General features: G+C 43.1%; 1 protein-coding gene across 1 annotated transcript; it reads left to right on the top strand.

Annotated features, from left to right (window-relative positions):
• Positions 1 to 71,889: 71,889 nt before the first annotated feature.
• tgfbr1b (transforming growth factor, beta receptor 1 b) lies at positions 71,890 to 135,942 on the top strand. Its single transcript, XM_075452559.1, is given in 10 exon segments — positions 71,890 to 71,972; positions 98,238 to 98,489; positions 108,450 to 108,707; positions 115,407 to 115,637; positions 116,063 to 116,230; positions 116,745 to 116,901; positions 122,155 to 122,279; positions 122,868 to 122,956; positions 122,958 to 122,999; positions 129,083 to 135,942. Coding segments are annotated over 10 exon segments (1,512 nt in total). The 5' UTR covers positions 71,890 to 71,908; the 3' UTR covers positions 129,209 to 135,942.
• Positions 135,943 to 138,638: the final 2,696 nt, after the last annotated feature.

The raw sequence follows: 138,638 nt of genomic DNA, 5'->3' as shown, positions 1-138,638 counted from the left end.
TGCTGAGAGTTAAAGGAATAACTGGCTCAGCAGAGCTCGGACTCTTAGTCAGACTGGCTACAGTGCTGAAAAGAAACCTGGGATTGTTCTTATTCTCTTCTATCAATGATGAATAATAAGCAGTTCTAGCTTTACGAAGGGCTTTCTTATACATTGTTAAACTATCTTTCCAGACTAACTGAGACTCTTCTAAATTAGAGGAACGCCACTGTCTCTCCAGCTTTCTTGCAGTCTGCTTTAAAGCACGCAGCTGTGAATTATACCAAGGAGCCAACCTCTTCTGACTGATCACCTTCCTTTTCAGAGGGGCAACATTGTCCAGTGCTGTACGCATTGAAACTATTGTGCTGTCAACAAGAGAGTCAAATGCTGCTGGAGCAAAGTTTAGGTAGTCGTCCTCTGTCATATCTGCACATGGCAGTGAAGAAAAGGATGATGGAATTAAGTCTTTAAATCTGGTTACAGCATCCTCTGATAGACACCTTCTATACGTAAATTTCTTCTCAGAAACTGTATAGTCAAGTAATGTAAAGTCAAAGGTTATCAGAAAATGGTCAGATAAGACAGGGTTATGAGGGAACACTGTTAACTGTTCACTCTCAATGCCACAAGTCAGCACAAGATCAAGGGTGTGATTAAGGCAGTGAGTCGGTCTGTGAACACTGAGAAAATCCAATAGAGTCCAATATAGAATTAAAGTTCATATTCAGGCTTTCATTTTCAACATCTACATGAATATTAAAGTCACCCACTACAATGACTTTATCTGTACTCAGCACTAACTGGGATAAAAACTCTGAGAATTCAGACAGAAACTCAGAATAAGGGCCAGGTGGACGATACACAACAACAAACACAAGAGGTTTCTGTGATTTCCACTTTGGGAAAAACTGAGAATCAGAGTTTCAAAAGAGCTCAAACTAATATTGGGACTAAGTCTGGGACTGATTAGTTACCCTGATCTGAAGATGGCCGCCACTCCTCCTGACTGAACAGTTGGTTTAATTCTTCACTCACTGCCTCTGAACACTGTGATCTTCAGGCTCCCATATATTTCAGCAACAGTGAGTTCTACGGCTTCTCTGAGTTTTACTACTGTATGGAGGACGTTAGGGGTGTGCAAAATAATCGTCATGACGATGCATCGCGATTCTAATTTTCGCGATCTACTGCATCGATTCTTGACGCCAAGTATCGATTTTTTTTTTTGGGGGGGGGGGGGGGGGGGGGGGGGTTTATGCCTTTAATGATAGGACACATGCAATTGATGCATTTCGCAGCGAGGGATGTTTGCAATATTTATTTGATTTTTTTATAGTTTTATAAAGCCTATGCACTTTTTTTGTCTGTACTGATCATCCCTATTTTGTTATTTTAAGTTTTATAAATCCTATGCACTTTTTGTGATGAGTGTGTCCAGTAATAGTATTATTTGTGTCCAGTAACATTTGTTTTAATGGCAATACCTCCAAAAGTTGTTTCAATAAATACAGTTATGAATTGATTTGCTTTGAGTTATGTATCAATTGAAGACACTATCCAGATCATACACAGCCAGTCAGCCACTGGTAATGGCTGTATTTTTTTTTTAAGTATGTTCAGTGAAAATATCGCAATGCATCGCGATAATTCAAGTATCGTGATGCATCGTGATAGTATCGCATCGTGGCATGTGAATCGTCATTCGAATCGAATCGTGACTTCTTTGCCAATACCCACCCCTAGAGGACGTGCTGAGGATAGGAGGACAGGTACTCTCCCTCTCACTCTCTCACTCACACGCACACACACGCACACGCCCACGCACACGCACACGCACACACACACGCCCACGCACACGCACACACACACACACACACACACACACACACACTGCCAGTCTTTTTCAGGACTAAGCTTTTTGAGAAACACGTTAACTGTGATATCTTACTTATTATGTTCAAAGCAAATGTAGAAGTTGGTTTTGGTTTATTCAACAGGACTACTGCGCCACCAAGTGGTCGACACTGAAACAGCGCTTGGACAGCCAGCTCTTGTCCAAGCAGGCCGACAATCAGCAGGCTCAAGTAAGCTCCCGTTTGTGGTCGTCACACACAGCATCTGTCATTCTGAGCGGTCTGTAGGTGGCGCTCTTCAGGTTGTCTGTTCAGTCGCACAGGTGTGCACCTTCCACGGCATTGGTCTGGTTCATATTCCACATTCTGCGAGCAATAAATTCACCGGCTGTTGTGACCACGACTTTGAATTCTCTTCTTCCAGCTTATGTCGGTTATAAATCCCGTCGTCGTTCAACTGAATTGTTTCCTCACTAAAAAAGCCCACTTGGGTTACTTGCTACAACCAAGTTATAATTGTTGTTGTTTTTTTATTTGAAAAATGTCAGCAGGTTACAAACCCACTATTTGAGTTTTAGCAGCAGGTTGTCCACAGGGAGGTGCTGTTGAGTCGGTGTCAGAGTTCTGTAGCAAACCTGGGGTCCGTTTCACAAAGCAGGTTCAACAAACTCTGAGTCTATTCCTGAACCATGAGTTGATCTACTCTGAGATAGAAAACTCTGAGTTTTCGGTTCCTGAAACGCTGATTTGAGTGAGTTTAATCAACTCTGAGTAGGTTCACCTTGAGTTTAGCGCATGCAACACCACTTTAAAAAGCCAGCATCAATGGAGCCCCGATTCGACGAGCCACCATGGCAACGGGGAAGAGGCGGGCTACATATTTTACAAACATCGAATTAGAAATTTGAATGCGCTCATACGGCGAGTTTCAACACGTTTTTAAAAAGAAGTGCAACAACACTGCAGCTGCGAAGGAGAGGAAGACGGCGTATTATGCTGTTTTCACACACATAAATGTCTTCTCATCTATATCATGTTCTGTTAAATAATTAAACCTATTTACACTAACACAGACTTCTACTCAGCCAACAGAAAGAAGGCAGATGCCCGTAAAACGGGTGGTGGCCGGCACCGCCACCTCTAACGGAGGCAGAGGAGCTGGCCCTAAGCCAGAATATTGGAGGGCCAGTGGCTGAGGGAATCCCTGGAGGGAGTCCAGCCCCAAGACACAAGTGCCTTTAGAAAATGCAATGGGCCTATAGATATATTTTTTAAGCCTATTCATACAAATATTTATTTGTCTTTTTCTTTTGGCCCAACAGATTCTGATGGTGCTCTCCGCCTGGTGGAGCCCCCTCACGCCACAACAGATCTTGTAACTGTAAGTTAGCAATACTCCAATGATTTTACCATATAGTAGTTTAAGTCTACTGAAAATGACCACTCATCTGGGATGAACAGGATGAGGAAACTATGTCTGCTGCCTTTACAGAGGGGGATCCAGAAAGGTCTATTGAGGTAACATCTTCATTATACTGATAGTTCTCTTCCCTTTCCCATTTCTTAACATTCTGGTGGAATATGACTTTTAGCCTACACTAAAGTATTAACACATTCTCATCATTCTTTAACAGAGCATGGCTGGGCAGCAGCAGGAGGGTCCCTCAACTTCCACTGCACAGATTGACACAGTGAGATGGATGTTCAGTAAACACCAGGGGTTCATTCTGTGGAATGCATGTGCAACTGTATAATTTAATGTCGTCCTTATGTATGTCCAGTTGACGGTAAAAGAGCTTTACAGAATTCACCTGCTGAAAAAAAATACAAAAAACTGATAAAGAAATGCTCTACTTGGACCGCCAGATGAGAAAGACTGATCTCAGAAAGATCTGGAAATTGAAATACTGGAGCACAAGTTAAAGGTGGGTGCATGGTCACAGGTGAATTATGTTAACTATTGGAACATTAACTGAACTGGCTCTTGTATTTGTAGGAAATAAAGAAGACCAAATGAAATCTGTATTCTCCCTTTATTTGACTGCTGTGGTGGTGGTGATGATGGTGACTTAAACCCTAAAGTGATTATTGCATATGGTGTCTCTGACTGCTCTGCCCTCCTGGTTAGCTGGCAGGTGGATGGGGTCATCATTAGCGTCTTCAATTTGTAGGGCAGGGTGTTGCTCTCCTCTAATAGTGGCGATATTATGAAGAACAACACATGCCACGATTATATCACAGGCCCTCTCAGGGGTCACCCTGACGGGACGTAGGCACCGGAAACGGGCTTTCAACAGGCCTATGGTCATCTCCACCCGGGCTCTTGTCCTGCAGTGAGCCCGGTTGAAGTTCTGTTGGGGGCCTGGTTCAGAGTCAGGGTAAGGGGTCAGCAGCCTAGGTTGGCATGGTAACCCCTATCACCCAGCAGAAGGCCATCAAACTCTCCTGTAATGCATAGTGGATACATTGGAGTGTATTAAAGGAGGGAGACGAGTGAATTATATTGTGCAAATCTTTAGGCTGCTTACCATGTTGCAGTCTGCTGCTAAGGTTAGACTCACAATAAATCCTTGAGTCATGAACAGACTCAGGCCACTTGGCCTCCACATTTGAAATGATATTTGCAGCATCACAAATGATCTTGACAGTGCAGAGAATGAGAGATGTTGGCACTCTGATGCAGTCTTTATCATCTTGAAAGTAGTCAGTCTACATGTACCTGCACATTTATGCTGTGAATGGACTTCCTGTTCACATAATCGGCTTCATTTTGTGAGCGAGCCGTGATGGGGATGTGTGTGCCATCTATGCACCCAATCACACAGGGAAATCCTAAAAGAAAGTAAAATCACTAATCCCAGTCTGAGGTTGCAGCACAATGTCATTAATGGAATACAATTGAACAGAACTCTACATCATTCACCTGCAATCCTGTGGAACTCCTCCTTGATGGCTCTGACAGGTTTATGTCCAGGGAAAAGCACAAACCTGGGTAAAAGCCGTTTCAGGGCGAGGCACACTTTTCTGACCGCCCTGCATACAGTTGCCTTGCTCGAGTGCTCTGCATCACCGACATTGAATAAGACACTTCCATTTGCAAAGAAACGCAGTGCAACACACAATATCTGCTGAGATGTGAGAGCATGACGGCGGTTGGTAATGTTGCCAATGTAAGGACGGATTAGGTTGTGTATGTAAATGATGGACTGTGACGTGAAACGGTGCCGCTCAAAAAGAAAATTGTCTGTAAATGCTAAAAAACATCAATGTCTGATAACCATCTCGAATATTCAATTCTCTGCGCAATAATGCTGCACCTTCATCCACCGGATCATTGATAAACGGACATGCCATGTTCGTGGAAAAAGGCGCCTCTTACTGTATATTATAAATCTTATATATTATAAATCGACTTCTAGAACTAGAAGAACTACCTGCTACGCCAAAACTCGCTCTGCTGACTGACTGAATGAATGAGGAAATCAAATCAAAAGGCGTGTGTGGCTGAAAGAGGGCGGAGACAGAGAGAAACTCGAGGTTTCTTGAGGAAAACCTGGTCCCGACCAGGTTAGGTTCAGAGAGTCTGTTTCTACGGTAACTGACTGAGAGCTTAAGTTACCTCTCTTTGTGAAACAGGCTAGAGTTACCTCCCTTTGTGAAAGGGAAAACTCAGAGTTTCCCTCATTTCAGGGTTAATAAAGTCAGAGTTTTCACTAAACCTGCTTCGTGAAACGGACCTCTGAACTTTAACAGCCACATAAATCAGTAACATCAGCAGCTTTTTACCATCTAAAAAAACATTGCCAGAATCAAAGGAATAGTGTCTAAACCAGACTTAGAGAGACTGATCCATGCGTTTGTCTCCAGCAGGTTAGACTGCTGTAACGGCCTGCTCACTGGGCTCTCTAAACAGGCTGTAAGACAGCTGCAGTACATCCAGAACGCTGCTGCTCGAGTCCTGCCTAGAACCAGGAAATACGACCATATTAGTCCAGTGCTCAGGTCTCTGCACTGGCTTCCTGTCGCTCAGAGAATAGACTTTAAAACAGCTCTGCTTGTGTACAAGTCTCTTCATGGTCTAGCGCCAAAGTACATGTCTGACATGTTAGAGCCATATGAACCAACTCGGGCTCTGAGAACCTCAGGGAGGGGTCTCCTGCTGGGGCCCAGAGTCAGGACTAAACAAGGTGAGGCTGCGTTTCAGTTTTATGCTCCTAACATCTGGAACAGTCTTCCAGAAGATGTGAGCCAGGCCTCAACTCTGACAATGTTTAAATCCAGGCTGAAAACAGTTCTATTTAGCTGTGCATATGACACCTGAAAGTATTTTATCTGCACTCTTCACTTTTCAATTAATTAATTAATGATTATTTTTAATGGGTTTTTTATTTTTTATTTCTTTTTAATGGTTTTATTGCCTTCTTGTGATTTTATGTAGCTGTAAAGCACTTTGAATTACCTTGTGCACGAATTGTGCTCTACAAATAAAATTGCCTTGCCTTGCCATGCCATGAAACAAAATGTAGGTGCTCCATCACCAGCTGGACACGGTTGGCTCTTGGAGGATGGACACCTACAAGTGACATGGATGACCAAAAATCCTGCTCCTGACAGTGTTCTAAATGTGATACACTGTGGCTGCAAGGGAAGCGCCTGTGAGACAGGCAGATGTTCCTGTGTGGCAGCTGGACTTTGTTGCACAGACTTGTGTAGATGCACCAACTGTTTAAACACAAAAGAAATTGAGGACAGGGAAGACGATCACAGTCCTGACTCTGACTGTGAGGAATAGCTCGTCATAGAATAGCTTTACTATTCTGTTTTGCATATTGTAAATATGTTTTTTTTTATCTTTTTTGTGGTTTGGATGTGTTGTATATAGTTGTGAGTGAATAAATGAACGAACGAAAGAATGATTTCATGGTCCTTTTCATTACTAAAACTCAGTTGATTACCTTTTATTGACAAAAATGACTTGCATAAAAAAAATAACTATCCTCATTATTCTTCGTGGGGACGGCTATGTATACAGCACGTTTTAGGATCAATTTGGTCAATTTTAGAAGACTTTATGGAGAATTCCTCTATATCGGTAACGTTGAATGCAACCACGGAGGCAGCCATGTTGCCGGTTTGTTGTCATAAATCTGCTACTCTATTGGCTTAGCAGGATCACGTGTCGAGCCGTGCCACTACTCCCTGGCCAAAAATGATTACGCCTTGTAGAAGCTAGTTCTGCAATTAATGTCTCGGCATAAAAAACGGCCAGGAATTTTTGCGACGAACTTTTTACTGTAAGCTTGACATACCTCCTGCTTTTTTATGAAGTAGAGATCCTGTTGTTGCCAGGCGTCGGAGCAAGATTCAATGTCTGAAGCACTTTTCGGGGTTCGCCTTACGGCCTACAAGTGTAAGAAGCCTGAAGGGACAGAGATGATTTATAACTTTCCACACGTTTAGGTCATGGCACCCCACTGTGAATATAAATGTATAAACACATTTCTAACACTTTGCATGAACCGTACAATAATGACAAGTTTGAGTTCAAGTTGTGTTGAATCGTTTCATTATTATTACATGTTTCTCAAGCTGTGGAGAGAAAACAGAATTAAATACAGTTCACACTACGAAATTCTTTATCTGAATTTACACTAACATCCCTCTCCAGTTTCATGATCTCTAGCTTGATCTTTTTTATTTTCAGTTTCTTGTGTTCCATATCTAGTTTGGTGCTCTCTTTAATGGACAAACACATTTCGTGGAACGACTTGAGGCTTAATTGGGAGATGGTGTTAGTTCAAGCGAGGCTTTCCTGATACAGCCTGGCTGTCTTTAGCTACTTTCGTGGAACACCCCTCAGGTCATCAAATATCAAAGGTATGTTTGTGACCAAACACAGCGTTTGTAATGCATTTAACCCTAATCCATTTCCTCCACAGTCAAGGTTTATATTTGTTGGTTTGTTTTTCTTTTCCAGATAGCCATAATCAAGAGCATAAAGTCTATTTAACAAGCTTTCTTTAGAGATGAAATGATCAATCAAATACAGAAATAGTAATGTGACCTCATATTGACCAACCCCTTCCAAAATACCGTGCACGATATCAACAGCATCATTTTCAGCAATATTGAAATATTGCAATGTATTAAAGCTGCAGTCTGCAAGATTTGTTGTTGTCATACGTAAAGTCCTACTTTTTGGCATTTTAAGAGTTTACATGATCTATCAGAACGCTTGAAGTTGAAGACGGTGACCTCCGTAGTCACAAAATGCAAGAAATGCTTATTTTTTAACCGAAAAATAAAAAGTTATTCAACTTCCTGTCCCGCCCCTTCAAAACACATGAGAACTCCAGATGCGCCTACACGACTCCTCATTCATCAACTCACCTGTCATTTGCGATCATGGAAGACACAGTAAGTAGACTAGCTCGTAATAAAGTTCAATAGTCTAGATAAATAAGCGTGGGGACGAGCCTACCTTGTATCGCGCGTGCACAATCGGTGATTGACAGGCAGCAGAGCCCAGCTCGTAACCTGATTGGTTACCTTTTACCGGTCCGGTCTGCAATTTTGTAAACAAACCTGCTGGCTTTGGAGGGACCTAGCGGGACATATAGGGGACCTAGAGAACTCTTTTTTTTTTGTATTGGGGTATTTAATGTACTACTTTCAGAATCCCCGGACAGTTCCAGGCACTATGCTTGAAAAAGAGTTGCAGACTGCAGCTTTAAGTATGCTCTTTCTCTTGGTGCCAAATGAAGAGGTTAATGTAGGACCATCTGTCAAATTAGTACAACGTTGATCATCTTCTGAGAAAACTGACTGAGGAAGCTTTCTAACCAAGATTATGTAGAAGCTGGAAAGCTGTGCCGTTGAAGTCCCCGAGGCCAGAAGATATGGCTGAGGGTTTCCTTCAGTGCTCATTAGGTGATCCTCCAGACTCTGGCAGGACTGAAACACAAATACAAACATTTGTGACAGGATTGTAAAGTTGTATGTTAAGGTCCAGCTGAAGTTACATTAAGTCACCCCCTTCTTATACTAAAATGTCAATGTGCCATTTAAATGTAATGTTAATAGCTGTTTATTATTAAAAAGGCAGAACAAAGGTGCAAGATGTTTTTTTTTTATTATTATTATTATTGTTGCAATACTACCTGGCTCATCTGCAGTGTCGGGTTCTTCATTCAGGGCACATGTTAGCACTTTTTTCAGCAGAGCCGTCTCTCTGAGCGTCTTGGCCTCTTGGGTGACCTTGTCTTTAAAACCGGTCTCCCATTTTCCCAGGAAGCAATCTCTGCTGCAAACATCAACAAGAAGTCGTTCGAATACAAAAAGGAAGGACTACTGTTACAATCACTGAAAGTAAAATCAAACATTTTCACAAATGTTTGTTTAAAATGCACATTTTTTTGCCTACCAGTCCCTTCGTGTCCAAGAAACGAGGAGACATTTGAAGAATATCTGCCGATTGTTGTGGGTCATACAACATTCAACATGTTCTGCGTTAGCTTCAGCATCTAGCTAAGTTAGCATCTAGCTAAGTTAGCTGTTGAATTGAACATTTGCCCCGAACGCTAGCTCGCTAGCTAGCCAGTCTGGCCTCGCAAAATCAGTCTATGACAAAACATACAAATGTGCCGTTGTTATACTGATGGAAGCCTACTATAACGTTAGTTTGAGGACTAAAATGGCACTTTTACCTGTCTCAAGAGTCACGGTGAAGTCCAAAGTGACTCCGCCAAAGTTACCCTGAACACAAGCCGTAGTTGACTTTTTTTGTTTAACTCCAGATTTTTGAAGTCGAGGAAAGAAAAGCCGGCGCTCAGAAATTACACTGTTAAAAATAAGGAAAATAAAAATAATATCTCTTGGTAGATATAGTCACCTTTTTCTCTGCTCTGTACAAGTCCAACTTGGTACAACTCCAACATTTGGATCAGTGACAAATTTCTATCTTATCGACCCTTCGTCATCTCTATTTCAATTTTTTTTCTTTCTTTCTTTTTTTTTAACCCGAGGCTACCCATCCATCGCTTGTGTGAAAGTTCTGCACGAGGACAAAAATGATTACGCTCTGACGCACATCATGACGTCACGATTTCACAGAGGAACGTCAGTCAAATATATCAGAGACAATGTGCGTCAGAATGTGCGTCATTCTGACCTACATTGTCTCAGTTTCAGAGTTTACATAAGACCCTACATGTAACTACATTTCAAAGCTATTGCACGGACAAGAGAATTTTATTTCACACCGAAAGAGAAGAGGAAAGATCACCAAAATGGACGCAACTAGGACGCAAATGGACACCTTAACAATTACAGAGGAAAATCTCCGACCAATTGTGAACAGACATCTGGAAAAAGTTACAGCAGCCCAGTGGACCGTGCTGGGAAGTGGAACAATCGATTTGGAAATGCAAGCCATTCTTGCAGAGATGTTAGCAGACATCATACAGACGGTGTCAACAGTCCTCTTGAGAATCTTGCTTTCCAATATTCAGCAGGGCTCTGCAGAAAATACAGATCGGGCAGATTCTGGGTTGACACCAATGAAAGCAGACCTTGGAGATTCCTTGCCTAAAAGTTTCTCCACCTATCTTAATGCACCACAAGCCAGTTATAAACACAGCCAATATTTGACCAAACTCATAGGGGGAGAAATAGAAGAAAGAGTACATTGTCTTCTCAATGAAGCAACAGTGACAGAAGTTTTACCCCAAAAGCCTGCTATTTTTGTTAGTGGGCTCATGACAAATATTAATCGTCTTGGCCACATGGCTTCTCATGCTGCCAAATGCCTAAGGGAATGCTTTTTGACGCTGAAACCCAAATGTTGTAGGTCTAAACAATACATTGAAATAAGTGATAGTGACTCCTGTAAGTCAGTTGAAAGCAATACATCATTCACTCTCACGGAATCAACCACGGAAGGTGTGCGTGACATCCTGATGAAGTGGTCAGGACCTGAAACAGGTCTAAATCAGGAAAGTGGATATGTTTCGCACATCAGCCCCACTCCCTCAGCAAAGAGCGCAGCAGCTGAGATAGTAAACATTATAATGGAAAACGTTAAAACTCCAGAACCTGTGAGTCCCGATGAGTGCAGTGGGAGCTGTGTTCCATGTGGGCCTCGCTTTCACGTGGAACTGCTCATTGATAAAGTGAGAAGTTATTTTGCCTCACGCCCTGGATCCACGGATACAGAGCCAGAAGTAAATAAGCGATATTTCTTCTCCAGATTTGTCAAGAAGCGCTTTGACACCATGGCGAAGAATCTGAAGAAGTCATTCGAGAGACCGGACGAAGAGTTTATTTTAAAGCTGGAGCGTGAGTCAACGTCCAACTTGGACTTTATTTTACCGGGGTATATACCCGAACCCGAACCCGAAAAACGCCCTGTGACCCCACAGAAAAGACTGGTCACTATGACAAAACAGGGGCCCTCTGACATTACTTTCGGCACCTTTAAAGATAATCTCAATAACTTTCTCGCGGAAATGGATAGTTCAGATGGAAACCTACGGGAGAAACTGGAAAACTCCCGCTGCTATGAAGTTCGGAAGTTTTCAAAGGAATTAACCGATAAGATGTACTCTCATCTCATGGCAGAACGAATTTATCGGCTCCCTATCGTACCACACGGTAAATGTCTATCCGACTCGGTAATATCTCAAATGAAAAATGGATTGACTTTTGATGAAACACGGAGGGCCTTTTCTCCCGAGGTTCTGTATTCCATCACAGAAGATGCTGTTGGAAAGTTCCTTCAGCAAGTTTTTCTTGGGGTGGTCACAGAGCCATCAGACAACGCAGACGAAGAGAAGGTTTCAGGAGCACTCGCGGATATTGAAAACCTTCTTAAAAACGGATCGCAGTCACTAGAAGATAGATCAGAGTCCCCTGAAGTCCCGGCATCGCCCTCCCATGTGCCTCACGATCTCTGTGAAATCAGAGAATATGAAGAAGATTTGGACGAGAACTTAAAAATAACAAACATCAATGAACAGAATTTGACTGAAGCTGAAGTTACCAATATTGAGAGTTTTGAAAAGTCATCCTCTGGACAGTATGAGGATGAATTGTTATTTGACAGCTCGTCAGAAAGTCCTCTTGTAGACAACCTTGTCCTTGCACTGCTTTTGAGGCTTTTGTCAAAAATCGAAAGCAGAGACCGCCACCTCGTTCCCGACATCGAAATAATCAGAGCAAGGCTTTTATACCTGGTAATGGCTGGAGTTGACCCGGAGGACATCGCCTTAAACAAAGAAAATCTGACCGATATAACCAGGACTGTAGTTAAAGAACTTAACAGAAGATTTGGCTCACCGCTAAATCTACTGAATGCAGCAGTGGCACAGGACAGTACGTCTTTTGACAAAGCTCTGATTATAACCCTCAAATACCAGCTAAACGTGATAACACTGCCCAAAAAGAAGACCAAGATAGCGAGGTTTTTCTCCAGCTTTGGAAAATGTTTGGAAAGAGCCGTCGTGTTTCTGAGGAAGAACCTTCAGATGGATGATTGATCTTAAAGTTATTTTTCTTTTTCATTTTTTAAAAAAAACTTAATTTTACATTTTTTTTTCATTCTTAAATGTCTAAAGCCGCACATCACACCTTCCATCTAATCTTAATTACATGTTAAGTAAGATTTGGTGGGGGGTGGGGTTGGGCAAAAAATTTAAAAATAATCCTCTGGACAGTATGAGGATGAATTGTTATTTGACAGCTCGTCAGAAAGTCCTCTTGTAGACAACCTTGTCCTTGCACTGCTTTTGAGGCTTTTGTCAAAAATCGAAAGCAGAGACCGCCACCTCGTTCCCGACATCGAAATAATCAGAGCAAGGCTTTTATACCTGGTAATGGCTGGAGTTGACTCGGAGGACATCGCCTTAAACAAAGAAAATCTGACCGATATAACCAGGACTGTAGTTAAAGAACTTAACAGAAGATTTGGCTCACCGCTAAATCTACTGAATGCAGCAGTGGCACAGGACAGTACGTCTTTTGACAAAGCTCTGATTATAACCCTCAAATACCAGCTAAACGTGATAACACTGCCCAAAAAGAAGACCAAGATAGCGAGGTTTTTCTCCAGCTTTGGAAAATGTTTGGAAAGAGCCGTCGTGTTTCTGAGGAAGAACCTTCAGATGGATGATTGATCTTAAAGTTATTTTTCTTTTTCATTTTTTAAAAAAAACTTAATTTTACATTTTTTTTTTCATTCTTAAATGTCTAATGCAGCACATCACACCTTCCATCTAATCTTAATTACATGTTAAGTAAGATTTGGTGGGGGGTGGGGTTGGGCAAAAAATTTAAAAATAATTTGAAAAGGATTTCCTTTTTAGCAAAAACATACAAAACAAAATCATAAATAAAACAACAACTAAAAACTAAAAATTCTAAGAATCCAGTCCTCACTTTGTTTTCTCATTATGGTGTCTGAGATGTTACTTCTATAAAAGTAAATGTAAGTGTATGTATAAGCCTGGGTGAAATGTTCTGTCACAGAGTAAAAAGTCATCTTGCAAACAGAGGATTTAGAATTCTAGAACAGAATACAACAGAATAGAATAAAATGGAGTGGAGTGGAATAGAATAGAATATTCCTTCATTAGGGTGACCATTCTATTCAATAGAATGATGAACACATTTAGCTTTTTGATCTCAGTCTTATGTGTGTGTGTGTGTGTGTGTGTGTGTGTGTGTGTGTGTGTGTGTGTGTGTGTGTGTGTGTAAATATATCCAACAATTGCAATAAAAATGTTTCAACGTATATATCTGTTTGAATTTCTTTTTTGTTTCTTTCCAGCCTCAGTGTCCACAATGTTGTAGCTCATGTGCATTTATTCATACTTATTAAGTGGTTTCATGACAACTTACTCAGTTTTAAATATGGTTCATGTGCATATTTTACAAATAAATACCAGGTGTCAGGCGAAAGAGATGAGCCACTTCATGGTTGAAACGTTTGAGGGGTATTATTTCTCACCAGGCATTTGCAATGGGTGAGAAAACAATTGCATGGAGCCGTAGATTTTGGCTCCAGCTAGTGTTAACTGGTGCACTCTCAATGAGCTCCTGGCTTCAGGGTGCAATGCATGATATCCTCTTTGAACCCATGTAGTGGACACATCTCTCCTCTATATGTTATGCACTATGTAGTGCATGAGAAGTTTCAGTTGAAATTCTGAACACCACCACAAGATGGTTGACTCATTATATAGTGCACAATAGAGCCCAGTTAACAGACACATTAGGGCCCAATCTGGGCTACTTTTGGCACTTACAGTTACGGCATTGGCGAGTGTTGAGTTGGCCAGATTTGGCTCAGATGTGGATGTTGATGTGGATTTTTATCACAGCTTTTATTGGCATTGGAGAACTTGTTGCCATTTATTGCAGACATGACTTATTTTAAACTTAGAACTGTTATCAGAAGGGGTTAATCGGGGCCTTGTCTCAAAACAACATTGTGCGAGACAAAAAGCGCATCTCTTTCAATTCTTATTTTTAAATATCAGAAAAATTCATAAAACATATATCTGGTCTTCATCGGGGCTCTCTACTGTTAATCGAGCGATGGCTTATTGAGGCAAGTTCAGGGCTTTGTAGAGGTATTTATATATTTTTATTCAGATGTTGCTGACCTGAGCTGAGCTGCCTGTATCAATAAAAATGGGTCGTTTGCCTGCAATTGTTTCCTATTATATGCACTTGTGAAAATTGAATTAAAATGTACACTACATTTTAACTAAGGGTGCTCTGAGGAAACCCAGGAGAGGCAAGCAGCCCGTTAAAACCTTTTACTGGCTGGCACAATTCATCCAAAAGCATACATTAGCTTTCAATGCTGGTGTTATATGTCTACTATATATGTTTTATATGTCTACAGAGGGGCTGGAGGTGAGACAATCACAAATTGCAGTGGGCTGCCCATTACCCCCAAACAGGCAGAAAAGAATGGAACAATTTGAAAGATAAGCACAAGGTAATTTGTTTGTTTCCAATGTCTTATTCTGTGTACTGGGTCTTTCTTAGAATGCTTTTAAAGAAACTGCTTACCTTCTTTATTCCAAGCAGTTAACATTGGTAGAAGTAACATTGGTTTTAACATATCTTACAAAATAACTAGTTACTGGATTGCAAGTTCTGGTAAGGGCATAACTAAATGGCTGGCATGTAAAGGTTAGGTAAGGCTGTTCCCTGTCTGGAACATATAGCCAGAAAAACAGAGATGTTCATTAACTGAAAAAAAATCAATGATTCCTGGATCCTAGCTATACCTTTCAGCAGTTGTGTGTTTATTGGCTTCTTTTAGGTTCCTTTTTGTCCTAACGGGACAGAAAAGGTCAAGCACACTATCAGTATCAGAGTATAAGTGGTGTCTCTGATATTTTTTTTATTTATGGACATCCATCAGTGGTGCTTCCAAATGTTGAGGAAACAGATCAGTCAGATGATCATTACAAACCACAAAGTTCATTATGCACATCTAGTTAAAGGATAAGACCGGTTTTTTGACATTGGGCCCTTGATTTCACATTATAACATGATGTTCTACTCACCCCTGCTTGTTGTTGAACATTTGGAGCTGTTCCGAAGATATTCGCGAGGCGTCTGGCTGCTCTCTTGAGATATTCGGCCATGAAACGGTTTCCTATGGGCAAGCTTATACAGGCACAAACTATGCTGTTTATAATTTATTAATTACTCTACACTAGCACTGATAACGTGGAGGTGCGTCGCTTACTTAAAAAAATCCGGGTTATTGTAATTTTGATTTTTTTGTCGTAAAGTGGATGTTACTGACATCCTCGTCGTGCTACTGCCACAGACAGCCCACAGACCTGCTGCCTATTTATTCATTCGGCTAAAATTCAAAATTAGTAACCCGGATTTTTTTAAGTAAGCGACGCACCTCCACGTTATCAGTGCTAGTGTAGAGTAATTAATAAATTATAAACAGCATAGTTTGTGCCTGTATAAGCTTGCCCATAGGAAACCGTTTCATGGCTGAATATCTCAGGAGAGCAGCCAGACGCCTCGCGAATATCTTCGGAACAGCTCCAAATGACCAACAACAAGCAGGGGTGAGTAGAACATCATGTTATAATGTGAACTCAAGGGCCCAATGTCAAAAAACCGGTCTTATCCTTTAAGGAGAGAAAAAAAGATCCAATTGTTCAGAGCATCCACTGAAGAGGTTCAGCCTTGACCTATAGTGATTACTACTGGACACCAGGGGCGAGGCTAGGGTATTTTTAGTGGTGCCAAGGCACCACTGTGAGATAGCTCGGCACCCCCTGGCTCAGCACATTTTAAAAATATTATATTATGCAAAAACACATTTTTTTTGCTCATGGATGCATTATTTTAGTGACCATTTTATTTATTTTCTAGCATTTGTTTTTGTTTTAACTCTTTACTCCCAAAACAAATGTTGAGTTATCTTCAATATTTGTCTCAGGCTCTCTGTTATCCCTGTCAAGCCACAGTCTTTTGAAATGAAGAGGTCAAAATTGAATGTTGTAGGGGAAAACACTACTCAAAGCAAAACTAATACGGCTCCAAAATTTATAAATGTACTAGTTCGCCTCAATTAGTGAGAAATAATGTGCCTCTGTGAGCACTGGGGGCTGGGCACCCCTAAAGACCAGATCCTAAAATCGCCCCATGTTCTGCTATAAAATGAGTCTTATATTTTCGTTTTTTACTCGAGGATTCACCCTCTGCCATTTGGCAGGATGCACAGTTTTGAGTGGTAACTTAGGTGACTGCCAGAGAGTAAATCGAAGCCCTCCCACACCGAACGTTATTGGCTTATTTTGCTGACTAAACCAATCAGCGCGCCCTCTGACAAGCAGTCGCCCTGAACGCTCGTTGAACAGAGCATCGCTTCGGACAGATACGCACAGGTTTCACAAGCAACCTCTCCCCACACCCCCCTCTCTCTCTCGTGCCTGCGCAGTCGAAACGCGCATGGTGCACGCCTGCACGCTCTCACTCGCATTGAAAAAAAAAAAACAAACACTCCCTCGAATAGTCTAAAATCCGGGATATTTTATCCGACTCACGAGCATCCGTGATTAACTATCAATATCAGGGAAACTCCCGGAACTTCCGGGAGACTTGGGATGTCTGGATCATGTTATGTGAAGCATATGAAATGCTCAACATTGCAGTCTCGAGGCTAAACTAGATCAACTCCGTGAAAGAAAGATAGAAAGAAAAGTTTTTGTGGGTCATTTTTCTAAGATTTTTATCCAATTTTGTTTTTTTCTTCTTGCTCTTTAATTTGTTTTTTTTTTAACCACTTTGATACATGCGACTCTCATTCATGGTGGCTCATTGCAAGTTATCTTCAAACTTTGGTTGGCTACAGAAACACTGCAAACCACCTCACATATTGTCAGACTTAGAATGATCAGAAACTTTAACATGACTTTCCTAAAGTAAGGGCAAAAAGTTTATTTGTCTGGCTACAGAAAACGGATGAAATTATTTATTTTTTCATTTGTCCTTCAGTGCTTGTAAAGTGAAAAAAAAAAAAGATGACCACAATTTGTTGTTTCCTCCGCTTGCCTTTCACAGCTCCTAAAGTGAAGCAAAAAAAGGAATTTGGTCAGACTTAGAAAACAGATTTTCTTCGCTTGTTTCTAAGGGCTTCTGTAGAAAGCCTCACAAATCCCATCTTTGTAGTATTCACACATACTAATTGAAAACTGCTCATGGGAGCACAGATTTGCCTCACATCTGAGCCATTTGTATGTCATTAAAGCAATACTATGTAACATTTCTACCTTAAAATAACAGCTTGAAAAAAATTGTGCAGCTAGAATGAGTTTTAATATTACGATTGGCCTGTCTCCTATGCCCTTCGGGGGTCTGAGTTGGAAAAACTGCACCATGTAACTTTGCTGGACCGGACCGGAGTACTTCGACTTACTTTATGGCACACCTACCGCACAAACAAATAGACTCCTCTCACGCTCCCAGGTACATTTTATTACTCTTACCTTCTCGGTCGACATAGCTTGCACCTTCTGACTCCTCGCCGGTTCGTCAACAAACGTGAAACATGAAAGTGAAAGGGTGTTGTATTTACAACAGTGTAACCGTACATTACCTCCAAGCCTGTAGGGGGAGCTCCATAATGGGCTTTTTGAGAAGTTACATTGTATTGCTTTAAGATCGAGCCTAAAATCTTGAGTGAACTGGGCTTAACTGATTAGCAGATGGATGGCTATTTCATTATTAACTTAACCAATTTAAAATTTGAGTAATTGTCTGAGCTGTAGAGATTGTCGGTAAGTGTATTTTTTGTTTTTGGGCAGAACTAGGGGGGGAAATCCCCTTCATGCCTCTGTGAAACTGATCAATCTTATTATCTCAGCCCTAAAAAGAAAGGATAGGGACACTATTGCCGAAAATAACCGAATACGGAGGTTCCTAACTGATTAAATGAAGTTTCAAAGTGACATTCGCGATAAAAGCTGATTAGATACACGTTGGGTACATGATTTATGTGTTTGTGTGCGTGCATCATTTGAGATACTGCTGACGCTCATGCCGTCACGGCCATGGGGTTTACCCCGTGTTTTTAGTTTGATGTTTTATCATGTTTTAGGTTGTCATGTCTTGGTTTTTGAGTTCATGTTTTGTCTTAGTCTTGCCATTGTTTTTCCCCTCATTTCCCATGCAAGGTTATTAGTTTCACTGACGTCACCGGTTTTGCATTGTCCCCAGCTGCACTCATTCACCAATCACTCCCAGTTTAGTATATAGTTCCCAGTTTCCCCTTTCATTTTGTGAAATCCTTTTTCTGTTCTGCCACGCCACGATTAAGATAAGTGCCCCCCCTCCACTCCCCCCATCCCCCATGCCATGTCAAGTCTTTTGTTTTTTTTGTTCAGTCTTATTCATGTTTTTGATTCCACATTCTAGTTTTGTCGTCCGCATCCGTGTCCTGCGAACCCACTCTGACACATGCTGTTCAACATTTGTGTCAACTGTACAGTGCTTCCCAAGCACGGGCTTTCAATCGGTCCACTGTACATCGTAGAGGTGAGAATACCAAAGTCTCACAAAAGCAAGCATCTATGTTATTTTACTCTTCTAAAGTCTTTGTCTAATTCCAGCCTCCTCTTCTTCTGCTTCCTCGGTCCTCCTCCTCGTGACCCAGAAATCATCCACAGCCAAACATTTTGAAGGATATCTCAGTTCCTAAAATACACCTGGAGGAGTGAGGTTCCAGGAGAACGAGCTTTAAGAAAGGATATGACTTTCTTTGCAAGCTTTGTCGGCACATGTGACATCTGTTATGGGTGTGAAACATTCATCATACAGTATCAATTGAATTACTGGTAAATATATACTTTATCATGAACAACCATTATATTTACCTGACTCTGGTCTAAAATGACAGCCCCCAAGCAAAGGTGTTTTATTTGGTTAAATGCCAGACACATCCACTCCTCTCTCTTTCTGTGTCTGCCTCTTCTTTGGTGCACGGGACCAAATGCAAAGAAACAAAAGGAGTAAAGGGGAGGGATCAAATGTGGTTCTGTACAGACAATGATCTCGGCACACGCATAGTCTCAGCACTCCATGCAGTTACATATATTTGGGTTGGAATGATGACATTTACATGAAACGGGTCTGGTGCTAAAGTGGACGCAGTAACAATGAATTGCTTATCGAGAATATCCACTCATTCTTATTCTCACTCAAAACTATACAGCCAAATGGTCTCACCTCTTCAGGCCTCAGATAATTACTTCCAATAGTTCTCTGTTAGCCTAGGATTACCACTGACCATTTTACCACCTCCGGTGTCATTCAGGTCCAACTTTCAAAACTTGTCACCCAACCATTTTTCTAATGCGGTCACCCCCATGTCATTCCTTAGCTCATTTTCCTACACTGAGCTAATTTCTGGATAGCATGTATCCTCTGTACAACAAACCTGCTCGATCTAACCCGCCTCACCCTTGACTGACCAAAACTGTGTTCAAATCTCAGAGCTGCTGACAGAAAATTTCAGCCACGCTACCTCCTTTTCTGCCACCTGCACTCCACTCTCTCTCTATGGACCGAGTGAGAAGGGGTTTAAAGAAGCTCAAGACCATGAATGAAAGCCACCGGACCGGACAGCATCAGACTCAGAATACTCAGGGAATGTGCAGACCAGCTCTGCGAGGTGATCGCTTACCTGTTTAACCTGAGCATCAGACTGGAGAGAGTCTTCCTGTGTGGTTCTGGTTCCAAAAATTTCCCACCCCGGGGAACCAAACTACCACAGGCCTGTCACCCTTAACTTCCCACATGATGAAGACTTTGTCGAGGATCATCCCGAGCCACTTCCGACCCCCGGTGACTACTGCCCTGGACCCGCTGCAGTTCCCCCTAGCTCCCCTCTATTTGTACAATAAACCTCCTGAAAACATTCTTTGGTCTCCTGGAAGTTTTCTGCCTGTGGGTCAGACAAATCTGCCTACAACCCACAGAGCCCAAAGGATCTATTGGTATGGTCCAGGTACTAGACATTCCAGGATATTCCCAGATTGTTAGGGTTTAAGGATTAGCAGGATCCAAAAGGGGACTGAGGAGAACAGGTGAGTGAAAGGTAAATTACTTTATTTAAAGATGATACCATTCGCTGTTGAACAAATATTTTGTCCAAATATTACACCGTGAGTAGTCTGTGGTTCTGAGAGAGGAGAGGTGGGTTCGAGAGAGTCTCGATATTCCAGCAAGGTCCAAGGTGAGAGGATTGACTGGTGACTTGTAAGACTGAACATGGAACGACTTCCCTGTGAATGTCACATCTGGTGAAGGTCAGGTGGTGGTTATGGTGGTTATGGCAGTGATGGCGCAGAGTGGCTTCTCCTTTCCTTCGTGGCTTTGAGCTGTTTGAAGGTAAATCCGCCTCCAGTCTCTCTGTAAGGTAAACAGTGAAAGTCTTAGCAACAATCCGCAAGAGCTCGACATGACAACGAAAACTCCTGAGAACTTGGTGCCAAGCAGAGGGAAGACTGGAAGCTTAAAGGGATAGTTTGCCTCTTTTGACATGAAGCTGTATGACATCCCATTTTAGCAATATCATTTATGAACATTGACTTTTCATTTGCGTTCAAAAGAGTAATACATTTGCATCACAAAATCGTCCCTCCAGAAAAAGTCAGACCTCACATTGCTTGGCGTTATTTCTCTCTACCTTCATATCAATGCGTTCAGCCACCTAGCGATAGCCGCACCTGTTACGGTGTTTACTGCTCAGAGGCAGGGGAGTGCTCGGCCTGCTCTTCGGTCTGCACAGTTTACATAGCCCGCATTGATATCAAGGGAGGCAAAAATAGCGCCAAGCGATATGAGGTCTGCCTTTTTCTGGAGGGACGATTTTGTGATGCAAATGTATTACTCTTTTGAACGCATATTGTTTTGAGAAGCAAAACGCGTTATTTTTGTGGCCCGGACTACCTTCGTCAACGCCAAAACGAGGCTGGAACTCCGCTCACAGGACGCAGCGGGGGGTAAGTCAATGTTCATGAATGATATTGCTAATATGGGATGTCATACATGTCAAAAGAGGCGAACTATCCCTTTAAGAGCAGCAGGATCCGCCACAGGTGGAGGTAATCAGTGCATTCGGGCTACTAGGACCGCCACACCCACCAGGAACAGGAAAACCCATAGACAGACACACAGGGAGAAATCCAACAACAACAAAAAAAAGCCCACAGATATTCTCTGTCGACACCGTAACTGGTAAAAGGGGAAGAGGACCCACTTGATAGTAGGCTGGTGGCATAATGTTATGGCAGACCAGTGAATTTCACTTTTTTTTTCCTTTTTGAAATGACTAACCTTGATGATGATGTAATTGTTTATAAAATTTCATTTAGATTAATATGATATAATACATCCTCCATGAAACAACATATGAATACATGAAGTAACATAAGTGTTTTTTGAAGAGCATTTCTTAAAAGCTGTTATTTCACCACAGCAATCCTGTCATGTCCATGTTTTCCCTGTCTTTTGTGTTTGATCACGTTTTGGTTTATGTCATGTCTTAGTTTTTAAGTTCATGTTTCGTTAAGATTTGCCATGTTTTAGTATTGCCTTTGTTTTCCCCACAGTTTCTGGTTCCTCAGTCCCCATGTTCAGGTCATTAGTGCATTGACTTCACCCGTCGATGTTCTCAGCTGCATCCAGTCATTCATCAGTTCCCTCAGTATTTAGTCTCTCTGGTTTCTCACATTCATTGTGAGATCCTTACACCATTCACCATGGTCACAGCCAAGATAAGAACCGTCAAGTGATGCCACGTCATGTTCCTTGTTTTGTTTTGCCTTGGTCATGTTTTGGTTTTTCCACAGTCTAGTTCTTGTCATCCGGCTCAGCCGCGATTTATGTTAACCTTGTTTTGAAATAAATAATCAAGTCTTGTTTTTGAAAGTCCGCATCCGTGTCCTTCTACGCATCGCACCCACTCCTAGCTGACAAATCCAACATCACAGCATAGTTTAAGCGTGGTCAGATTGTCTTTAAAACATGACTTTTCCTAAGTTAGTCCCCAGCTTTTTTGGCTCTAACCTTATTATGCTTTCCATTGAGGTCAAGGAAACATGTTTATGAAAAGACAAAGGTAATATATTTGACAATATAACCTCTTATCATTGAAAATCCTTTGCACAGAACTCGCTTAGAAGTCTGCATATTTTTGTTTTCTCCATTCAAATGCTCCATTGTTGGTCAAGTCATGGATGCATTCTGAACACATCCAAACTTTAAATCTCTCCTATTTTTAGCACAAAAATCAAGCTGTATTAGTCATAGCAGACGAGACAGTGGGTGAAGCTCACTAATTATCTGTCCTGGTGAGTGTAAAAAGACTCCATTTAAAGAAGAATTAATTTTTTTTGAGTATTCATTAACTTGTACTTATATTTCCTGCATTTTAAGTTGTTTATTTCTTCTAAATTTAAAATGTCTGCAAGCTCACATTAGCTCAGATGAGACGTGCTCAGCATAGCATAATAACAACAGATAAACAAACTGAGGGCGGACGGCAAAGAAATACTGCCAGAGGCTGATTGGATATTTGTCCACCATTTTAGTATCTGGTCATATACTAAAATGGTGGACAAATATCTTGATGGTAATTATTTTCATTGTCATTAAAAATGGAAACAGGAGCAGAGTAACGTTGAAAGGAACACTTGTACAATTCTGAATCACAGACTGAAGGTGAGGTATCATCTGACCCCAGCACCAAAGTTGTTGACAACTGTCGACAAAAGCCAGAAGAAGCAGACATGAAAATCCAACCGCTGGATGACATCAATTTCCAAAGGCTAGTAACTGAAGCCAGCATTTCAATATGAAGATGTGAAAGAAAAGTAATGCATCGGGTTGCAGCAAGTCAACGCGATGAAAGAGAAAAACATTCTGACTTGTAGAGTTCTACTCTCCTTTCCTCTTTTGAACCCCTCAATTAAAACTGACTCAAAGGTAATAGTCTCTAGCATAACAGTCTGTCTGCCCACATGTGCATCGTTACACAGCTGCGTCCTCACTTGTTTTAGAGAAAAAGAATAGCCTCTTGGCTGAGACAATTGCTACAGAAAAAAAAAATTGCATTTGTCTCAGGAGTTCAACCACGCTGGGAAAACTATAGCTTTGTGGTTGGGTTAGGGTTAGAACTCAAGTTCAGATGCCCAAACTGAAGTGATGTGATTCTGCACATCAACTCCTCAGGGTTATGTTCTGTTTTCCAAGAACTTGCTTGAGGAGGCTCAGCAAATAAGGTCCCTAGAGCAATATTAGAAGAAGTTGCATTCTGATTGACAGAACACTAGGAGACTAGCCTCCATTAAGTTTTTTTTGTACAGTTTTTTCTGATGTCCTAAAAGAGACTGGATTCTTATTGTTTAATTATTTCCACAAAGTCAGCAAAGCAGTTTTTGGTGTTTTGGGTTGTCTTTGGAGGGTTGGTTGTTTACATCAGACAGATTGTACATATTCCATCTTAACAAAGTAATCGGTGAATAACCTTAGCAAAAACAGACAGACTGAAACTAAAGGATGCTCTAACTTAATCAGAAGAAACTCGTTTAACAATTTTTGTCACGGGACGAGCCCTGAAAGTTGCTGAACCCTACTACATTAACGAAATTTTTTTCTAGGTAGAATTGAACCGTTTTTCCGAAATCAAGCGTCAGTTAACAGCTGTAATTATCTATGGGTTCACTTAGTTGCATCTGTCAGCTTCAAACTATCGTAAAATCAATCCATTCTCATTCCCAAGTCATCACATAGTGACACTTGTTGGAAGCATGCTGTGTTAGGAGCTATTCCAAAATATCCCATTTGGACATGCAGGGCTTCCTAAGTGAAAAAAAAAAAAATTACAAGTAACTGTAATATTCCCGCTGTGGTGTCAGAAATATACTCATTTTCCATCATGAAAACACAGTTATACCTTTACTTTTACATGGGATTGTGTGTTTGTTTGTTTTTGGTTTTTTGTTTAATAAAGGATGTTAACACATAGCAATTAAATTACCTATAATAAAGTTCAAAATCTATCCATCCATCCATTTTCTATACCCGCTGAATCCGTCGGTTGGGTCGTGGGGGAGCTGGAGCCTATCCCAGCGGTCATCGGGCGAGAGGCAGGGTACACCCTGGACAGGCCGCCAGTCCATCACAGGGCCACACAGAGACAAACGAGACAAACAACCACATACACACGCTCACACTCACTCCTAAGGACAATTTTAGAGTCACCAATTAACCTAACATGCATGTTTTTGGACGGTGGGAGGAAGCTGGAGTACCCGAAGAGAACCCACGCATACACGGGGAGAACATGCAAACTCCACACAGAAAGGCCCCAGCCGGGAGTTGAACCTGAAACCTTCTTGCTGTGAGGCGACGGTGCTAGGTCAAAATCTACTAGAATATGAAATATTTGAAAATGGAGATTGCTGTTATTATTTGGGGTTTTAGTATGTAATAGAAGGTCGCCAGTCCATCACAGGGCCTCATATAGACAAATGAGACGAGCAACCATCTACGCTCACACTCACTCCCAGGGAGAAGCTAATCCACACATACTCCATCCCAGCCGGGATTTGAGCCAGGAGCTCTTGCTGTGATGTTTCGACAGTGCTAACTACCACACACTGTGCAGCCCTTGGTGGATTACATGATACAGGATGATTACAGGATACAATCAGCACACTGTCGCCTGAGTCCAACTGTGTACCACAAATTAAAGCTACCGCCACAAAGGAAAATGCTAACATTTTAGAGGGACTTCATCAACCAACCAGCTTTAATTTTCTTGGAAGATGATTTGAAAAAGAAACTTTTTGTTGTTCTTTCAAAACAAGCTGCTTCAACAATTGGATATGGCTGCACCATACCGAAGAAGGTGACTGCATAGTCTGTTTTAGTTGAGTGAAACCGGAGAGAAAGGCCTAATCAATACTCAGTGCAAGGTTTGACAGCATTCGTGTGCAGGGAGGCTCACAAACTGGCGCAAGGCAACAGCAATAGTCTTTCCTGCCATGCTATGCAAAAATCCCTGCTCTCAAACACAAACCAATTAATGCTCTTTTATCTGATGCTGCTTGCCAAGCTCAGAATACAGTTAGGCATGTTTCTGAGCTGACGTTCAGTTCAGTGCTTTTCCTTGGAAAGAAGGTGGGGGCTTTTTGAGGTGACAGTAGCCTTGGTGGCATATTCTTTCAACTAATGCAGAGAGAAAATTTTCCTCTCTTTGCCTCCTGAAGACACAGAAAAGACTCACATACCTCGCTCTAATGCATGGTCACCGAGATATTTTGGACATTTGACATATTAATGCCCTAATGAGGACCCTCGTCAGCGCTAATCCAGAACAAAGGGCAATGTTCTGGAATTATGTGATGCTGGAGATAAAAGTGTTCTTTTTCAACACTGCCACCACGCAGTTTTCATCTATCTATATATGATATCAACTTTTGCCTGTATGTGGCGGAAACCGATAACTGACAATATGCAGAAGTTCCCTGTGGGTCAAAGTTTGACGTAATTGGGTACTGTGTGTTCAAAACTGAAGCAAAGGGCACGTGATTATGCATTCGTATGTGACAAGCTTGGAATGAGAACATATTCAAAACCTACAAAAAAAAATGAGAACTGTGGGCTGGGCCATCTCGTTTTGACTGTTATAGAATAGAATAGAAAAATACTTTATTCATTTATTACTCATTTTGATTCATTTTACTTCCTCCCTTTGCTCTTTTCCTGCCACACACACCTGCATTCAATCATTCACAGTAAACAATAAATAATGAACATGGACTAAGTGTTTATTTCACTGCTTTCAGTTGCCAGATTGTCTAAGTAGTCTCTATGGTTTAGCTCTCCATCTGTTTCTTCTCACTGTTTTTGGGCATGATAACTGCCTGATCATGCTTTTTTTCGCCTTGCTGACCTATGGCAACCTTTTGGCTTTGGTTGCCTTGCTGCCAACCCACTCCATTTGATCCCTTTTATGTCAACATACAAAGGATTTTTGGACTCTGGATTCAGTCTGAAAGACTACGTTTGGTCTGAAAATGTGCTGTTTTGTTGTACCAAACAATAGTTATTTTAAGATATGAACACAATTTCATTCGCATTTTGCAATTTAAAACCATTCATTTCCAAGGTGCAGTTTATTTGTAGGTCAAATTAAGTCAAGAGGAATTAGTCACATGTCCAAAACATTACAAATAAATATTTCGCAGCTTGCTTTAAAAAGTTTGGCTGGAAAAAAAAAAACTTCAATTGTGCAAACAGAGCACAGTCCGTGTTTGCACAGATAACCCACATACATTTCTTTCAGTATTTGGTGACAAAGTCTGGTTCCTCGGCTGTAAATCAGACATCACTGTTTAAAACATCTGTTCAAGGTTTAAATTTAAACCCTGTTGCATGTTTGTTCATTGTGTTGCAAGCCAGGTTTGGAGATAAAACAGTTAGATTCAAACAGTCACAGTGAGAATTGGGGTAAAGTGCATCAGTTGACCTGTTTCATGAAGGTGTTTGCTGTGTTTTAACCAAAAAACTGTCTCTAGCTAATTAGCAGACTATATTGACCAATATTGACAGCCTATTTGTTGACGATCTCACTCCTTTTCACTCATGGCTGTTGTTGGCCTTTGTGTCAAAAGGCAGGATGCACTCACTGACACTCTGACAGCATCAATTTAATGCACCTACCTGCATGGACTAAACATGCTCTTTGCGAGTGCATGGCATTCCAGGCTGAATAGAAGCGTCTCCCGTTAAATGATAATTACTCTCCAATATTAATGTCCTATTCGGATTCTGGTCATTGTCTCAGCAGGTTAAAAAGAATAACTCTCTTCTTTAACGCTGCCTGTGTAAAAGCCTAAACAACAGAGAAATCTGACTGATGTCTTTTGGGCACTGGCTCCAGAACACATCTGGTTTCAATATAAAAGCAAAAAAAAAAAAACCTCTTTCTGAAAAACATGAATGTCTCATAAAACACCAACTCAAGAAATTTTTCTCAGAAATCATTACGGTGTCCTTATCCCTGGTAAGTCCATAACTAGATAAACATTAGGCCTTAAAGGGGAAGTTCTTTTTTTTTTTTTTTAAACCTGGACCTTATTTCTGGCATAAAATACGTTCATCTACTCACCGATAACAGTTTGGTGAAAGTCGGCATCCTTCTAGGCTATAGGCCTAGACTGCTGGGGGGCCTCTTATGTCACACCTTTCCTCACTTTACTCTCTTTTGCCCCGTTTAATTTCTCAAATGATATTATGTACATGTGACATTATTGTGGTCATTAACTCGTGTTTTCCTGTTCCAACAGGTATCCTTTGAATGGTGTTTCAGTGTTTGTTGTCCCCCCCTTTCTGTCCTCTCAAACCCCAGCTGGTCGAGGCGGATGGCCACCCTTCCTGAGTCTGGTTCTGCCAGATGTTTCTTCCTGTTAAAAGGGAGTCGTTCCTTTCCACAGTCGCCTCAGGCACGCTCAGGACGGGAGATTGGACTGAAGACAAGTTTCAGTGCAATCTGTTGGTTTCCTTAGCTAGGAAATTGTTTTTGAATTGGCTCTGTGTGAATGAATTAGATAAATTATTAAATTAATTAATTGGATTTGAATGGATTATGATTACAATTAACTGAACTCCAAATAGCTTGAATTGAACTCTATCATTTAAGTGCCTTGAGATGACAATTGTTGTAATTTGGCGGCGGCGCTATATAAATACGACAGAACTGAATTTAATTTAATTGACTGACTGTGACAGATGAAAATCAGTGTGTCGAACTGAGGATCAAACAGGGAACTGAGGACATCTACTGGTGAGAATCTGGAACAGAGTAAACTAAAAAAGCTAAACTGACAAGTTCAGAAATGAGGAAAGACTAAACTAAGAATACAGACAAAGGCACGAACAACAACAAAGGCAAACCACAAGATGAACTGTAAACTAGAAGGCAAAATCAAGGATGGACTAAAAACAGAGTTCTAATTCAAAATCAATTACTCAAAACACGAACCCACGACCTCAAGAACCCCAACGAGAAAACAGAAGGGGTTCAAGCTCCTCATTCTAGCTTCCAGTGATCTCACACCTACTATGATGAACTCATCTCTCTGTTTCCTCTCCTCTCCTGTGGAAGTGGAACTCAATAACAATTCCAGAGGACCATGATCAAACAAGCAGGTATATGTTTGCACCTTTTCCAGGTGAGGCCTCTTCCACAGTGGTCATGATGGTTGTGTAGATGTGACGATTTGACAAGAATTTTCTTTCATTGCTTATTTATAAAGCTGAATACATTTCAAATGATTCCATGCAACTTTACAGATAATCTCCTGATTAACATCTAATCCCTTTCCTTTCTCTGAACTTTCTGTCATACATTTCAACAATCCCCTGTTCCCATGCACACATTCCTGAAATAGTTCATCCTTGTGATGACTGTCTGTTGGGTGTCTTCTCATTGTAGTAATTTACATTACCTTTGCCTTTGTCAATCAAATACTTATAACAATCAAATTCCCTTTTGTCCTCATATGTAGTATTTTTCATTTAACGTTTCACCATTTCACCGTGGTTCAAACTTTCACTGTCTTCCTGTAGGTGCTCCTGATGGTTCTCTGCCTGGTTTTCCAACAGATGTTGTGTTGTGTTTTCTATCAAGTTTCAACAGGTGTAGTTGCTGGTTGTCTGGTTTTGTCTTGTTTTTTTATACATTTATTGTTGTTGTTCTCTTCTTTTGTATCTTGGTCTCCTTTCTTTTTTCTAAGCCCCCCCTCGTCAGGTTCTGCATTGATATATAATTTCAACAAGAATAAATTAATGAATAAATATTTAGTTCGTAAGCAATAGTCACGACAGCTTTATATCCATATAGCGTACCTTGGTAGAGCAAATGTGTTTGGCACAACACGGCATTCAGATCATAATTCTGCGTAAGTAAAATGGGTAAAATGTTTCCATAACTTCCACCTGTTAAGTCCTGTGTTTGGGTCCTCCTCTTACAATTATAGCCTGTGACAACTACTTTGTGAAGGGAAAAAAAAGGACTGTATCCATGTGGCACAACATTATTACAAAATATATCACAATAAATTATGTTAAGTGGCTTTGAAAGAGCCAGTTAACCATGTCCACTTGTTATAGATGAAATATACCTTACCGCTTTTGTCAAAGTGTAGCAAATGTTAGCTTGCAATGTCCGCTTGGTTATAATTAAATGCGGTAAATGGCAGCTCCTCCTTTACAGCGTGTTTGGGTGAACTGAATTTTAATGTTGTCAACATTATTACAGTCCTTAAAGGGATAGTTCGCCTCTTTTGACATGAAGCTGTATGACATCCCATATTAGCAATATCATTTATTAACATTTTCTTACCCCCTGCTGCGTCCTGTGAGCCGAGTTCCAGCCTCGTTTTGGCGTTGACAAAGGTAGTCCGGCTAGTTGGCTGGGGTCGCGAAAATAAAGCGTTTTGCTTCTCAAAACAATATGCGTTCAAAAGAGTAATGCATTTGCATCACAAAATCGTTGTCCAGAAAAAGTCAGACCTCACAATCGCTTGGCGCTATTTATCTCTTCCTTCATATCACTACGGGCTGTGTAAACCATGCAGACCGAAGTGCAGACCGAGCAGTCCCCTGCTTCCGAGCAGTAAACACCATAACAGGTGCGGCCATCGCTAGGTGGCAGAACGCATTGATATGATAAATAGAGCCAAGCGATTGTGAGGTCTGACTTTTTCTGGCTAACGATTTTGTGATGCAAATGTATTACTCTTTTGAACGCATATTGTTTTGAGAAGCAAAACGCTTTATTTTCAGGACCCCAGCAAACTAGCCGGACTACCTTCGTCAACGCCAAAACGAGGCTGGAACTCGGCTCACAGGACGCAGCAGGGGGTAAGTCAATGTTCATAAATGATATTGCTAATATGGGATGTCATACAGCTTCATGTCAAAAGAGGCAAACTACCCCTTTAAGTGCTGCAGGTTGGCCTGCTGTTGATCAGTGCATCGAGCTAGTTCTCACTGCAAATGTTTGGCCACAGCGATGGTGGCACATGAAATAAACAGCATTTCTTTCTTGCTGTATCTATATATTTTAATCTCTGGGACTGTTTCTTGTTGGAAGGAGGAGGACTTTGCCTATTGACTCCCCATCACACCCTCATAATTAATTCAGGACTGTCATGTCAATTCTCATTTCTTTTGAAAATGGACTAAGCTGGATGAAATGATAGTGAAAGGCAGCCAACTGAACAGGAAATAGATGACGACACTTGGTCTTATTTGTCCCCAAAGGATATAATTTAGATGACATGATGAGATCAAGTTAACTCTCTGGTCTCTCTTACTCACACAAGACACATGTGCATGCACACACAGATTTTTGCTCCTTTGTGGTGTTTCATAAGATATATGATGAAGGTGATGATGTTAAGAAAAAAAAAGATCTCTGATCGAAACGACTATACGTGTTCATACTATTACACACAACAGTATATGCAATAAGAGTGGTGTCCTGCAAATTTTAAGACGGAAATTCCACTCAAATGAGCACTTTCAAATCAGGGTTAACAACAGATGACGTAATCCTGGATATGTCAATGAAGAAGAGCATCTCTGCACATCAGCAACATTCACTTCAGAATTCTTTTCAACCAGCCTCCCAGTAAAATCTCTGGACCATCGGCAGGTAAAACGGCGCACAAACATAGCAGCGAACATTCTGGATATTTCATGACAATGATGTGGATGTGTGAGATAAGTTATTCAATAATTGAAATGATTCATTATGCATTTGCAATAAGTTCAAGGAAAAAAACAACACCTTCCCCACCACACATGGAACCGACCAATGAAAATTTGGCAGATTAAGATTTTTATTGTCAGCGTGAACTTAGACAACTACTACAACCGACTATCAATCATTTATGGGTTAATGATGCATCTTCAAGATCAGCTCATGACATCTATTACAACACTATTACTTTCATGGACAACTATTTTGTTAAGGTTAGAAAACAGTAATTCTTTGAACAATGCAACCGTTACCATCATGGATGACGTTTTTACACTTCTTACAACTAGAGATGGGGAGCCATTAGAACAGTAAAACCAATGTTAAAGCTACAGTTTGAGACAATTTTTTTTTAAAAACTGCTCTTCCTCCTTGTCACGTTCATGGGGTTTTCCCCATGTTTTTGGTTTTGTGTTTTTATCATGCGTAGTCATGTCTTAGTTTAAAGGTGATAGAGAAAGGTTGAATGGGGCATTAATTCTTGTTCTGTGATGTGATATGTAGCCCAAAAAAAATTGGTTGAGTCTGTAATGGCTCAGAACCTCCCTAAAAGGCTCTCTGAAACAGCTATGTTACTATGCTGGGTTTAGAATGCGTCGTTTACCCTTATTGGCGTCGTTTCAGAGCTTATCTGGCAACCTCATTATGAAATGCAGGTAGGTGTTGGCGCTATTCGGTCGCCGTTGCTTGATTGGCTGCCCTTGCTCTCACTGAAAAGAAAGTACTCCGAAGCCTGCTCGGAATCGTGCAAGGTTTGTGAAACTGTCCTCCGTGAAATGCGCAGAGCAAAGGAAAAGTCGGCGGTTGTATGTACTGGAGATGCTGTTAAAAATAAATAAAAGCCATTGATCGCGAACATTGCTTTCCCGGGGAAGAATATGTAATGATCTGCGCAATCTGCCCTCGTCAGCTAAACAATAAAGTGTGCACGCAACTTTTTTGAGCACACTGACAGGTGATCCCATGACAGAGGACTGCCCCTCGATATGAGGACATAATAATTCTGACAGCAACAGGAGTGAGGACCGGGACATGCAAAATTGTCACGCCATTCCTCTGGGAGTCCAACTTGGGCGTGTAAAATCAAGGCAGTGAACGGCGCCTGCACAATAATAACCACAACAGTTCTCAAGGCATCCATGCTTCTTCAGTAAACAAAGGTCGCACGTTTGACATCAGAGCAGATTTGTTGTTGTTTTGGCGCATATTGTGACGTTAAAAAACGCAAAACTCCGGTTATCTCTGTCGGCACGCAGCTGCATAAACGGAGTTTTCAAAAATCTTCACTTTGCCCGGAGTTTTTAAAAACATTCGTTTATGATGCGTTTTCATGTGGATGACAGGTCCAAACGTAGAAAAATATATTCGTTTTAGCAGATACCCGGCTACGTGTGGATGGGGCCTCAGAACTAACACCAAAAACGTGAAAAAGATGATTTTTATTCTGTATCACCTTTAAGTCCATGTTAAGTTAAGTTATGCCATTGCTTTCCCCTCAATTCCAATGTCAGTTCATTAGTTTCACTCACATCAACTGTATTCATTGTCCCCAGCTGCACTCATTCACCAATCACCCAGTTCAGTATTTAGATTCCAGGTTTCCCCTTTTATTTTGTAAATTCCTTCTCCGTCTTCACCCTTCTTGCCACGCCACGCCACGCCAAACCTAGTTCAGTATTTTCTTGTCATGCCAAGTCTTTTAGTTTTCGTGTCATATTCATGTTTTGATCCCACAGTTTATTTTCATCATCCAGCTCAGCCGCGCCTTGTTTTGTCTTTTGTTTTGTGAATAAACCAAGTTTACTTCTTACCTCTGGAGTCCGCATCCGTGTCCTGCCAAACCCATTACTGACACTCCTGTGCTAAAGGGCACTTGAATGGAATTCAGGTGAAGAGATAGAAATGCCAAAGGAAGTGAAATTGATCCAACTTTTACAACAAATACTGGTGAAGCTGTACTTTTTTCTGGCAGGGAAAAGTAGAGCAATCTGCAGCACGAGCAAGTACAATGAATCAGCATTAATCCCCAGTGGGGAATGCAGCTTTGGTTGCTGTTTTTGGAACTTATTACCATGACTGCAACAGCAACTGCAGGTGGCTCACTTTCAGCAGACTGTCACAGATACACCCTATTCCTTGGTATCCCTTCTCTAGCTTCTGTCTGCCAAAGTCAGTGCTCCAACAGGCAAATGGTAAGAAAGTCAAAGATTTAAAGATACCGGTGCTTCGGCTTCCACTTTCGTCTCACTTTCTTGCTTGTTTAGTCTTGTCTGTCATTCTGTTGTGTCACACTAAATAGGATACAGTCGTAAAAAATGCTGTTGTTATATGGTTTGGATTATTTTGTCATTTCATACATTGAGTCTGACTTTAAAGGGATAGTTCGCCTCTTTTGACATGAAGCTGTATGACATCCCATATTAGCAATATCATTTATGAACATTTTCTTACCCCCCGCTGCGTCCTGTGAGCCGAGTTCCAGCCTCGTTTTGGCGTTGACGAAGGTAGTCCGGCTAATTGGCTGGGGCCACAAAAATAAAGCGTTTTGCTTCTCAAAACAAAATGCGTTCAAAAGAGTAATACATTTGCGTCACAAAATCGTTCAACAGAAAAAGTCAGACCTCAACAATCGCTTGGCGCTATTTTCTTTCCCTTCATATAGCTGCATGCTGCCGCCTGCCGACGGCCGCACCTGTTACGGTGTTTACTGCTTGGAAGCAGGGGACTGCTCGGTCAGGACTTCGGTCTACATGGTTTACACAGCCCGTAGTGATACGAAGGTAGAGAGACTTTTTTTCTGGAGAATGATTTTGTGATGCAAATGTATTACTTTTTTGAACGCATATTGTTTTGAGAAGCAAAACGCTTTATTTTTGTGGCCCCAGCCAACTAGCCGGACTACCTTCGTCTCAACGCTAAAACGCTCGGCTGGAACTCGACTCACAGGACGCAGCGGGGGGTAAGAAAATGTTCATGAATGATATTGCTAATATGGGATGTCATACAGCTTCATGTCAAAAGACACTGCACGAAAAGAGGGATTTGTGTCACTGTGGACGGCAGTGAACATCCGCGAATTTGCCTAATTTTCGGACGCACCTGGGCGCTTGCAGGCAGACAAACTTTAAGTTTGTTGAGCGAGAAAATCGTCAGAAACGAACCCGACTCGCGGCGGGCTCTCACAGCGGGGTGCTAATGGCCCAGCGATTAGCACCCCGCTGTGAGAGTGCCTGGACCTCTCACTGGCCTCGCTGGTATTGGACGAAAAAGGCAAGTGATTACATAAAAAAGCTCCTGTAAAGCTGACCGCCCATTGGCCAATTAGGTTAATATATGCATACTTTATATGGGCATATCATTCAGCAATTATGATTAATAATTGTGATTATGATTACTTATATTCCTGGGATGTTTGTGTACTTCATATATTCACGTCATTCTTATAAGCTGCACTATGACTAGGCTAATGCAGGCATGAATGACGTGAATTTATTGAGGAAATGAAAAAGGAAACTTTTTTTTTTAAAGCGCTTTTATTGCCACACCACACAATGTACATAGCTTACATTGTAATAAGAACCATGTTGATAATAAAGAATTGAAAACTATATACACACACTGCTGTAGCCTACAATATACACAATAAGCCTAAACGCCGCCGTTTGGAATCCGCATTCTTCGCATTACTCCGGTCCCTGCAGGGTCTGCGGGAGTTGTCAGACGTCCTCATCCTGGATCAGAAGCTGGCTTCTGGGAGCTGTTGGAATAACCAATAAATAATCAAAACATAGTCTAGCCATGCACAGCATATTGAAAACTTGTCTATAAAGTAACAAAAGTCATATTGACAGCGTATATGTTCTTACTCTCTTTCACTCTTCTGTGGTGAGACTGTGAGTATTTCGGGTTGGCTTCAAGACGCGCCTGTAGCACAGCACACAGGTCCGTCACGCTGCTAAAAACAAACAAACAAGAGGAATGAATAAAATGACCAGTGCTTAAAAGTGTCAGTGCCAGAGCCGTGGTAAAAGTCAGCGCCGCTCACCTTCGATAGTGTCCCCGTCTACCTCTCTGAAGTTCGGACTGTTTGACACCGCTTCCTTCAAGCGACTCGTTACATCCATATTGTGAGGTGACAGCCGCCTGTAAAAACAACAGGCCTATGGTTAATAAAAAAAACTGCATTAACGTAACGTAACATCAGGTCCAAATCAACTAGATATTGGGACAACATTCACTTATTCTTACCCTTGACCTGGATTATAATGCCACGGTGAGTTATGCAGGCGGCGAACTGCTTCCTATAAATTGAAAACACGAAATACATTTTTTTAAATAAAGCAACTCACACTGGTTTTCACGTGATGGACAAAATTAAGTTGAGTTTAGCCTAAAGCCACAGTCAATAACCTACTCTTACCGCGATTTTTGGATTCTGTATCCGCCTTCTCTTGTGCGCTCTTCAACTTCTCTGGAATGTAACTCCAGTCCGTTCTCGACGGCCATCTTGCCTCCAACCTAGCGAATCTCTGGTCGATTCCCTCCAGAACCCTCTCCACGAACGTATCCACAGTGCTGGCCACCATACGAGACATCCCGGTCATAGCATTCAACAGGACTTTCATTTGATCTGCCTGTAAGCAAGTGAGTAAGTAAGTTTAATATACAGCACATTTAAAATCAGCGAGAACTGTCCCAAGTGCTGTACAGTGTCAACAAGACTAAAATTAAACAATCAAATGGTCATGTGTAAGTAGAAAAAAACACACAAACCTGTAGACCCGCAGAGAGTTGCTGGGGAGTTGAAAGCAAGTCGTCTTCCAGCCATTGTATTCCGCAAACCAGGGCAGTTTTCACAGCACGGGACCTCAGCAATTTCTGTCTGCCTTTCTGCCGCCAGATCTGCTCCTTAAACTTTTTGTTTACACTGCACGACACAATGTTTCTCATACGTGATTGAACGAGAGCTTATGCGAGCCGTTGAGCTCCACCAATCATATGCGTAAACGTCATTACACGGAATACTCGCAAGACAACCTCCCGTCCTTTTGCTATTTAATGTTGTCTGACCACAGCTGGCAATTTGCACTGTTTTGACACAAAAATGGACTCTGCAAGGACAAAGAAAAGACCTCGGCGATATTGTGACCATTGTGACACCGAATTAAGCCATACACAATAAAACACTGTGCACTACTGCACATTATGTGTACAGGCCAGATTTCTATATTTTTATTTCTATATTTCTATTTTGTTTAAGAAACCTTTTAGAATATTGCTGTTGCATGCTTATTTTATCTTTATCTTATCTTTATTATTATACATTTGGACATCCAGTGCGGGCAACAAAGAAAATAATTTAATTGTTCAGGAAAACACGTTTCTAACTGCACATATGACAATAAACCTTTGAATCCTTGAATCCTTGAATTTTGCCCACAAAAAGCGGTATTACAAAAGAGGTGTTTGGGAGAAAAAAAAACAGATATGCATCACCTGTCACCAGCAGACAGCGTGCACCTCTTCTTTTTCAAGACAACACAGCAACAAGCTTGGCTGGAGTTGGAGGTGATAGTGATGAACGTGTAGAAACAGGCTTGCCCACCCCCCACCTCACCTCACCCCACCCCCATTTTTCTACGTTTGGACCTGTCATCCACATGAAAACGCATAAAAACGCATCGTAAACGAATGTTTTTAAAAACTCCGGGCAAAGTGAAGATTTTTGAAAACTCCGTTTATGCAGCTGCGTGTAGACAGAGATAACCGGGGTTTTGCGTTTTCGAACGTCACAATATGCGCCAAAACAACAACAAATCTGCTTTAAAATCTAAAGTGCGACCTTTGTTTACTGAAGAAGCATGGATGCCTTGAGAACTGTTGTGGTTATTATTGTGCAGGCGCTGTTTACTGCCTTGATTTTACACGCCCAAGTTGGACTCCCAGAGGAATGGCGTGACAATTTCGTATGTCCCGGTCCTCACTCCTGTCGCTGTCGGAATTATTACGTCCTCATATCGAGGGGCAGTCCACTGTCATGCGATCACCTAGTGTGCTCAAAAAAGTTGCGTGCACACTTTATTATTTAGCTGACGAGGGCAGATTGCACAAAACAGCAAATGTATTTGGGTTGTCAACACAGGTGAAAACGCAGATGTTCGGTTATGTGTGGAAGGTGTTTTTTTCGAAAACGAGGTAATGTGGATACAGATTATTTTATAAACGGAGGGGGGGAAACATTCGGTTTTAAAAATACCCGGCTACGTGTGTACATAGCCTGAGTTATACTTCTTTTAACTGCCCTTGCGCTTGCGTCTTGCGCGTATGTTAATGGCTCGAGACGTTTATACTTCATTTTGCTTTGTCGGCGGTTGCGTGTGCTGCGTGGCGATTCACCGCCAGGACAGTAGGTGGAGTAGCGTTTTTTTTCAATGACAAGCCTACTACGATGAAAGGAAATTCACCGCCAGGAGCTCTTTGGCAAGTCTCTCTTCCATAGATTCATGCTTCTTCTTCTTCTTCTTGAAAATAGCCGATATTTTGTCAGATTTTCAACACCTTGGGGGTCTAAACGACTACTTTCTCGCCTGAAAATGTTTCAAATGTTGCTAAAGTTATATATTTACAGAGTTTAGCCTATAGCTTAAGGGAAATCAGCTTTTCAGGCTGGCTGATTTCGGCTCGGGCTGGAGTGAAGTGCACTGTGTGTAAACGCTCTGCATACTGTCAGATCGATCAAGTAGTAGGCGGTTTCGACCACAGCCAGTGGCTTGCGCTTGCGTCTTGCGTGAAGTTTAGAAAATTGAGGTGACACACGCAAGCACGCAAGGGGGGGCTTGCAACCGCGCAAGGGCTTGCGTACCGGCTTGCGTTGCGTCTCGCGTTACCGACTATAAAGCCTGGTTTATTGTCGGTAACGCAAGACGCAACGCAAGACGCAAGCCGCGGTTGCAAGCCCCCCCTTGCGTGCTTGCGTGTGTCACCTCAATTTTCTAAACTTCACGCAAGACGCAAGCACAAGAAGAAGCATGAATCTATGGAAGAGAGACTTGCCAAAGAGCTCCTGGCGGTGAATTTCCTTTCATCGTAGTAGGCTTGTCATTGAAAAAACCTGCTACTCCACCTACTGTCCTGGCGGTGAATCGCCACGCAGCACACGCAACCGCCGACAAAGCAAAATGAAGTATAAACGTCTCGAGCCATTAACATACGCGCAAGACGCAAGCGCAAGGGCAGTTAAAAGAAGTATAACTCAGCCTTAAACCTAGCCTGGGAATTCCCATGCTGCTTTGCGCTCGATTTCATTCTCACTGCAAAGTCAGCCTGGAAACCACCGCCCTTATTTTTGCCAGAGTTTGGGAACCAATCACAGAACGGGGGGGGGGCAGCAAGACAATGACGACGACTATGCGCTACACCGAAGCTTGTAGAGTGTTAATCCAACATGGCAGCGGACACAACGTTACCGTTCAATGCAGCCTTAGAAAGTGTTTCGGAGTAGATTCACCCTGGGGTCATTTGAACCGTGACATCCAGCCAAGTAGCCCACCCGAAGTTTTTCCGATATTGGCTGAACATCAGCTGAGTTACTGAGTTATCCCGAATAGCTTAGTACAAGCGCTAACGGACCCTGGCAGTATCTCCAAAATTACCACACTAAAATCACATGTCATGACACCAAACTTCTACAGTTGTACAAATATGGTCTGTACTCACAAATCGATGCATTTGGAAGTTTGTACATAGTCCAGGAGTTTATTATTATCATCAACACAAGCCTGATAGCTTTTCTGCTGCTAAAGCTTTGTTGACATCACTTCTGGGAGCTGGGAGCTTCAAAGTAAGATGAGGGTTGATCTACTACTGTAGACAACAAAGCAAGGCTGCTCAATTTCTCCTTTATTAAAATAAATTCACAACTCTACAACATAAAAATTTATGTAGAATATAGCATATAGGCCTACTTTGTTGTCAATTTAAGTAGCTTAGAGCGCAAGTTTACTTTTATTTTCCATTTTTTTCTTCTTCCTCGTCGAATTTCTGTCGTCATCTGGTATAAGTGATACAATTGGCTATGAATCGCGCGCAAAGCAGCATGGGAAGAACCTGACGTCATTTGATAGACATTCGTAGCGCCCAATAAACGGCTCCAGGCATTCGTAAACCACGCCTCAAATACGAGAAAATGCACACCTAGTTCCCTGACCACCATCTCATCGAGATTGTGGACGCGTCAGCCAGGCTACCTTAAACCAGGCTTAAGGGGCCACATACATCCAGAAATCCCTCTTTTCATGCAGTGAGAGGCGAACTATCCATTTAAGCTGCACTACACTATTTAATTTAATTCAAAATTATAGCATACACGGAGACTTTCCTTTTTGCAGAAACATCCCAATGGGGCAAATGTTCCCACAGCAAAAGAGATTCAAAGAATAGGAAACCTCCAGCGGTCAAGAGGGCAACTCCATGCGAAGTGTAAAAGTGGCATCCACTAATGTCACACTTTAGTAGTGGAAAAAATGTATCTTAACCATGATGGGGTTTTTTCTTTTAAACTGCAAGGTTGTCATTTTGCTTTCTCACTCAAATCGAAGGAAGTTATTACAAAATATTAACCAAGAATGAAACAAAATTTCAGTTTTCATTTAATTCCTTATGAGGAGAATGAGGTTCATTCTGATTTGTTAATTCTCACATGAGTCCCATTATGGGTCATTTTTAAGGAGTTGTTTGGTTATCCGTTGATTCTCGAATTTTTTAAAGCATAAATTATTTATCTTTATTTTTGCATTTTCTGAATGACGGACCTTTGATTGCATTATTTGAGTTGTAATCTTGTATGCTTCCAAATTTGATCTTCTATCCAGGTATCCAATTTGACAGAGGACTAAAAGTTTATTTGTTTTAGCCCTGATTTAGTGTTGAAATCAGGCAAGAAGTGAATAGGTCAAAACAGTTTGTTACTGACAGATGAATAAAATTGTAAAACTGCAATTCACGAGTAAAGCTGAGGAAGAATATGCTCCTTGCTGACGCCTGCAACATTACTTCCAAAACAAGCTCTCGATCAAGGTTGAATCTAATCAAAGTCCTGTTTCTGACCTAATGATGTGGACTTCACAGCCCAACCAGTTAAGACAACAAAGTACATGCAAAGAGTTTTACACGATAAGTGCAAGACCAATGGGGATGCAAAGGGGCGTGACAAATAGTACAGTCAGGCGCCGGAGTCGGATTTGTGCAAGACACGAAGGCCATTGTGAGCTGATACACGACTTCTGGCAGGATGAGACAAAAATATTTGTTTTTAAAGGATACAACGAGAGGATTTAAGAGGTTGTCACTGTCAGTCTAATCAGCAGCTCGGGGACAGAGCGGCTCAAGTGGTGCTTGGTGGTAGCCTTGACTCTGGCCTTGGCTCTCACTCTGCTACAGCTTTCATTGGTAATCTGCAGGCAAACATAAACTGTCTGCGTCACATATCTGTTTACTGTGTGAGCATACAAATAACACAAAGACCAGTGGAGCCACTCTTTACTGGGTCAACGACTTCCACTTTTGCAGTTCAAAGGTCATTTAAATCATCAGCTTTGTATTGAATTCAATGAGTTTTATAGTTTGTATATCAAACTGTAGGCTGCTTATAATTTATTTTTATATTAAAAAAAATAAAGGTTTCGTATTTTTCAGACTTACAAGGACATGGCTTGTCTTTCAAGGCCCTGTCACACTGTTGCGTATGAGAGAAGCATATGAGAGAAAAACATATGAGTTGCGTATGAAAATTATCACTCATACGCTGGTATACGCTGACATACGCCAGGGGAACGTTAGGCATAGGTTGTATACGTTTCAAGCACGCTGGCATACGCTGGCATACGTTGGCATACGCTGAGGCAGAAATAAATTTTTGAACATGCTCAAAACTTTTGTGCGTATGGTTAATACGCTAAGCATACGCTAGGCATACGCTGAATACGCTAGAGGTACGATATAGGTACGTTACTGATAGGTCGAGAACGCTGGACATAAATTGCCATATGTTGGCATGAAGGTGTACCGTACAGCTAGCGTATTTATAGCCTCCGCCCGTCTGCCGCCTCCATCTCCGCCTGTCTGGCGGAGATGGAGGCGGCAGGCTACCGACGATTCACGGGAGCGGTCAGGAGGAGGAGTTGGGGATCTTGATCGCTCAGAAGCATGACTCATCAGCCGCAGGTGCATCAGGCATTTCAGCAGGTTTGGGTGAGAATGATTCTTGTGTTTTTTTGCCTTTTCCTCGGCCCAGGGCCCGGGCAAACGACGATTGCTTCTTGGGAGGCATGATCGAGATGAATGTCTCGAGAGATGTGGATAGCGCGTCGTCTACTGCAATAATGGAGCAATGTGGAAAGGCTGCTGATATAGGCGCGTTGAAACGTACGCTGGGCATGCGCAGTTCATATGCTACTCATACGCTAGTCATTTTTTATTTTCAAGGACTTTTCGTGCTTATGAAAATTATATTATTAATTTTCATACGCAACTCATACGCTTCTCTCATACGCAACAGTGTGACAGGGCCATCAGCGGTTTCTTTACTGACCTCAGTGTGAAACACTCATCTAACCTCCCATTCATCAATTGTGAGACTGTTTTGCCATGCATTTTGAAAGGTGATCAAAGAACATGAAGGAATCATGAAAGCATTGTTTCCTTTTAGTTCGGAAAATCAGCACACATTTTCCCCATGTTTTTAGTTGTATGTTTGTTTGTTTTTTAATACTCTTTTTATTGGTTTTTAAGTTATAAGTGTACAAACATTAGAAAAACAAAACTGACAACAAAACAATACAAAACAAAAAACAAACAAAGATCCCACCCCAAACTAACACGAGCGCTGCAATATGTATCTCTACATATACATAAAATATATATATCCATGCATACACATACAAAATCAGCAAGATGACAGGAGACAGGTAAGTGAATCGCGTGTTTGAAATAAATAAAATGAAACAAAGTAAAAAACAGTCAGCCCTCCTTTTCCAGGGACAGATGATCAGTCAAAGTTTCTGTAAGAAGGAATTCAACGGTTCCCAGATCCTCCAAAACCTGTCTGATTTAAGGTTAAGGTCATGAGTCAACTTCTCAAGAGGAATAAGAGCAGAAATCTGTGTTAACCACATGTCGATGGTAGGGACCCAGGGAGTTGACCACCTCAGCAAAATACATTTTTTAGCCAGAAATAAAAGAATTATCAACAAAGACTTGGTATCTGCGTCGAAGAGAGTGTCTGGGAAATGACTGAGGAGACAGAAAGAGGAATTCAGCAAAAATGTTTTACCAGTGACCTCCTGGATTACGGAGTGTACCCCCTTCTAGAAAGTCTGGATACGGTCACATGACCAAAACAAATGAATAAATGTCCCTTTATGAATTTTACATTTATAACAAAGGTTACAGGTGCAAGGAAAAATTCTCTGGAGGCGAACGGGTGTGTAATAGGTTCTAAAGAAAAATTTAAAGTTCTGTTCATGTATGGAGATTGAGGTACATTTAGGGAAAACGCCGCTACAGATCTTGTCCCAGTCAACAGGATTGAACGTCACCTCCAGATCGCGTTCCCATAACAGCTTCAAAGAGTCATAGCAAGAATCAAAATAAAGAAGTGAAACATAAATCTTTGAAATTAGTTTTTTGGGAGACTTAGCCAAATTTATTATGTTTTCCAATTCAGACAATCCCAGGCGAATCTTGCCTGTCCTCAGAAGGGACCCTATAAAATGGCGAATTTGAAGATATTTGTAAAAATCTTTGTGAGGAATATTAAAATCTGCCCTGACTTGCTCAAATGATTTAACAGAGTCGGAGTCCAACAGGTCTATAATGTTAGATAAGCCCTTAGATGCCCACTCCATCAAACCAATACTCCTAATCTGTACTGGTAGATCTGGATTCAGAACTAAAGGAGATCGGAAAGAGATGACGGGAGGAATTTTTAAGTGTTTTTTCACATCTCGCCAAACTAGTAATGTGTTACAAACAATTATGTTATTCTTGAGATGATTTAACTGATCTATATTGCTGACAAAAGGAAGGGAAATAAGTTTTCTGGGGTGACAGGATTGGGATTCAAGACCCAACCATAAGGAATCTTTCCTATTCAAAAACCAATCTGACATCATTTTGAGTTGTGCTGACCAATAGTATAGCTGTAGAGAGGGCAGGGATAAGCCTCCGAGATCCTTTGGTTTAGTAAGTATAGAGAACTTAACTCTTTGGTGTTTATTATTCCAAATATAGCGAGATATATGGGAATTCAGATATTTGAAAAATGCAGAAGTCAGATAACACGGGAGATTTTGAAAAAAATAATTCAGTCGAGGAAGTATATTCATTTTTATAGTGTTGATTCTCCCAAGGAGAGAAGTTGGTAAGGAGGCCCATTTTGTCATATCATTTTTATTTCTTTGAATTAGAGGTGAGTAATTAGTTTCAAACAGATTGTTTAAGTCAGAGGTGACAAAGATACCTAAATATTTAAAACCTATTTTGGATACTCGAAAAGGAGATTGTATAGACATGTCCTGGGGAATATTAAAGGGTGTTGTGACCGACTTCCCCAGGTTGATCTTATAACCCGACAGGGCACTAAATGTGGCTATAGATTTCAAAACTGCCGGAATTGACTTCTCGGGTTTATACAAATATAAAAGAACATCATCTGCAAATAAAGAAATAACATGGTTCTCCCCACCCACCCTAATACCAAGTATATCAGGGTTAGTTCTGATGGCCTCCAGAACTTCTTAACAAATTCCAGTGGAAACCCATCAGGGCCTGGACATTTCCCATTTGGCATAGATTGGATTGCAGCCCAGACCTCCTCTGGTGTGAATGCAACATCTAAGCTAGAACGATCCTCCTCTGCAACGGTAGGTAAAGGAACGCTGTTTAAATATGAAACGATATCAGCCTCGTCAGCTTTATCTGTACTATACAGGGACTTATAAAAATCACGGAAAGTGCTATTGACAATCGTTGGATCATATGTGACATCCCCATTCTGCGTTCTTATCATATTAATTGAGCGATCGTTATTTTGATTTTTCAGTTGGTGGGCGAGCAAGCTACTGGACTCATTACCAAATTCATAATATTTCTGTTTAGTGTAAAGTAATAATTTCTGGACATGACGAGTATGATCCAAGTTAAGTGCAGTCTTAACAGCCACTAGCGCCTTTAAGTTTGCTGGAGTGGGTGACTGTTTATGTATTTTCACCAGCCTAGCCATTTCTTTTTCAAGGTTCTTTCTGTTTTCCTCTAAAGCCTTTTTCTGATGAGAGCTATAGGATATAAGGTGACCACGTAAAGTGGCTTTAGCTGCATCCCAGATCGTAGCAGAGGACACTGGAGAGCTTTTATTGTCAAGCCAGAATTGTGATAGGTTGTTCCGGACAAAAACGCAGAAAGCATCACTATTTAAAGATGACGTATTGAATCTCCAAGTGGGAGTTCTAGGAATGTGAAATAATGGATTAATACATAAACGAACCAGAGCATGGTCTGATAAGACAATGGGGTCTATACAACAGGTTTGGACAGAGTGTAAGAAATCTCTCACTTTAGGATTTAAGTCAAATCAAATCAAATTTGTTTGTATAGCACATTTCATGTACAAACAGTTCAAAGTGCTTTACATAAAATAAAAGCATTGCAGCAGGGAGTGCAAGAAGCATTAAAAATACATAAAATAATATAAAGAGAAACAAATAAAATCATTTAAATGAATTTAAAATCAGGCAACAGTCTAGATAAGTTAAAAGATATTTCATGCATAGACACATGAGAACAGAAATGTTTTTAACCTGGATTTAAAAATGTCTACATTTGGTGAAAGTTTAATCTCCACTGGCATTTTGTTCCACTTGTTTGCAGCATAACAGCTAAATGCTGCTTCTCCAAGTTTAGTCTGGACTCTGGACTGGACCAGCTGACCTGAGTCCTTGGATCTCAGAGCTCTGCTGGGTTTATATTCTCTGAACATATCACAGATGTATTTTGGGCCTAAACCATTCTGGGATTTGTAAACCATCAGCAGGCTTTTAAAATCTATTCTGTGACTGACTGGAAGCCAGTGTAAAGATTTTACACTGTCGCCATATATCTATCAATCCAGTATCTGTACATAAGTTCTTAAGGACGGCAGATGCTCTTGGGTTAGACGTGTTTGCAGAAGAGGATTTATCCAGAGAAGTGCTCATTTCACAATTAAAGTCGCCAGCTAAGAAGCCCAGGCCATTGCAGTGTTGGTTAAACATCAAAATCATTTGTGACATAAACTGGGGTGAATCAATAAATGTTGAGAATAGTTATACGTTGTCCGAGAATCAAACCTTTAATCAAAATAAATCTCCCTTCTGAATCCTTTTCTCCATGTTCCAAGATGAAAGGAAGGTTCTTATTTATGAGAATAGCTGTACCTTTTTTATTCTGTGAATGGGAGGAAAAGTAAACTTTGCCTACCCAGTCCCTCTTAAGTTTCAAATGTTCTGTATCAGATAGCCTAGTTTCCTGAAGTAATGCTATATCAGATTTTTGTTTTTTCAGATACGTTAAAATCTTCTTTCTTTTAATTACATGACCCAGTCCCTGAACATTCCAGGTAATAAGTTTAAGTGAACTAGACATGAGAGCCACAAAGCTGGAAAATAATTAAATAACATGTACTAGGTATAGAATTTATCAAAATACAAGCAATTGTTTGAGGAAATAAACCTAGACTCCAGTCATCCAACAAAAGAAAAATGAAACACAAAACATGGAAACAGCAGCGCTTACCCACCCCTATCCTATCCCCAAATGACAGGAAAAAACTACCCCAAAATAAGTCACTGGGTGTACTAAACATAGACCAAGTCCTAGTTTAGCAGGTAGATCACAGTAACAACTAGGACACCCGAAACAGTATCCATACTCCAGGCTAAATAGAAGACACAACTGAGAAACACCCCGGAATAAAGGATTTCCAAGATGTGTTTGGACCACAACAGTAGTGCAAAGTGTTCTTTCAGTACAGATATTTTTTAAATAAATAAATAAAATTAAAAAAAAAAAAAATATATATATATATATATATATATATATATATATTTTAAATTTTATTTATTTATTTTAATATATATATACATATGTATATATACACCCCTTTCTCCAAAGTGCTGTGATTGTAACAAGAACAACGTAGCACAAAAAAAAGAAGAAAAAAAAGAAAAGAAAAGAAAAAAGGGGGCTGTAGAGCATGAAATCACACTGAATATAATACAAAAATAAAAATCAACTAAAATCACCTTATTCCCAATGGAAAGAGCTACAGGTCGATCAATCAGCACCGTTGTTGTTAAACTGTTCTCTCAGAGTCCGTGTTGTGGTCACAGAAAAATACACAATGTTCAATGGGGGCTCAGTGTGCATTTAAAGTCAGTCCTTCTCCATAATAACTGGTAACTATAGAGATGCAGAAGAAATTACCTCATTTAAGGGTGTCCAAAAATGCGGCCGCAGACTCAGGGGTGTCAAAAAGACGAATTTGCCCTTCATGGAGACACCGGAGGCGGGCTGGGTAGGCAAATCCACGGTATTTATTATGACGAGCCAGCGCTCTCCCCACGGTGTCAAACTCTCGCCGTCTTCGCAGGACCTCCGCCGACAGGTCGGGGTAGAACCGCAGCTTGGAGTCACCATGGCGGATGTCGCGTTTCTTTATCGCCGCTTTCAGCACAGCCTCTCTTTGTGAGTATCGTAGAAACCGGACCAGGACGCTTCTCGGGGGCTTGCCTGGAGCCGGAGCGGGAGCCAGGGATCGATGGGCACGTTCAATCTCCAGCGGGGGATGATCGGCGGGCAGGCCGATTAAAGTCGGTAATGTTGTCTGGAGAAAGTCCGCAAGAGAGATGTTGCCCTCCGTTTTCTCTGGAAGGTTGATAATTTTCAGATTTTTACGACGGCCGCGGTTTTCTAAGTCGTCAATTTTCAGCTGCAGCTGCTTCACCGTTTTATCCATGGCGGCTATGCAAGTGTCATGGGCACTTTGGGTGTCCTCCGTGGCAAAGACCCTCTCCTCGACCTCTTCCGTGCGCTTCTCCAGGTCCGTCACTCGGTTAGACAGAGCCGACAAAGAGCTCTCCACCGAAGTGACAGAAACTTTGATTTCATTCAGTGCACCGTCAATGATGTCCAGGCGAGCGCCGACTGAATCATCCATGTCGTTCACCCGGGAGGCCACAGACTTTATTTCAGTTAAAATCTGCTCCATGGTTGCTTGATTGGTTAGCGTCGGCTCTGAGAAGTTAGCATCGCCTTGGTTAGCCACACATGGCTCCGCTTGTTGAGCAGTTTTCTTCTTAACGGCGGGACCCGATGATGAAAAAATAGGAAAATCCTTGTCACGTTGCGATCTAGGCATCTCTGAGGCATAAATCCACCGTTGGTTTTGGGTTTACTTGGAGAAAGTTACAAATTTATTTGAAGCCTGGAGCGGAGAAAAGTCTCAAGCGTCCATCTTGATCCGGATCACGTGACCACCCCCTTTAGTTGTATGTTTTATCATGTTCTAGGTTTTATGTCTTGGGTTTTCAGTTCATGTCTTGCTTTTAGTTTACCATTGTCTTCCCCACAGTTTCCATTTGCTCATTAGTTTCACACACATCACCTGTTCATTCCCCATTAGCTGCACTCATTCACAATCACCCAGTTCCCTATTTAGTTTCCAGGCTCCCCTGTTTCTTTGTCGGATCTTTACCCTCCTCACCTGATTTTCACCCCCTCATGCCACGCTACGGCTCCACGACAAGTTAAGTGTTTAAGGGTATCATATTATAAGATTGTTCATTTCCTTCATTTAGTCTTGAATGTGGAAGGTCTTAGTAGCTGCCAGGAATGTTCGTACACATTATCCAGGTCAACTCTTCCCTTAGAGGGGCTGTGGACATTTAGTTTTTGCAAAACTGTTTACTAAGTACATTTGTCACAAAATTCTAGCAGTATACTTATGGGCGTCGAGTTAGTTGGGCATGTTGAGCCAAAAGTGTCACGAAGACTGCTCTCTGTTAACCTGGCTATAGATCACCATGGTAACAAACAGCGCATTACTTACTGAGAAGTATTATATGTTCAGTTTCAGATAAAATCAGCAGTAAAAACATGATATTTTTGTATAAGGCATGCAGGTTATCAGCTGAAGAAATGCATCACATGAACTTAGGTCTTAGCCATATGGTAAGGATATATTAAACTGCTCAGAAGTAACTTTGATGGAAGACGTTTATCAGGTGGGAAGTAAAGCTAAGTACCTCACCTCTGTACATATACAAATACACAGGAACTGGTTTGAGGTCGCTTTCATATACAGATATCAATAAGCTTGAATTTTGATTTAAAATTCATTGTTTTACTTGATAACAAGCAAACGAATTAAGTACATCGAAAGAGACTAGGCGTAATTTTCAAGTGGATTACTTATGTACGTACTGCCGTCACCAAACCATGGCTTATTCTGGATTTTGTGAGAGTACAGGCCTTTTTATGAGGAAGAAAACACCATCTAGGTGATGCCGTTCAGGCCCATAATGGGACAGTAGCAGACCAGTACAGGCCAGGGCGCATTCCTTCCATCATGCCGCTGCCAGAACTAAACTTCCTTTTGATCATTTCAGCTTTCTAAGTTTATCTTCCCCTGTTCTTTCTCCATCACGATAACGCCTCTTTCCACCTGTTTGTCCTCCACTCATGCAGGTGAGCGAGTGAGTCGACAGTCTGCCCTATTGTGAATGTTAATGAGACCAGCATCCTCATCTGTCTAGCAAGGACCCACCTTGCTGCCATCTGTTGCCAACACATTCGTCATCACTGAGGCAAGAAGGATAGAGGGAGGAAGGACCGAAAAGGAAAGGACCTTCCTGCTTCAGCTCCTTCAGTCTGAAGGAATAAACAGATCCCTGCTCTACTTTAAGTTAGTTTTTCTTAAGTACTGAAAAAGTACAGGACGAGATACAGCTGCTTCAAATCATAGTGACCAAACTGCAAGGGTTAAAAAGTCAATAGACGATTGGCCACTAGATATTTCTTCGAGTTCACTTGTGGCTTGGAACTGATTGAGAGCTGGAATTTAAAGAGGTTTGAAGGTCTTTCAAACATAGACAAACTAGTTCATTCATCGAGACACACTAGGGTTTCTCCCACCTAACGCCAGGCACTCTGAAGAAGTCAGCAGTCCATCACAGGGCTAACACAAAAAGAAGGAGAGTCATTCATGCTTACATCCACAGAAGGTTAATTTGGTGTCAGCAATTAAACTACCATGCAGGTCTTTGGACTGTGGGAATAAATCAGAGAACCCAAGGAAAACATTTGCAAGCACAGCGAGAAAATGCAAACCCAACCAGAAAACTCAGACTATAAGCAATTTCAGCAAGTTCCTACTGTCGTTAAACCGCTGTAACGCTGTACCACCCTACATCAAATAAGTCAAGCAAAAGCAAATGTTTGAAGAGACAGCTATCCAAATTTAGAAGTTTCTCTTCCTGTTTTGCAATCATATTGTGACGATAAGACCAGGATGAAGGATCCAGACACAAGATGCAGACAGGCAAAATCGAAAGGCCAGGTTTATTTAGCAAAGCTGATGTCAGGCACGGATGGTCAGCTAGCAGAACAAACTCATTAGACACGGAAACAGTAAACAGGCCGGATCAAAAAACAGTCCAAAACAAAAGCAAAGAAATAGATAGAAATAAACAAAAAACTTTTAACATTCGAGGAAGATTGAAATGTTTGCAGGAAAAAGAAAAGTACTTCAAACAGGGATCTCAAAAAGTAAAACACAGAGGTACAAGAATCTGTGTAACATATGGATGAGTGTGTGTGTATATACAATAACAAAGCCAGTTAGTACAATACAATATAAAACAGCATATTATAGAATGGAGGAACTTAAAATGCTGACGTGCATTCATTAGGCAGAGTACACCTGCCAGAAATCCATTGGATAAAGACAGTCAGCATATTTGAGTCCAAAAATAGGAACATTAAGGTGCTGTTTGCAGTAGCACTTTGTTTATATGAGTGAAGCTGTGATATCTGCCACAAAGAGATAATAAAGATCACTACTCTTCCGCAATGATAGCTGGAACACCAGTGGATTTAAAGTTAAGCCACTGGACCAGCAGTATAAAGTATAGTTTCAGAATGGACACAGTTCCACAGTGGTTTACAATCTCTGGAGGATGAAAAACCATTTAACTCCTATCTCAAATAGTTACGAGACTATGAGCTTCATAGAGCTGCTTTTGACCTAGATGCAATCTATTTGCCCGAGAGCGAGGTGGTAGAAAGCTGATGAGCAGGAGGCAGGCATCAGAGAAGACATTGCCGACAAGCTGCAGATACAGTGCATACAATAATGTATCCAGGCAGAAAGCACCGCGTCTGCCTCTGAGATGGAAGGAATGGAAAATTCATTCATACAGGTAAAGGTTAGGGACTCAACACTGCCAGCACATCCACATAATGGCTAATGTAGTTGGCCTTCAGCTACTTGCAACATGCTGAAGACCAATGAAATATGGCAAAAGTTGCAACAAAGAAAATCCTTGTGCCTCTCATTTTAAGTTTAATTTAAAAGCTACAATGACATCATGATGTAAAATGTAGAAAAAAGACAATGAATGGCATTTGTTGAGAAAACCAGAAGGCTCAAAAAAATAGGAAATGTGTTATGAGCCGGTACGCACCATGGATGTAATGAAATATTAAGCATCAAGCAATACGGCTGAACACTTAGATGCTTTCTCCAGAGACACTAAAGCAGACACTGCTGCTGAAATGTGGCTCACTACGGGCTGCTCAATAAAAACAAGATGTCTAATTATTTTTCATCATTTGCTTTGTTCATTCACTTTACTTTGTTGTGTTGCTCATGTTGCTACAAGGACTGAACTATCTGATAATTTGCAAAGCCACTGATTAACTTTCGATTTTTTTTTTCTTTTTTGTGTCGCCAGCACATGCTGCACATGATGTTTTTGTTCAGAGGTCAGGCTTATCACATGTGGGCTTAACTGATAGTTATTTTAAAAATCTATGAATTTTAATAGCCTAAAACTTTGTTTGCACTTTATTGCTGGTACACATGCACACACATACTGCCTATAACATGAAGAGAGAGGTGGAGGAACTTCCAGTCTTCCATCGACCCTCATGGGGAATCTGTAACCAGGACAACCGTTCACCTGTTGTTCGTGTATATCTTTTTGTCCTGATGCTGCCTGTGACGTCGTCAGCTAAGTTGTTGCCAGGTTACAAACACAACATCTCAGTGCATGCATTTTCTGAAGATTTTGTCCACTCTTCCCTCTTTGCATTTCCAACCTTTCAACAGAACATAACGTTTTTTAGAAAAATTTAAAAGTTGTATCTTTGTTCGTGCAAGTGTAAAAGATGGATGCCAGTTCTCCACCTGTCCTCTACCTGTCCTCCACCTGTCCTCCACCAGTAAAATCAGACCACAGTCTGGCACTGATCGCCTCCACTAATACGCCCACAGTTCAGTGGAAAGCTGTGACCATATAAACTTTTGAGATGTACTCTAAATGGAGGTGATATCAACTGCAATGGTTCATGTGCAATAGAAGTCTCTCTTTTCTTTTTAAATATCTTAACATGGTGTGTTACCATTGTCTATTTTCTGTTAGGCAAATATCAGGTTGCATATATGTCGTTTGCATGCAAAAGTTATTGCCCGTACTCATCTGCACCTTAGAGGTAGCTCCTGCAGTTTTGTTGTAGCATTTTTTCTTCCAGTATAATGACAATAAAGGCTTCTATTCTATTCTTCTATCAGTGCCATGACTGAGCGTGTGACAGACTAACTTCTGTGGAGAGTACCATCCCCGCGAGGATAGCGGGGTGCATCCCCAGTAACAACCCTGGATCACCAGAGACCAGTGATGTCATTAATGCGCTTCTTAGTAACGCATTACTCTAATCTGACCACTTTTTCCAGTAACGAGTAATCTAACGAGTTACTATTTCCAATCCAGTAATCAGATTAAAGTTAGTTATCCAAGTCACTGTGCGTTACTATTTTTGTCATTTTCCGTAGTAAAGATATATTTTTGCTTTCTTCTTGCGTCTCGGGGAGAGATGCGCGTTTTCTAGCTGGAAATACAGGCACTATTTTGAGTTTGTGTCAGCCACAGATGGTAATTATCAAGGTTCGTTGTACACTCTGTGCTGGCGACAAAGTGCTTCAAAGAGTTCAAAACTTCAAAAACACTACATCCAATTTAAAGAAACATTTGCAGTCGCAGCACCGCAGCTAACAGAGCAAGTCCCACCAGGTGGTGCGAAGCAGAGAGCTGCGACTGATGCAGGAGGTCCCCCAAGACCCAAAAAACTAAAGCTGGACTTCGGTGCAAAACTAGTAGGTGGGGGAGAGTTGAAGAGGTTGGTCGGGCAGTATGTAGTGGAGGAAATGCTTCCCTTAAACACGGTTGACTCACCCTCGTTTCGTGCCATAATAAACAAGATCCCCACAACTATCAGTGCCGAGCTGCCTCACAGAGCAGCTTTTTCCTCTTAGCTGGAGAGGGAGAATGCAGAGATGGAGAGAAATCTGAAGGCCGCGCTGAATGAGGTTGACTTTGGGTCAACTACCGCGGATATTTGGACTGCTAACAACAGAAGCTATATGGGAGTAACGCTCCACTGGATCACATTAAACGACAACAAGGCTGCAGTGGCATGTAGGAGAATTCGCGGTGGACACACGTATGATGTTATTGGTGCAGAAATGGAAAACATTCCCTCTTCATATGGACTACTCAACAAAGTAGTTGCAACAGTGACTGATGATGGATCCAATTTTCTTCCAATAAAGTGAGTATTGGCAAAACTGGTTGTCATTTTTATGTTGAGGCAGCTGCTGAATGTAACTAATAAAGTAACTTGTAATCTAACTTAGTTACTTTTAAAATCAAGTAATCAGTAAAGTAACTAAGTTACTTTTTGAAGGGGTAATCAGATTACTTTTTAAAGGTAACTATGCCATCACTGCCAGTGACCTAAAAAAAAAGATGCTGAACGTGGAGAAAAAAACAGGAGAGACACGGTGAGTTATTGAGAACTGATCAAAAACAAAATGAAAAAGAACACGAGAGAGAGCAAGGAGGTGTAGAGCACAAAAGAATAGAAAGCAAGCTCCAGCAGAACAATGTGAGAAATGTGTGATCAGCAGTGAAAAAGATCAGAAGCTTCCAGATGAAGGGGGTTCGGACTAATGGAAGTCTGGACAGAGCTAATGAACCAAACCTAAACACTCAGAATTCTCTCTACCAAAGACCTCACATCCTCCCTGGGCCCGCAGCCTCTCTGCCACACCTCCACAGTGTCATCCCACCTCCCAGTCATGGATCTTTACACAGCCTCACCAACATATTCCTCCATATCAGGACACACTTGTGCCTAAAAAAAATCTTATCCGTCTGGATGCAACCACTACAGACCAATTTTCTCTCAGTTTTTCATTCTTTTGTTTACCTCAGACCTCCAGCACAGGTCAGAGTCCCGTCATCTTCTAATATACTCAGATCAGTCTGCATTGGACAAAAAAGCTGAGTACAAGAAACTGATCGACCGGTCTGTGAGGGAACAATCAGCTCATCAGGCATGCAAAAAAAACCAAAAGAGATGAATGAGGATTTTAGGACGACAAGGAATAAGGCAAACACTTTTTCTATCCCGAGCAAAGAGGTAAAGTACTACGGATGCCTGGATGTTCACCTTGACAACAGGTTGGACTAGAAATGAAATGCTGAGGCTATTTACAAGGAGGGACAGAACAGAATTTACTTCTAGATAATGCTTAGGTCTTTTGATGTTGCATATCTTCTATATGTCTGTAGCTGGGAGTGCAATCTGCCTTGCAGCCATCTGTAGAGGCGTCTTAGTGGTGTATTAGTACAAAACAGTTGCCAGATATTGCACTGTCCTCGAATGAAGTGAAGCTTAAGATTTATATGTCACTGTGACTCAAATCTCCAGTTGTCTTACCTATCAAGCAGTTGATGTTATGAGGACAAATGGAGTCATACTATCTGCTGCTGAAGGGTTTTGGCGTTATGTTGTTTATAGCCACCATGTACCTAGTTTTGCATGCCACTCTTTTTAATAAAGCGACCAATATAGTGAGGATAATTGAAAGTAAGGCTGAAATCCCAAAATATCCAGTGAGTGACAGTTATGAACACTGTAGCTGGTTACCGGGACTTGGGTGGAAGGCCATCCTCCTATCAGCCTTGTCGCTGTGGGAAGAAAAACTAAACCTCCCTGCTGGATAGTAGCATCAGCATGAGTGAACATATTGATTTTGGTTTAATTGCTTTCGGATTCCGAAGGCACACATAGTGTTATGCTCCACTCTGAACACACGAGCATTCATTCACATTTAGATATCAGAGCTTTGTTTTATAGCTGGTGAACTCTTACTTCTAGGTTATGTCGATGTTCCTGAGAAAGTGTCAGCTTGAAGGAGACGTATAATGTCTTTATTCATCCAGTTGGCATCATTTCCTGAGCTCTTATTGAAACATGCGATACTGGCGTTGGTCAAAAGATGACTTGGCTTAAAACACAACAAAAGTTTTCCCATCCCCACTGCAACAATACCCTTCAGAGCAGCCTGTTTTTGTTGGGGTTAATAGATTTTTTTGGGGATTTGTTATTTCTTGTCTGTGTTCTGTTTTCTTGATTGGATTTTTGGTGTATATGTATATATATATATATATATATATATATATATGTATATCAAGCAGTTGATGTTAGGAGGACCTATTTATCTGCTGTATCAACTATCTAGGTAGCTGGCTTCACCATTCTAGCAGGTTAGATATGAACATGCGGGGCTTAGAGGTTAACGCCAAGCAGAGGACGCGGAGGTAACCTGAGAAGTGACATAACTACACACTAAATATTTGAATGGGTCACTAAATGAGACGTCTCCAGAGCTAGTATTTAATTTGGTGGTGACTTCAGATGCACAAATTAGTGCTCTCATCAACAACAAAAAAGAGTATTTATTTGTTTCATATATCCCCTTTAACCTGCTCAAGTAGGCTTTGTTTTCACTGAAATGACAGTTATGAAGAATCAAACTGAGAGTTTCCTTTCCTCTGGCTCATCTGGTTGACCTCTGTACAACACTTGTCAGCTCTTATCATTATGTATTTTCCCCTGTTATCAAATGACCCAGTCACCTCCAAACGCGGCCCTTCGTTTCCAATCATTTTCAGTTAACCGTAGTCAGAAGACAGCTGTGAGCTACATCATTTCGATATTTTCAAGTAATTCACTCACATTTTTATTGAGAACCTCCTCCTGGCCTTTTCATTACTGCCCCTCCTGTCACAACCCTTTAGAATGTGTCGCTTTCCAAGGATTACAAAACGGGGCAGCATACTTGTTGAACAATTCAGCTGTTTAATGCTTGCAACGCTTAAGATTTCCAGTTAAATAAGGAATAACATGCATCTACTCTTTAAATTTTTCATGATCAGGTCTCCCCAAGAATCTCCCCAAGAAATGCTCACGTTAGAAGAACATAGCGCATTCCACTTTTCACACTTTGCCCTGATCTTTTAAAAAATGTTCATGTTTCGGTCGTAAAGACCTTTCTACGCACATATCAGTAAGAAAGAAACTCAGTCCTTAGATATGAAGCATACTAATCCCACCATAACAAAATACTTCAACACTGTATTGAGGATAGATCCAAGTGGTACTTCCAAACATTATCTTAACACTATCCTTTTGAAATGACACAAAAATACAACAAAAAAATCTTACAGTAAAATATTTTTTAAAGATTTACTATTTTATTTTAACATATATAAATAATAAAAATAGTACCCCTATCCATAGGTTACAAGGTACAGTTTCAGTAATCCAAAATAAATACATAATGAATTCATCCATTCTGAAAGAGTGAAGGTATCTAATTCAATTTTCAAAAATGCCTCTTTTAAGTTTCCCCCTATTCAAGAAATCTGAACCAACTCAGTCCAAATGCACCGAGATGAAATCATAGGTTGGTTCAGACAAGCAAAGGATGAGCCCCCACAGTGTGTTTGTAGTGTTTGAATTGTTATTGTTATCATCACAGAGCTAGTTGTCATTCCAACATGCATTTTACAACACACACTATTAATGAGATGGATGACTCAAGGGGTTGTGTGGGGAATTGTGCTCTGAATTTCATATTCCTTTCCTGTTCTGGTCTATGTTTGATTTGATGCTTGTTGCTACTTTCTGGATGTATTCTCAACACAGCTGTTCACCATTTTGTATTCTTTCTGACTAGCGTTCAAGCACTAAGTCACCTTCTGACCGATGTGTTTTCAGAAAGGTCGAACTTTTTAAATAAATCAAGGCAAAGCTGAATAGTGTGTGAGAGAATTACTAATTTTCCTTTAACCTTTCCTTCAACGGCTTTTCAGCTTCTTGATGACTCTTAAGAGTTCACCTTGTTCCTTGATCTTTGAACAGTCACAACTACTGGTTATTAACATCTTTAAAATATTAATTTAATTTCACTCTATCTTTGTGTTCTTTCACATAAGTTTTTTCTTTTTTTTTCTTTTTTTTACTAAAGAGTTGATGATTTCTAACTATTTGACTTAATGTAAAATAAGTGAAATTCAACAATCATTCCCACTCTTTTACTAGTTTGACCACATTTCTTACCTTTTATAAAACTCACAATAATGTTAGAGATTCTCCTACAGAATCTTCAGTCCAGCTACAGTTAGGTTGTTCTTTTGATGCATAACAAGTATATATACTTATATACTATATATATAACTATATACTAACAGTACTTTATGCAGTACTGTCTGAACTGCATTGCTACCATTATCAGACCTATTTTTATATTATATATTGTTATTCTATAAAGACATAAATAACATTGTAAATACAATGAAAACAAAAAATACAACATAAAATAATGTCACCCTGGAAATGATAAAAGTATGGTGTTACATCAAGATCTTTGGATTTGAACATGTACCCTTTACAGAATTATTTTAAAAGATACCTTCATTTTAAAGGTACCTTTTTACCTGTAATCATGAGTCTCTTTTTTTTATTTCCAATTCTCTAGAATGACAGCATTTTTTGAACAATTTTACAGGTGAACCATGTAACCCAGTCTCATAGTTAAATGTAAAATAGAATGGGAAGGAAAATCAAGCTGATTGCCAAGAAAGTGCTTTTTCCTCTCCACAGCATGATGTAAATCACTGGGATATTTCTCATAGCTGCACTGTGTTTAAGTCTTTTGCAGTGTGGACACGACTTATAAACAAACTGCGCCTGAAAGAAAATGACGCCTGTAATATGTGGTAGTATTATTAGAGGTGACAAACAATGATGTTTTCCAAAATTAGACCATCTAGTTTTAGTGCCAGTTGTTTGTAGTGCAACAATTCTGTAAAAACTGATGATCCCTCCATATACAGCTTCATAGAATATCTGTGAGACTGTATTCTTATATAAACTTGTTTTAATGTCCATGTAGAAACACACAAAAAAATGTGTGACATTAGGTGGCAGTTTTTCAATCCTGTGAGACTGTACTAAACCACCCAAAAAAAGGAGTTAACACGGCCTCCAGAGGGTCATGTGACACATTAAAACACTTCTAGTGTTTCCTTAGGCCCCCATCTTTTTTTAATGGTGTGCCTCTTAATAGAGGATACACTGAATCATCTCTGGGTCAAGGATAAGACCTCTCTGCACATGCAGTGGCTACAGCTGAACCCCAAATCTGTAACAAACAATGAATGGGAGTTCCACCAGTTTATTTGGCTTGGGGATTGTGAAAATGCTTCGAGACTGCATCAAATAATAGTAAAGAAAACCACACAGAAGGAAAATCTGGACACCACTGTAATCTAATTGTTTGATGGAATGATCTGTCAGATGTCTTGATGAGGATCACTTGCCGGAAAGACCCAGAGTTCCAGCAGCAAAGACATGTTGCCACCCTACTGATGTTGCTAAGACAAATGCACCATTGTCGTCATTCAGACATGATGCAGACCACATTCAGCTGTCAGATCAATGTTATGGAGTGCGTGAGTTAAAGGGGCTGCGGAGGAATGGGGACAGTTTTCTTGCCTTAAATGTGATCTACATCAGCCTTCTTTGCATGCACACTTGTTTGCTGCAGATTTTGATAGAACAGAACATGCATGAGAAAATTAAAGCGCTGAATAATTTCAAAGAAACCCCCAAAGCTTCAGTGGTACATGCAAATATTGTAAGCATGCTCTTGAAGCCCAAAGTATCGAAAGCAACATCCTCAGACTTCAAAGTCATATTCTAAATATTTTAGCTGCCTGTTAATTATCTGAATGTTTTGGAGGATGTTTTTTTTCATAAAAGCCACAGTTCATTTCACATTGATGTTCAGCTCAATGATTCAAACTTTGTTGTTGTTTTGTCCAGAGTATTTAGCATCTTAGGGCGAATCTCATCCACCCCCAGCACTTTACCACTAGGAAGCTTTTTAACTACCTTGCATCTTCTGCCAAGGTGAGGGACAAGTCTTGCCCCAAGTCCTCAGACTCTGAGGACGCTGAGATCCTCAAAGTGCTCCTTCCACCACCCAACGGTATCCTCAGTTCTGGTGAGCATTTTTACTCCCAGGCCAAGCACCACCTAGGACGGACCCTTTCTGAGTCATCGAATGATTTGCCTTAACATAGCTTGAGGCCAACTGAATGTCTTTCTCCACTGCCTCAATGAATTCTTCCCACACCCGAGTTTTAGCTGCAGCAACTACCAATGCTGCAGCGATTTTAGCCACTTGATACCTGTCAGCTCCTTTAGGTGACTCTGGGACAACCAAGCTTGAAAGGCCTCCTTCTTCAGCTGGGCGACTTACCCCACCACCAGTGTCCACCAGAAGGTCCTCCAGTTACCGCAACGACGGGCACCCCCCAACCTTCAGGCCAAAAAGGCGCCGGTTAGCTCAACTGGTTGAGCAGGTGTCCCATATACAGAGTACCCTTTGCTGCATGTCCTCCCCCTCTCTCCACGCTCATTTCATGTCGAGCAACTTTCCAATAAAGGCCACAACTGCCAAAAAAAACAAAAAACCTTGAGGCCACAGGTCTTGGAAGCTGCATCCGCAATTGAGGTCCTGAACACGGTCAATTCAGATTCCATATGCCCAGCCTCCCCAGTATATGAGAAAAATTCTTCCAGAGGTGTGAGTTAAGACCTCACAGACAGGTACCACTGCCAGACGTTCCCATTTTACCCTCACTACCTGTGTGTGGTTTCCCTACCAACAAATCCAACTCACCACCAGGTGGATAGTGGTTTACAGATGTGTCCCTTTCTTCATCCAAGTGTCCAAGGCATATGGCCGCAAGTCTGATAGCATGACTTCAAAGTCTATCATTGACCTTTGGCCTACGGTGGCCTGTTACCAGGTATACTTATCCATCACTTTATGTGAACCAAGCCCCTACTCTGGAGCCCTACATTCCTAGAGCACCTCTCACAGAACACCACGAGGAATTCGTATCCTCTCAAGGGTAAAAAGCTGGTCCAGTGTTCCATGACCATGACGAAAATGGCCTCGTTTTTTCTCTATCCTAATTTTTGGCCAGATTCTTTTCAGCACCCTAGCAAAGACTTTTTCCTAGGGAGGCTGAGAAGTGTGATTTGCCTGTTGCTATGCATATTCTAGTCCAAGGGACCACCACCCAGGTCTACAGGACATTTAGTAGAAAAGTTTCTTGAAGTTATAGATGTAGTAAGATGAAGTCTTATTGCATTTGAGTTTCAAGTTGATTTGAGTCTTTTAGCCTGGCTGACGCGTCCACAATCTCGATGAGATGGTGGTCTGGGAACTAGGTGTGCATTTTCTCGTATTTGAGGCGTGGTTTACGAATGCCTAGAGCCGTTTATTGGGCGCTACGAATGTCTATCAAATGACGTCAGGTTCTTCCCATGCTGCTTTGCGCGCGATTCGTAGCCAATTGTATCACTTATACCAGATGACGACAGAAATTCGACGAGGAAGAAGAAAAAAAAGTTAAATAAAAGTAAACTTGCGCTCTAAGCTACTTAAATTGACAACAAAGTAGGCCTATATGCTATATTCTACATGAATTTTTATGTTGTAGAGTTGTGAATTTATTTTAATAATGGAGAAATTGAGCAGCCTTGCTTTGTTGTCTACAGTAGTAGATCAACCCTCATCTTACTTTGAAGCTCCCAGCTCCCAGAAGGGACGTCGACGCAGCTTTAGCTGCAGAAAAGCTATCAGTGTCTATCTTGTGTTGATAATAATAAACTCCTGGACTATGTACAAACTTCCAAATGCATCGTTTTGTGAGTACAGACCATATTTGTACTACTGAAGAAGTTTGGTGTCATGGCATGTGATTTTAGTGTGGTAATTTTGGAGATACTGCCAGGATCCGTTAGCGCTTGTACTAAACTAACTCAGTAACTCGGCTGATGTTCAGCCAATATCGGAAAAACTTCGGGTGGGCTACTTGGCTGGATGTCACGGTTCAAATGACCCTAGGGTGAATCTACTCCGAAACACTTTCTAAGGCTGCATCGAACGGTAACGTTGTGTCCGCTGTCATGTTGGATTAACACTCTACAAGCTTCGGTGTAGCGCATAGACGTCGTCATCGTCTTGCTGCCCCCCCCCTGTTCTGTGACTGGTTCCCAAACTCTGGCAAAAATAAGGGCGGTGGTTTCCAGGCTGACTTTGCAGTGAGAATGAAATCGAGCGCAAAGCAGCATGGGAATTCCCAGGCTATGAGTCTTTAGGTATTCAAGCATATTGAAACTTATGTAAGACAAAAACAGAAATGCTTTTTTTGCAACTGCAGCTTGAATGGAGCAGAATAACAAGTAAAAATACTCTAAATACCCACTTTACAATTCTCGTAAACAGAGAGTAACACATTTAGAGACTATATTCTACATAAAGACTTACAGTACTGAGTAAAGGGTTTAGACAGTTTAAATGTTTAAATTCCATCATGTCATTGAATCATGTAGATGTCTGATCGGTTCCAAATTCCCTTTACAGTAGGACAAAGACCCCAACCCAGTCAGGTCACAAATGTTCCATTGCTTTAACAGGGGATGTTTTCTGGATTGAGCAGAAAGAGTATGAGATTCATGTCCAACCATGCAACTCACTGAGCAGCTCCCCTTAAAATATTTCCCCCTGCCTTTCTAACTGTTAAGCGTCTTTAGTATTACAGCATCTGTAAATTATGCACAATCTAAGGCAGACTGAACAACCCTGCTGCAGGCTAATCAGCTAAAAGAGATGTCTGGCATAATGTAGCTCCTTTAGCTATCAATGAAAATGAGTTCCAGAGAGCATAACGGTGCTTTCACCTTTCTTTTTTTCTCTTTCTTCCCAGCTCTCTGTCCGCAGACTTTTGATATCCGTCTTCCAAATCAAAATCTTCCGTGAGTCATTTCGCAAAGAGTTTTCCTCACCCAACAGGTTTCAGAGGCTTTTTAAACTCCTATCTTCCAGCGAGGCTATTAGTCATGGGAAGAAGCATGAAGGTGATGCTATATATCAGTTTCTCTTTAAAGCAAGTAACAGCTCAGGGGATATGATCTGATAGGCAAGAGCCTTGCCAGGGAATTAATGTCATGCCATAAAAAGGTGTTAATGCTTCGCCTGAAGTCTACTTTGGTACAGGACCTCTTCGCTCTCTGATGAAGTATTACACAACTGTTAGTTTGAAGTAAATACGACCAGAGCCTCTACATTCCACTGGGGCTGTCAAAACAAGATAGATAATCACTGTGAAGGTGGATACCAAAGTGTTTTTTTTTTTTCAAACTCCACTTCCCCCAATACTTTTTCCGTGATGGGTGAGAAAACTCTTCGGATTGAGAAGGAAGAAACCTTAAGCAAGACTTGGGCAGTTTTTGATAAGTTTATTATTAAATCAGAGCAAGTTTGACCCATGGAGGCCCCTACCTTTACCCACAGGACCCAAATGTTGGGTTCCTCTGGAGAAATGAACAGTTAGAGCTGTTTAGGTGGCAAGAAAGTGACTTGCACAAAATGAGGCAGACAGTTTTAAGACTGCAGCTGATTGTTGGATATTTGAGATGACACTCTGCTCTACTGGCCATCGTAATTTGACAAACGCGAGTCAGAAGTCACATAGGCACGAGATCAAGTCGAATGGACGGGTAAGGGTGGCACTTGATTCAATGGAAAGTGTTTGGGAATGGTGAACTATGTGTAATCAAACCATCTGAATCAATTCAGAAGTTGCCTATTTGCACTGCACTGCAGTTCAATTCAATTCAGTTTTATTTATATAGCGCCAAATACAACAAATGTCATCTCAAGGCACTTAAATAATAAAGTCCAATTCAAGCCAATTGGAACTCAATTAATTGTAATAATAATTATTTATAAAATAATCCAATTCATTCATATAGAGCCAATTCAAAAACAATTTCCTAGCTAAGGAAACCAACAGATTGCACCGAAACTTGTTTTCAGTTCAATCCCGTCCTGAGCGTGCCTGAGGCGACTGTGGAGAGGAACGACTCCCTCTTAACAGGAAGAAACCTCTGGCAGAACCAGACTCAGGAAGGGTGGCCATCCGCCTCGACCAGCTGGGGTTTGAGAAGAAAGAAAAGAGAGGGGGGGGGGGACCACTGTAACACCATTCAAAGGATATCTGTTGGAACAGGGAAACACGAGTTAATGACCACAATAATGTCACATGTACATAATATCATTTGAGAAATGAAACAGGGGGGAAAAAAAGAATAAAGTGAGGAAAGGTGTGACAGATGAGCTCCCCCAGCAGTCTAGGCCTATAGCAGCTTAACTATGGGATGTTTCAGGATTACCTGAGCCATCCCTATTCAAGGTAAACACAAGAAACTTGTGCTAACGAAAAAATAAATAATAAAATAAAGGACCAGACTCAGTGAGTAATTCCCTATACTCCCTATATAGATCTGCTCCTCACACCACAACAACCATCTTTTTACAGCCACAAGCTACCTCAGCCTCTCACCAACTGCACACCAGTCACAGCGGGGTGGGGATGCAAACCCTGGTTCGGATAGGGGGAGCAATAAAAGAGGTAAGATAAGCGGGAATGGGATTCAAACCCTGGTTCGGGTAGGGGGTAATGAAAGTATAGAGGGTGCCAGAGGTGGAGGCAGAACAAGACACACTAGCAGACACACTATCAGATTCAACAGACCTAACTAGAAGCTTTATAAAAAAGGAAAGTTTTAAGCCTGGTCTTAAAAGTGGAAAGGGTGTCAGCTTCCCGGACATTTACTGGCAGCTTATTCCACAAGAGAGGGGCCTGATAACTGAAGGCTCTGCCTCCCGTTCTACTTTTAGAAACTCTGGGAACTTCAAGTAAACCTGCAGTTTGCGAGCGGAGTGCTCTGTTAGGAAAATATCTTACAATGAGATCTTTAAGATATGATGGAGCTCGGTCATGAAGAGCTTTATATGTGAGGAGAAGAATCTTAAATTCTATTCTGAATTTAACAGGGAGCCAATGAAGAGTGTCAGGGTGGTGTAGAGAAGGGGAGGACACGGATGCGGACTTATAAAGAAAAGGGTGATTTATTAACAAAAAACAAAGTACAAACAAAAGGCGCGGCTAAGCCGGATTCAGAACACGTGACTGTGGAAAAACAAAAACACTTGGCAGGGCATAGAATAAATAGGTACTTAACTTGGACGAAAACTTGGCGTGGAAACATGGCGTGGAAACATGACGTGGAAACTAACAGCAACACAGTAACAGTACCAGTGACATCAACATGCAACAAAGATCCGGCAAACTGAAAGGGGAGGCAGGAAACTAAATAGGGATTGAGTGATTAAGTGAGTGGGTGCAGCTGGTGGGGAATGAACAGGTGAGGGGAATGAACTAATGGCCTGAGTGAGGGAAGTGAAGGGAAACCTAAACATGGACTGAAAAGAAACATAACCTAAACATGAAAACTAAAAACATGAGTCTCTGGGCGTGACAGAGCCCCCCCCTCAAGGGGTGGATCCCAGACATCCCAAAAAAGTCCAAGGGTGGGAGGGAGGGGCTCGAAGCCGGTCGGGGAACCAGAAACGGGCGTGGTACCGGCTTCGGGCAGCAGGAGGCAGTGGTCTGGCGGACGCCCAGACCGCGTAGCCGGAGCAGGCGGTGGTCTGGCGGACGCCCAGACCGCAGACGGCGTAGCAGGAGACGGCGGTGGTCTGGCGGACGCCCAGACTTCCGTCGGCGTGGCGGCAGGAGACGGCGGTGGTCTGGCGGACGCCCAGACTTCCGTCGGCGTGGCGGCAGGAGACGGCGGTGGTCTGGCGGACGCCCAGACTTCCGTCGGCGTGGCGGCAGGAGACGGCGGTGGTCTGGCGGACGCCCAGACTTCCGTCGGCGTGGCGGCAGGAGACGGCGGTGGTCTGGCGGACGCCCAGACTTCCGTCGGCGTGGCAGTAGGCGGTGGTCTGGCGGGCGGCCAGACATCCCGTGGCGTGGCAGCAGGAAGCGGTGGTCTGGCGGGCGGCCAGACATCCCGTGGCGTGGCAGCAGGAAGCGGTGGTCTGGCGGGCGGCCAGACATCCCGTGGCGTGGCAGCAGGAAGCGGTGGTCTGGCGGGCGGCCAGACATCCCGTGGCGTGGCAGCAGGAAGCGGTGGTCTGGCGGGCGGCCAGACATCCCGTGGCGTGGCAGCAGGAGGTGGTGGTCTGGCGGGCGGCCAGACATCCCGTGGCGTGGCAGCAGGAGGCGAAGACCGTCCCCCGGTCGGACGGACCTCCGACGGGGGGGGAGCCCCCCCTTTAAGGGATGGATCCCAGACATCCCCAAAGTCTGGGGGTGGGAGGGAGGGGCTCGAACCGGTGAGTCCATGTCGGGCTCTGCCGCCTTATGGTCAGGCCCGGAGGCCTCTTGGTCGTGGTCAGGCCCTGTGGCCTCTTGGTCAGGCCCTGTGGCCTCGTGGTCAGGCCCTGTGGCCTCGTGGTCAGGCCCTGTGGCCTCGTGGTCAGGCCCTGTGGCCTCGTGGTCAGGCCCTAAAGCCTCGTGGTCAGGCCCTGTGGCCTCGTGGTCAGGCCCTGTGGCCTCGTGGTCAGGCCCTGTGGCCTCGTGGTCATGGTCAGGCCCTAAAGCCTCGTGGTCAGGCCCTGAAGCCCCTTGGTCAGGCCCTAAAGCCTCGTGGTCAGGCCCTGTGGCCTCTTGGTCAGGCCCTGTGGCCTCTTGGTCAGGCCCTGTGGCCCCTTGGTCAGGCCCTAAGGCCCCTTGGTCAGGCCCTAAAGCCTCGTGGTCAGGCCCTGTGGCCTCGTGGTCAGGCCCTGTGGCCTCGTGGTCATGGTCAGGCCCTAAAGCCTCGTGGTCAGGCCCTGAAGCCCCTTGGTCAGGCCCTAAAGCCTCGTGGTCAGGCCCTGTGGCCTCTTGGTCATGGTCAGGCCCTGTGGCCTCGTGGTCAGGCTCTAAAGCCTCGTGGTCAGGCCCTGTGGCCTCTTGGTCTTGGTCAGGCTCTAAAGCCTCGTGGTCAGGCTCTAAAGCCTCGTGGTCAGGCTCTAAAGCCTCGTGGTCAGGCTCTAAAGCCTCTATAGCTGGGGCCAGCTCTGGGACGGCTGGGGCCAGCTCTGGGACGGCTGGGGCCAGCTCTGGGACGGCTGGGGCCAGCTCTGGGACGGCTGGGGCCAGCTCTGGGACGGCTGGGGCCAGCTCTGGGACGGCTGGGGCCGGGGCCAGCTCTGGGACGGCTGGGGCCGGGGCCAGCTCTGGGACGGCTGGGGCCGGGGCCAGCTCTGGGACGGCTGGGGCCGGGGCCAGCTCTGGGACGGCTGGGGCCGGGGCCAGCTCTGGGACGGCTGGGGCCGGGGCCAGCTCTGGGACGGCTGAGTCTCTGGTGACTGTGGCTGAGGAGAAGCTGTACAGCATGGTTACCTCGTATGGCTCCAAGCCAAAAATGTCCTGGGTAGCTGAGCGCTGCACGCTCATGACCTCCGCCCAGATGTCTGCCACAGCCGGCAAGTGCTGGAGGACCTGCTTCCTCAAAAAGAAGTCCACCAGGTCATCAGCCACGTTCAGCTGCTGCCAGGCGGTGTCGTCCCGTGCCAAGCAGGCCCAGAACCTCCCGACCAGCTTCCAAAAGGAGTCTTCGTCCGCCGCGTCCATTTCTGGCCGGATCTTACTGTCAGGGTGGTGTAGAGAAGGGGAGGACACGGATGCGGACTTATAAAGAAAAGGGTGATTTATTAACAAAAAACAAAGTACAAACAAAAGGCGCGGCTAAGCCGGATTCAGAACACGTGACTGTGGAAAAACAAAAACACTTGGCAGGGCATAGAATAAATAGGTACTTAACTTGGACGAAAACTTGGCGTGGAAACATGGCGTGGAAACATGACGTGGAAACTAACAGCAACACAGTAACAGTACCAGTGACATCAACATGCAACAAAGATCCGGCAAACTGAAAGGGGAGGCAGGAAACTAAATAGGGATTGAGTGATTAAGTGAGTGGGTGCAGCTGGTGGGGAATGAACAGGTGAGGGGAATGAACTAATGGCCTGAGTGAGGGAAGTGAAGGGAAACCTAAACATGGACTGAAAAGAAACATAACCTAAACATGAAAACTAAAAACATGAGTCTCTGGGCGTGACAAAGAGAAGCTAAAACTGGAGAAATATGATCTCTCCTGTTAGTTCTCATCAGAACAGTTCAGGCTATTCATTTAATTCTTGGACATTTTTTCACAAGTTATTGACTAACGGTTTGGAGGAATTTGTATTTGCCGATAGCTTTTTATATTTCAAACTTGATTTGTGGTACCGTTCAGAGAAGATCATGCCTGCTGCTTTAAAAGTTACTGAGCCTGTGGAGCAATCCTGCTGGGTGTGATACCATGCCTTATTTCAGATATATTTTTGGAATTTTCTTTTTTCTTTCGTAACCAGTAAAAAGGTGAAAGGACAGTTGGAAGGATTACACAGGACTGAAGTCAAACAAGCAATCTGTCAAATGAAAGTCCACAGATTTATGCCATCCAGGAAAACCCGACTACAACGGTCTCTTCTGTCGTGGTGAAAGTCAACATCATCGCAAGTCAGCATGTGATCACCCGGTGTCCTTTCTCTTTCTTTGATTGTTATGGAGTTTTCCTTATTTGGATTTGTCTGAACTTTGAATGATTATGTATGACTTAGTCAGGACAGGAAGACTTGGTTTGAAGGAAATATCATGTGTTTCCCTCAGTGTTACAGTATTACAGTCCTTTGTGGGGACGGGCTGGGTCTAAAATAAAAGCAGGAGTAGTATGATTGGCAGGGCGCCATCAACACAACCAGATATCAGGGTGGAGTCACAGAATGATCCCTGGACAGGGCACACTCTGTTCCCTTAGTTAAACACTACATTGGTAGCCAATGTGAGTGTGTGCAGGTGGACAGAATGAGAGAGGGAGAGAAGACACAAATAGTTTATAATACAAGAGCCCCATTTACAAAACCGTCGCACGCATTAAAATGTAACGATGTTTCAGGAATCATCAGTTAAATCCAATTCAATTATACTGAATAGACGTGTTAAGGAAACAAAATAATCCAAATTCTCAAAATTGACTTGCTTGTAAGTGGATACTATACCTGAATTTGCAGTCTTATCCTCAAAGTATTTCAGAAAAGTTTTACATAATTAGTTGGAGCAGGAGCCTTATTAACAGTCAATAATCTAGATTAGGTTTTGTGGCCTATTGCAGGGATTTGCAAGTCTGAGTAATATTCATTCTAAACAGCACTAAACAGTGCTCTGTTTGGTGGGACAATCTTGAAAATTCCCCCCCCCAGACACGTGACACTTATCCTTTTTCCACTTCTGCTCAGCTCTCCTGCAGTTCTCTCTGAGTGTCTGCGTGGTGTCATTTAAACATGGCTGTGCTCCCACTTTAGGTCTGTATGATCTAAACGGGGCAGCTGGAGAGTAGAGCAATTGACATTTAATAAAATTTGAATATCCTTCGTGCATAGATAGGAAAGATTTGTCTGTAAACCCTGCATCACAGTAAAGAGTGCTAGTAAAGAGTGTTGCATTTGCAATTGATGCAGGTGATCACATGATTGAACAGGGACAATCGTTTTGCGGGGAGGATAAACTTTAAAGATAGAAGGCATGTGATCAGAAAAGTAGCATCACAAATTTTGCCTATACAGACAGATTTACCAGAGGATAAAACAGAGTGAGTATGTGTCCCAGCTTATGTGTAGAGCCTGTGACCAGCTGCTGAAGATGAAAAAAGTCAGATCAAAATCAATCAACTCTGCTCTAGAAAAACTTCCCTCAAACATTAAGAAATAGAATACATACAAGAAAGGAAAAACACACATAAGAAAGTTCAGTGAAATGTACTTGACTGAAAGACAAACCAGAACAAAGTTGTGAATGTCACGCCATGGGACTCTGTTTAAGTTTTATGTTTTAGTTATCATGTTTTAGGTCACGTTTTGGTCCTTAGTCCATGTTTAGTTATGTCTTAGTTTCCCTGCACTCTGTAAATTAGTTCACTCACTTCACCTGTGTCATTCCCCTCCAGCTGCACCCAGTCACTAATCACTGTCCCTATTTAGTTTCCAGTCTCCCCTCTCAGTTTGCTGGATCTTTGCCATTCAGGCCTTCCCTACCTTCCCGACCTTCCCTACCTTCCCGTTTGTTACCCATATTCCACGTCGTATTTGCCAAAGTTCAATATTTATTTATCCATGCCATGTTGAGTTCTTTATTTTGTCACAGTTTGGTTTTTTGAATCCGGCTCAGCCGCGCTTTGTGTTGAAACTTTGTTTTTTGTTAATAAATCAGCCTTTATTTTTGAAAAATCCGCATCCGTGTCCTCCATCCTCACCATCCCTGACAGTGAATCACTGAGTTGAACATTAATGTGAACTGTAGTGTGGCTTATATGAAAAAGACGCTAAAACGTTTAGCTAAAACATTTCGAATTCGACTTTGATATCTGAGGATGTTGCTTTTGATGTTTTGGGCCTCAAGGGCATACTTTGAATATTTGCACATGCCACTAAAGCTCTGAAGGATTCTTTGAAAGTATTCATTACTTAAATTGTACGTTCTTTTCTATCAAAGTCTGCAGCAAACAAATGTGCATGCAAAGAAGGCTGATGTACATCACATTTAAGGTCAGAAAACGGTGTCCATTTCTCTACAGCCCCTTTCACACATGCACTCCATAACATTAGTCTAACAACAACTGAATGTCTTTTTTCTTTTTTACAATTATTGCCTGTTTATTCTTTTCTTTTCTTTCTGTAATATTTTGATTTTAATCTTAAACAAAAAGCAATAAGCAAATAACCATTCCTTGTAACCCAGTAACACAGTGACTCCATCACAAAAAGGTTTCCTCTGCGATAAGTCAGCAGGTCTGACACTACACTTTAGTTAAGACCCTCTCAGATATTACTTCCAAGCTCAAACTGATGTGCCGTCGTTGTGTATTGGTGTCATATGTGAAAGTGCAAAAGCGACATGGGGGGGTTGAAGTAGATTCATGACGTGATTCATGAGGTGACGAGGGTTATGAGTGTAATGGCAATACATGCCAGTCTAACCAGTGGCATTTTGGTGACCCAGCTGTTTACATGATGCCAACTTGATTTATACCTGCTGGCTGCATTTAGGCTCCAGGTAACCCTATCTGTTGATTGTATGCTGATTGGTTGAAAGTTAGCTTGAGCCTACCAGAGCTGGGAGGAGCCAATAAATAATAAAGTGCAAAAAAAAAAAAAAAAATCATAAAAAAAAAGTACTACAGGTGAAAAGCAAAGACATCAACTGCATTGGGAAGTGTTCATTAACTTAGCGTGTAGTTCTATGCTATCACAATGCAGAACTTTGACTACTTTAACTTAGGTCTTTCCTAAAGCAGAGCAAAGCTAAAAGACCAACAACAGCACCAACACAACTAAGAACACAGAAAGCTCCGAGCGTTCAATATTTATGCCCTAAAATGGCAGCAAAACGTTATGACATGTAAATGTGCATTTGCAAAGAACCAACGGACAGTGTGAATATGTCTTTTTCTCACCCACATGCTTCTGTGAAATATGAAAAAGAATGTATTTTTGTTAATGTCTCAGTGACCTCTGCAAATTAGAAGCCTGTTGTCGTTGCTCTGGTCAAATTGTGTCTTTATTTACAGCTTCCAGAGATCACAAAATAAATCAACAGAAATCTTTCATGTTTAAGGGTTGAAAATGTTGTCATACAACTAAAAGAAATAGAAGTAATTCATTTGACACTAATTCTTCAACAGCATTTGATTACTGCTGAGGGCAGGTGGAGCTTTTGTGTGTGTCTGTCTGTCAGAGCATGGGGGTGTCAGAAGTGTCTCTATTTCACAATATAGCATTGAAGACTTGACTTTTTTTTTGTCTTTGGTCTTATATACTGCTCTTTTTCTACTGACCAGCTGTGGATGTAGGGCAGGGCTCAGTTTAATATTAAATGATAAGCCCTCTTCAGTCTCTGTCACAGTTCACAGGGACTAAGCGAGTATGTGAGTGTGTGTCTTTGTGAGCGTGAAAAGAAAAGATGGGGGGAGTTAGTGCATTTGAAGGAGGGGGTTGTGGGAGGTAGACACAGTTCACACTAAGAAAGTGTTATATAACTAAGAGCAATCAAGGAAGGTGTTGGTATATGTGTCAGCTGCTGTGACTGTATAAAGCACACGTGCGTGTGTAATACTGGCATAAGGCAAGAGGTCCAATGGGTCGACCCACAGCATGTCATTGACCACATCTTATCAAGAAAGCGTTGCAGCAACAAGAGTGTTAGTTGTCTATGTTAATACAATATGTTGCTTCAGTTCAGAGCCACTGTGACATGTTCTTATTCCCTGCCAAAATTCATAAGTGACATCATTCCCCCGGTATTTCGCAGTCACAACGTATTTGTGGAAGTTTCACACATCTGATGTTTTTTCCCTTGAATATGCCAGACTTTTTTTCTAACAGTTCGGCTTGAAATGCAATAAATCAGACAAACATTGTTTGTGGAATTCATTCAAAACATCTACATCTGAATTTTTCCCACTGGGGGATGAATAAAGTATTGTTTTATTTCTATTTCCTTTTCTATTTCTATTTCTATTTCTATTTCTATTCCTATTCCTATTTCTATTCCTATTTCTATTCTTATTTCTATTCTTATTTCTATTTCTTTTCTATAATTACAATAGTGACTGCATTTTATTGTACTGTATATTAGTGTATATTAGTAAAGTTATAATATTTAATTAATCAATTGATTCATTAATTGATTAATAATGAATCAATTGATTAAATAATTAACCAATTGATTAATTTAAAACTAATTTTGTCATCATAGTGAGAGTCAAGTGTTTGTTTACAGATGGAAGAGTTGCTCCAGTGGGGCGGGGCAGGGGCACGTTCATCCACCAATCAGCATTGGTCTTTCCTTGAACAGGCGTTAGATAGGTGGGACTTCATGCTCTGTTAGCCAATCAGCATCTACCTTCATCTGTGCTTTGAGAAGTTAGCAATCCGGTGCCAGTCTGGTCCGTAGCCACGATGGATGCAATACCATGCTTTCTGCTCGTCCTCTTGTTCGGGACAAGGATACAAGAAAATACTGGTAAGTGCCCTGCATGGCAAACCGCTGTGATGTGTTTCGTGGGACGGAGGTGTTTCTCGAAAGTTACACTCACGGGTCGGTGGAGCTCTTTGTTCAACAAGCCCGAAAAAGCAGTGTGTGTCTAACTAAGATGGCGCGGGGTCTGCGGCCAGCCTGCTCCTGCCTGTCTGAGGAATGTTTATTGTCTGGGTTAAAAAAAAAAAAAAGAGCTGGGAGCTATAAGTCACATAGGGTTTAAAAGGGCTTATTTGTCGTTTGCTCAGTTTCTGGCTGGACAGATTTTAATTGCAGCTTTTGGTCTCTGCTTTGCGAACAAAGAGCACAGGGTCTGTCTCGGAGTAATAGTCCCCCGTTTTCCTAACAGAAAGTTGGAAGTAATACTCATTCGATGTTTGCGTTTTGTCAAGAATTAGTTGTTCATGTACCTTGAGTGGAGGGAGCGATTCACCAGGTGGAAAGAAGTGCCCCGGGGACCAGAATACCTATGTCTCACTGGCGAATCGGTTTCCTTGTACTTAGTAACTATTTCTAATGCTCTGTGTTGTCACTGCGTTTTGGGTACATGTTTGTTGTAGTGATGGAGTTCTCAGCGAAATCCCTCTGGCGACGTTTGTCGGTCTGGTAACTTCAATTCGGAGTCTGTCACAAAGCTACTGGACAGTTACCTGTTGTAAATTACGCTGTAACTTGTTGTTTATTGACTGTGAAACCAACACTACGTCCGCGGGATACTTGAAGCCTTCCGTTAGTTCTGTGTTTCGGTTGAGCTCAGAGTCGATTCGTATTTTATTAAAGGTGATAGTTTTCCGTTGTCGTTGGAAGGGATGATCCATGCAGATGCACTTTCGTTTTTGTTTCGATGACACCGCCGTGGAGATGTTGTCAAAAGGAGCCGAAAACCAATTCATCTCTGCAGTGGCTCCTTCATGTAAAACTCGGCTTTAGTAAATAAATAGTCTTTGCAGTGAAGCAGAAGTTCACTACGACGGATTTAGAGGGTGAAAACTGCGTGTTAAACACTTGAAATAGAAATAGTCTTTCATTCGTTCTCGTATAGATAGGGGGGTTGGGGGTTGCATTTAATGGGGGTAACTGTGGACACACGGGAACAAGATTGGATTTCCACGCTTGAAGTGAATTGGGTCCAGCATTTATATATTTTTTTTAGATAACTGCACTGATACACGAGTCAGCATCGCTGCCACGCTCTCCTGTTCTCAGTTGCTTTGGCGTTTTTATTCTCACTTTCAAACGACACTGGTTCTGACTAGTGTGTGTAGATATTCTTAAATTTTCGATTGACCGAAGCAGGCTTCCTCTTGAGTGCAAACAGTATTTGGTGTTTTTTCCCTCATGATTCGCAGACTCACGCGTTTCCTTTGTGTGACTTTCCTTTGTGTGTGTGTGTGTGTGTGTGTGTGTGTGTGTGTGTGGAGAGAGAGATTCATCATGAGTGGACGGGCAGGATTTTCAAACAGCACGCGTAAAGATCTCATTAGAGCACACACACCCCCCATCCCAAAAGCATGGTTATCCTCGAATACCCCATCTCTGCCTCACATGCACACTGGGATATTAAATTCATATGTTGGCTCTGGGACACGCGATTGAGGGAGGGAATTCCGCTTTCTTTGTCCAGCAATAGGATTGTCATGGCAGGGGTCCATGCTCGGAGCTGGGTATTTTTTATATGTGAGAAGAATCCAATATCCTAGATGCACATCGTCTTATTCACAGACCGGGGAGGGGTGGGGGACGGCTAGGATGTCAGTGACAAATATCCAGGCTGTAGATTTTTACACCCACAAAAAAGAGCAGACAGGATTGGAGCAGAGAGCATCCTCACCGACACCTCGTCACGTTTCTGTACAGCACCACACCCCTGCAGCTCGTGCCTCGGCAGCATCCACAGATGTGAGCGCCGGGAGTGGGCTCTCATTTACCCTCTGCATTCCTCCAGCTTAATGGACCCTGTCCACCTGCTCCATAAGTCTTTTCCTTCCTCGGCTCACACAGTTTCTGTTCACCTCGTTTTGGTGTTTTGGGACACCGAAGGAAAAAAACTTGGACCCATTTTTTTGTGTTCAGGGGAGTTCAGGGTTTGTGTTAAAGGCTGTATGGAGGGCAACTTTTAGAAATGGGGATGCAGCCATCCGCGTTCTCTTTGTTACTGGGGTTCACTTATCACCTTGTGTCTTTGATGGATTCATCAGGTGACCCTGATGGCCAGCAGCTGTTGCACAGCTGATTTCTCTGTTTGATTGTGCTGCTTCTATGTTCACATGCAGGGTATTATTCAGGTCATTTTTGACAATTCCCATGCCTGAATCCATGCATAGTCAAATGTGTTTTTAGGCCCGGTAGTGAGGAGATAATTGCCGAAATATCTGTATTTTGCTCCAGGGTTGGTCCTGGTAACGAAGTTCTCAAAATATCTTGAGCTTTAGAGACACGTATCCTATATCGAGTCCCCCTTTCATACAGACCGGGGAGCATGAAGTATCTGCAAAGGACGCTGTCATGACGCATGACTTGTAGAAACTAACAGGAAGTAAGTGAAAGAAGTTGCAGACAGATGTCAGACAAGGTTGCTTATGGTTTCTGTTCTGTAATTTGCATGTGTTACAAAAGGCCAGATCAATGTTTTCTCAAGTTATTTAGATATTTAGTCTGACACAAGAGATATCGCTGGAACTGTATTACTTGGATACAGTTTTTAGCGCTTAAAAATCCTTTTTTTTTTTTTTTTTTTTAACATTTTTTTTAATCGCATAATGATTCCATGTCCACTAATGTCTAAAATAGTTTCTAGTTTAAATTGCACTTGAATTTCCGTTTTGTTACAAGTGGTCTAAAGCCCAGGTGTAGCAGTAACCTGTGTCTTTATAGAGCTGCAACAACCACGAAGAAGCATTTCTTAGCCAGGCACAAGTCCCAGGATTCTTCATCAAGGCCACAGTGGATGTCCTCCTGCTCTGTTACCATAAGAATCTGCAGACGCTGACATCAGTAAATATTATGCTCTTCCATGTGTGCCGTTTTCTACGCCTTGGTTGTCAAGTGTCATCTTCACATTTTTTGTGTGTTTCTGCAAAATGCTGGTGTAGTGTTGTTTTTCTGGGGGCTGCGTGCTGTTAACTGTGGAGGAATGCCAGACATTTGGGTGACCCTGGGTGTCTGTTGTCCCGGTGCATGAACCACAACTAATTTGAGAGGTTTTAGCCACGGCAGTGGCCACTGGATTCAAAGGCCCCAAGGCATTAATGAAATGCCCCACACACACACACACACACACACACACACACACACACACTCTGTTCTCAGTCATAGATGGCCCAATAGAGGAGAGAGTAAGTACTTTTTCATGTCAGACACAAATAAGAATAGTGTTGACTTGCAAGTCCAAAAAGTCAATCTGCACTGATTTATTTATTTTTTTTTTAACCTTTAAATCTTACAGACGAGTAGTTTGTATAAACAGTGGGGAAAGCAGTACTCCTTTTTCACAACAACACATTTCCACTGGTATGAACCTGAGATGTAACTTCTACTCGTCTCGATCATCCTTGTAAATCTTCGACACCTTGATTGTTGTCTGTCACGTGAAATGAACTCTTTAAACATGATTAGGAAAGGCGGAAAATGAGAGCAAAGGCCGATCTACATGGCTGACAAAAATCTGATGCATTGAAGGTTTCCTAAATTGCAGAGCCTTCAATAATTGTTGAATACAAGATGTTTAGAATAACCAATTCTGTTCTTAAAGCTGGTTGCCTGGCTAAACCAAGCAAATAAGGCTCGTTCAGAGAAGTGGCCAAACACCCGATGGTTTCCTTGGCTGAGCTTTCAAGCTCCTATGTGAGAACAAATTCCAAAAGGACCACCATCTGAGGGGCTAGCTTGTTCCTGGAGTCGCAAGACCCAGAGGGTCTGTTGAGCCCTCAGAGCCTGATGTGTCGCCAGGGCCGGGAGGTTGGTTTGACCGCGGGAAACCTGTCTGCAGCCATTGCTTTCTACATGGTTGCAGACAAAGGCCTCCTGGGAGGGTTGTGGAAATGACGAAAGTTCTGTGTGGTGGTGGCACATCTGTGCACCTTGGTATACCCTCTCCCTGAATTCCTGGGAATAGCAAAGGTGGGTGGGCAGCCACGCAGAACCAGGAGGCCAAGGACCGTCCAGCTACACCATCACCAACTGGTGGAGGAGATCGTGGGCTAGATATATCCAGGGTCCAGCAAGCAAGCATTGCCTCTTGATATGTACTGTTAAGTCGTTTAAAAAAAGAAAACTGAAGAAAGCCTTATTGGGCCAGTGGTGGTGGCATGACATCTGCTTTCAGTACCCATAATGTTACACATCTGTGGTTATTGGGACTCCTCGGTCCTGGAAGCTGCTTTTCAAATGGACATTGCCCCCACATGTTTGGAGCTGAGGTGCAAAATAATAATTATCTTCCTCCAAGTGGTGTTTTAATGTAACAAAGCAAAACTTGAGAAATGAATGCATCGTTCCAAATGACAGTGCCCATGGACGAAGCCTGTTCCAGGTATTGTGAGCATTTGTTTTCATGCTTTTCCTCAGACGAATAACGATGAAAAGTGCAGAATGATTAAACGTCTGTGTGTCCTCAGTAAGCTGATACTGATGATGCTGAGCTCTGTAAAACGTTGTTTGTTGAATACATTTCTAAAATCTTTTAGATGGCAGCTGTATCTCATCTTTCTCGTATTCGCTCCTGTACGCCTGGTTTGCACGGAAACATTCCTGATATGATGATTCCGTATTAAAGCTTTGATTATTACCTCGTATGAACCCGTAGGAGCCACCGTGGCTTGTCTATGGGTATTAATGGCAACTGAGAATTATTGGAGAGCTCTTGGACATACCTTTTAGGAAAGCCTGTATTAAACATTCTTTTTTTCTGTACTATTGTCATAGGTCACAATTGCACTGAGGGCTGGGCAGTGTTTAGTCTTTTTAATGTATGTTATGCAATAAGACAATGAGGCTGGTTCTGTGTGCATTTCTCCTCCTCGTATGCAGCGCAGCCCCACCCCCACCCTTCCCTTTGCATTTGCTAACAACAAGCTGCGCTGCACTAGCTTAGAGCTTCTTCTATTTGTTGCCAATTTAGCAACTTTGCTTTTAAAATAAAGCAACCAGCTCTAAATGTAGAAACATCTGGGACCAAATGCCGTGTGAAGGGCGCCGTGAGCATGCGCACGAGTCACTTTGCAGCAGCCGCCCCTGACGTCAAAGAATGTTTTTATCAGACAACGCCGTGTTTTTAATATTAGCCACTGCTGGGGATAGGATCATGTTTTGTTTTTTTTCCACTTTGTCTCGTTCCAAACAGGGAGCCCCAGTTAAGTTAGTCTAGATTGTTGTCATTTGCACAGTCTCGTACGAGTGGATGTTTTCCTATTAGTATTTGATATGGGCGGTGTATTAACTTGTTTTTCTTTAAAGCTAGATATATACTATGCAGCTGTATATTTGCAAACTGGGAAGAGCTGTTATTCTTGTTTATAAATCTATTATTTGTTGAGCAGGTGTCTATCATGTTGTCCTAACCACAGTCATCTCTACAGGCATCTGTTAACAATAACATGTGGGAGAAGGAAAAAAAAAAGAATGTCCTAGCTAATGACTTGTAGTGTCTTCAATCCCTGTAACACTTTATTCTGAGATTTTAGGGAAAATATTAGAAACTGTTTACCTTTTACAAGAGCTTCAATCAAACCATTTCCTCTACATGCTGCTAAAACAGCTCTCAGTTTACGTTGAATAGGCATCTCGGAGAAATGTTTCGACTGAACAAACATCTCAAAGGTTATTTTAAAAACTGCAGTCATTACTGACATTTTAATCAGTGATCAAATAAATTTGATTGGTTACAGGTTTTAAGAAATGATTCCTTTGAGATTAGTTCTTAGTATGATGAGTTTATTCACGCTGCAACGGTAATATCCCCCAAGACGGGCGCGTTGCAGGAAGGTCAACACGAGGAACGCGCCGCGTCTCCGGAAACGAAAGCACGAAGGGCAGCGGGAGCAGTTTGTGTCTCCAGCTGCCTGATAATGCCTGTGCCACCACATATGACAAGACGGGGAGCCGGTGGAAGGGAACTGGAGCATCGCTGGAAAGGACAGAGTTTGTTGGGATGTTGGAAACAAAAAGTACAGACGAGTATGTCTCTTTGACCATGTTCTAATTTTAGTGCTTTTAGTGGAACTAACAAAAACTAATGATGAAATTGTACCATGGGGAGCAGGGTAGAAGTGCTCTTTGTTAAAGTACCAGAGCGCAAGCACACAGGCTTTGCCCCCAATGTGAATCTTGCAGCTTCTTTCCATTATGTCTGAGCAGCGTAGTGGTATGTTTACTGTATCAGTCCAACTGACAGTCAGCTGTCTTAGTCTGAGCTGTGAGTCATCTTCCCCAAACAGCATGGCTTTCTCTGGCATCTATTAACAACACACTTCTTCCCTTATCCCGTCTTAACTCGTGGGGTTTCAGGACGTGTGCATTTGTTATGGTTTCATTAGGAAGCCAAATGGGCATACATGCCAGCTTGTGCTTCCCATTTCCTAAGTAATCTTCATCCACACCAAAAAGACTAAAATTGCATATCATTTTATGATTCCTGTGCCGGATTAAACAGAGGTCTGATGGTTGTTTGATTAGCTTGATTAAAAAACACAGAGGAAGTAACAGCCCTGAAAAGCTCTTTACAGCCCCTGTAGATTCCTCTAAGCAGTTTTAGGGGTCGCTCCACAATGTGCGGACATGGCTGCCATCGTGTTTGCTCTCCTTTACACGTGTTTACATGCCAGGTTGGTTGCATGAGGATGTTGTAGTAAGTAGCTGGATTTCGTAATCATTGTGGTTACATTTGAGTTAACTGTGAGATGGTACTTGTTGGGAATTATTTTAGTTTAATTTTGTGTATGTATTTAGGATATTGTTTTCTAGATTCCACATCCAATGTCAGAATATTAGGAACAAGTTCCGTGCTCATGGCAGAGTTGCCCTGCGCTACAGAGTGTCTTCGATCAGAGACTTCTTCAGCTCAGCTGAAATGATGACTATTCCACCAACTGTTGTGGTCACCGGAAGACGAGGCAGAACCTGGAAGCTGGCGGGGGACACTGAAAACTCTTGGCATGTTTAGAAATAAACATATCTGATGGGAAACTGAAGAGGATGTTTGGAAGTTGATTACTGTGTTGGACTTTCTGATCAAAGCTCTTCCTTGAATTGCCATTGTTGGTGTGTGTGTGTGTGTCTGAATTGAAGCAGCTGCCTGGATGCAAGCTGTCCGTCCTTTATATGAAGCCACTACATATTTATAAGATCAGACAGATGCACTGCCCTCCCCCTGCTACTCCCTTTCTCAGTCTGTTTGGCCGCCCCTACCTTTCTGTGTTGTGTGGGAACTAGAAGATGTCACAGATGCGTAATGATATAGTCCTTATGTCATTAAGTGCAACCAGTGTCTAAGAGGCGCTTGTTTTTCTGTCTTCTCTCTCTGAAAGCCCAAAGTAAATTTGTACGATGTTGCTCTGCTTCCCCTGTTGGTCTCCCACCAAAGGTTCCTGTGAAAAACTGATGCTATATCTCCTGTTTGTGAGTCAAACACACTGGATTTGAACTGTTAGTGTGAGTCACCATTTGCTTTCCACCACGGTGCTCATCTAAAGCTCCAGCTTGACCTGCAAGGGCAAACAATTCACTTGGGCAGATAGCAGCCTTTCTGCGGGGAGGTGGGGAGGGGGAGGGGGGGTCACTTGGGTTTGGGGGCACTGGGCCCCCTTTCCCAACACGCACTCACACAGATCACATCTGGTGTGGACAAAGGGCTGGCCACAGTGGAGCTGACTGGGTGGATGGGGGTAGGGTGGAGGATGGAGGGTGTGGATGGGGTTGTGACCTATGGAAATGACTCTGGGGCTTAAACGTACCACCGAAGAGGGGAACCGTAACTCGCTCTCTCTCTCACACAAACACACACGGGATGATCTGAGAAAGGGGAGTGGGGGCAGGGAAGCATCATTGTTAATTTGTTGAGCCTTTTCGGGGTGTGTGTTGTATATTTCTATTAGTTGCTCATATTTCACTGAGTGTTAATAAGGTTCTCTTTCATAATATTTCGCTCGATGTCTCACTATGGGATGCACGCCCCCGCTGCAGACCTCAGAAGCATCAATCTCATTACGCCAATCCTGATTGGCTGGTGAAACGTGTCCGTCCGCACCAGGTAGTCCCACCTACCTTAAATACCTCCTGCGGACGGCACCACGTCATTCAAACACCTCTTCTCACTCGGAGCATATCTCGCGTCCTCTGGCTAGCTAGCTTAACTGTCCGCAGACGGATCTTACTCAGCTTCTGTCGCCGGGCGCTACCTAGCCTTGGATACATTTTGCTTCGTCGGTCACACCAGATCGAACTCAGTGCTTTCCTCGCCTCTCCACGGCTTGGCCAGCACTGTCCTCGGCGCCTCACCACGGCTGTTCGAGTCCCGAGCGTTAGCACACCAGCTATCCTCTCGGCTTCACAGTTAGCACACCAGTTAACTGCCTCAACTCCCTGCCTGCACACCAGCTCGCGAGGAATGGAGGACAAAACCCCTCACACCAGAGGGCACGGAGACTCCGGGGCCCGTCCCTGTCGCTGTGGGAACAAGATATCGAGTAAAGATCCACACCAGGTCTGCTCGAGCTGCCTGGGGCTGCAACACGCCCGGCTGGCTATCGACGTCCCCGGCTCGTGTCAACACTGTGCGGTGTTCACCATCAAGAGTCTCCGCAGACGGCTAGCCCGCCAAGCTAGCTTGTCTGGACATGACCCCTATCTCCCTTCCGACGGCGCCGCCGTCGAGGGTGGAGAGGAGAGAGGGGTTGTTGCGGTGGCGGTACCGGAGGCTAGCGCCAGCTGGGGCTCCCAGCTCGACCTAGCCGCGGATCCCCCGCAGGAGGAAGACGTCCTATTGTTGGACTATGGGGACGATGAAGATGCCGCCTCGGACCTCCTCATATCAGAGGATGAAGACGAGGAAGACATCTTCATCACTCCGGCCCGGGCTGCACAGCCCACGGCCTCCGTCGCCTCTCGGGATGGAGATGAGAGCAGCACACCAGCTTCTCCCCTCGCCAGCTCGGACATGCTCGACGTGTGCAAACGCGCTGCTGCCCGGCTTTGCATCCCCTGGCCTGCTGTCGTAGCTGAGACCTCCAGATCCCGCTACGAGGGGAAGAAATTGCCCTTGGCCAAGAGCGCGACGAAGCAACTTCTCCCCGTCTTCCCAGAGCTGCTGGATGAGGTGGCGCGCTCATGGAGAGACCGCCCATACAGCAGCAGGAGCCCGATTCCCGGGGCCTCGTCCCTCGACTGTGAGGCGATGGAGAGCCTGGGTCTGCTCCGCATGCCTCCGATGGAGCCACTCGTTGCAGCCCACCTTCACCCCCGGCTGTCAGCGGTGTCCTCCCGGAGCCCCAGTCTGCCGTCCAAGTCCAACCGTTTTCAGTCAGCCCTGACTGAAAAGGCTTACAAGGCGGTGGCGCTTTCGGCCAGAGCGCTCAATGTCCTCTCCCTGCTCACGGCTTACCAGGCTGAGTTGTGTGAGGATTTTGGGCAAACTCAGGACCCAGCTACGTGGGAGGAGATACCGGTCATCACCGACCTGTGTCTCCGTGTCCAACGCTGCGCGGTCCGGGCCACGGGAAAAGCGCTGGGGACGATGGTTCTGCAGGAACGAGCGAGGTGGCTCAACCTCGCCAACCTGTCAGACAGAGAGAAGGAGGACGTCCTGGACATGCCCATTGTCCCGGAGGGGATTTTCGGCTCCGCGTTGGACTCGATGCAACGGCGGTGTGAAGCCAAAAAGAAGGAGGATGAAGCTCTCCGGCTCTGCCTCCCTCGAAAGTCCCCGGCTCCCTCTCCGACTGTGCAGCGTAAAAGCTTCGCACAGGCCGCTTCCCAGGTTTCGCAGTTTAAAACGCCCAAACAGACGAAACCCCAGCTCGCCCCGGGCCCCCCGCCCGCTCGGGCCGGCTGGCCCAGGAAGCCCTTGGTCCCGGCTGCAGCTCCGCCGGCACAGCCCGTGCAAGCTGTCTTCAACCAGGCCAGGAAGAAGAAGAGAGCGGCCTGATCGCCCCTCTCTTCACCGGTGATGCAGCTGGATGTTCCCCGTTCACCAGCTCCACCTGTTCGGCTTTTGAGCGTGCTCCCGGAGGCCCACCACGCCCCCGTCTCCCGGCTGCCACGGACCGTGCCAGAGCAGACCGGGGGAGACGGACATTTGACGGCGGAGGGTTCAGCAGTTGCCCCTCTCTCATGTCCACAAGCACGCACAAGCACACACATTTCTGTAAAGAAAATAAAATGTGTCCCGCTGCAGCATCCAGGCCGAAGGCCGAGGGCTCAGCTAACAAAAGCCAAACAAAATATCAAAATAAGCAGCGTGGTGGTGACGCCCGCTGTCCCCCCTCGGCGAAATGCCACGGCTTTCCCCGGGGCGAGGGGTGTGTGGGCCCGGCCGCTGCTCTGTCCTCCCGGGCAGAAACGCGCAGCGTCACCCGGGGGTCATGTCACTGTTCCGCCAGGAGAGGGCGCCGTCGCACCGCGGCTGGGGCCTCTCACGGCGGAGGGGCTGCGGTGTGTGTCCACTCTCTCCCCCAGATGGGAGCGATGGGCCGCTCTCGCAGCCTCACCCTGGGTGGTAAAGACGATCTCGAGGGGCTACAGGCTGCAGTTCGCCGCTGTTCCCCCGCGATTCGCCGGTATAATATACTCCCAGGCTCAGGGAGAGTCAGCTCGTGTTTTACAGGAGGAAATCCTCTCACTGTTAAACAAAGGAGCAATCTGTGTCGTACCTCCCGCACAGTGTCAGAGCGGTTTTTACTCCAGGTATTTTCTGGTCCCCAAACGGGGGGGGAGCGGAATTCGCCCTATCCTGGATCTACGTGCTCTGAACAAATATCTCAGGAAATACAAGTTCAGGATGCTAACACACGCATCCCTGCTGCGTCTTGTGAGACAGAACGACTGGTTCACTTCTGTCGATCTGAAAGACGCGTATTTCCACATCCCGATATATCCTCCCCACAGAAAGTATCTGAGATTTGCTTTCCAGGGGATCTGTTACGAGTACCGCGTGCTCCCTTTCGGTCTGTCCTTAAGCCCGAGGGTGTTTGTGCGGTGCACGGAAGCGGCAATAGCCCCGCTGAGACGGCAGGGCATCCGCTTGGCCACATATCTGGACGATTGGCTGCTGTTGGCACAATCGGAGCAGGAGGCCAGGGCGCACACGCGTATTCTCATACGACACCTATCCGATCTGGGTTTCGTGATAAACGCGGAAAAGAGCATGCTGTCCCCGGCACAGGGCATAATCTTTCTGGGATTATCCCTGGACTCGGTGACTTTCACAGCGCGTCTCTCGGGGGACCGAGTGAAAGCTTTCAGGGCATGTCTCGCGCTCTTCCGTCCAGGCAAATCTGTTCAGTTCAGATTATGTCTGCGGTTACTCGGGCTGATGGCGTCTGCCATACTCGTAGTCCATCTTGGCCGGCTCCACATGAGGGAATTCCAGCTCTGGGTGGCCTCATGCGGGCTGGATCCCGTGCGTCATGGCGCACGGAGAGTGCTGGTCACACCGGGGTGTGCCAGGGCACTGCGCCACTGGCGGGTCCCGTCCTTTCTGACCCACGGGGTGCCCATGGGTTCCGTCCTGTCCAGGAAAGTGGTCACTACGGACGCCAGCCTGACAGGTTGGGGCGGAATTCACGAGGGCCGGTCTGTGAGGGGCCGCTGGAGTGTGGATCTCCAGCGCTCTCACATAAATTTTCTGGAACTTTCAGCGGTGTTCCTCTCCCTGAAACATTTCCTTCCGTCTCTCATGGGTCACCATGTCCTGGTGAGGACGGACAATACGACTACGGTGGCGTATATCAACCGTCAGGGGGGATTACGCTCCCGTCAGTTGCATATGCTGGCACGCAGACTGATCCTGTGGAGCTGTGGTCGTCTCCTCTCCCTGAGAGCGACGCACGTCCCGGGAGTCCTGAACACGGGTGCGGACCTGTTGTCCAGGGGCGCGCCGGTATACGGGGAGTGGACTCTGCACCCGGAGATTGTGGAACAGATATGGGCACGTTTCGGCCGGGCCGTGGTGGATCTGTTCGCATCGAGAGACAACACGCAGTGCGCGCTGTTTTACTCTCTCCGCAGCATGGATGCTCCCCTCGGCGTAGACGCACTAGCGCACGCCTGGCCGCGCGAGCGTCTTTACGCATTCCCCCCCCTGGCCTTGATACCCCCCACTCCAGAGTGAGGGAGCACGGCCACGCACTGATTTTGATAGCTCCGCATTGGCCTGCGATGCATTGGTTAGCGGAGATATATCAGCTGATGTGCGCTCAGCCCTGGCAGCTCCCGCTTCGCAGGGACCTGCTGTCACAGGGGGGGGGAGCGGTCTTCCACCCGCACCCAGAGCGCCTGGCACTGTGGGCCTGGCCCCTGAGTGGCTAAATCTGTCAGCTGTGGGTCTTTCACAGCGGGTGATTTCCACTATACAAAACGCTCGAGCCTCCTCCACTAGGTCTCTGTATGACTGTAAGTGGAGAGTGTTTGAGGGGTGGTGTCACAGAAATGGCCACATTCCTTTTCAGTGTCCAGTAGGAGTGATATTGTCATTCTTGCAGGACCTGATTGACAAAGGAAAAGCTTTCTCCACGGTTAAAGTGTACTTGGCGGCTATCGCCGCCTGTCACGTGGGTTTCGGGAAGCTAACAGCGAGCCAGCACCCGCTGGTTTGCTGCTTTATGAAGGGAGCGCGCAGGCTTCTCCCCGTGTCCAGACCGCTGGTACCACCATGGGATCTGGCCGTGGCCCTGAAAGGGCTTAAGGGCCCTCCCTTTGAACCACTGGAGGGGGCAGACTTGAAACACGTGTCTCTCAAGACAGTGTTGTTGCTGGCTTTGGCTTCGGCTAAACGGGTCAGTGACATCCATGCGCTCTCAGTGCATCCCTCATGCGCTCAGCTCTTTCCGGGGGATGTGAGGATGATTTTGAAGCCCAACCCGGCCTTTGTGCCTAAGGTGGTGGGCTCATGTTCTCCTATTGACCTTGTGGCTTTTGCTGCCTCACCAGGTGAGCAGATGTCGCATGCGTTATGTCCAGTCCGTGCAGTGAGCACTTATATGGACAGGACGAGGGGTTTCAGGAGGAGCGATCAGCTGTTCGTCTCCTGGGCTAACCCTCATAAGGGGAAACCTGTCACAAAGCAGCGTCTATCCCACTGGGTGGTGGAGGCGATTGCTTTGGCTTATACGAGTCAGGGTTTGCAGCCACCTGTGGGCCTGCGAGCGCACTCGACTCGGGGCTTGGCCGCATCCTGGGCCTTATTCAGGGGAGTCACTGTTCAGGACGTTTGTGCTGCAGCGAGTTGGTCCTCGCCTCTCACTTTTGTCCGTTTCTATATGCTGGACGTCTCCGCTCCGTGCGTGGCTAGAGCGGTTTTGCTGTCCTGATTGGAACAGTGTACTTATCCCTATGGGTTGGTGGACGCTGGATAAGCTTGTCTGGCAATACGGGAGCAACCATATCCCATAGTGAGACATCGAGCGAAATATTATGAAAGAGAACTTTAGGTTATTTACATAACCCCGGTTCTCTGAGTAATATGAGTGAGATGTCTCACCAGACAACCCTTCTTGCTTGGGCGAGTGAGAAGAGGTGCTTATCTTGAATGACGTGGTGCCGTCCGCAGGAGGTATTTAAGGTAGGTGGGACTACCTGGTGCGGACGGACACGTTTCACCAGCCAATCAGGATTGGCGTAATGAGATTGATGCTTCTGAGGTCTGCAGCGGGGGCGTGCATCCCATAGTGAGACATCTCACTCATATTACTCAGAGAACCGGGGTTATGTAAATAACCTAAAGTTATTATAGAGAAAAATCGCATCCTATTTCTGAGTCAAACACAAACAAGAGATGCGGTTTTTTTTTTATTCTTTTTTTTATTTTTAGTAATGGCTACACTTCCACTTAGCATGACAAAACCATCTGCAGTTGCTTTAGAAATGGACCCAAGAGATTTATTCAGGGTCCCAGCACTCTTATCACCGTAAATAACAGCTCCTGCTTTCAAACACTCGGTTGTTTTTTTTGTAACGCCACTTAACTCTTTCGGTGCCATTGACGTCTATAGACGTCAATTTAAAAAAAAAAAACGCTGACTGCCAAAGAAGTCTATAGACGTCAATTGCGTTTTTAACGGAGCGGGCTGGGGGACAATCTAGCGGAGTTTGTCACTAAATCTTAGGCTTGTAAACACTAAACAGAGAATATACTGGCAAAATTACCCGCAAGGTGGCAGCAGTGCCACTTTGCACAAAAAAAGAAAAAGCGTGTTTTCTCCGTTTTTTTGAGTCAAACAGCTGTTTTTGGTGAAACCAACCTATGTTCTACTGTCTATTACTAAAGGACTGAAAATGGTAGAAACAAACTTTTTTTTCCTGATGAAAGAAGACAGTCTACTCTTTCGTTTGGTAATTTCGGTGTGTACATAGTCATAAGACACACTTTTCTGTGGGTCTTGGAAAATCAGTCAAAATACTGTAAAACACTTGGCAGTATGGGTGTCTCTGAACTGAAAATGGCTGGCAGCCAATGAGTTAAAGAGTATAAAAAGTTGCTAAATTCTCCTTGAAACGAAAGTTAAACCAAATTTAAAAAAATAAAAATGTTAATGAAGATAAAATGGCTCATAGAAAGTTCAAATTGATGTACGAAGTTGAACAGTGAAAGCTGAGCTGACGGATTCATTAATAAGGCTGAGGATATTTTTGCTTTCCCAGCTCTGTGCTCATGAATGAAGGCGTCTCTGTTACTGGAGACCATGCAGACTTTGAGAATGTGGGACAGGAAACTTGATTTCAAAGATTTTTATTTTGATTATGGTTAGGTGACATCAGAGAAAAAAAAAAGTGGCTTTATAGGTGGTATTTATTACACACAAAAAAAGAATTAACAATCAATTTTCAAGCAGTAACGATAGAAAGGAGAGGGAGAGTGGCATCAAATTCTATCTGTATGTAGTTCTCAAGTTGGAGGAAAAATAATGGTCATGGCCCGATTTATGAGGATCTGAATCCTGAAATGGGCTGTATGGTGTTGTGGTTAGCACCGCCACCTCCCAGCAGGAACGTTCCTGGTTCCTGGTTCCTGGTTCCTGATACGGAGTGTGTGGGTTCTCCCCAGCTACCCCGGCTTCTTCCCCCTGTCCAACAGCATGCATGTTGGGTTCATTCTAAATAAAGTGAGTGTGAGTTAAGTCAACATCATGCTGGTACTGCATCATGAAACACTGCAGACTTATTTCAAGCAAGGACGGCAGGTTTAGACATATAGAGTATGTACACACACGTGTGTGTGTTTTTACACAGTTGTGTGTGACTTTATAATTTTCTCTTTTCTTTCTTTTACGGAGGAGTAATGGAATTGAATTGCCATTGATTTGCGGCCTATCGAGCCTTTGTGTTTTGCCATTTCTCTTTCCCTCCTGCCCTTTACTGAGAGTCGATGCATTAGATTAGCCATGATCCCGTCTTTTCATTTGCGCCGTCTCCTGGGGCTCCCTACTCGCAGGGCTGGAGCCGCTTGCAGCTCTGTCATGACGATCCATCTTTAAATTCCTTCACTCTTTCAACTCCCTCAATCTTTTTCCCAAATGGCTTAAACGGTTTTCAATGGCTTTCCTATTTGGCTTTCATCAGGTTGACCAGAGTGGAGTCGGCTTAATTTAGAGGGGTTACAGATGTTCTGGGGCCATATGATTTTTTTTTTTGTTGTGATTTACGAACAAAATTGCACTCTTTCCCATAAATAAATTGGTATATAAGCAACAAATGTGTGCACCCCCCTCATACTCCAGATTATGTATGCACATTTGTTTTTAAGCAAAGATACTTGAGTGGACTGAAAGGAACAAAATAGCCAGTTTGACAGGGCTTGACTCTTTTATAATGTTGCTTTTTGCACACACACACACACACATTGTGCTACGTTCTATTTACCATTGGAAAAAATGTCCTAAATCATGCATTACTGGATCTTGTATTGCCTCTTTTTAAAAAGAATAAAATAGATTTTCTGCTGTGCGTTTACTTTGGGAGAACATTGCACCTGTTTCTTTTTTCATTCAGTAGCTTCTGTTATGGATGTGATTATTTATTTATTTATTTTTTTTATGTGCCGGTGAGCTCCGATTTAAATGTTTTAGATTTACTTCTGAATTGTGTGCAGGTGCTCCTAAGATTGTCAATACGGAGCGCGAGTGCTATTACTGGAAGAACAATGGAATCTCCATGTATTGGTGGACACATCGGTGCAGAACTGATGGTGGTTCGGCCTGTTTAGGTTTCTTTTATATTGCTTCTTTAAAATGCCCCACTTTCTGAATGCAACTGTATTTTGTGGTAGTTCGAACTCCCTGTGCTCCACACACGCTCCACCTTCTCATGTGGCAACCCATAACTGAACGGAACGACTCTGTGTTCTTGTTGTTCCCCCAACAGATGGTCACTGCTGCCTCGAAACAAACCGAACATTAAGCAGACATTGTTGGGATACATCTCAGCATCATCTTTGCTATACCTGCTCTTAAAAGCTTTTGAAATCAATTTGGAAGGATTCCTTTTTTTACCATTGTTAAAATTGAACAGTAAAAAGCATTGTGTGGTCGTTCATAATTGTGCTTAATCACTGACTTCCTAATCACACTCGAGCAATTAAAGCCAACTAACCCAAATGTCAAACTTTATTAAAAAAAAAACACTTTCTGTGGCTCAAATGTTGTGTTCTTTGAATAATAAATGCATTTGCTTATCAGACTTCCAATGTTTATATCAGAACAAAAGGTACAGAGAGCAATTTGCACTGCTATGCTGATGGATGGATTGTAACTTAGAAGGTCCTCCACAGCCAGAGAAGCCACGTTATCACTTTAAACATCTGTTGACTACATGGTGAGGGTCCTTTTCATCCGCCTCTGTGTTCCTGTAGAGTGCTACAGTGCAGGGTGAGCGTGAATCCCGACGAGAACAACAGATCGCAGCGTTTGTCTCGGTTTTCCCAACAAACTGATGTCTAGGTATCTCCGTTCTAGTTAATCGATATCGCTTCAAACAACAGTTTGTGAGTGCCCTCTGAGGTTACATGAACCACGATGCCTCACAAAAATAACAGAAGGAAAAAAAATAGTGTGAAGAGCTCAGCAAACAGAGGAAGGCGCGAATGATCAGGTTTACTGGGGGAACGAATCTGAGGCCCTGACGTATGCAGCCGGTGCTCAGGCCCTCGGGTCATGATCTTGTTGTTGTCCACCAGATCTCCTGAAATAGAGTGAGGAATGTAAAGTGCGACTGGAAGACTTTGAAAGGTCGGAGTCGCCCTCTCTTTAAATTTTCCTGCTTCAAGACGTAATCCGGTGGATAAAAACGATTGATAAATTATTTAGAGACTTTGATCCAGCGCAGTAATGTTGCTCACACGACTTGTTAAAAATTCCTCAGCCTCTGGCAGTTTCATACATCTCTCTGCCATGTATGAAGTGAGGACGTGATTACCGCTGAAATCAATAGAGTGGCTCTTCAAAGTTGCCTTTTTTTAAGACGAGTTAAAAGTGGGACAGAATCCAGAGGGAGAGACAGCCGGGGAAAGGCTAGATAAGGACAGCCGCGCCTAATAGAATTTGGATTCGCCTCACTGTCTCCCGACTGGGTACTATTACCACGTCTCTGTATAGTCTGAAAATGTATTCTCAAATGTTGAGTTCTTCAGTCGTGAACAACAGGTTTAAATTGGTGTAGGCGCTGGGGGGTTGCGTAGCAGTTTTTAAGTAACACTCCACATGGGTGCCAGACCCTGAGGTTTCTTTGGGTGAACAGCATTAATCACCTCATTACAATCCTGAGGTTGGAGCAGGTCACAGTCATGACACACTGGAATTGAAGTCCTCAGAACATACTTGTAAGCCCCAACGTATCCTTTATCAATCATTTCAGTCGGCAGTGCCCTGAACATGCATCTTTCCCAAAGCCTGAGTCGGCGCTGAATGAAGGTGACGCTGGCGCAGCCTCTGGAGGGTTTTCAGCTTGTCCTTGTAAGCTCTCGCTGTTTGAACGCCACACCAGGCCTTGATGGAAACATCAGTCGGATTATCCAGAATTCATTTCACGCTTGTGTCCTGAAATGTGAAAGTGTACTGTTCTCAGCTTGTATTTGTTCCACAGCCTTGTATCTGTTTATTTTTTTTTTTTTGTTGAGAATGGGAGGAGGGAAGGATTCAGAAGATTGGAGAGGAAGAGTTAGAAATGAGGGATCGTGGAGGGAGTCTCACAAGTGAGGGATGCAATTAAGGAGGGAGCACTAGGCCAGGGAGAGAGGAAAGAAGGTGGATGGAGGGGTGAATAAATGCCCCTGACTGCTGACAGTTGGCTTTGTTGAGTCTTGTTCCTCCGCTCCCTGGCCAACAGGCATTATGTGTGTTATGGATAGAAAACGGGGTTTTGTTGACTTGTAAAGACGGGCTACTTAAGAAAAGGTTTTCTCCAAAGAGAAAATCTGAATTATTGAAAATGCTCCTGGCTGGGCCTCGCCTCTGCTGTGTGCTGCTGACCACCTCTGGGAGTGCCGGGGTAGCTAGTGAAGTGAAGACATTGCCCTTGTGATACTTCCACATGCACGTGAACTCAAATCATTCCCTTCACTTCTTCTGGTTCAAACATGTATGGCTGGAGTATTTTGGGGCTTTTTTGGAACATGCATCAGTGTTTCCCACAGATGTGAAGGCAATGTGTGGTGGTGGGCCACGGGGGGGGTAAAAAATAAAAATTCTTCGAAATAATTCCTTCGTTAATAATTGCTCACACAGAACTTTATTGTATTAACCCATAAGAACCCAGACCCATTTCTACTAAAATGAAAATTAAAGGGGTTATAATACAGACTAAATAGACCACATAGAACCCATTTCAGAATTTTTTTCCAGAATACCACCGCCCCACTGTCAGAGATCTGTAATGTGACATAGGCTATATGTCACATTGGGAGTTAAGAACCTGGATAATTTCTCCATCAAGGAAAATTATGGGGGACGTAAGGATGTGTGTGCGGCTTATCTGCAGCTTTTCACATCTTCATTGTAAACAAATGAATAACATAGCTAATTACACTGGTCGGACTGTTCAGCTCTGTTTCAGACTGATACCTCCGGTTCAGGCTGCTCCTCATCCTCAACACGCACGTCTCTCTTTCAATCGCGGAAAATATTTTTCAATACTCATCTGGATTGAAGCAGCAAACATTCAGTGTAAGAGTTTTAAAAAAACTACTTTATTTGATTCACAGCTGCTAGTGTTTTGACCTCGACAACCCAACTACATTATTTATTTATTTATTTTTACGACAAACTTGTGACTAGTTAACTTTATAAAGAAGGCGTAATCGCTTGTTTGCTATGGGTCGGGACGGGACGGGACAACATTGTATTCAAAATATAAAATATTTTTATAGGACTTTTTAATGTGTGATTTTATAAAGGTGCACGTGATACCAACCTTTCGTGAATTTCGCCAGCCGTCTTCTTTCGGTTGAGCCAGAGCTATAGAGCTAATCTAACGCGACGCTGAAGCTAGCAAGCTTCCAGGGAAGCACGGAGGGGAGGGGCTGTGTGTGTGTGTGTGTGTGTGTGTGAAGGCTATGCGAGAGAGACGCGAGGGACAGAGAGACTGAATGAGAGCAGGGAAAGGAAATGCAGTTTAACGAATACGAGTATTTTTTTAAAATAGCGTTAAAAAAAATTCTAATAACGAAACGCAATAAGTGGCGGCCGGTGTTGAATCTGTGGCGCACCGCCACGAATTAGTTTATGTGTGGGAAACACTGTACATTCATAACACAGTGGATGTAGCTACTGTATGTACGGCTAAATTTCACCAAAGTAAGAAAAGCTTCTTGGTTCGCAGAAATGGGGACACACCCCCCCCCCCCCCCCAACACCGAATAAGGAAGGTGTTGTAGGATCATATCGCAAGCAATTATAAAGGCATAATGCTGCGTGTACACCAAGAGCGACCTACACTACCTGGTAGCGGAGGTCGCTGGAGAAGCTTCGCTTGAGAATTTGCTTTGGTAGCTCGTGACGTCACATTTAGACTGTTCAATTCTTAAAGGCCCCGCCCGCGGCTGTGCAGCACCCCCGCGGAAAAGAACATGAGGAAAGAGAGGGCAGGGACACGAATAAACGTGTTGTTATTTACAATTTGTTATACAAGATATACATCACGTTACAAATTATGTAAAACTACATTAGGTACACCTGAGAAGAGCAGGAATAGCAGAGGCAGCTGTGAAAAATAAACTAAATCAGAAATAAAACTTAATTGCAGTGAGAGGTTTGCGTGGGGTTACTACACTATTGTATTGAAGCACTCGACACGGCAATTGCAACAGTCTCAGGATTAAACGACTATTGTTTGGATAGGAACCAAAGTTTACACGTCTGTTTCCGCGAACCCCGCGGATTGTCGGACCCCTACAATCTGTGGATTGTCATTGGCTTTCGCCGAACCGCGTCATACCTCATTACCATAATGTTAGCTTGAGTTTAATCGCTTGAATCCGCTCTGGTCGCTCAGGTAGCTTCGCCACTGGAGAATCCGCTCTGGTAGCCCAGGTAGCTCACCCTCCATAGAGAAATGATTTCCGGCGCTCAGGTAGCGTAGGTCGCTCTTGGTGTACACGCAGCATAAGAGTTCCCACTCCCAGAGTGGGACTTTAAACTGTCCATAATGAATGTGATAGTCTGTTGACAATGTGGAGCTGCTCCAGGCAATCATCTGTTTTTCCTTTTTGCTACCACCCAGTGAAACTATTGAAAGTGATAATGCTGTATGATCAGTGTCACTCACAAGCAAGATTGATTGAGCAGAAAGTGTTAGGTGTGAGGCACACAAACAGACCAGAGCGGCTTATGGAGCCGTTAGGCTGGCTGTTGGTCCATGTTGTGTTTGTGTTTTTGTGTGTTAAGTCTGGCTGCCTGCCTGGCATCACTCTCAGAAGTATCTTCCATAAATCAAACACATCCTGTGTGACCACTCGGTAAATGGCTGGCCTCGTGTCCCAGTGTGTCATGTCGCACACAGTTTGCGGTGATCCGATGCTCGTTTAACACCAACTGTCACGAGAACAGCCGCTCCTCTGCTACGAGTAGAAAAACTACTCGGATCCTCTGGTCTTTGGTGAGTCTTTTAGAATACCAACTGATCGTTGTGTTTTTGTTTAGTTGATCTAGGTTTTGTGTTGTAAGTCTGGCTTGATGTGTATGTTGTTGCCGGACTGTGGTTTTGTTTTTTTTATTTTATTTGTTTGTTTGTAAAGGAAAAAAAAAAAAAGACTGGGCAGATACTGAAAAAGAATACATTGTTTGCTATTCTTACCATGTAACTGTAATAATGTAACAGTTAGTTTTTTGCATTTGTCTGAAAAAAAACATCAATAAAAAAAAGGATACCATCTGATCTGCATTTTATAGACTGACTTATCAAAACACATCGAATACAGTTTGAGAATCAAAAGCAGCTCATTAAAAAAAAATTTAAAAAAGTAATTCATTTAATTTCGTTTCATTTGTTCAGCTCTGTCCCCACCACAAAACTGCCATGAGTCGAATGCGGACTTATAAAAACACATCGAATACAGTTTGAGAATCAAAAGCAGCTCATTAAAAAAAAAAATTTAAAAAAATGATTCATTTACGGTAATTTCGTTTAATTTGTTCAGCTCTGTCCCCACCACAAAACTGCCATGAGTCGAATGCAATTAAACATGCAATTTGTTAAGATAAAATGCTTTTCAAATGTTGGATCTGCATGGTATTCCTTTTATTTCCCATTGATCAGTCATTTTAGCAAAATGCAGCAGCTTTAAAAAGTAGTACTTTCCAGATAAAGGGCAGTTATTGCGACATTGTAGCTGAACACCATAGCATAATGTTGTTTGAGGTTCTTGAGAAGTCATGACGATGTCAGAGTCGTGTAATCGTGTTTTTCAACTCTATGGGAACTGATCTGGTGATTGGATGCAGATGTTGGACCAAAAAAAGAGTCAAGTAGGTACTCTGAAGTCGCTGGTGGAACTTCTCAGCTGTTTTGTCTAGACAAATCTCTGACATGCCCGGTTAAAACGGTGCAGTTATCTGAATGATCTCTTCAGAGGCTGAGTCAGAGCAGACCAGTGTCAGCTGGCTTTTATTTAGCCGTGTCTGGTCTGTAACTGTTTGAACTTCTTTTTCCATTATACCTAAACACGCACACACACACACACGCAGATGCTGTTTTTCTGGTTTAATTCATCCACCTCACTCATTTTGGCTGGTCAGACTGGTCTGTGAATTTCATGAGGGAGAAAGCTTAAGGTGGGCGGAGCTGCCTAGTTACTCGGGATGGAAATTGCTAAGATTTTGTCAAGCCGATGTCATTATCGATGCCCCTTATTGATCCGGTTCTTCATCAATTCCCCTTATCGATTCCTGACCCAATTTTATATGAGGAAGCAAGTACGCTTTACAGGTTTTAAGGATCCGCACAACTAAGTATCTAAAATCCCAAACAGAGACAAACTTTCTTTGTGTCTTTGTCAACTCCATACAGATATAATGATCCAAATACTGAAGTGACTATCAAAGACTACCTGGCCGGTTGAAAAAAGGTGCAACGGGCGTTTCAACTCATTTAGTGACGAACATGAACGCTCGTCTCTTTACCTGCCTGAGCAGCTGGTGTGAGGAGCAGTAACTGAGTTGTCCTCCTCATTTCTTCATCTAAAAATTAAGAAAATTAGATCATGTTTCCTTAGTCCAAAGAAGAATGTGCTAACCATGTGCTGTTTAGGGCTGAGCACCAAACGCAGTCCAAAGAGCTTCTGAAATGCTAATATGTATCATCATTGTTATTATTCTGTAAATGAATGGCTTATTTGGGGGCTTTACTAGGCATGAAAAGTTTTTCAAATGCTTCAAGGCTGGTTTTCACATTTTAAGGTTAACAGAAATTGGCCCGAACCCACACATGCAGCAAACTAATTGCACCACCCGTGTGGGTTGAAATTGAACTGAATTGAATTGAATAGGCTGCATTGATAGAGTAATTGTTAAGCTCAGAGGTGTCCAATTATCATGGTCTGTAAAATTTGGAACCAGTTCCCATTTCTAGCTCAAGCATTCCCAGACTCGCTTTAAAAGACATTTTTCTTACTTATTTCTGCGTTAAATCCTCACACAACCACTGGACTGATGTTGTGCCGAAGAGAAGAGTTCAGTGGTGTACCGTTCATGGTGTTACAAGCATTCGTCTGTCTGTTCAGGTCAGACGCCTTTTATACCAAGTGCGCCTGCACGTTTAATTATTTAAAGGTCTTATCTGGGGAGGTGTGTTGTGTTGCTTTAACCTGGCGGGCCGTACATGATGAGATTCTGAGCTGCATAATGATACCAGGGACTGAGCTCTCCGTCTGCCCTCTGCAGGGGGCAAGGGCACCGTCGAGACACACACACACACACCCATTACCAGAGAGGGAAAGGAAAGCCCTGTTTTATTCATAGCCCTCCGTAACATCACTGCTAATAGCTGGAGGCCTGAGGGATTGCGAGCAGACGCCCTTACATTAAGCACATTCCGTACTCTGTTCGTGTCTGACCTGCAGTTTCTCACTGCGCCGCGGTAATTAAAGATGCCCCGACCTGTGGCTCCAGCACATTTCACACACTTGGAAAAACAGCCCCAGCAACAATATGTGCAACAAATGAGTTCCATTTTTGGCGGCTTTGGAAACACGAAACGCCGCCAGGGGTTGGCTCCAGTTGCCTGAAAGTAGCATTTCCTCGACTGTGGGAGGCTGTCGGTGCTGCGGGCACAACATAAAAGGGTTTCACGTTTGTTCGGATGCAACTCTATGAAGTGCAATTTTCCTTTTAGAATTATTTATCAGGCAAACCGAAAGTATAAAACGCATTGTGAGAAAAAGTGAAATCTTTAAGTTTTGCTATCATTTCTGAAGGCGGGTCAGGTTTGGACATCGGTTAGTCATGCTCTGCTGTCTGTTGCCTCAAAAATTGATTTGACTGCAGATGTTGGGAAGTGGGGTGATTCATTTTGAGTTCCTTACATTTATTTTTATTTATTTTTTTATTTATTTTTTTGCTTGAAATGCACATCCTTGTTAACAAGCGGCTTTGTTCTTCCGCATTACTTGTTAAAATGTGGTTTGTAATGGCACATTCACACTTTGTCTGTGTTAATTACTCAGCGCAGTCTGCAAAAAGGGAATTGCACTCTTGAGGAATGTAGCAGAATAACCTAGCAGAGTTCCACCATTCATCCTGCATTTGTGGATCTTTTCATGCAACGTGCACAAGAATGAGGACGAATTTAGTACGATATGAGTTTCAGCCCTCCTCTGGTCCACCAGCGATCAGCTCTTTTGTTGATGAACTCGTCTTTAACAGACAGATGCATCATTTCCGTGGCATGTTTTCGTTCATCTGAAAAGTCGACTTATGTTGTAAATGTGCTTTAGTTATACAGCCCTTTACAAACAATCGTTACGATGTACCAAAGTGCTTTACAGTAGGTAATAAATAAAGAGAAGAATAAGTAAAAACAATAAAAGAACAGTGAAAGCAATAAAATACAACCAAATCAAATAAGATAAGTGTCATCATACTACTGGGTATTAAAAGCAATCCTAAATAAGTAGGTTTTTAGCCTAGATTTGAAGAGGCCCAGGTCAGAAATAAGACGCAGCTAGACGGGGAGCTTATTCCAGAGCCTGGGGGCAGAAAAGGCTCGGTCACCGCAGGGTTTGTATTCTGACCTGGGCACTTCCAACAATAATTGATTTGTTGACCTCAGAGCTCTACCAGGATATCGGACTGTTAAAAGCTCAGATAAATGATGGGGCGAGACCGTTAAGAGCTTTAAAAATTAACATTAAAAGTTTAAAATCAATTCTATAAAGGACAGGAAGCCAATGGAGGCAGTTAAGAACAGGAGTGATGTGCACACGTCTGTTGGTGTTGGTTAAAAGACGGGCAGCAGCGTTCTGCACAAGTTGAAGGCGACTGGGAGACGCCAACATAAAGTGCATTGCAATAGTCTAACCTTGAACTTATTAGGGCATGGATGGCTTTCTTCGAGGTCATGATGACTTAAAAACATTTTAACTTTGGCCAGGAGACGCAACTGGAAAAAACTAGTCCTGACGACATTGTTCATTTGTTATGTTGGATTATTGTAGGCGAATGTGTAAGCAGCTGTGATGGTTGGAGAGCTCGGAGTGAGCACGGTGTTCTTTAGCTATCCACAGGATCACATTTTCCTTTGATCATTTATACTGTGATACGATACATGGCAAAAACCTTTTTTAGCGTTTTTTTTTTTTATGCCTCCTGACTTCCCTTAAGTCCAAGTCTGCAGGTTCCCAGTAAAGGGAAGTAAAGACTATTTATTATCATGTGTGGAAGAGACGAGAAGATCGTGGGCATTATTTTTAGATGCCAGTTCATTCTTAGCGTGTGTTCATGGTAATGAGAGAACTCGACTCGGAACAGCACAATATTGCCGACTTGGATCTTTCAGTGTGTAACTTTAACAGGAAGAAGACTAAAGAGGAACCTATTGCTAAGATGCCTTTCCCTGATGGCACACAATGTAGCACTCGGATGTTAATTTAAAGCCATGAGTGTACGTGTTTGAACAAAGCTCACCCATTGGGCAGTATACATCCCGTGAAGCACTCCATATTTGTTTTTTTGGTGGGAAAGAAAAAACAGATTCCATCAGGCACAATTGACGTGTTCTGATTTACTGAAATGAGCCATGAGCTCCTCAGCTGTGCAACAGCCGTGTGTATGTCTTTCAAAACCTTGGGTGGAAAATGAGTTGGACCTTGTATGTGGCTGGAGTGATCCTTCACCAGTCGGCTCGCCAGTGTGGGTTGAAGTCTTTCTGGAAGAATATAAACGTGTGTCTTTTGAAAAAAAAACATTCAATGTTTTTTTTGGTTTTTTTCCCCCTCGAAATGGAACAAAAGTGCTGGAAAAAGAATATTAAGGAGGTGCCACACAACCTTCTGTTGGATTCTGTTTGCTGCCGTAGCGCTCTTTAAAACAAACCCTCTTTCTCCTGTTGTTCCTCCAGCCCTCCAGTGTCACTGTGACCGCTGCAGCGGCAACTTCAGCTGCACAACCGATGGCGTCTGCTTCGTCGCCATCCGGAAGTCGGGCAGTCAGCTGATCATAGAGCAGCGCCAGTGCGTGCACGAAAATGAACTGATTCCACGAGACCGGCCCTTCATCTGTGCCCCTTCCACCAAAGACGACACCGGCATTTACCCGAAGTGCTGCCAGACGGATTATTGCAACAAGGATGCAGACCCCACCATTCTCCCAGGTAAAACACACCCACCTGCACCCAGGCAGCTGTACTTTCAAGTCCTTTGATTTGGGAATTTAAACCAGGTTTTTGCTTCACTTGATGTAGCCATGTTTCTGACTGTTGTGTTGTTTAATGTCACACACCAAAATCCTCTTCTGTTCATTTAGAATTTTAAGTATATATATATATATATATATATATATAAAATAAAAAAAAGAAGTTGCAGTTAAGTTGGATAGTGTCGAAGAGACGTGAGTTCCTAATGTTTAATGCTAGCCATCTACTTCCGTTCCTCCCACTTGCCCAATGATTAATTTTGAGGTTATGCAAAATATTTTGTCAGTTGTGCATATAAGCCTTCACTATTCCACCCACTTAGTGAAATCCACCTGTTCCCCTGGCTCCAGAGCACGGTGCTGCCACCGCCATGCTTATAGGTGTTTCTCATGTAAACGTCTTATTGCGCTTCTCGGAAAGCTGAATAAAGTTTAATCCTGACTTTGATAAACCTGTCGCACACAACAGAAACCAGCGTACAGCCACATTTCGGCGCCTTATGTAGATGAACCCACTCTGCTGGTGAAATGTCACAGTGACTGAGGTAGTGAGACGTCAGAGACGACTCTGGCAGGTTGCTCAAGTGAACACCACGTCCCAATATGATCAAGCCCAAAATAAGACCGGAGACTATTATACAAAATTGCCTGTAAACACTCATCAGTGCATCACTACTTTCAGCATGAAAACAGGCCTCTGCCCTAATGGTTTCTGGGTTGTTCCCGATCACGTGAACAGATTTTCTCTCAGCTGATGGTGACACGCTGTGTTTCACTGTGTTTCACAACCAAAATGATCATCTTGCTCAAAAACCCAGAGCCAGTGTGGCTTCTGCTCTAATAACTTTGGATCTTAAGAATCCACAGAAGAGGCTCAAAGACGGTGCTGGGTGTTAGTAAGTCCAATGACGCAGAGAGGCAACTGACAGCTGTCATGATCACTAAGTTGAAGCTAAGAGGCCATCCATCACAAGCTGGATCTGTCAGAATAACTGAATGAACTATCTTAAGTATGTGTATGAATGTTTTTGACTTTTTACTAGGGCTGGGCAAGTTAATTAGTTTTTACCGCACCGATAAATATTTTATCATGCATTAACGCATGTTTTTTTTTTTTTTTGTGCCTTTAATGGATAGGAAAGTTCAGAGAGACAGGAAGCAGGGGGCAGAGAGAGGGGGAACGACACGCAGAACAGGGCCGTCAGATGCGGGACTCGAACCGGGGACAGCAAAAGCGAGGACTATAGCCTCTTGTACATGGGGCGGCTGCTCAACCCACTACGCCACGGACCAACCCTGTTATATATATTTTATTTTGTAAAAGTCTGTTGCTGTCTGCTGTGGAACCAGAAAAGAAAGTAATCGGCGGATCCACCAAACATGGAGAAGGGTACGGAACATTTACTCGGCCATTTTCATTTTAAAGTTCTTCCAGACGGCGGAGTCGACAGAACCAAAGTCATCTGTAAACACTGCCAAGTTGAATTGTCTTCTCACCGTAGTAGTTCCAGTCTAAAATATCACTTAAAGGCAAAACACACAACCGATACCAGCAAGTCATTCAAGGAAACAGACAGTGGAGCGAGGCTTAGTAGGAGTAGGAGTGTAGTAAGAGAGCTCGCTTGAGTCGGGTTAAAAATGCCCACAACTAAATCGGAACACGATAGATGAAACTAAGGCATGAGTGGGTTAAACAAGAAAAGAAGCAGGAAAAACGATAAGAAGCAAAAAGGAGCTGAAGAGCGGCCGGTAACGGAAGAAATCTCTGAACACGAAAAAGACCCAACAGAGAGAATGGAAGAACACGAGGACACGGAAACGCTGCAAGCTATCAGAAGTGATATTAAAGTTCTCCAGCAAGAGCTGTGCAGGGAGCTGGCCGTGTTCAAGGACGAGCTGAAGAAAGAAATGAGAGAGGAAATAAAGAATTTTCGACAAGAGATGGAGCGTAGGCTGTCCGAAAGCGACCGGGAGCTACAGGCACAGCGAGGGAGTATAAGCGAGGCACAGACGCGCATAGCGGAGGTGGAAGAATGGAAAATGGATGCTAATGAGATGCTAACGAAGGTGGTAGAACAAGTGCAGCTAATGCAGGAAAAACTAACTGATCTCGAGGGGAGATCAAGGAGAAACAATATCCGAATCTTCGGCTTGCCAGAATATGTAGAAGGGAAACCCACAGCTACATACCTGGAGCAACTTCTTAAAACGGAACTCGAACTTCCGGAGGGGATCAATCTCCAGATTCAACGAGCCCACCGAGCCCTCAACCCGAAACCAAGCCCAAACGCAGCACCGAGGTCAGTCGTGGTTAACTTCCTACAATTTGAGACCAAAGAAATGATCTTGAAGAAAGCATGGCAGAAAAAGGTCCAAGTAGCGGGAAAACGAATCTACTTTGATCATGACTACCCGACCGAGATTGTCCAGAAACGAAAGACGTATACGGCCATTAAAAAAACATTGAAGGAGAAAGGAATACGTTTCCAAACACCACTCGCTAAAATACGGATACATTGGGAGGACGGAACGAAGACATATGACAGTGCCAGGATAGCAGCGCAAGATCCGAAAGAAAGAGGCTACACTGTTGCTGAGCCAGGAGGAGACGCCGCGGCAGCGGAGGAGAAGCAGCGAGGAGCCGCGGGGTGGCAGCGAGTGAAGGGGAAAGAACGAGATGCGGCGCACCGAGTGAGAGAAAAACTGCGAAGTTTCCAATGGAAATCTTAAAATGATGTGCTCCTAGGAGAAGTCGACACTGCGGGAAAAGAGGTATGGACACGGAAGAACGGATCACGTCATTGAACAGGGTATTCTACCATAACCATGTTGTGGATAAAATAACTGACGGAAGAAGAGACCTGCAGAGGGAAGGCTGGGAGTTATTCAGGCTTCTTTTTTATTTTATAAGATTTAATTAGAACCGACTGAGTGAGTGTGAGATGTTAAAGTTGGACATGTCTAGATGGAGTGGTACCCCACAAGATGGGAGTAGTACTAGATCTAGGGAGAGGCCCTCAACAGAGGTGAGGATTTCCTCTCCGCCCACCAACAGGGACCTGGGGAAGAGGGATACCCCATGTTTGAAAGTCCATTGGGACTTTGGTTTATGTTTGTTCAGCAAAAGTTCATGCTGGTTCTGTTTTGAATTGCTTGGGAACATATCTGAAGGGACTGGTAAAATGTAGTTATGACTGATATCAAGATAATGTCACTGAATGTGAATGGTCTGAATAATCTGAGTAAAAAAGAAAGGGTGATGACAAAACTGAAAAAAGAAAAAGCACAAATTATATTTCTGCAAGAGACTCATTTATCCAAAACGACACATGAAACATTAAAAAAGTATGGTTACAGGAATTTATATTACAGCTCATATAAGGAGGGATGTAGAAGAGGAGTTGCTATATTAATTTCGAACACAATACAATTTGAATACAAAAAGAAATTAAAAGATAAAGAAGGAAGATACATAATATTACAAGGCAGAATAGAAAATGAATTAATAACCTTGGTAAATATATACGCACCCCCCGAGAGTAACAAAATGTTTTTTCAAAAACCTATTTGATTTAATAGCAGTTGAAACAGAAGGAATTTTAATCTGTGGGGGCGATTTAAATGTAGTCCTGAACCATAATATGGACACAACGAGCCACAAAGGTAAAATGCAGTTATCGAAATTTATAAAAGTCTCATTAGAAGAAATGGAATGATAGATGTATGGAGAAGCTTGCATCCATCAGGAAAAGATTTTACGCATTACTCGGCTGCTCATGGAGTACATTCAAGAATAGATTATTTTTTAACAAAGGTGGATGACAAACACAGAGTGGAGGAATGCAAGATAGGGGCGGCAGATGTTTCTGATCATAATCCAATTTATTTGGAGCTTCGTTTGGGTAATAGGAAACGAAATACGGTATGGAGAATGAATGTGGGAGTATTAAATAGTGAACAGCAGAAAGAGAAGATAAAAGCAGAAATAAAGCAATATAATGAGGAAAACAACAACGGAACGGTAGACCCGACAATACTGTGGGATGCCATGAAGGCAGTCATTAGGGGAAAGTTAATAGCTGCAACTGCGCTGGATAAAAGACTTAAATTACAGACATATAGGGCAAATACAGAAAGACTTAGGGAATTAGAAGAGGAATACCAGCAAACAAAAGACCCAACAATATATCAAGAAACCAAGGTGGTAAAAGACAAAATAAACGACATACTAACAGGAGAGATTGAAAAAAGAAGCATGTTTCTGAAACAGAATTACTATGAAGCAGGTTCAAGGGCAGCTAAACTGTTAGCTAAACGGATACGTAAACAACAAATACTCAATTCGATATATAAAATTAAAAACCCATATACAGGAGAACTAACGGATAATCCAGAAGAAATAGAGGAAATTTTTCGAGAATTCTATGAAAAACTATATACACAGCCTGAATTTCCGCATGAAGAGGAAATGAGAACATTCTTAAATGCATTAGATCTACCATCAATTGGCAAATTACAAAATGAGACACTGACAGCAGCAATCACAATAGAGGAAGTGAAAGAGGCAATAAATACATTAAGAAATAATAAGTCGCCAGGCAGTGATGGATACCCAGCAGAGTGGTATAAGACGTTTAGAGAGGAGCTCACACCAATACTTACAGCTTCATTCAATTGGACACTTAATAACAATAAAATTCCTCCATCTTGGAGAGAAGCCATTATATCGGTCATACCAAAACCAGGAAAAGATAAAGAGCACTGTGGTAATTATAGACCAATCTCACTAATAAATGTAGACTACAAGATATACACATCCATAATTGCTAATAGATTAAATAACTTTATAACAGATCTGATAGAGGAAGACCAAACAGGATTCATGAGAGGACGTCAAACACATGATAATATCAGAAGAGTACTACACATAGTAGATCAGGCGCAACAGAAAAAGCAAAGTACCGTATTAATAAGTGTTGACGCAGAAAAAGCATTTGATTTAGTAAATTGGGAATTTCTATATAAAACGCTAGAACGATTTGGATTCAGTAATAAATCAGTACAGTGTATAAAGACATTATATCAACACCCCACAGCGAGGATCAAAATAAATGGAAGCCTGACTGACAAATTCAACATGCAAAGATCAACCAGACAAGGATGCAGTTTATCGCCTACATTGTTCGCCCTCTTTATAGAGCCTCTGGCACAAGCAATACGACAAGAAGAAAAAATCAAGGGAGTTACAGTAAAGGGAGAGGAACACAAGATAGGGCTTTTTGCAGACGATGTAATAACTTTCCTCGAACAGCCAAATGAATCGTTACCAGAGCTGATGAATCTTTTTGGAAAGTATGGTAATCTTTCGGGATATAAAATAAATATAACCAAAACACAAATTCTAACATTTAATTACATTCCGACAAAAGAAATACAGGAATCATTGCCCATTAAATGGAATATGAAGGAGATTAAATATCTAGGGGTTAACATTACTAAAGGGTTATCTTCACTGTACAAAGCAAATTATGATAAAATAAGCCATGAGATACAAAAAGATATAGATAGATGGACTACTTTACCTCTAGATTTGAATTCAAAAATTGAAGCTATTAAAATGAATGTGCAAGCAAAACTTTTATATTTGTTTCAGGCACTACCAATAGAGGTCCCTCAAAATCAATTTGTGATATGGGACAAGATAATATCTAGATTTATTTGGGGTGGAAAAAAACCTAGAGTTAAATATGAAACTCTTCAGTTGCCAAAAGACAAAGGAGGTATGGGTCTTCCAAAATTAAGAGAATACTTTTGTGCTGCCCAACTCAGACATATTATATGCTGGTGCACACCGGACTACATGGCCAAGTGGAAAGATATGGAGAAGGAATTTAAACAATGGCTAAACAAAGGAGTCACAGGGTGGTACACACTTCAGAAGGATGGGGAGCTTGAGAGTTTTCAAAAACTGAAGGACAAGTATAACTTAGATAAACACAAATTTTACAGGTACCTACAATTAAGAGATTATTATAGAACAGAAATAAAGTGGGATCCCTGTGTTGAAGTGAATGGTATGATTCAAATTGTGATAAATTCATTCAGTGAAACAAAAATTAAAATCATTTCCACTTTATATCAAAAACTGAGGATGAATAAGAATTCAACTAAGTATGTTAAAGAAAAATGGGAATCAGAACTTAACGTGACAATTCCAGATGAAGATTGGCTAGACATGTGGAAAACGCATCAGACATCCACCAATTCACGGATATGGAGGGAATTTGCATGGAAAAATCTAATAAGATTTTTCATTACACCTAAAGTCAAGAATAAGTATAGTGACACCAACCTGGGATGCTGGAGAAATTGTGGATCAGTGAATGCCGATCATGCACACATATTTTGGAACTGTTCAAAAATTGTTCAATTTTGGAAAAATGTACATGAAACGGTGAAGAAGATTTTGGGATATGATATCTCCTTGAGTAGCAGGGTACTATATCTGTGCATTTTTCACGGTGCCAATATAAGGGGAAAGGATAGGTATCTGATTAAGATAATGTTAGTAGCTTGCAAGAAAGCTATTACGAGGAACTGGAGAAAGACTGACCCCCCCTTATCAAAACCAATGGATTGACATAATAGAAGAAATTTACACTATGGAGAAACTGACGCATCGACTGAGACTCCAACAGGCACAAATGGACAAAAAATGGACAAAATGGACAATATTTAAGACGAAAGATAGTGACAACAAATAGAGAATAACCTACTTATACCAGATAAGTCAAAATTTATTAGAATAACGGCTCCCAAGTGAAAGTTCTGTGTAAAGCGATGTTTAGTGTGTAATGTTCATGTATGTAAAAATGTGAAAAATCCCAATAAACAGAAAATTTAAAAAAAAAAAGTGTGTTTGCACAACAAATGTTATGGCCCTTTCATTCATATGGCAGCACATTAAAAAAAAACAAAAAAAAAAACTAAATGCTAAAAACTATACACTACTTTTGAATTCATTTTTGGATTTTGCGTACAAATGCGATTAATCAGGGAAATCATTTGATTAATTGGATTAAAAAATTTTAATCATTGCCCAGCCCTACTTTTTACGTGTCATGAAGTGATACTGTATCTTTGATACATTCCACTTTCATTTTACTCACCTAATTTTATTGACCTCGGACTAGCTGGTCACTTCTGTGACGAGCGCTTGGTTTCACTAAGGTTTTTACTAAGAAGTAAACTCTGGTTTCACGGCATCATTTGATGACGTCGCTTTCCAGCACATCTCTTCAAACAGGCAGTCACCCCTTCCTGTGTACCAAAAGCGAAGTACCACAAATAGACCAACCACTTCAGTAACTTCAATCAAAAAGCCTTTGTTTGAATGCCTGAAGCCATTACTTTTAACAGAGTCTGTAAATGAGCCCAGCTGTGTTCACAGTGCCGTTCTGTAAAGAAGGCTTTTGTTGGATAACATCGGGGCCTTTTCCAACAAAACGGGGAACCATTGCTGGCTTGAAGCCAGCGCTGAACTTAGGTGGTCTTAAACTCCAGACCAGGAAAATGCAAAAGCTGGTGAAAAGCAAAGGGGCTGATGGCAGCGTGATGGAGATAAACCAAACCAACTAAAATGATCTGTGTAGGGAGGCTGTCAGCTGGCATCTCAGAAAGTCAGAATTCACCCGAGGAAGATCAGAACTATATTGGAATGTTTAGCTGCATAGGGATGCTGCTCTGTATTGGCTCTCTGGCAGTAAAAAAAGAAGCTAAGCAGCCAACAAGTGGCTGGTCCCATATTTCCTCAGGCAGGCGTAGAAAGAGCCATATCCAAAGACCATTCAGATTTTATTCATCACTCAGCAATCTGGGCTTTTTTTTTTAGTTGGAGAACAGTCTGAAATCCTCTTTTGACCCTGCCTTTTTTCTTTTCTATGATTTAGGAATAAACTAATATGAAAGAGACCAAAGATGATGTTTCATTTCTCTGAGCCACTGCTTTGTTTTTATTGCAGTCGCTCTCTCCACCTCTGCCCCCCACCCCCGGCAGCCAAATGCTGCCGTTCTTTATTTCCTTCCTTTCTCTACTTGATTGTCACCATTTGCATTCATAGAAGTGCTCAGAATCTTTTTATTTTAAATCTGCACCCACCTGTCTCATGATTAGTGGGACTCGCATCTGACTCTCCCGCAAAGAATGTTAGTCAACCCCTACCCTAACCCAATCTGTAGCCCGGGTACCCTGCAGTGTTCCTTTATCGTAGCTGACGATCATTCACACCCGCTGTGTGCGTTCTTACATCTCAGCGAGAATCGCATCCCAGCAGGATTCAAGCAGCAATCATCACACTGCCACCATGGAGAGTGGATGAAAACAAACCAACCTGCCTCACTGATGCTGTGGTTGTGAGGTTCTGCTATAAAGCGAATCGGTTCGGTTCCCAAGAGAACCGATGTACGAACAAGAACCGGACTGGCTCTCTCTTGGCTTCAGGAGCGGGCCGTGCCGATGGTAACGTGGGAGGGTTCAGGAGACTTGGGCCAGATGCATAAAACTGCATTCAATTTCAATTTCAGTTCAGTTTTATTTGTAAAGCGCTAAATCCAAACAAATGTCATCTCAAGACACTTCAAAGATACTGTCCAGTTCAAGCCAATTAGAATCCATTTCATTATTCTATCAAATCAAATTAATTGAATTCCAAATTGGTCCAATTCATCACTCAAAAAAAAAACAAAGAAACCAGCAGATTGCACTGAAACTGTGCTTACCCAAAGGCAGGGAAGGGAATATGCATTCTTCTCACCAGAGTAATATCAAAGACGTGTACGTGTGGTTATTTCAGTCACTGTGAAACTACACAAACCTGAGTTCCTCTCCCATTTTCACTCTATGAAATGAATGAAAAAGTCATTGTTTACGATATATCGTCAAAAACATTCCCCAGGGTAAGAATGTCATCCCACGGTGGAAACGATAAATTCCCACTGACATATAAATGCGGCGACACACCCAACACGTGTGGAATATTGACAAACGTGGCGGAAGGCGGAGCAGATGCGCCGGGCAGCGAGGAGCTTGTTTAGGAACAAGGCTCCAGCTCCATTATCTGGAACTGGCTCGGGTTTAAAAAGTCTGAGGCGGAGCAGCAATTCACAGCAAACAAATAGTGCCTGCAAAGGACAGTACAAAGGGCAGTAGTAACACTAATGTGTTGCGCCGCCTCAAACACAAGCACAAACCAGAGTTTGAAGACGGCCAGAAAATGCGCAAAGATGCAGAAGCAGCACGATGATGGAGTCAGAAAATAAGTGCAGTTTCGCTAAATAGAAAACCGAGACAGTTAAGCAAATCATCATTTAAGCAAAGAAAGATAAACTCTGGGTTCTGTAATCGCCGATGGACCCAGAACCGCAGAAAAGAAGTGAGCCGGTGAGACGGCCCTGCACAGGTAGAAAAGAAATGGCCATTTTGACCTCGCGCTTTTTCATCACGAATATTAGTTTTGATTGAGAGCAGAGCAGCAGTGATGTCATGTGTAGATGAAGACGCTGCAGCATGTGACGGAGTGATTTGAGTTGATCGGTGATTGGGTTTAGGTTGGAGGAAAGGTTGGCGTTAGTTGTGATGGGTCCTCACAAAAACACAATGACAGGCGTGAGTGTGGTCGCCACAGGCCAAGTCTCCCGCCAGCCTCTCGGAGGGAGCATGCACCCACATCACTCTGATTGGTTAGTTTCCTGGCCTTGCCCCTTTCCATCAGACAGTACGCTGAAGGTTAACAGTTTCTCTCTCCTGTGTGTTTTCTTCCAGGTTGATCTAAGAGTCGGATATAAACCTCTACACATGTCGCCTGTTAATGATGTACGTGTGCCCTGTTTTTCGTTTCCTCTCTCCTCTTGTGCCCTCTAGTGCCCAGTGTGAAGCCCCCTCCTCTGGGCCCCGTGGCCCTTGCGGCTGTGATTGCTTGCCCGGTGTGTGTGCTCTGCCTGCTGCTGGTTTTGGCGTTCTACATTTGCCACAGCCACCGAGGTCTGGGAGCTGGTGCCGGAGCCCTCCACCACCGCGTGCCCAACGAGGAAGACCCCTCCATGGACCACCCTTTTATCACTGTTGGAACAACACTAAAAGACCTCATCTACGACATGACCACCTCAGGCTCTGGATCAGGTAGGATCATGGATCATATAGACTTGACCCATTCAATTGGCACACGTATCTGCCTGAGTGAATAGTTTGGGAAATCTAATCTAATAGCTTTGTTCATTATAACTAGGGATGCTCCGATCAGCATTTTTGGGCACCGATCCGATCACAGGAATCCTAAATCTGCCGATACCGATCACAAAATCGATGGGGGAATAATAAAAATCCTCAATGTTGTGTATTTACAATCTAGCCTTGTGCACCACTTAAAGTGTTAAAAAAAAACATATTTGTACTAAAATAAATAATAAAGACATTTATGTACCACCATCAGCTTTTTATTTATGTAAACATTACATGCCCTTTCAAGAGCAATAGATAAATAAAAAACCAACAACTAAACCTTAACTGAGGGAATAAGCAAGTAAGAATAAGCAACCAAAATGTATTCGGTTGCTCATTCTTACTTGCTTATTCCCTCATAACGATATATAAGAATAAGCACAGCTTTTAAATAACCTTAACATTTTTAAAAAACCTTGGCACAAACCAACAACTAGACCTTAACTATGAGGGAATAAGCAAGTAAGAATAAGCAACTGAAATGTATTACATACGTCCGAAGGCTCCTGCTAAAGCGTCGGCTGTGTGTGAATTCTTGGCAGTGCAGTACGAGGTTGTGTCGCTGGGAGTTAGGGTCGATGAAATGCGCTGTTAAACTTAACATCGACATGTGACATAGTCTTTGAAAAGCGTGTTGACGTGTGTGTATACTGTCTCGGACAGCTGAGGGAGACAGCTGGGGGGGGCGGCGGATGGCATAGCGTGGCTCCTCCAGGCACGATAACAACCGTCAGAACCCCGTGCCCTCCACCACAAACAGAGGCTGCTCGTCAAGTCCATGTAATTCCATAAGCGTTTTTGTTTTTCATAAAACAGTCGCCGGTAAGTTACTTCACGCGCGGGAAAGAAAACAGTTCAATTCATATAAATTTAACATAAATCTCATTGATAATTTCATATAATTTTTTTTTTTTTTTTAATATGCGATCAACCTGTTTAGGGTCCATACCGGCCGATCGATCGGAGCATCCCTAATTATAACTGAAATATTCAGATTGAGACCAGCTCCCTAAATTGGATTACGCGGGTATATAAAATGGATGGATGGATGGATAGAGATATAGATGGAAGATTAGGAGAGCAAAATGTAAAAGGTTCAAATGAAGCTTTAATTAGAGTCGACGTGCTGAACCATTGGTCTGGAGGTTTAAGCGGTTTCCTGGCAACCTCGCAGTGATGGCGAGAATTTAATTTTATTTATTTTACGTTGGCAATACTTTACATAAGCCTGGTTTGTTATGCAGTGTTAAATCTGTGAAGAACGCTGCTTTGCATTTTTTACGGTCCACTTGCATAAATACTGTATATTACACATTCAGGGGACAAGTGATTACGTGCGATTGTGCTGACCAGCTTATATCTTAGAAGAATAAGTATTGCAGTGTGGGCCGTAGCTCTCAGTTTGCTACACCTGCTTTATGTGGGTCACACTCTGCAGAGTGTCTTTGTCCTGAGTGATGGACCTGGTTTTTAGTTGGTAAGGCTGACATGATTTGGGTCCTTGTTATTGTGTAATAGTGTTCAGGCAGGCCTATCACATGCTGTTCTCAGGACCATGTGTCATTGCTAGCTATTATACACTCATCCTCTCTTATGTTCCTGCTCAGTTTCCTTCCACAGTCTGCTGGTAGGTCAATGGCTGTGTTCGAAACCGCATACTACTACTCCTACTACTCATACTAACTTTTTGAGTTAGTATGAGTAGTTTGAGTAAGCGAGAAGTTCCCGGATGCATACTAGATTCGCCGAAATGTTGAGCATGCATCATGAGGTTACTACTCATACTCAAACTACCCAACGTGACTTCGCAGATCGTCATTTCCTGTCAAAACGGCAGTTTCAAGCTAGCTATAACAAGGGTAGGTTCACTTCCTGTTTTCAAAACAAAAGCACCAATTGTATCGTAATGGCTTTCCCTATGATAAAAGGCAACGGGTATTTTATTTTGTGAAAATAACCGGAAGTGCGTTTCTCACTGCGGCTAGCTTTAGTAGCGCCGAATTCGTCGGATCAAAATTGTAAATAGCCGGTATTTTGTCAGGTTTTCAACACGTTGGGGATCTAAACGACTACTTTCTCACCTGAAAATGTTTCAAATGTTGCTAAAGTTTACAGAGTTTAGAGCTTAGGTGAAATCAGCTTCAGGCCGGCTGATTTCGGCTCGGGCAGGAGCGAAATGCATTGTGGGTAGGCGCTCTGCATACTCTGATCGATGAGTATGCAGTATGGAAGTATGTAGTATGCAGTTTTGAACACAGTCATTGTATTTTTCTTAAATATCCATTTTTTTCATTTTGGGTTTTCTTGACAGCTTAGCAACCAGCATAGAGGTGCATTACTGCCAACTAGTGGACTGGAGTGTCCACACAGCCGGCTTTGTAGATAGAAAGCCTGAAAATGTTGCATACCGATCATGGAAAATTGATGTAAATTGATGTTTTGCGGTTGTTTTTTCACTCAGCTCTACCACAAGTCGTAGCTCAGGGGGTGTGCCGCTGATGAGTCAGCCGGGTGTGGACGTCACCTCAACACATAAGTCCAACCCCTAATTGCTGTGCAGACGCCCTGGTAGTGCCCGTTGGGTTAATCCTTCAGCTTCAAAAGCCCACAGTGAGAGGAAGCGGAGCTGCGTCTTCCATCTTCATTGCAGTGTGTATCTGATACACTGGCCAGCTGTCCCAGATTCAAGCTGCATATGCATGAATGGTGCCCTGGCAGAAGCGGCCGTTCAAGCTCGTCAGAAATTAGCACCTTTTCCGTGAGACGGGCTCCTCCAGCCTGCTGCCAAGGAACAGTTTAAATTCACATTCACCAGACGCAGCGTGCTGGCAGAATGTGTGGGCTGTTGTAATTGGTGTTCTGCCTGTTTAAATGAAGAAGACTTGTATTGTCTGCTTCCTCATTAGCCGTGTGTTACAGCAGTGGGAAAAAAAAAAAAAAAAAAAAAAAAAAAAAGCCTCCTCCATCCACCAAGATTTAACCCTCACTACATTGTTCTGGTGACGGGTTAGAAAATGGAGATAAAAGTTGGAGCTGTTCATTATCACAGAGCTCTGAGCTATAACCCCAGCTCTGAACCTCTTCCTCACCACGGCTCGTTGTGCGCTTGTGTCTGCTGGTTGGCTTCGTTTCCATGCTGACCCAGACCAGGATAAGTGTGTTATTTATCTATGTAGTGTTTTAAAAAAACATGTCACTGTCCTCACACTCAGAAGTTATTCCTGCTGTCTGTTCCCAGAAGCTGTACTGAAAGTGGGAAATGATCCATTTACATACGCTGCTGGCTTTGCAGCTTTAAAACCACTTCAGATGAAAGGTGCTGATGTCACAGAATAAATCAAAAGCAATTTATTTTTTTTTTTGCGACTTAGAGGCTTTTAAAAAGTAGCTGTTTTTGTCTGACTGTTTTTTTTGTTTTGTTTCGTGTTTTTCCCCTGACATTGATCTGATGCTGATGATTCATTTCACATTTACTTCTACTTCAAAAGTCTGCATGTGTAGCGTGTTCTCAGTGCTATGTTATTTCTGGTTAAATGAAGGTTGTTTCATACAACAAGGCTGTCGGGTGACATTTAAGTGATATTTGCTCTCTTAACACGTTCTTTCTCAGAGTCGGCTCTTTGTGGTGTCATTTAGTTGGAGTAGCTCTACACACGAGTCCTGCTATATTGTAACAGGGTTTAACAGCTTATGAAACTTCGGGAGCCCTGTTACTGTGTTAAGTTGGGAAATTCTACCTTAATGAAACATGCTAAGTTTATGGCTAAGGTGAAGAATGAAAACTGATAAATCAGAGAAGGAGCACCACAAAAGCCTCTTTCTCACCGGATATTAGGATTTTTTTTTTTTAAGTTATTAAAATACTGTCATTTCCCTCTAGGGAAATGATGAGGTATCGTTCAATTTATTGCAACTGAGCACATGTTTAATCAGGGTCTTAAAGAACATTTCCAGTAATAATTGTTGCTGTCAACCGATGGACAGGTCATATTAAAAAAAAGAACAAAGGCAGATATTCTCAGACGGATGACCTCACTCAGCTTTACGAGCAACACTGATATCAGCAAATTCTCATGGAATACAAAGCGCTTCATGATCGTGTGTGTGTGTGTGTGTGAGAGAGAGAGACACACTCAGTGGGGTTACATGGCACTGAAAGGATCGGATAATTGTCTAAATTACAATAAGAATGAGTTGAGCAAGGGTAATTATCCTTGGATATATGGCAGTGAATGAATCGAATCAGAGGCACCAAGCATGTCATGAAGAGGAAGATGAAACTACGTCCCTCTACATTTGGTTTGTGATGCACAACGGCGCATTCTTCATCGCGTTCTTTGTTTCTTTCCAACATCGACAACAACACTAATATCGTCTCTTCCGACTTCCGGTTCATGACCCCGGGAAAAAACCTCGAGCTTGCGCAGAACGCAAAGTCTAATTCACCACGTGCTTCATCCGTCTGCAAACACGTTTAATTTGACTTTCAACCGAGTTATCTCGGGGTCTTAATTCGATCGCGAGTAACTCGATCCGATCCAATTTCTTGTCAGATTAAGGCGTCTACATGCACTTAATAACTCATTCTTATTGTAATTTAGCCAATTATCCGATCCTTTCAGTGCCATGTAACCCCACTGATTGACAGTCTTATTCAGAACCTGAATGAGATTCAAAGGAGCTTTGAATTGCTTGCTGACTATTTACACTTGTAGATCAATATGTACGGAGGGGACAGAAATGTCACTTTTGGTAGCAGCAGTTCTTGGGACCCAAAACGATCCAACTCATTTCAAATGAGTTATGAGGGACGGGTTTGGCAGTGTCCTCCGCCACATCAAAAAACTCCCAGCTGGAGAAATGTTGCTGTGGAGTTCATGCCCGTGGCTGATTTAAAACGAGTAGAGATTTCTGGAGCTTTATGGTGACGCTCTTTAATTTCTGTATGAACAGGAACTCTGCCGTGTTGTGGATCTCGCCTAATGGAAAAACCCAATGCTTTCCAGGCTGAAGCCGCTCTGCAGCATGTGATCAGCGATGGCCATTTCAGAGGGCTCTGCAGGAAATCGTTTTCACATTGACGAGCTCTGAAGGTCATTTAGGCCCGTCTTCTCTGCACATCCAGGCCCTGCAGCCCCGGTGGAATTCAACATCGCACCGTTTAAGCAGCACTGAATGTGCGCGCACTCATCAGCTCCCTGTGTGCTTCGCAGCGGGTTATCAGTCAACGACATTATGAACCGCTGAGGAAGGTGCCATGGAAATGAGCCACTCTTCCTCCTCTACCTCACGTAACTGTGGGTGCATCCGTTTGTTAACGGGTACTGTTATGGGAAGGTCCATTAAAGCTCGGGGAACAACATTCTTGACAGCCTGTCAAGATGGCTCTCCACAGCTGGGAACTCCCTTTTATCCTGTCACAAGCACAAGGCCGTTAGCGAAGCTGACACTGGCTGTCTGCAGGGTCCGGCAGCAGGTGCTGTTCCTGTTGCCCCCGGATCTTATTGCCTCTTATCTGAAGCTCTGTTTTCTTGTCTCTATTGAGGGTAGTCGGAGTCCACAGGTGTCTTATAATGACCTCCCCCCTTTTGAGAGGTCAGGTTTTGGAGGAGGAGACGGAGCCTCGAGAGTCATTGCAGGAGTCCTTTTAGGAGCTGCGGGGGGGTCAGCGAGCCGAGGGAGTCTAGTTTGAAATGTTTCAGTCCTCCATCCACTGGCTACTTTTTTTTTTGTCCGTCATGTCGTCAGCTGACATTTCAGTGGGAAGTAACCCGGCCGTTAGTATCTCATCAAAAGTATTAGAATAATGTGCTGCACCCTCCACCGAACCATAGTAATTGCATTGCTTAGTTGCCTATAAAACAGCAGCTGAATTAAAACCCGAACTCAAGGATCTAATTGTCATGAAGTACTTTGCACGCCTGTATTTCTACTTTAGTGAATGAAAATCTCTAAAAACGTTAGTTAGGGTTGTTCATGCCTTCACCTCCGTACAACCTGGCTACTGCAATGGTCTCACTTGTCTTAACCACAAACCCATTCATTGGCTCCAGAGTGTAGAAAAGCGGCCTTCCAATGGATTTCAAACTGCCGCTCATCTGACATTTTGCTCTCACGTGAGCCTGCGTCCCAGTGCGATCTGTTCCTGAGTGCAGAATACCAGAGTTAAGCGTTAAACAAACTTTTTAATCGAAAAGCCTCTTCTGATTGACTCTGACTGACTGCAGTGTGTTTCTTCTTTCTGTGTTTTGATGAGATTAAGTTTATTTTCTTGTTCTGGGTTTTCTTTTTTTTCTTCTTCTTTTTTGTATTTGTTCGATCTGTTTTGTTTCTGTTGGGTAAAGGTTTGACACTTGCTGAAACAAGAAAGACAGTTTTTGACAGTGGAATAATCAGCTGATTGATGGGCTTTGCTTTCTAGTTCCCCGCTACACATTAGCTTTAAATTCAGTGTAAACCCTCAGCTCTTTCCAGCGAAACTGCAGCATTTTCTTCTCATTTCCTCCTTTTCTCTTCCCAGCTGTTATTTCACACGTCCCCCTCATGTCCACATCGCTTTCTGCTTTTTAAATGTGGAGTTTCTTTTCCGTTTCTCTTCAGGTCTGCCCCTGCTGGTCCAGAGGACCATTGCCAGAACCATCATCCTCCAGGAGAGCATTGGAAAGGGGCGTTTTGGCGAGGTGTGGCGGGGTAAATGGCGCGGCGAGGAGGTGGCCGTGAAGATCTTCTCCTCCCGAGAAGAGCGATCCTGGTTCCGCGAGGCAGAGATCTATCAGACTGTGATGCTGAGACACGAGAATATTCTGGGCTTCATTGCTGCAGACAACAAAGGTTAGAAATGATCCGAAAGAGCTCAGAGAAGATGGATTATGGTCAGGCTTCTCAGAGCCCTGTGGGGAAAATCCAATCCTCAGACGAATGGCAGTATTTAAAGTTCCACGAATGTAAAACGGTGCAAATGAAATGCTCTTCTGGGTGGTTTATCTAAATGGATGGGTTTTAATGGGTTACCTATTTTACACGACATAAGAGTCGGAACTCAAAGCATATCAATTCTTCTCATAGTTGCAGCGCATGGCTTGCTTTGTAACATTTGGACGGTGGAATCAAACGTCTAGTTTGCGTCCTGGTAAGAATATTAGCTCACCCAAGATGGGTACACTGTGGGCTGTACTGTATGTCAATAAGACACGTTACATATTCTGATCCCAACCCCAAACCTTCATCCCTTTGCTCGTCTTGTTGTCTGTGTGTAGATAACGGGACATGGACTCAGCTGTGGTTGGTGTCGGACTACCACGAGCACGGCTCCTTGTTCGACTACCTGAACCGCTACACCGTCACCGTGGAGGGCATGATCAAGCTGTCCCTGTCCACAGCCAGCGGCCTCGCCCACCTCCACATGGAGATAGTGGGCACACAAGGTCAGACACACACACACACACACACACACAATCTCAAGCCAGTAACACTGTATGTCCTACTGGGAGTAATTTTCATAAATGCATAAAATCGAAGTAGATACATTTTTTTTTTTTTTTTCTGATATTATTACTTCTCTCGGAAACATTTTCTATATTGTGGACAAGATTCAGCTTCCAGAAAGAAAAACCAATTTGCCTGATTTGCAAAGAATAAAAGACTCGGAACAATTGTCTAAATGTGGTGTGACTCAACAGACACCTCAATAAACTCTAAAGTGAAGGTTGTGACGAGTGTATGAATTCAGAGAAAGGAGACCGTCATGGGAGAATAAGGCGTGACGCACACTGACGTGATGTCCCCATTAATTCCGATCTGACCTTACAGACGTGAGGTGGCATTGCAAATGATCCGATCTGTGTCCGATTAGTGAGCGCACGCTTAAGTTATGCTCATTCAGAAATGAGCATGACGCCGGGCTCGGGCCACGTCTGAACAGAGCCACTGTGTCTGCAGGAAAGCCAGCCATCGCTCACAGAGACCTGAAGTCAAAGAACATTCTGGTGAAGAAGAACGGGACCTGCTGCATCGCTGACCTGGGTCTGGCTGTCCGCCATGATTCCGCCACCGACACCATCGACATTGCTCCAAACCACAGAGTGGGCACCAAAAGGTGAGCGCGTGCAACACAGCGCATCATTTCTCAGACTCAGGACTAACGGTCCTCATTTTTATTTGATGCTGCTGGAGTAAGTTCTGCTCTACTCCGCTAAATAAATAAAGAAAAAACCTTGGATATTCTTCTTCAGCAGGGTTTGACTTCTGCTTCCCATCAATCATTTCTTCAGCTGCGGGTGTTTTCGCCTCAGAGCCTCAGAAAGTCAGAGCACCTCTAACTTTCCAAACACTGCTCCTGTGCTTCCGCAGCGTTGCCGTGAGACTTTGCCTCCTCAGTCCACATTCAACCCAAAGATATAAAAAAAAACACACTGGGTGTAAACCCTTGTAATCCATTAGGTTGAGGTTGACTAAACATTATCATTAAGTGATTTATTACCAATCATTGAGGTGGGTAATTGACAGATTATTTCCACCCATGTGAAAATCCGAATGTGCTGGTTTTCTGAGAGTTCTGCTCAGTTGAGCTTTTTCTCAAGTTGAGAAATTTCAGTTAAACCATCTATAAATGCATTCAGATCAGTCAGGTTGTTGCATCTGGGTTATTGATTCAAACCAACTCTTTAAGGCTCAGAAGTCTTGAATAACTTTCCAACTCATTGCTTTCCTTTTTAAAAGGCTCAGTAAAAAAATCTGCTCGCTGTGGCTTTTAATAAACTGTAGGAAAGCAGGAGAAAGTGGAACATTTGTTAGGAACTACTTTCAGCTGCAGATGAATCTAGTTACTGCTCTCGTGAGCATTTCTCGAAGCAGGATGATGCGTGTGAGAAAGCACAAAATAAATTGATGGTTAATGTTCCTTGCATGTCTCCCAGGGAAACGCTCGGCTCAAAGCTGGTGGCTCCGCCGGCCGATAGGTGACTTCTCACTTTCACTTTAACCGCCCGGTTCGGTCCACACATCCTCTGTCCTCTTGCAAAGACTTGTCTAGCCACTGGGTTAAAAAGTGAACTACATCTTCCATCAAACAGTCCCTTCCTTTCCTCCCACAGAGATGGCAGCGGAGCTTTCATCCTGCTCTGCTTTTTCTTTTGGGCGCACACATGTCCTCTGCCAGCCTCCGTCTCTTTGTGCTGTGTTGACGCTGCAGGCGTATTACTGTGCCACTAAATGATTCAGCAAGCCTCGGGTCAGTGGAGACGGGCTCTCTGGCCTTTTTGTTGAAATCCACGTTAAATATAAATGATCAGACAACACAAATGAAGTAACTCCAACTCAAAAGTTACACTTTGTAATAAGCGTATTTTTCCTTCATGAAGTTGCGTGACTAGACATAACGGCATAATTTAATAATTCCACAATTACTGATGGGCTCATCCCTCACGGCGCTCCTTGCATGCAGGGAAAGCTCCTCTGTGATATTGATTGATTGATGGATAGATTTTTATTTTCAAACATGTATAAAAAAGAAAATGTATGTAACTATTTATACATACAAAAGAAAGAAAAAGAGGAAAAAAAATTATAATTCAATCACATAAAGTGCTAATACATAACAAAACACCACACATTGTTCGAAAAAGGAATGGGAAGAAGTACAATACTTTTTTTTAGTTTCCCACCCCTTTTTAACTACTCTTCAGTTTGTAAATATCCTAACTACAATACACCTATATAAATATATGCCATATATACACTTCCTAAATATCTAAATAAATATACAATCACAAAAATAAATATATACTACACACATATCATTGTAAATATAAATGTAAATATGTCTACACCCATAAATAAATATATACCATATACTAAATAAATTACAATATAACAATTAACCCTTTTCTATTCATATATTTATCCCTCATCGTCCTCCATTAACATAATTCCTCTTCCATGTACTTGGAAAAAAAATTAAATAAGAAATCATATCTTGGTATGCCGAGGCCTAATGTTAGTAGAGTATATATATATATATATATATATATATATATATATACACACCCGTATTTCTCAGGAATTGGGTGAAATGTTCTGTTTTAACTCAATACCACATGCGCCATTTCAGAAGCACAAGGATAAAGTCGAATAACAACCCCTCCAGGTTCCCACAGGATTAGTTCAATTCAAATTGATTTAATTCATTTTATTTATATGGCAGCAAATCGCAACAAATGTCATCTCAAGGCTCTTCAAAAGATGCAGTCCAGCTTAATCATATTTGTTGTAATCCAATCATAGTCCAACCAAATCAAATCCATGCAAAGCCAATTAACTAAAAAGTTTCTTCACTATGTCAACCAACAGATTGCATTAAAACATCTCTGGATTCAGGCCCTCATCCCGAGGCGGAAAGAAGCCTCCGGCCTCTCCTGCTCAAAGTGAAATGACTCATTTAGACGACATAGCTGTGCCACCACTGATTTTATAGATGTGATGTCAGCTCACATGTGCACCCTCCTGGGGCCGCTCAGCCACATCACTTCCACTGAATTTAGTCAAAGCTGTGACGTATTAGACTAGTTTCGTTTTTCATTTTTCTTTTTTTAACAATGGGGTAAAATAAGAAAGTGCCGCTCAGGTTGTTGCTGACAAACGCAGAGGGTAAGGCGGGGCTGAGGGGAACATATCCAGCTTCTTAAATACACTCACTTTAAAAACTATAATTAATATAAATACACTTTGTGGGCTGTACAACTTTGTTTCTGATCCTATTTTGTCTAATTCTCTCGTCATCTTTTAAACTCATCTACTCTTTGTCCAAAGCTTTTCTCTCATTTTTCTCTCATGTTATCCACCTCTTTGAAAAGATGATCAGTGGTGTGTTTACGGTGCGATTCTAAAGTGGACGAACCGCAGGGTTTTCCCTCACCCGCTATTTGTCGTGTTGACAATTAAGTCTAAACCTCATCGGTTGTAATGCTCCCAGAAAATAGCCAATTATGTTGGGATAATTGGTTCATTTTTGTTCAGTAAGGCTGGCGTTTTTTTGTGCAGCTAGAAGTAGGATTCTCTCTTCAAAACCCGAACTGCCTTCCTCTGAAATAAGCGTTGGTTAATTCAGTCGATCATGAGCTACCTTCACATCATTGATGTCTCCTGATGGTCTCAGTGACATCTGAGAAACTTCTCTTCTTCTGTCATTCCCCAAAATCCAGTTTTCCTTTGAGGATCCTTGTAGCGTTGATAATGATGTCACCACCATTGTTTGACCACTATTTGGTTACATTTATTGGTTAAAAGATACTGTTAAGACTAGGGATGGGAATTGTTAAGAATTTAGCGATTCCAGTTCCATTATCGATATCGCTTATCGATTCGGTTCCTTATCGGTTCTCAGCCAGTTATATATAGTACAAATGGCTATGGATGCAGTAACACTTTAATTTCAAGTATGCGCCAACATTTTATCTATTTTCTCCTCTGTCATTTTACTTTTCCCTGCCTCGATAAAAGGGGTAGCTCCAGCTATGCGTGTTTTGATCATTCTTCCCCTCTGGTCAGATACTGTAATTGGTGGCTGTAATCTTGGGTTCCTCCCCTCTATCCTGCTGGGCTTGACGTGTTTTTGAAGCAATCAGTTTTTGAGACTGTGTTGGCAAACCATCTTCCGCTTGATTGGGCGTCAGAAGCGCAGTGTTCAGAGGCAGGAATGTTGCAGTTATTCTGTGGCATTCTGATGTCGGCTGCACGTGATTTAATCATTCGACCCACTCTGGATCACAGTATTTAACGGCTCTTCGTTGCTCTGCAGCAGTTTTCTAATTGGTTCATGTAGAGCCATCATTCACATCTGTCCCGCTGCCTCCAGACGGCTGCTGGCACTTCATGAGCTGAACACATGCGCTTCACTATGGGTGAAGCAGCTGAGCTGACGTACAATGGGGGAAAAAAAAATCTATACCACTTCCCATTAATCCTGCTGAATATTAATCCTGCTGAACATACTGACTTTTATCCGTGTATCTGCTTTACAAAGCATACATTTTCAAAACATTCTGATTCTGGTGGACTCCTGTTCTACAGGCAGCACAATCAACTGAAGCAGTGTAGCGCACGCCACTGTAGGCTGTGCAAGGCACAGTAGAGCTCTGCCTTGTTATGTAATTCACACGTCGAGTGAGTGTTGTCGGGATGACATCTGCTGAACTCAAAAGATCTCATCCGAGGTCGGCCTCGGGCTGTTTTCTATCCAGAAATACAAACCCTGGTCTCAACAGTAGGAGTGTGAAAAGAAACACTGAAGGGCACTTTTTGAGTCGGAGGGATTGAATAAATCCGGCCACAACAGATAAATATCTTTTTTGGATTTCAGCCCCACTATCTCAGTGCTGTGATATCTGCTGGCCGGATGGAGGCAGATGCCATGTACCCTGCTACACTGTGTAGATCATAAAGTGTTTCCGGGTGAATGTGGCTTGTCGTGTAAAAGCGCTTTGAGTGGTCAGCTCGATGAGTATACAATCTGTGTACTACTTATGGTCTGGGATAACAATGCGTTTCTTTTTAATTACCCCCCCACCCCCCCAAAAGTCAAGTCCCAGATAGAACAGATCTGAGGTAAAATATTTGAGAATCTTAATTCCAAATAATTGTAATCTTAAAGTTTTTAAGGATAGATTTCACATTTCGCATCCCTGATGTGCCCACCTGAGAGCTGGTCACTAAGCACAGGCTTTGAGGAGTAGCAAAATGAACAAAAGCTTCTCTAACTAATACACTCCTCACCTTCCTGTGATCATCGTGCTGGTCTGATTGTTTATTGGAGGAACCTGATTTGCAGAGAAATGGTTATTAAACTTGAAAAAGTTTCTGAAATGAAACATTTGGCTGCGTTCTTGTCAAGAACTTTCTCACACATTAACTGTGCTCACCTGGACATTTACTCATTGTTGAGTGTAATGTTTTCAGTACAGAATGTGGTTTTTCACAGGTATGAACTCTCACTGGCTTTTTTAAAGGACTGGATAACAAAATGGTTTCTCATTTTTTTTTTTTTTTTTTTTAAGTCCAAATGGACCTTTCCTGGATGAATACTGCACACCGACATAATAATAGCTTATTACAACATGTGAGCCATGCGTGCTTTCATGTTGCACATGAAGCTACAGTTCACACGAACAGTTCCATGTATATGCTGTGGCTCATATCAACTGTTTCAGGAAAAGCTTTCTAAAGTATGTGTGTGAATTGCTGTTAGACTATCACTGGAACCTTGGATGCAGGGCAAAGAAGTGACTATTTACTGTGTGCTTAAGCAGCCAAGCATACCTGTCTCTAACTTGGTTTGTGTCGTGTTCCCTCTCAGGTACATGGCCCCAGAGGTTCTGGACGACTCCATAAACATGAAACACTTTGAGTCGTTTAAGCGAGCCGACATCTACGCCATGGGCCTGGTCTTCTGGGAAATCGCCAGCCGCTGCTCTATGGGAGGTGAGACTCAAACAGGAAGCAGTGGCATGCAGTGAATTATCATGTCAACAATGGAAGGGATAACAGGAAGTGATTGGTGCATAGACAAAGACAAAGGCTGTGTTCGAAACCGCATACTACATACCTCATACTTGCAAACTGCATACTTCCATTCTGCATACGCATACTGATCGATCAGTATGCAGAGCGTTTACCCACAATGCATTTCGCTCCTGCCTGAGCCGAAATCAGCCGGCCTGAGGCTGATTGCGCTTAAGCTATAAACTCTGTAAACTTTAGCAACATTTGAAACATTTTCAGGCGAGAAAGTCTGATAAAATACCTGCTATTTACAATTTTGTTCCGACGAATTCGGCGCTACTAAAGCTAGCCGCAGTGAGCAACGCACTTCTTACGATACAATCGCTTACTCAAACTCGCTTACCAACTCAAAAAGTTAGTAGGAGTAGTAGGAGAAGTATGCGGTTTCCAACACAGCCAAAGTTAATGCTACATCACACATGATAGTATCTGTGTTGATGGATGGAATTTGCTGGAAAAGACGAGACTATGTGAAGTGTTTTAAACCTTTTTATTTTTTATTGTCAGGCATTCACGAGGACTACCAGCTGCCCTACCATGACCTGGTTCAGTCAGATCCATCAGTAGAAGAGATGAGGAAGGTGGTCTGCGAGCAGACAGCTTCGGCCCAACATTCCCAACCGCTGGCAGAGCTGCGAGGTAAGGCCGGCTCCTCCGCATCCGAGAAGAATTCATTTCAAAGCCGTTCGAATCAGAGCTGAAACAACTCATAGGCTAAATCAATGCATATGCCCGTTGAACCGGGTGAAACCGAAGGTGACGGTGTACGCTCTCGTCATTAATCTGACTTACCTTGAGCACTGCATTCCAACTCCCTGTTTAAAATGACACCTGCTGCGTCATGCCACTGAGATGGAGCTTTTCAAACTGAGACCCTCCCATACGCAGAGGTTTATAAGTGAGATAAAAGGTACCATTTTGTTATGGTGGGGAGAACAAGCTATCCATAGCGGATTAAAAAGGATTCCGTTCCACGTCTGTTAGCATCCTGGCAGTGAGGAAAAGGACGAAGCCACACGCCATGGTCATGTGATGCAGCCAAACAGATTTCTTCTCTGATGTCGGCTGGGATTTACCTAACCTTTGTCTGAAAGGTTAGGTAAATCACTCGTAAAGCGTCTCTTTTCTCGTTCAGTTTTCACTCTGTTGGAGCTGACCTGTAGAGGTCAAAGTGATTTCATTTAGTAAAGACTGAACAAATAGGAAAGCCTTTCCTCGTTGCTGCACACACTCGGTGGAAGCGTGTGCTCCGTCATGCGCAGACTGAACCGTACCGAGCATGAACCAACCGCCTGAATGGCTCAAAGTGAGCATTGTGCATGCTCCTTCACCACACCCCAAAACATCAAAACCCTCCGTGCTTGCAGTTGGGATCTGTTTCACTGTTGTGTCTGAAGGTGAACACAGGAATGTCTAGATTTCTGCATCAGACGCAGAGCGATGCACAACAGACAGTCCCAACAGAATCCGTCCGGACAGACGGGTCCAGCAAGTTGGAACTAGACCGAGCTTCGGATGCAGACTTGAGTGCTTGAAAACCAGTCTTGGTCCGTTTGTTTTCTTTGCGTAGTGCGAAGATTGAGAAATTTCTGTTCTCAGCATTTCCTTGGTTGCCAACAGTATAACCTTTTTGAAAGAAGGAAGTTGTGCTCACAGACCGGCAGGAGTTAAGAAGAGGAGGAATCAGTACCTGTCTTGTAAATATAAGGCTTCCTAAAAGAGTGGCTTTTAGGAAGCCTAATATTACCTAAAGTAGCTGTTAGTCACCTGAAAGAAAAGTAACAGTAATCTCCAAATCCCCACACTTTAATACACACACCACACATATATGCACATCAATCAGTCCTGGCTCCTTTTAGGAGTTCAGGCCATCACATTTACAAACTATTTGCCGGAGGACGGCACTGAATACGAAGTGATGAAGGCTTTTTATTCCAACCTCTTAAGAACTTTTCATTCACTGATTGTACTGGTTGGCTTCCACCGAGCTTTGGAACTGCGGGCGGCCGTCGCCAATAAATAAATCAATTGTATGTGGAAAACGCTCTAATGGATTTGGGATTGCATCATTCTCTGACCCTCCGTACTTGCAGGAAAAAAAAAAAAAAAAAAGACTAGAATGAGTGCGTACTTCTGTTTGGGAAAGCTGTGAAACAACCTTTCACTCACCAGCTTTATTCTAGTCAGTTCAGGCAATTTTTTCTAATTGTTGACGTTTCCTGTCCGAGCTGTGCTGTGGTTTGACCTGCTCCGCGCACCTTTCCCTAACTGTGCGCTGGGTTTGAGCACACGATTAATCCGACTCTGCATTCCTGCGTAACCCTCGCCTCAGGACATCCCACTCCACTCTTGTCAGTCCAGAAAGTAAATCTTCATGGATCCGATAGATTCCTTGTCTGATCTTAGCAATAAAGTGGACATTATGCTCCTGACTGAGACCTGGCTTTATAACACGGCTACACGGAGGTGACCCTGCTAACGTTTGGAACACTGCACTCGTCTAAAGAGGAGGAGCGGCGGGGTCGCTGTTGTGTATTTAAGCATTTTTAGTTCTAATCTTTGTCTTTTGATGATAACCGGATTCCACATCTTCCGACTCAACTGAGACACGGTAACCTCTTTATCTGAAATCGCACCTAAATCTGACCGAATGATGATCACATTTCAGGTGAATTCGCTGTTCACGGTGCATGATAACAACAACTGGAACCGCATAGGTCATCAGCTCGCCGAGTCTTTTCAATTCAAACAACACGTCACAGGACCCACCCGAGTTCTTTATGTCACAGTAACGAATGCTGACGTGGCAATTTCAGACCATTACTGCATATTTTCTGAAATAATGTGCTTTCCTGTTCCAAACCAGTCCCAACCGATTCATCAGAAAGTCCCACATTAAAGCAAATACGGCCGGTATGAGTTCCCGTAGCCCTGCGCTGCGTCAGCGAGCGATGATGGAGCATTTCTCTGATGGAGCATTTCCATGATGGTTTCTTTTAAATCATTGCTCAAATTGCTTCTGCAAAACATTGTTAACATATGTGGAACACCGATGGAGAAAGGGCAGAAAAAAAAACAAAACAAAACAAACAAATTGATTTTGAAATCTTAAGAAATGCGCTTCAATCATAGAAAAAAGAAATAGGATTAGGCCTCACATCTCCCGGTGGCTCATTAATAGTCAGTATATTTCTGCCGTTATTGTCTTCTATTGAAAAAGAAATTATTCCTTCCAGATCCACACCCGCACACATCGTTTCCTCAGGAGAAAGCGAAACTAAAACGTCTCTCAGGCGTGCTGTGATCTCACCAAACCACGGTCCATCTGTGATCAATACATCTTTCAGCCTCCCGTTTTCATCGTAAAGAAAAATGTTGATAAGCAACCGGATGAACCAATCAGAGGGAACCACAGCAGAGAATCGGCTTTTAATGACCCCTTAACTTATGATGAGAGCTTCGTTTCAGCTCTGCTGGACCTCGCTGCCACCTTCGACACTGTCGATCGTGACATTTTGATTCCAAAGCCTCGTGAGTCATTTGGTCTAACGGCTCGGCTTCTTATTGTGCCTAAGAGACGGCTTTTATGCTCCAATAGAAAGGTTGAGCGGCTGTAATTTTGCGCTGCTGTTGAAGGAGAGCAGTAACAGAGAGGCATGCTCTGGAAAGAGTTTGTCTCACCCTTCTACCTACCATTCATCCCATTAATTAGCTTGGCAGATTAAAGTAAACGGAGCCGTTTCTGAAGGTGTTTAAGTTTGAATGCCCTTAGCAGAAAAACTAAGTGTCTGCTACTTCTGCTTCAGGAGACTGTGCAGACGTGAGGAATATGAGTGCGTGGCAATCTGCTTGTTAGTGGATGATTGGAGTTTCTTCGAATCCACCTGATGGAAGGAAGACTGGAATGCGTTGTCCGTCTGTAGGAAGTTCAGACGTGGTAGTATCCTCTCAGCAGACACAGTCTGAGACACAAACACAGACATGTTGACTCATACATACCAGATGCTGTTTACATCCCCGCCCATTCAGACAGGAAACAACTGGTCTGGAGGCCTCAAACCGTTTCCAGCACACATATTTGTAATGTCTGAAGTTGTTCTCAGCTGAAGCAGGAGCTGGACTTTTTTTCTCAGATTTCCAGGATGTGTGGCATCAAATAAACAAGTTTTTTTTATTTTTTTATTTTTATATACAAGAGATTCAAAACCTGGTGTTACAGTGTAGAGGGGGGACAGAGGGAGAGCAGCTTTATTCGTGAAGTACGACCAGACTTTCATATGCTTTTAGGTTTTGCTTCTTAAACTTTTTCCCCCCGTGTACAAATGAAGAACGTGTACATGCATAACAGGAAACCTGATTTCTGGCCCGATGTTAATGTCCACGGTCTACAAACAATTTGGTAGGTTGCAAAGATCCCAGGAAAGGCCTGAGTTCTTTCATTTAACACAGTGATACTCACTATTTTTTTCACAAGAGCCACATTGGCAGAGCAAAATCAAGGGAAGAGCCACTTTTACGACAACATACTAAGTCCCCTTTTGCAAATACACATTTCTACATATAAAACATCCCACAAAAAAAGAAACAACACAGCCAATACATTTTCAATTAAGACCATATTTACCTTAATACTGGGATGTGCAGAAGCTGGCCTGCATGTCCTTGACTTTCTTCATGTTGTATTTGTAGTTTGTTGTTGTAATCATAGTGAGACATTCAAGATGAGCACGTTTTTGTGCTGGTTTTTGCCCTTTTTTAATTAAAAACCGATGTATTGTGCCTGCATCTCGCGCTGGCTAAAGGAGCCTGCGTGCACTGCGGTCAAGTGTGAGGTGGTTTAAGCGGGCTGCGTTGCCAGGTTTAACAGTGCCCCCTTTAGGAAACACCATTAAGCCTTAATACTTAATAAAAATACTTAATGCTACAAAAACGCAAACTTAAAAAAAAAAAACTAATATTGCGCAGTATTAGCTATATGTTATTTGAAAAAATGTATTGTTATTGTTACCATATTGTTATAAGCTACTATGCGAGTGCGAGCCACCAATTAAAGCTTGAGGAGCCGAATGAGGCTTGCGAGCTGCGCAATGAGTATCTCTGCTTTAAGATGATACTCACTTATACGATGACTAACAGAAGCAGCCATATTGGATGTCGTCAGGGGCCACGTTGATGTTGTCTCCATGAAATGGTGATGTGTGGGCAAACCCTCTACGGTTTCACTCGCTGAGTGCAGCAGGTTTAAATGGCCCCTGTTCTGCAGATCATTTTAATTGTAACATGACTTCCTCCCTCTGCTGCCCTCCTCTTCCTCCTGCCCACTGGGTCAGATACTTAATTATTCCTCTCCGTCTGATTATCTATGATTTTGGAGGCCGCAGCGTCTGTTGTTACCGTGTTTCCCTGCTCGTGTCCTCTGTTGCCCTGTGTGCTCGGACATCCCTTCCTCACCATATGCAGATGAACACTTCACAGGATAAATGACGGTCAGCTGCAGCCCACAGGCATGTAGTCAGGTAGTCTACTGATGTTTAGAACAAAGTCCCATGCAAGTTTAGAGACTTTCCAACCTGTTGGATTGGCCTGAAACATGCAAAATGTAGATTAAAGATAATGTAGAGATGAGTGTCAGTGCACCTCTGCTGACTATAGACCCAAACTGAAGGTTTTAGACGAGGCAATAATCATTTCGAAGCAGTGAAATGTGAAGAAAACTCACTTTAAAGCCTGTAATGAACCCTCAGGCTGCATGCACCTCCCTACATGCAACAACAACAACACACTTTCCTGTTCAGCTGATGCTACACAGAGACACACACACACACACACACACACACACACACACACACACACACACTTTCCTGTTCAGCTAATGCTACACAGAGACACACACACACACACACACACACACACACTTTCCTGCTCAGCTGATGCTACACAGAGACACACACACACACACTTTCCTGTTCAGCTGATGCTACACAGAGACACACACACACACACACACGCACACACACTTTCCTGTTCAGCTGATGCTACACAGACACACACACACACACACACACACACACACACACTTTCCTGTTCAGCTGATGCTACACACACACACACTTTCCAACTAGCAGCCGGTAGTTCACGGACATCACAGGTGCAACTGGTTTCCTGTTCCAGGACAGGTCATATAAGCATGAACCGGAGTTCCTCTTCAGTTGGGTCTGCTTTGATAAATAAACTTCTTCTGTTGATGCACAGGTGTACGAACTAATGTGGCTCAGACAAACCGAGTCTGAACAACTATGGGATGTAAGATGAGGTCCTCACACCAGAAAAGAGTCATTTCTGTGGGATATAATGTAGGAAGCATGAACAGGTGTGATACTCCCAGGGGCCTAAGATGGGAAAGATTAAATGCTACATTTCTGGAAGTGGAAAAAGTCTTTAAAAAAAAGTTCATTGTACAAAGATTAAAGGCACTAAACATTGAATGAAACTTTGAGGGGCTGCACAGACACTGGACCACTCGTGTTCAGTCTGGAGGGGACCCGCAGATCACCGTTTAAAAACAAAAGAGAGCAACTGGAATCGCACGATGAAACAGTCCGAGAGTTTTTTTTCTCGCTCAGTTTTCTAAAAAAAAAAATGAAACGAATCCCGATATCAGACACGTTGTAAGCATGTTGTAGAAGGTGCTCTTACTGTTTGTTTTTGTGTCTCCTGTGCAGGCCTTACGGGTGATGGCAAAGATAATGAGGGAGTGTTGGTATGCCAACGGGGCCGCACGACTGACGGCTCTCCGCATCAAGAAAACGTTGTCTCAGCTCAGCCAACAGGAGGGGATCAAGATGTAGACACGACTACCAAACACACACAGACACACACTTCTGACTGACGACCACATTGTTAGCATTAAAACCTCATTGTAGTCCTGGTTACTCATCGGATGTTCCTTTCCTTTATTTTGAAGGGAAGTGAAGGCATTACCCCCCCCCACCCCCTCATGTTTTTTGTTTTTTTTTTCATTTCATTCACCGGCCGAGGAGCCGTGCATGTTCTCTGTGTGTGTCGCACCGAGCTGACATGCACCCGCGAGCGGTGGCTGGACGGACGGATCTGATGGAGGATGGTTGCGCCTGAAGAGGAGAATCGAAGAGCGAGGCGCTGAAGGAGGCCTCTTCACGTTGTTCTGAACCTTATTTGACAGCATTCATCACCTGAGGTCTCTCAGCTCTCTCAGCTCCGCCTCCACCTCTCGTCACACGCACAGCTGTGAGCTCCAGTCCTGTCGGGTCAGCAGACCGGCGGCTGGGAATCACCCTGGAGGCCTTTTCATTCTCATCTTCTTCTTCATCACCCACCCAACCGCCCCTCCCTGTATATTAGCGGTACATCCTGCAACTCAGTGAGTAAAGCTTCTCTTCAGTGGGGCTGCAAGTTATCAGACTGTATATTTGAGATTTCCCAAATTGCCTGTAAAAATGCAAGGACACTTTATCTGAAACATAATGCCAATCTTAAACATGACATGTGAGTGTTGGTGATTCGTTCCTGTTACTTTTCATGCAAAGTTGGCTTTGCATGAAAAGCCTGTGTTCGGACAACTTTACACAAACCTGCCAGAGAAGTGAGAGCAGGCCTACATATCAAACCCGAAGAAAACCTTTAACGCTTGTTAGTCTAAAGTTCCAAGTCGTCCGATCATGTCTGAACGGCGATGGAACGATTGGCTTTGAAGGAAGAATCTTCTCGCAGAGTAGATGAGCTGTTTGATTTGGGCAGAATTTAGTCCAAGGTGCCTCAGTCGGGCTCAGCGGGGAACGCCAGCTTTCTGGAACCTTCTGAACAACCCTGAACAGGAAGTCCGATGGCACTGCGCCACACACCTTCTCAACAACGTTTCTTCATAAACCTGCATTACGAAGACTTCAAGGCCGAGTCCGTCGGCAGAAAGCCACAGGACAGCACGGCGGGCTTCGGTTTCATCAGTCGTCCGCTGGCCTGCGTACAGGCACCAGACTCTTCATCAGAAGATGACTGTCAGCATTTCTGAATCTGATCTGATTACTTGCTCATTTACAATTTGAACAGTTGATCACAAAAAATCTAATTTTGGAGACCAATCTGATTCAGCCGGCAGTCTGAACAGCCACTTAAATCTACTGTAGCGGTGCCAGCGGACCTGTTTTAGGTGTTTGTTGATGAGGCCTGCTGCGTCCTGTTTCTGACAGGTTCCGTTCTTGGTTGGCGTTACGTCGTCATGTTTAAACTGTTCTGCCGTTGGCTCGGCAGCGAGCTGAGGCGGTGATGAATATGAAGCGTGTAAATATTATTCCACATGTGAAGTTGTTTGCAGCCCTACTGTCGAGCTTTGTTACATTAGATGAGGACCTGGGGTTCAGGGACAGTGTAGGCTGCCCTATCGGGTCAGCTGGTCTCATCTGTTGTTCGTCTTGTCCATTTAAAGCAGAATTTTTGTGTTTCTGGAGCCGTTTAGTTTCTCCTCCTGTTCCGTCGTCGTGCTGTCAGGGAGCCAGACCGGTCTTTTTTTAATTTATTATGTTTTTTTTTTCTGGTGGCAGGGGATTTTTATTTTTTTTTTACTTTGTTCCTGTTTTGCTAAACTAAACTGGACATGGTGACCTCATTCATTTCTGGCGAACATGCTGCAACATATGCAATATACAGTAGAAAAATGTGTCTATTTTCTATACTCTGCTCAACCACAAACAGCAAGACCAACAACAATCAGCTGCCACCATGCCTTCCAAGCCAGCTGTTACCGGAAAGTGCCAGTGCTTTAAAACCCAACTCCTCTCATGTTGGCTGCTGTGGAGTGTGTTTGATCTCGCATGTATGCAGCTCTGTGTGTGTGCATGTGTGTGTGTCAGAAGAAGCCTGTGGGAGCCTGCAAGCTTTGTACTATGCACACCCAAGATTTAGGGACGGCTAGAAAAAGGGAACACACACAGCGCAGGTCACAGCACCCACAGCCCAGTCCACACTCTGGTGCCATTTTGTCAGATTCCTCCTCCCCGACCCTCTCCCGAAGACTGGACCACCTCAGCGACACCTCCTCATCCTGCTTCTCCTCCGGGCGGACTGAGTCTGAAGCTGCGCTCCAGCACTTCCAGCTCGTCTGCAGATGGAAAAATGTTGCCACAAAAGTTCACAGTGGCTTAAAAAAAAAAGAAAGAAAGAAGAAGAAACAAAACCAAGACTAAGAATAAATGTAACTCTATTGGATTTCAGATTTTGGTTCTTTTCACACTCTCTGTAGGATAATCGGCAAAAAGCAGGGAGGTGCATTCTTTCAAATATAGCAAATGGATATTTACTAAGCCATAGGTTTGCAGGTTGTGTATTATGATTTTGCCCCCCTCCTTTTCTTTTTTTCTTTTTTCTTTTTGCAAGCTCTTTTTCTATCAGAATGTACATTTGCGATAAACAGAAAATGAAAAAACGGACAATTTTGTCAATTCATTTTAGCAAGCCTTAAGGGACCAATGTATAAGAGTCAGGATCTGCTCTTATTATTTGTATTTGTTTGTTGTTTTTAAGAAAAGAAGATGCATATATATATATATATATATATATATACATACATACACACAATTGATTACTATGATAAAGGTAGTGTCGTTATTCTATGTAGAGGACAAAAGATATATATGTAGCACCTGATTTAATGGTTTGTTTCAGTCGTGTTTGTCCTGTTGCCAACATTGCCATACATCTAAACCCATTTGATCTTATTTGAAAGTTTCATCCGAGGAACTTGGCTTATGTAAAGGGTCTAAAACGAGTCCACAGTCGGATGGCTTTAAACACAAGTAATTTTGAGTAATTTTGATCTTTAAAAAAAAAAAAAAAAAACTCCAAGAAATCTGACGTGCCACACGATGATTTGCACAAATGAACCAGAGTCTCTTGATTGTTCAGCAATAAGTGCACTTCTGTTCCACCACACAGTTTACCTGTATGGCAATTTGGATGTTGATTTGTTCTATCTCCATGGTTGTTCTTTATGGATACATGATGTATTGACGTGCTGCTACTTAGTTGTCCACCTTGCTTTCTGAGTGGAGGTGAGAGCTGCCGTTGGATGTATTATTCCTCAGATTTCCTGAATCTGATCAGTCTGTGCCATTTTTATTTAATTTTGTTCCGATGCAGATCCACCCTTCACCTTCATCGTCATTAACTAAGCAGCCCTTCCGAAAAGACTTTGCCGCAGCATGCGCTAGAGCTGTCAGCCGCTGTGCGTGGAAGCACGGGCGGGGTCCACCTCAGCAGCCCGCTCGCCGCTTGCTCACAGGCAGAAAGCTGCCGCTTCTGTGGACTGTGGTGGAAAGCTCCTCCGCCGGCCTGTCGATGGGCGTCGGATTAGCTTGTTCCCTTAGCTTTGGTGCCTGCGCACATAAAACGCGGGACGGAAACGCACCCAGATTGTTTTCCTGCTCGCCTAAAAGCCAGAGTGTAGAGACAATAGTTGATTCCCGACTGAAAACTCGCTGTCAAAACTCTTACCGACTGATCATGAAAGATTGTTGTCCATTTTTCAGAAGTTGACATGTTCTACAGCCCCCCCCCCAGTTTTCCAGTCTCTGATTCACAGAAAATGGAACAGAGTCCTGCACTAATGCACCTCAGAGGAAATGACAGTGGATTCTATTTCCAGCTGTTTTTTTTTTTTTTTAGGAGGCAATTTATGTTGATTGTGCATGAGTTCTTGCAGTGGAATAGCTCGTTTTGTGTCCACAGAGTACTCCATGTGCTTTTGATGTTTGGAATATGAGCACTTGGATTTGGCCCGACCTTTGCTTTGTAATGACGCTACAGTTCTGCAAAACAAAACTACGTGCGTTGGGATCGGACTGACGAGAATCGGCATTTCACCCTTAAATCCCTCGAGTCGATGTAATGTACCACTCATTGTGAAAGGGACTAGTCCATTATCAGTTGCTGGAGAATTTTGACAGTGGAGTCCTCGTCATCCTTTAAGAAAATTGAGATTTTTCGCGGAAGTTGAACAGGTGGCGATGCTCCCACCGGTGAATATCCACTCGCATGAGTTATCCCTCTGAACAGAATATTCTTAATTATGTAGAAGTGGTCAGCAGTGGCAGAAGTGGCATGTTAAGATTTGTAAATGTGTTGTGGAGTAAACGGGTGGAAAAGACAAAAGGAAGCGATCCTTTTAATACAAGAAGGGGGACAAACTATGCTGAATTAAATGTTTAATGTATACAAAAGTGATCAAACTAGTCCGGCCCGACTAGAGCTTAACAGGGAATACCAGGGCCACGGATTCATCTTTCTCAGAGGATTGATAGTGGTGCTGTGGGAAAGTCTAAATTTCAAGATTTCAGAGTATCCCTTTAAAAAAAAAAAAAAAAAGCCCTCGCTTGCCCCGCTAGACCTCTGGGTGGGATTGAGACTTTATCGAAGGTGTATTTAATTAACAAAGTCATTCTCTGGGACATTAACAACAACACAAGCTCAACTCAACAGCACCTCTGGTATGCCTCTACAAGGACAACCTTCATTCTGTCTTAAAGTCACCAGCAGCCTTGTACTTTTTCTTTTTCAAACCCAAGATGACTTAACTGTAAAAACAAGAAAAAGTAGAAGAAAAAAAAAAAGACATGTTTGCACCCAGCTGTTTTTCTCTTGTGGTCTTTATACAGGAATCTTTCTATCTGCCTTCTATCTTGTCATTCCATGTTCTCAAATTGACTTCACACCTGCGAGCTACAAGGCCGGCCCTCACTGCAGCCCCTCAGCTGGGTGGGCCGGCTGACGTCCCTCCCTGCCCGCTTGCTCATTCCGTGCGTCTGTACCGTGCGTCTGTACCGTGGTCTGTACGTGCTTTGCGGTTCGGCTGGGCTTGAAACGAAAGCAAGTTTTTTTTGACTCGTTCAGTAGAAACGCAGATGGATCAGGACACGTTGCTTTGCGAGACCAGCGTCTGTAACGCTCAATCGATGTTCAACGCTGCATCGCTGTGCCACAAACGTGTCTTTGGGCCCATTACACACTGATCAGGCAGGTGTTATTGCTCTCCAACAGCTGGAAACACAGCTGTGACATCAGTGAGTTCTCCAAAGTGCTCGTAAGATGTCTGAATGTTGCCCCCCCTCCCCCACAAAACTGAAACCACGTGCAGTTTCAAAACATGTAGACGCGAACGAGCGAAAGGAGCAGTGTGGTTGGGCTGTTACGTGGCTCAAACCCGATGAAGCAGATGCACTCGGAGGTCCAGTCAAATCCGCAGCCTCTTCATGTCGGACAAAACGAGACCCCCGTCGAGCATTTGGCCTCTGTTCTCTGCGCTCTGATGGAGGGCCCAAACGGGGAGGTAACATGAACTATGCCAGCAGCTCTACAGCTTCAAAGCACTGACTCGCTCCCACAGCTGTGAATGTATCGGCCCTCTCGGAGGCAGAGACCAGTCCAAGCACAACCTGCGCAATCCCGGGCTCAGAGGCCGTGGCGGCGAGTATGCGAGCATGCAAAAATCTGCCACACGGGTCTTTCTCTTGTTATGCAAAGTCCGGGCGGATCGTGCCCCACTGGGTCAGACGGGGGGAGCGACCCATCTATGCTGGCACGATCCACACACTGTGACCAAGACCGCGCTCAGGTCAGAGGAGGTTGGCGTTCTGCCCTCCGTCATCAGCAGAAAGCGCGCGCTCTGCCGCGGCTCCTGGGAGGGGTTCCTGGGGGGGTCCGGGCGTCGCTGGGCTGCAGTGAGGCTTTTGTAGCAAACAAGCGCAGCAGAAAGCTTTATCATGTTTTATTTGGTGCCTAAGTTCTGACGAGACTTCTTTCTTTTACTTTTTCACGTCGAATGACAAGACTGCATGTGATTATGTGTCTGCATTACCTGCTTTATAGATGTCATCCAAAAGCTGAGAAGTATCTTCAAAAGAAAACGGTAATTAACATATTAAAAAGGTCACTTAATCAAAAAGAAAAATACCTCCTATTGAAGACCAATGTGTTTTACCTCACTGTATATATTCTCGATTTGTTTACTCCAAGTTTGCAATTTCTTTCTCTTTTTGTTTCTATGAAATGCTTCAAACGTTTCTTTTCAGTGGTACCTTTTGTCAGATGGCATTGTATCGTGTTTGTGTTGTGCCCGGGCAGTATACTATTCCTCCTTTGACATGCTCTGTATATGACCTGTAAGTTGTGTTCTACGTGAGCTGTACAGTCGACGCGCTTTACAAATGTCCAAGCCCCCCAACTCCCCCTGTTCTGAGGTCCGGGTACGAATGCCTCGTTCCGTATTTTCTTTTGTTTTAAAGAAGAGAAAAAGAAGAAAAAAAAGAGTGGAGGTGGGGAGGCTGGGAGTGAGGGGAAGGGACTGTGAAGCAGAAACCCCTCAACAACTGCCAGCCCTCCTCACCCCACAACCCTCTTGGATTTCTAAAACATATTATCTTGACTTTTTTTTTTTTTTTTTATATAGTGTGTACAGATGATTGAGATCAACATAGGAACTAGAGGATTGACACTTATGTTAACTTCTAACATAGCTGGAGTAGAAAATGGTGTGAATAAAGAAAGTTTCACTAGACGCGCCGTGTGGCTGCTTCATTTCTTTCCTGCATGTTCAAAGTGTTTCCATCTGGTCATCGGCCTTTAAATGTGTATCCCCCTTTTTCTGAATTCCCTTCACGATTACCATACGTCCACAGTAGGTTGTTCGAGCCACTTCCCAACATTTCAATGGGGTTCAAGTCTGGGTTTTAGAGTTTCCGGAAGCCTCAATTAACAGATGAATAGACGCAGATTCCTCATCTCTGCTGAGAACAGCTTAATGCAGAGTGTTTTTGTCTGCAAGGCAGTCGGAGCAACCAATGGGGGCAGACTGATCACTACAAAGTCAAATACCACAGCTATGCAGATGACACACAGATATACCTCGCACTGTCTCCAGATGACTGCAGTCCTATAGAGTCATTGTGCGACTGCTTAGAGCTAGTCAAAAAGTGGATGAACCAAAATTTCCTTCAGTTAAATCAAGAAAAAACTGAGGTCATTGTGTTTGGCGACAAAGAGAAGAGGTTTGCTGTCAGTAAACATCTTGAGTCACCGTCTCTAGAAACTAAAGACCAAGTCCGGAACCTCAGGATGCTGATAGACTCAGACCTGACCTTCAACAATCACATCAAATCGGTCACCAAATCAGCCTTTTATCAACTTAAGAACATATCCAGAATTAAGGGTTTCATGTCCCAAACAGATCAGGAGACGCTGATTCATGCTTTCATCTCCAGCAGACTTGACTACTGTAACGGTCTTCTGACTGGACTCCCCCAAAAGAGTCTCAAACAGCTGCAGCTCATTCAGAACGCTGCAGCCCGAGTTTTAACCAGAACAAAGAGATCACATCACATCACCCCAGTTCTCAAGTCTTTACATCGGCTCCCGGTCAGATACAGAATAGATTTTAGAGAATAGAGAGAGAAAGGGCCCCAGTGTCAAACTGTCAGGAGTGTCGGGGTATGAAGCCTTTTTTATGAAGACCCTTAAAGCTGTCTGGCTCGAACGCTGTTTGCAGATTAGACGATCTGGTTTATTACGACGAGTCTGCTCTTAACTTTGAGAAATGCTAAATTAAAGCAATACAATGTAACTTCTCAAAAAGCCCATTATGGAGCTCCCCCTACAGGCTGTTCCGAGAGCAACTCTTGCTTTGTCGGCCTCTCTCTTTCTCTTCCTTGCTTCATCAGTCAACGTCTTCTTCTGTTTCTTCGGTGCCTCTGCCATGATGATCGTACTGACAATGTTGCGCTAGCTTAGCCTTATACCTGGGAGCGTGAGAGGGGTCTATTTGTTTTTGCGGTAGGTGTGCCAGAAAGCAAGTCGAAGTACTTCCGCTCAGCTCCCGGGCCGGTCCAGCAAAGTTGCATAGCTCAGTTTTTTTTAAATCAGACCCTCGAAGGGCATAGGAGACAGGGCAATCGTAATATTAAAACTCATTCTAGCCGCACAATTTTTTTTCAAGCTGTTATTTTAAGGTAGAAATGTTACATCGTATTGCTTTAAATACGAGGCGGACACGGAGTCTCAGTATAGGAATGTGGGTATCGGAAGATGAGGAAGTAGCCGGGACTTGAAATTAGGTGTTTTAGATTGTTCGGGAAGTCTTTTACATGCAAAACAGGTGCAAGACTTTGACAGAGAGGGGAAGAGCACAGTCTGAGCCTCGTGTTTTGGTGCAGAAATCAGTGACGGCTGGGGTACGGAGCTATTTAAGGGCCAAAAATCTGCACCAAAGAAATATAAGACAACAACATTACTGTTTTGACCACATGAAGCATTTGAAATGGATTCTGAAATCTGAGAAAACAACTCTTCACAAATGGAAATGTTTTGTTTTTTTTCTTTCCACATTCGCTTGTCTGGATGCGTTTTCTTTAGTGCATTGAGCTCTCGGGGGCCATGAGAGGACAGAGAGCCGGAGTAGCAGTGGTAGGACCCAAAGTTTTTGCCTCATCAGACAGAGAAGCATTAAAGTGGAACTTACTTCACACATTGATTCTTTAAACCCAATAGTTCATTTGTAAGTGGAATCGACTGGTTGTCCTGTTGCTGACGGAGCCTGAGCTGCAGTCTGAGCCGTCAGCCTCTCTGATTCCAGCACAGAGCGGACAGCAGCAACAAACTGGATTTGGTCGACAGACCCCCCACCACCACCGCACACACACACACATTCATCACCGAAGAAGAGGATAAATCGTGTTTGTCTGTTCTAATTTTACCTGTCTGTTGCTATTTCAGTACATCTGCTGTTCTGTTTCTGGAACTCTTTGTTCCAATCACTCTCTTCACCGTGAGCACAACTGAAATTTGCATCATAGGTTTGAAAAATATCTCTAATACACTTTTTTTTTTACTATCAATTTCAGATCAATGGAACCGTGTTAAACAGCCCGGTCAAAATGTGTGTCCAATATGTGGTAGTTTCGCAATTCGGGTTTAAAAATTGGGATACTAATTGGATGTGTCACTTTCAGGCTGTGTGCACGGCCAACTTCAGGGAGATTTATTTATTTCTTTTTTTCTTTTTTGGTGGTCTTAAACAGCTTCCTTTTCACAGTCAGAGTGGCTCCTGCAGTACTTTTAGGAACATCACAAATGCTTTCACACGCCCTCCGCTGGGATAACTGCTCCCTGTGTCATGTGATGTCGGAGGTTTACGAGATTTCTGAGCCTATTGGGTTGTTTTTTTCACTTCATCATAGTGAGATTTATGAGGGAAAAATA

The sequence above is a fragment of the Odontesthes bonariensis genome, chromosome 20 (assembly GCF_027942865.1).
Source record: "Odontesthes bonariensis isolate fOdoBon6 chromosome 20, fOdoBon6.hap1, whole genome shotgun sequence".
NCBI classification, from domain to species: domain Eukaryota; kingdom Metazoa; phylum Chordata; class Actinopteri; order Atheriniformes; family Atherinopsidae; genus Odontesthes; species Odontesthes bonariensis.
The sequence above is the reverse complement of the archived record's forward strand: the minus strand, read 5'-3'. Positions and strand labels throughout refer to the sequence as shown.